The 144,179-nt window shown below is 41.9% G+C and overlaps 2 protein-coding genes and 1 pseudogene across 2 annotated transcripts; 1 reads left to right on the plus strand and 2 right to left on the minus strand.

Moving 5' to 3' along the window:
* Positions 1 to 37,555: 37,555 nt before the first annotated feature.
* LOC125349320 (signal transducer CD24-like) lies at positions 37,556 to 38,288 on the minus strand. The gene has a single exon (XM_048343376.1). The coding sequence runs from the start codon at positions 38,271 to 38,273 to the stop codon at positions 38,043 to 38,045; it is 231 nt and encodes a 76-aa protein (XP_048199333.1). The 5' UTR covers positions 38,274 to 38,288; the 3' UTR covers positions 37,556 to 38,042.
* Positions 38,289 to 49,852: 11,564 nt separating this feature from the next.
* LOC125349317 (small nuclear ribonucleoprotein F-like) lies at positions 49,853 to 50,104 on the minus strand. Its single transcript, XM_048343373.1, has one exon. It carries the CDS (start codon positions 50,102 to 50,104, stop codon positions 49,853 to 49,855), a length of 252 nt encoding a protein of 83 aa, XP_048199330.1.
* Positions 50,105 to 51,963: 1,859 nt separating this feature from the next.
* LOC125347756 lies at positions 51,964 to 113,417 on the plus strand (annotated as a pseudogene).
* The last annotated feature ends 30,762 nt before the right edge of the window (positions 113,418 to 144,179 follow it).

The following is a 144,179-nucleotide window of genomic DNA, read 5'->3' on the forward strand; positions in this document are numbered from 1 at the left end:
GCCACCAGCACAACAATGTTCATCACAGCCCAATTTGTCATAGCTAGAATTTGGAACCAACCCAGGTGCCCCTCAGTAGACGAATGGATCAGGAAAATGTGGTACATATACACAATGGAATTTTATGCCTCTATCAGAAACAATGACATTGCCCCATTCGTAAGGAAATGGAAGGACTTGGAACAAATTTTACTAAGTGAAGTGAGCCAGACCCAAAGAAACGTGGACTCTATGGTTTTTCTCATAGGCAATAATTAGCACAGGTTTAGGCTAATCACAGCAGAAGATCACAAGAGCCCAATAGCTATGCCCTTATGAACACATAAGATGATGCTAAGTGAAATGAACTCCATGTTATGGAAATGAGTGTTATATCACTGTTGTAATTACTTTCAATATGCCATGTGAAACTATAGCTTCTTTTGTTGATGATCCTCCTGTATCCCCTTCCTGTGGTTGTCCCAGCACTATCACTGTACCTCATCTGAGTACCCTGGATACTGTATATACTGGTATTAGAATTAGAGAAGTGAAAAGGAATATCAAAATCGAGAGACAAAGGATAAAAAGACAAATTACTACAAAAGCAATACTTGCAAAATGATTTGGTGCAAACCAACTGAACAACTCATGGGGGGAGAGTGGAAGGGGGAGGGGGGAGGAGAGAGTGAGGGAGGAGGTAACAAATACTATGAGAAATATACCCATGGCTTTACATATGAAACTGTAACCCCTCTGTATATCACTTTGACAATAAATAATTATTATTAAAAATGAAAAAAAAGAAAAAAATATTTTGGATGGGGGATGAGAGAAATTAATATTGTGAGGACAAAATTATATAAAGTGGCTCCCTCTGAGATGAATGGGATAAGACAACACTTTTCCCATAGGGGCAGAATCTGGGCTAGACAAGGACCTGAAGATTCTCACTGCAACATAACCTGACCAAAGCCAGTAGCTCAGAGATACAGGAAAAATCTCCATGATTCCAGGAAAATGGGAGTCAAATTAATCATTTTGGACTTTCATTCTATTCTTCCTTGCTCAGATGATACCTATTTTCTCTGGGATTGTCATGTGTACTCAGCACCCTGGAGAAGTGAGGAAGCCATGTCACCTTGGCTTTGTCACCTTTCACACCTTACCCAAGGCTGAGGTCTCTCATTTCCTTCCATTTGTGGGCCTGTGCCCAGCTATCCCAGGTGCCCTTCTGTGGCCACACAGCAACGCTAGAGGGTTGTGTTAATGTGTTATTAGGACTAAGGTACAACTGCCCGCCCTGTCCCACTGGTTGTGTCTTGGAGAATTGAACAGTTCCAGCAAGAAGCCCTCTGTGCGGCAGGCCCAGGTCACTGCTACTCTCAGATCCATGCATTAGGCAGGAAGCACCAATGTGTATTCCTGCTCTAGCCAGGCACTACTATTTTGTGTCCTGTCATCAGCCCAGTGGCCTCATGTCTCATTCTATCAATAGGTATGTGGGAACTTTGGAAAATCCCTTTTACTGGCACGGTCCCAACCCTTTGTCTCACTGATGAAGGTGATTTCGATAAGTCTTGTTAGCTCTGATCTTGTGTTTGTCATGTCTAATAACTCAGATGTATGGCACTGGTGTGAGGAGTCCATTCAATAGTTTCCAGAATCACCTAAAGTAATCCAGGGTATAAACCATTCACAATTAGAGCTGGTTTTGGTCACCACGTTGCCAAGATGGCTCTAATTAGTGTCAGTATCCTTATTTTACTCACAGTGATGAGAACCTGGAAGGCCTGTACAGGTTTCTGTCTTCTCTTATATAAGACCTCCCCAGACTTCACCTCTGACAATCATCTGAACACACTGAAGCAGCCCTGGATAATAGCCCTTTCGAATACATCATGCCCAAGGAATCTGATGAAGAAATCAAAGTGTCTGCAGGATGAGTCTGCTTTGGGCCCAGAATTTCACTAAATGATTACTCTCTGCATTCCTCGTCCATTCTGGGTTTTCCCATGTGGATCAAAAAGGTGTCTCTGTAAAGCAAGGACCTGGAGCTACAGGCCTGCCATGTCTGTTACTGCTGCAGGGGTCCAGATTTGTGATAAACTCACAAGGACCCATGTTGGGTGACTCTACACTATATACTACAGTGTCTGGCTCTGATCTGGATTTCCCTGACAAGATGAACGTTATTGAACTGTGGCTAAGTACAATTTTGTGATTCAGAAGTGGAACTTCCCCCACCAGACAATGATGAAGCATGGACTCGGGTCTACCCTTTTTCACCTAAAGAACAAATGGTGAAAAACTTAAAGCATTCCATGTGGGGATGTTTTTCCTTGGTCTGACTGGCCAGAAAACAACCTATTACATACGGGAGTGGCCCAGGCCACAATGTACCTTCCAATTGGTTCAATTGTTGGGTACTGAGAATCATTGATGCACATACCTATCCTGATGCCAAAATGACACTGGCACTGGGATTCAGTGGCCTACCCTCCCGCAGTGTTACAGTTGTCCTCTTCTCAGGGTTGACCCAGAGAGGGTAATGCCTGCCACAACAAACCCCAGGGGTCCATAGATGATGCTGAAATGCTCTTCCTAAACCCCACTCTTCCCCCTGCAAGGGCAGTCAGTCAGATTGGGTCAATGTTGTCACAGTTAAAATGCCATTGAGAATGGAAACACCATCCTGGGATGCCACGGACCGCAGAGATTTGCATTGGTGGAAGCAAGGCTTCTTGGTCCGTTTACAGGTTATAGTGAATGAATATTGGTAGGAATAGAAAAATCAAACGTTTACACACTGGGGATGGGCAAGTTTAGCTACTGTAAAATTATGTGCTTCTGGACAAAAACAAAAATAGAGTTGGTTATGGTTATATCTCGTGGAGCCACACAGCCCCAGAACAATGGAAGAGATTCCTCACTTAGGAAGGACTCATTGTTGTGGAGAGAGACTATTCTTAATCTATCCTCCAATTATATTGTAGACTAAGATGAGAGGAGGAGTTTGACCAGAAGAAGGGAAACAGGCATTATTCAGGAGAAAAGAAACAGTAGAGTTAGTGGATGTAAAAGGGTCTAGGAGACGGTGATAGTCCCTTGGAGGAAGAGAATGTCACATATATTCTCTCCTGTTCATATTTGTGGAATTGGATGGCCAGGAAAGTGTTGGAAATTCAAATCTACCTTCCTCATTATAGTGGAGAAGCATTCTAGGCCTTGAGAAGGAAGTGTAGATGAAGAAGCAAGGGTGATAAGATGGGGTGACCCATTCCATGGAGGGAGAGGGGCTTGATTATTCCCTTCAACTCTTTCCTATGTTAACCACATCATTACCAGTGTTTAGGGTCACTGAGAAGATGTCCTCTCCAGTAGCAAAACAAAGCAGCTCCCACCTGCAAAAGCCACTGATCTCCCCTTCATGACATTAAACAAAAATCTCTCATTGCTATTTTTGAGCTTCCACTTGGAGCTTATCATTGCTTTTTTCCATCTTATAAGTCTCACCCTGAAGGTTCTGTTCTCACCCGGGCTGTTGGGAGCCAAGGAGCAGCTAATCTCATTCTGACCTCTGGCTGTGTTGTCATCACTAGGATATGCTAAATGCAAGGACATTTGGTTACTAGCATCTCAGCCACTACCGGGAATTGCTTTGCTATGTTCGCTTTGCTATGTCCACTGGAGTACATTCCTATGTTAATCAACCTCATCCTGCCTTTACTGCCATCAAATGTTGCGAACTTCAAAGCCTCTTTGTGTTCTTGAATTTTAGCAACCCTATGCTATTCCCTGGTTCCTAAACTGCATATAAACTGGAAGTTATGAATAAACATGGCTGCAGTCTTGAGTTACAATCTTCAGCTGCAGACCTTCCGAACCCCATCTTTTGACTCTTGTCTTCTTTTTTCTCTTATCTTTCTTTTTCTTTAATCCTCGCCCCCTCAATCAGGATTCCCTCTTCACTACAGGCTGGCTCCAGCACCAAGCAATGCAAATCTTCTGACCGCACCATTCAACTCACCTCCTTTTTAGTTGTGCCCGAGTTTCTGACTCCAGGTTGTACTATTGAATTATTCTGAGTAACCTTGAATGGTTACCGGAGCACAGGGCTAGGAGTTACCACAGCTGTGTCTGCCTTGCTGCAGGGAACTCTAGCTTCTGCTCTGAGAGCCTCACACAAAGTTCTCCTGTACCGTTTATTCTCATCCCTTCACAGGTCCAGGCCTCCTTTTCTTTTGGAGTCCATAGAAAGTACTAAGAATTCCCATGGTTTTGAAAGAGAGGAAGAAGAATGTGAGCATGCAGGGGATTTGACAGAGGGTAAGGCCAGGATGTTGATGTGGCAGGCAATGTGGTGGTGGCCTCTGCCACTTTGTATCATGCCGCCTTCGAAAAGTATGGGATGGAGCCGGGCTCCCTGTGGGGTAGGCAAAGCAGCCCACTTGCCCAGCTTGGCAACCTGGTGGGCACTGGACAGATTGTGATGTCCAGTAGAGGGCAGTACAGAATTTCAGACCAGTTTCGACCAGGTATGAACTGCTCAAACCTGTGTGGAGTCCTATGGGTGTCTGGAGTGATACTGTATAGACTTTTCATATGCATGTAAAAGTCAAGCACATATAAAAATCAGTGGAAATTCAAGCAAATTCTATTTTGAGGTACTGTTACTTGTGGACATATTGTGAATATGGTTAATATTAGGCATATAATGTTTTGTGTATAAATAAATAAATACTACTGAATTTATTACATTCTAAACAGTAATGTTCCCTGTATTCTTTTCAAACAAACATTAGGTACATTAAACCATGAAACAGAATGTTATTCTCATTGTAATAATATTATATAATTATTATCAATACCATCTCACAGTGGTCGTGTTTTGAGAGGCACAGCAAGGTTTGGTGGTGGTAGAGAATTATTTGTATGAAATAGAGTGCTCTAGGAAGCTGTAATATTTAACACAGGGGGGTTATCATGGATCACGTAGAGAGTCGGGATGGAGGGCACTTTGCGTTTTCCATCAGAGCTCCTACTTCTTAGAAGGCACAGGTTTGTTGCATGGGTTCCTTTTTATCCCAAAAAGACACAACCTCTCCATGTTCATCTTCTCTACCTCAGGAACAGTCAAGAGAGCAGCTCCTGAGTTTGCCTAGGTATGCCAGGACATTTGCTCTTGTAGGAGAGCAGCAAGTAGACACTGCAAACAGTAAACAACCTTTGCAGAGGGCAGCAGACAGGCCTGGGTTCCTTCCCTCTTCAGCCAAGCCCTTGAGGAGGTTAAGACTCTAGGTTGGCTTCCAATGCTGAGGACACTGGTTTTTGTCTGCCCCTCCTTTGCCTTACCTCCTTATCCACATCCACAAATGCTCCTGAATAATTCATGAGAAACACTATCAGGATGTTTCTGCCTCTAAAATTCCTGCAGATTTGCTGGAGTTACTTGATAAGGACAGCCAAGTGAGGAGAACCTATTGAATGCCCTGGTAGGTTCACTTGTCTCTCTCTAAAATACAAGTGTTACTATGTTGGTATTTCTTTTCCAATTGGGTTAAAATTCACCCCAGTGAGTGCTTCTCTTTCATCTCTGTAACTCCCAAGTAAACCCCCCATGAGAGTATATGTAGAAGCTTTTTATAGTGACCCCAGAGAGGATAGTGACCTGAGGTCCTGAGCCTCAAATTTTTCTAAAAATGAGAATCTCAAACCAACCTTCAATGTCAAAGGAAAGGGGCTAGCTTAGTGCTTATCTCCTACCTTTTATGCTACAATTTATTTTAAATTGTGCTCCCCATGTATATTCTATGATAGTCTTTTCTTAAATCAAGTTCAACTACTGCTTTTAAGAACTTGTATATAAACTAAAAAGCACATAGAAAAAAGTATGGACAAAGGCAGACTTTAGTGAACTTTTATTTTGGTAGGTATTTGATAAGAGATTTCTTTTGGCCTATTACCCTGGCCCAGCTTTGTTGTAGAGCAAAAGTCTTGTGGAGTCTCCCTCTTTTCTCCTCTACCTGGGAGGGCAGTACCATGCCCATTTGTGCTAATTATGTATGATCACTGGGATTCAAAAAATACACGGAACAAGTGATTTTACTCTCATCACCCATTTTTCAAACACTACTCCCTCCATTCACAGAAGGCAGCTTTGGAGATTGAGACAGTTCAGTCACTAACAACCAAACTTTACATTCCTTAGGGACATTAATCTAGTGTTCATCCAAATTCCACATTGTACATTGTGCAATGGATATATAAGTCTCAGGGGATAAGGCAGGAAGATACATTTTTACACAAAGAAAACTTCAAGCCCAGGGAGCTTCATCTGAATATTTTGAGTAGAAATGAGGCCTATATCCTACACACCCAGCTAGAGCACAGATCTGGGTGAAAACCTACCACCTCATTTCCCTTGAATAAGAACAAGGTTGATACCATGCCAGCCAGAGACACTGTAGACAAGCAAATTATAGACCCAATGTTCCAGAAAGTGTCTGTCCAAATTTGACACAAATCATCAAAAATGTAGACTTAGCAATGTCTGGGAGAGAAACTCGAATTTCATAGCGTTGATGAAAGCATGATCTCTGCCATTTGGGAGTGGCTGAGAGAGTGGGAGGGTGGATTGAGCCTAGTGTGATGACAGTGGTACACTTGGGAGAGCAGGGCCCGGTGTTCCTCTCCTCATTCTCAGCTATGCTTTCACTATGGGCTCAGTCAGTTGCTCAGATCAGTAGTCAACAAACACTGGGACACATTTTTCTCCACTAAACCAAGTCACTATGAATTGAACAGACCACCTTGCCCCCATTAATTAAGTCTTCACCCAGGGATGGTTAGTCAAATACTGAACTAATTCATTATGGTCGAACCATTTAAGTATGTTGTCTTGGAAAGGATAGAGTTCAAAGGAAAGTGGGAGTCAAGAAGAGCACTAGTTCTTAAGACTCCCCTGACCTCTGGGAGACTCACTTGTTGCAGTTGATATATAAACTACGGGGAGAGGAGGGGCCCGGGTTACACTTCTCTGGTCTCTCAAGGGTTTATTTTTTTTTCTCCCTTTACTAGAAAGTGACAGCTTTCAGTCAGGGTTGAAACACTGGAGCCATGACATTGGGTCAGCTCTGTGCCCTTCTCTTGGTTTGGGCCTGCTATATGGCAGTTACTGTACCCCCACAACATCCTTGGCGTAAGAAAAATTAGGAAGTAGATTGAGGAAGTCCTTTACTCTGGAGTGCAGAGCATGACCTACAGGGCTCCAGAGAACCAATTACATTTCTTGTCAGCATTTCCCCCCTCAGTGTGTGACTCTGGGCAAGTCACTTCACTGATTGCAAAATATCAGGACAAGTAGGACCCTGCAGAGCTGATGTAGGGTGTGTTGTGAATAAGGGTCCTCTTTGTAACCTGTATTCATACCCTTTTCCCATGATTTGCAGGAACCTAGTCTTTCTCCCCTACATTGGGCTCACTCCTGCAGACAGCAATACTTACGTACACTTAGCAAGCACTAGCCATTTCCCCTCATTTGCTATATTAAGCATTACATAGGTACTATGAGTATTCCCATAACACTGAAGCTGAAATTGAAGCGACAGGGTGAAGTTTCACTCTCAGGCTGATGCACTATTGGCCCATTTGCCACTTGTGACCTGTATAACTGGAGAGCTCAGAATGCTCGGATTTCAGATATGTCTTAATTAGCTCTATCTTATTAGATCTTATTAGTCTTCTAGACACCATCCTGCTCACCCATCAGCCCACATGGGACGACTGTCAGCAACTCCTTTGGTTCTCTTTACAGGCCTGCAAGTCACAAGTTGGTTCCGTGAGACAATGGGCAGCCAACGGTGAACCCTGACCCCCTTTGGGATTATGTTTGGTGTGCCTCCCCAATAATCCCCAATTTGCAATCACATTTGTTAACTGAATTTGATGACTAAATGAGCTTTTGACTTCCCTCAGGGCGCTGTAGGGGGCCCACCAGGATGTTTGGCAGCAAGGGAGAGAGAGCCCTATAAGACACAGCCCCCCTTCCCCCCCACACCTAAACCCCACTGCTTTTGCCCTGGAAACTGGGTCTACCCTAAAGCCTAAAGTGGCATCGTCAGGAAAACCTGGAGCCTCACTGGAAAGGACTGTTCTACCCCTTCAAGGGGATCTACCTCTTGGGCCACAGCTCCCCTTTCAGAATTTGGGGCCTAACTGGAGTTGAGTATTATGACTCTTCCTCTCCAGGCTGGCTTCAAACTGTAGTCTTCAGATCTCACTCAGCCTCCTGAGTTGCTAGGTTTGCAGACATGAGCAACTGGCACTCAGCTTGAGTCTATTCTGTTTGGGAAATGTGCACTATCACCTACAACTGGTGTTTTAAATCTGACTGGATCTTTCTGCCCTGTACAAACTGTGCTGTGTGGTGTACATTTTGTTTAATATGTTTGGAATCTAACTCTTGTATTGTTATTATAAAAGTGATGTACAGAGGGGTTACAGTTACAAAAGTCAAGTAATACATTTCCTTTTGGGCACTGTCACCCTCTCTCTTGCTCTCTTCCAGTTTTCCCCTTCAATCCTCATCCACAAATTGTATGGCTCATTTTCAACATAGTGTCTAGTGAGTACCACTGCTGCATTTGTTCATGATTTGTCCATCCTTTTACTTATTTGTTTATTGCTATCTATTTTGTACTGAAATTGTCTTGTTAATGTAATTGCTGGCTTGGTGAAGATCAAGGAACAAGAACCCGAGCAGAATATTATGCAAGCACACAGATTTTGTGTGAAAAGTTACCAGAGGAATACCCTTAAGTTTGTTTTTCAGTCAGGATCTAGCTGTTTGTCCAGGCCAGCCATAGACCACATTGCATTGATCTTCTCTAAACACGGAATACACCCAAAAGTAACCTGAGTAATGCTTAGTTAAGATAGAAAAGAAAGATAGAAAAAAACTCAGATATATGTAAAAAATGAGTAAAGACATGATCAAAGATCCAGGCACTGGTGTTTACACCTGCAATCCTAGCTACTCTGGAGGCTGAGATCTGAGGATTACTGTTCAAAGCCAACTTGGGCAGGAAAGTCTGTGAGACTCTTATCTCCAATTAATCACATAAAAAGCCTGAAGTGGTACTCTAGCTCAAGTGGTAGAGTGCTAGCCTTGAACAAAAGTAGTTTAGGGACAGTTCCCAGGCCCAGTACAGGGCTTAGGGCTAGGGGGAAAAAGAAGTAATCTACATTGAGAAAGCTACATTAGACAGGTGGTTTTGTTAATGTTGTTGCTATAAAAGAATGTCTGAAGGGAACAACTTTAAGGGAAGGAAGGGTTCATTTTGTCTCATAGTTTCAGTGGATTCAGTCCATCATAGCAGGAAGTGTGTGGCAGAATAGAGAAGTTCACATTATGGTAGTTAAAAGCAGAGAGAAGAGGAAGCTGAAGAAATGTCACAGTCACTTGTTATTGCGCTATAACCTCATATTCCATAAAAATCACTTTTTTTTGTTTTTTTGTTTTTTTTTTTGGCCAGTCCTGGGGCTTGAACTCAGGGCCTGAGCACTGTCCCTGGCTTCTTCTTGCTCAAGGCTAGCACTCTGCCACTTGAGCCACAGCACCACTTCTGGCCATTTTCTGTATATGTGGTGCTGGGGAATCGAACCTAGGGCCTCATGTATACAAGGCAAGCACTCTAGCCACTAGGCCATATCCCCAGCCCCATAAAAATCACTTTTAAAAGTCTACAGATCCATAGTTTGTAAAACATCTAAAGTTTTTACATTTCACCATTGCAATCTAGTTCCACTAAATATCATCTTGAGAAGAAACCCTGTGCCTAGTGCCAGTCTTTGTTCCTACCCTTATCTGGGTTCTGGAAATATCTCACTTTCTGTTTCTATGAATTTTTCCTATTATATGTATTTATGTGAACAGAATGATATGGAAAATTATCTTTTGTTCCTGGCTCATAATAAATAAGTAAATTGGTTTCAAGATTCATCTGTGTTGAGAATATATCATTATCTTCCCTTTCTATAGCTGAATAATATCCACTGTATAATTAGTACAGTACTTCCCCTTTATTTGTTGATATATAGCTGAGTGTTTCCATTTGTTGGCTGTTATTTTTGCTGTTTGGCTGCTGTGAACTGTTTCGTGCAAGCTTTTGTGTGTATATTAAAACATTTCTCATATACCTAGGATTAGGATTCCCAGACTCTTTTCGAAGAGTGTCCAAACTGTTTTCTCCAAATTGTATCAGGATCATTTGACTCTTTCAATTTCTCCATTTCATGGATGACAACTGTCTTTTTCTTTTTTATAAGAACCATCCCAGAAGGTCTTAAGTAGAATTACCCTGTAGCTTTGTTTTGCATTTCCTAAGAACTAGTGATACTAAAACTGGTTTTTGTGTTTTATTTGACAACTACCATATCTCCTTTGAAGCAATATGAAGTAATTTTCACTTAAAATTTGATTATTTGATATTCTAATATTGCAAGTGCTGTAATTTTACTGCTGTTAGCGTACCTTTATTTATTAGAGATTTTTGCCATCCTTGGTGAATATCAAATGACCAAAATATGGTTTTTTCCTGAACTTTGGACTCTATTCCCTTAGTACATATGTCTAGCCTCATATCAATATCATGTAATGCCATGCAGTACTGTTAATTATGGGTACAAGGTTGTACAGCTGATCTCTAGAACTTATTCATCTGACTTAACATCATGCCTACCAAAGAGCAAATTTCCCCATTTCATTTCCCCCTGCTTCTGAGAACCACAATTCCACTCTCTCATTCTATACTCAACTTGAAGACTGACTTGCTATTTCCAGCCTTGACATTTACTTTTTTTAGAAATAAAGCTTCTCCTTTTTCTGGAAAGGTACAACTTTTTCTAATTTTTTTCTTATGTAAGTTAACTGTACCTAAGAAAAAACTAATGAAAAATGTTCATTCTGCCTTTTTTGTGTGTGTTCCTAAAAGAAAATCACCATCTTATATAAATACCTCCTATTTCTGGAAGGAAAAAGTTGCCTTCAGAATACTTGACGTTGACAGACTTTTTTTTTTGCCAGTTCTGGGGCTTGAACTCAGGACCTGAGCACTGTCCCAGGCTTCTTTTTTTTTTTCTCAAAGCTAGCACTCTACCACTTGAACTACAGCACCACTACCAGCTTTTTCTATATATGTGGTACTGAGGAGTCAAACCCAGGGCTTCATGTATACGAGGTGAGCACTTTACCACTAGGCGATATTCCCAGCCCCTTGACAGACTTTTGTAAGAAGAAATTATAGTTTCCATGTCTGTCCCTATGCCAGAGGTAATCTGGGCCATCTTAAAAGAGGTCTGACAGCCCTCCTGTCTTTAAAAACCTGAGTATATCTGTACATACATTTTTTGTGGAGCCTTTCTTCGTGCACTTACTGGCTATTTTTTCCATCTTCAGAGAAGTCTTTGTTTGGCTCCTTTGCCCACTTATTCATTGGATTGTTTATTCTTTGTGAGTTTAATTTCTTGAGCTCTCTGTATATTCTGAATATTAGGCCCTAGTCAGATGGATAGCTAGCAAGGTTCTTCTATTTTGTAGGCTGACTTTTAGCTTTTCAGACTTTTTAAAAGCTTGATGCAATCCTACTTATCAATTCTGTCTCCAATTTGCTGAGCCCCTGAACTCTTTTCAGAAAATTCCTCCCTATGCCAATAAGTTCTAATGTTCCTCCTACTCCTACTGTAGTAGTTTCAAAATGTTAGTCTTGGGCTGGGGATATGGCCTAGTGGCGAGAGACCTTGCCTTCTATACATGAGGGCCTGGGTTCGATTCCCCAGCACCACATATACAGAAAATGGCCAGAGGTGGCGCTGTGGCTCAAGTGGCAGAGTGCTAGCCTTGAGCAAAAAGGAAGCCAGGGACAGTGCTCAGGCCCTGAGTCCAAGGCCCAGGACTGGCAAACAAAAAACAAAAAACAAACAAACAAACAAACAAACAAAAGGTTCAAAATGTTGGTCTTACATTGAGGTTTTTTTTATGACTTTTGAATTGATATTATCCCAAAATAACAGACAGGGGGATTCAGTTTTACTCTTCTGCACATGGATATCTGGTTTTCCTAGCACAGTTTTTAGAAAAGACTGTCTTTTGCCAATCTACATTTCTGGATCTTGTGTCAAATATTAGATGGTTTTAAGTATGTGGCATTGCATTTACGTCTTCTAACCTATTCTATTGGTCCTCAGACCTATTTTTATACCATTACCAAAGTGTTTTTGTTACTATAGAGTTGTAGGGAAATTGGAAATCTGGAATTGAGAGGCTTCCAGTACTGCCCACTCCCTCCAGATTGTTTTGTGATTTGGAGCCTTTTGTAAAAGGTTTCATATGAAATCTTGAATTATTTTTGTCAGGGAAGAATGATGTATATAGAGCAGTGGAGGCAGTGCTGTATATAGGGAGATTCAGCTTATCCCATCACTGTGTTTCTGCTTGGATGCATGGAACACAACAGACCTTGGATGTACTGAGAGGGAAATGAGCTATCTGGTTCTGTTTGGTATGCAGCTCTATGCAGCTCAATGAAACCACTAAGCTGGGAATCTCACTGTCTGCCTCTAAGAAACAGATGGTGACAACAAACTTTAAAAGGTTGTATTTCTATTTTTAAAGTACTTGTGTAAAGGAGTTACTATTTAAATCAGTTTATAAGTTCAACTCATCTTGTATGCCACTCTTTCATCATTTTCCCCCATCTCCCCAGCCAAATCCCCGTCCTAGTGACCACAAATTTTTATAAACTTTTAATTCTAAGCAAGCACTAAAAAGGAATTTTTGGTTCCGAATTTTGCCCAGAGGTCATATACAACTGTGTAAAAATAAAGTCACCTGTGAGTGACCCTGGTGTTAATCTTGTCAAATCCTAAGCATTCTCTCATGTGGATTAAAAAAAAATTTAAACTGTACTTCAAAGTTCAAAAGGGGACTGAGAAGTCAGGGTAAGATGTGTTACAAGGAAGCAGAATAAATATGGGCACTTAGGGTTGTGATGACTAGAGGAAAGATAAGCCACCCAGAGAGTGGACAAAGACAAGATAGGAGAGTGCTCCAGGTAGTACCAGCAGGCCTTGGGGTGTCCCTGAGGTCTAGGGAAAATCTCCTGATGATAGCATTTATTCAGGGCCCACTGTGCTCAGCATCCTAGCTTCTGTCCCTCCCAGAGACTCTGGGGTGCATCGTTAATGTCAGGAAGACACCAGTGTCCACCTACCATCCTCCTCTTCAGGATACTTTATGTTATCCTGCGGTGACACCTGCTTAGGAACTGGAGCTGCTTGCTTGAATCCTAGATCTCTGGAGAGCATGGTCAGGACTTTGGGTGGTATAAACTGCTCCTGGTAATGATGATCCTCCATATATCTCTGAACATAGACCCACTGAAGTTTTTGATTAACAACTATACTGTTGTCTATACTGTCACTAGAATAATCTAGTCTAGAATTAGAATCTTCAATACAAAGGTAGAAATCTTCTAAATGACTATAGGAGGAATGTGGGGGTAGGACCATTGACTTTCAGCAAAAAGTCATCCCTAGTGTTACTGATTTTGTGAAGAGTCTAGGGTTGGATGTGTATCAAAGTTGTTTTCTTATACCGCTCTACTCAGGACAGAGAAGCTTTCACAATGAGATGAAACTAAATAGCCTCTCATCAACCCCTGGAAGTGGCCTTTAAATAAAGTCTAAGCAGAAAAGTGAGAATAATGAGTGCTTATTGCTATGCCCTGGAAAGATAAGAATGAAAAAAGATTATTTCTGCTACAACTCTGAGTCCACACTAGAAGAACATTGTCTACATAATCAAATATATGTGTGAAAAAGAGTTGTGCCCAGGAGTTTCTATCACAGATTAATTTTCCAAACCGAACATAAAACCTCTTGTGCATAATCCCCATGGAATGTGCTCATAACCTGCAGCACAAATTCTGATGTTTGGCAATGGCAGAGGCAGAGTAGAGTAGGTGTTCTGAAAAAGATCATCTTTAAACAACAGATTACGATACAAAGCACACTCAAAACCCCCAGACACAGAAATTCCTATCATTTTACCATTAAAATATAAAAAGAACAACACAGAAGCCCCACACATCTTTCCTTTTCATTTCTGATTTCTTTTGTCCCAAGCAGAGGGTATTACCTCACCGCTCCTGAAACCCTCTCCTATTGGATCTTATCTAGAATAGAGTTACCTACCCTCCAGCACCAGAGACAACTTCTAATTCTAGTACCTCCACCAAGGAGCTCACATCTGGAGGAAATCAGCAGAGTAGTTCATTCCTCCCTGATTATACCTGGTGAAGGCACACTGCTCACAGAAGATTGATCCCATTTTCCCTCCTGCTCAGGATATTGCCTATAGCCTCCAAGGCAATAGTTATGTCCTAGCAAAATCATTGCTTTTCATCAAAGACCCACTCCTTCCTATCACAACCCAGAATGAGTTTTCTAGACTAAAGCCAGAGGTTACTTCATCATAAATTTGTGAATAAGTACCGCTTTCATAAGGCCCACCAGATAGATGCCTGTAATAGTAGGAAAGAAAACACTGTGAGGATTAGAATAGGCTTTGCAAAGTTTAGTTTTACTTTACTGGCCTAGAAACCCAGATACAGAACAGTGTTTGAATCACTGGTTATCACCAAAGCTGCTCCAGAGGACACCAGTAGAAAAGGCAAGAGAGAGCTTCTCTTGAAGCATGTACTTCTCAAGTACATTTTGACTGTCAAGTACATTATCCTGAATTCAAGGAGGAAAATCTATGCTGAGGGATATGCTTCTACTGTGCATTTCATCATGGGTGCAAGGACTTTGATTGTCCTACATAGTAGTCTCTCTCCTGCAACAGAACCCCACTACAGAAATTTCATCTTCCATAGAATAATGCCCATGGTCGACTGTTCTTTCTAAAGTTGAGTCAAAGTAGAGTATCATTGCTAAATAAGACACAGAAAGGTTCCCTTACAAAGTAAAATTCCTGATATTCCTGTAGGTCCTTTGTGGGATCCAGGAGGAAACAGTAAATGTTAGTATGTTGGCAATTGAGCTTTCTTGCTGTGGATTTGTGGCTGGAGTCTATGGCAGTGAGTGTATTACACACATGGGCTGAGCTGTTGCTGCTGAAGAGGAAATGCAAAGAAATGAAACATCGAGGCCTTGAAATTGCAAGTAGTGTCCCAAAATGTGGTTAGGGGCACAATAAGATCCAATGAAGAGGACACTATTCCTCTTTCATGATTGAAAACTAATCTAAAGTGCTAATGTTTTCACGGTGTTTCTTAAATTCATTTGTAAGCACTGAATTCTGTTGTTATAGGCAGGAGTGTGGAAGCATTTGTCAAGAGCCATTTAGCAACTGATAATATCTTTTCTTGGGCCATATAAAATTAATACATGTGGATGGCAAGAAGCATACATGTCGGCACACATACCAAATATTTACCAGGCTTTATATGGTCTAGGGGCTGGATATTCCCCACTATTTCTGGCAAATTTCTCATTTCATGAAAAAATCATAACCTATCAAGTAGGCTTCACCCCAGTAAATATATTCTAAACCATTTATCACTAATTTTTGTTATCAGGATAATCAGATACAGATTTGACAATGTTGAAATACAATGATTCAATAACAGTCAAATGTAGCCTCTGTGTTAATTTGTTAGTTGTGTGCCTTGAACTCAGGGTGTGAACATTGTCCCCAAACTCTTTGCTCAAGGCTAGTGCTCTACCACTTTAAGCCACAGTTCCACTCCCATTTTTTCTGGTGGTTAAATTGCAGATAAGAGACTCAAAGTATTTCCTGCTTGGGTTGTCTTTGAACTACAATTCCAACCCCTCAGCCTCCTCAGTAGCTAGGAGTACAGGCCTGAGCCCCAGTGTCCAGCTTATTTCCTATTTGTGTTCTTGTCTCAGCATTGTACACATGCTCTATTGTTTCTCTGGATTTTATTTGCGTGAATGGTTTCAGACGTACAAAGTAACTGTGTTTTGATGGCTACCTTGGTTTGAACTCAGGCCAGCATTCTACCAGTTGAGCTACATATACCAAACAGTTTCCATATAGTTTTTTTAATTAGGTATAGTCTTCAGCACCATGCCCAACATTCTTGTTGAAGTGAAGCCTTGCTAATATTTTGCCTAGGGTGGTCTAGAAAGTCTATCCCCACTTCCCAAGTAGAAGAGAATATACAGGAGCCACTGTTCCTGACACAAAAAATAATTTTAAGCCACCACAGATTTTTCTTTGGATCAAGTGAGATAATTCTAGGCGACTTACCCAATGTCAAAAAGGGATCTTTCGGGCTGGGGATATAGCCTAGTGGCAAGAGTGCCTGCCTCGGATACACGAGGCCCTAGGTTCGATTCCCCAGCACCACATATACAGAAAACGGCCAGAAGCGGCGCTGTGGCTCAAGTGGCAGAGTGCTAGCCTTGAGCGGGAAGAAGCCAGGGACAGTGCTCAGGCCCTGAGTCCAAGGCCCAGGACTGGCCAAAAAAAAAAAAAGGCATCTTTCTTTTGCCGTTACTGCAAAAGGTAGCATATATTAAATAACCAAAATACTCATTAATGATACTCATTAATGATAACTGAAAAAGGAAGAGAAGTCACGTTATCTATAGGATAACAAAGTATATTAAAATCCTCAGTTTAATATACATGATTTTTTTCTGCTTGGATTCCATGAGTTTGCATCAATACATACCACATCATATGATATGTTCAAGTCATGCAGGTCTGGTCCAGTGAGACACTCTGTGTTCTGCTCGTCTTAAGCCTACCAAGTTGCATAACCTTCTAAAGCATGACCAGTGAGTTCTACCTAAATTGTGACTCCATTCAGCAGTTAATAATGAGGTTTTAATGTAGTAAAAACTTAGTTCCAGGAAACACATCCTGCTGGGAGCCAAATGGCTGTCATGTTGTAACATATAGAAACTATAAAACTTAACTGATAAGGACATCTGGTGCTGGCTGTCATGTTGTAACATATAGAAACTATAAAACTTAACTGAAAAGAACATCTGGTGCTTTTACAACCTTGCCTGTTAAGCCTAACACCCTGTCTGGCTTTGATGAACAGGATACATGGCTGAACGGAATAACCTTGTGAACTTTCTACCCAGTCCCTATCCAGGGAAAGAGCATCCCACAGTTTTGTAACCTAGCAACCTAACAACCCTGACTACATTAGTTATCCTTTGCTGATAATTATGTAAACTGCCATGCAAAAATAAAATTCGAGACCTTGATCAGAATCCTGTCTTGGTCTCCTTCCTTGTGTCTGGTTTGTCTCTCTTTCAGGTCAATTCCCCCTCGGGCTCCTGTTGACAAACCCCGCAGGCCGGGGCAACATCCTATTATAACACCTCATTAATTTTAGGTAAAAATATAATACTATCTTAAATGTTTAAAATGCAGATTTCTTGAAACTAAAAATGACCATACATCAAATGGTATGTTTCCTTCAATCTTTCCATTTCTATGTCACTTAGGAATCCAATGACTTGGTGTATGTACCAAAACACAATGACATAACTCATCATGGAGGAGAGACAGGGATTAGGGCCTAATGTACTTTTTCCAGGTGGTTGAGACTTGCAAAAGCAATATGAATAGCATTCTAACAACCAAAGAAGTGGTCAAAATAACATTCTTTAAAAAAAAAACCAAAAAACCCTGTGAAATCTACAAAAAGGCAAGCATGTCCTACCTACAGCATGATTTAGGATGTCCTTCCTCCTGAACTGACACAATACATTTTTCTTCCTTAAGTTAATAGTCTAGATGTCAGTCGTAAGAGCAATTCAAAATAAATACTGTACCAACTAGGCTTAACTAGTATTTGTGCAGTATTTCACGCAACAATCATAAGACAATTAGAATATTGTTTTGTCTTCAGATGATAAGACTACTCATCAAGACAGACACATTGAGCTCTATAGAACATACCTTGGCATATTTTAAAGATAAAAGTCATACAGATGCTATGCAAAAATGAGAAATACAAAATCTTGAAGAAACTGAAGGCACCAGAATAGAATTACTCCCATGAACATTGCCACCCTACCAAAAGAAAAGGTACACATTCAAAGGAATGTCCATCAAAGTGGTATTCTTCACAGAAATAAAAGAGAAATTCTAAAATTGATATGGCAACAGAAACGATATCTAAGATCAAAATTAATCCTAAGCAAAAAAAAAACACAAACAAAACAACAATGCTAGAGGTGTCAAAATATTTATGACTAGAAGCATGGCTAAAGTGGTAGAGCATCTCTGCCTAGGAAGAATGACAATAAATTCAATCTCAGGTACCACACAAATACTGGATTTTAAATCACTCTATAGAGCTACTGTTAGGAAGGTAGCATTTTACCAGGATGAACAAAGACACAAAGAACTATGGAACAGAATAATAATGCCAGGAATTAAGCCACGTCTCGTCTCTTCTATTACCAAATGTTAGCTACACTGACTTGTTGGCAGGTCTCTTGCCTCCACATTTCTAGCTGCCCTGTGTATAAGGATCCTGTTGTTAAAAGCCACTAAACTTCTCAACCAAAAGCAGTTTGTCCATTTAAGAATGATGAAAAGTAACTACTCTGATATTGAATTTGGAAATTTTTGATTTTTGGTGGGACGAGGATTTGAACTCAGAACCTCTGATTTGCTACACAGGTATGCTTCCACATTGGCCATACCATTAGCCACTTTTGATCAATTTTATTTGTCAGTCACAGGGATTCAACTCAGGGCCTGGGTGCTATCTTTGAACTTTTGTGCTCAAGGCTAGTGCTCTACCCCTTTGAGCCATAGTAGCAACATGGACTTTCCTGCCCAGGCTGGCATGGAACCATGATCCTCAGATCTCAGCCTCCTGATTACAGGCTAGGATTACAGGCATGAGCCACCAGAGCCTGGCTTGTATTGGTTAATTTTGAGATAGGGTCTCTCTTACACGAGTTGGCCTAGGGGCTGATCTTCTACATGTGCTTTTTTTGGCTACTGTCACAAGCATGCACATCTGGACCCAAACAATGATTCAAGAAAGACTAACCCAGGGGCTGGGGATATAGCCTAGTGGCAAGGGTGCCTGCCTCGGATACACGAGGCCCTAGGTTCGATTCCCCAGCACCACATATACAGAAAATGGCCAGAAGTGGCGCTGTGGCTCAAGTGGCAGAGTGCTAGCCTTGAGCGGGAAGAAGCCAGGGACAGTGTTCAGGCCCTGAGTCCAAGGCCCAGGACTGGCCAAAAAAAAAAAAAAAAAGGAAAGACTAACCTCACCCCAGTAAGAATGTCCATTAAACTAACAATAACAAATGTTGGAGGAGATGTGGCCAAAAGGGAACCCTACTTCATTGTTGGTGGGAATGTAAACTGGTTCAGCCACTCTGGCAAGCGGTATGAGATTCCTCAGAAGGCTAAACATAGAGCTCCCCTATGACCCAGCAGCCCCACTTTTGGGCATCTATCCAAAACACCACAAACAAGAACACACTAAAGCCACCAGCACAACAATGTTCATCGCAGCACAATTTGTCATAGGTAAAATATGGAACCAACCCAGCTGCCCCTCAGTAGACATCTAGATTTAGAAAATGTGGTACATATACACAATCGAATTTTATGCCTCTATCAGAAACAATGACATTGCCCCATTCATAAGGAAATGGAAGGACTTGGAACAAATTATACTAAGTGAAGTGAGCCAGACCCAAAGAAACATGGACTCTATGGTTTTCCTCATAGGGAATAATTAGCACAGGTTTAGGCTAGTCACAGCAGAGGATCACAAGAGCCCAATAGCTATGTCCTATGAACACATAATGTCGGGGGTTTTTAGCCCCCAGGCTCTCCTCTCCTGCAGGAGGGACCGGAAATTATGCCCCAGGAGGAGGGGACCAAGGAGAAGATGAGAGCTGACAGGCCACCACCTAGCCCCCTTCTCCACAGAGGACAAACAGGCAGCCTAGAAGCAGGTTGGAGCCAAACTCATTTAATTCAGGAAAGATCTGTTACACAGGTTGGGGGCACGGAAGGGGAGGGATACGTGCACCTACATAGGGGCTGGGATTTGATGCCTGTCTATCAGGGGTGACGTCACAGGACTTCCCCCAGGGGCAGTCACCATGGCCCACAGGATCGCATTGTGGTTCCTCCCCGGTGCCATCTTGGCACCACACGGGCTGAGGCGGGAGGCGGGGCTGGTTATGGCCCCCTTTCCGGTTCCAGGCCAGAGAGGGCGGGCATGGCTACCAGCCATGCGGCCAAAGGGCTGGGAAAAGAGGTGGGGCCGGCTAGGACCACCTCTTAATGCTGTAAACCAGTGCTCCACAACATAAGATGATGCTAAGTGAAATGAACTCCATGTTATGGAAACAAGTGTTATATCACTGTTATAATTACTTTCAAGATGCCATGTGAAACTATAGCTTCTTTTGTTGATGATCCTCTTGTATCCCCTTCCTGTGGTTGTCCTGGCGCTACCACTGTACCTCATCTAAGTACCCTAGATATTGTATATACTGGTATTAGAATTAGAGAAGTGAAAAGGAATATCAAAATCGAGAGACAAAGGGTAAAAAGACGAATGACTACAAAAGCAATACTTGCAAAACCATTTGGTGTAAACCAACTGAACAACTCATGGGGGGAGAGAGGAAAGGGAGGGGGAGGGGGAATGAGGGAGGAGGTAACAAATACAAGAAATACACCCATGGCCTAAGGTATGAAACTTTAACCCCTCTCTACATCATTTTGAAAATAAATAAAAACAAATAGATGAGTGCTTCAGATAACTCTGACTCAGAGTGGATGACGCCCCTTCATCTTTTTTTCTACTACGTTCCCCACAGATGATGTCCTATAATTAGGTAGAGAACTCTAGGAAGAGATCCATAATGCAAGCCTTCTGATAACATTATTTGTAAAGAAAATCTAGCTCTATATTATACAGAGTGACCCACACAGTTTTATTTCTGGCTTTAATGGAGACAGGAGAGGGCAGGATTGAAGATGCAGCAGCATGGCCTCTAATGAGGATAGTAGAGGAGAAAGAGCACTGTAACAGAGGAAGGGAAGGTCAAAATAATCAGCTGGATAGCTTGGGAAAGAGGAAAACGATGCATAAGTACTATTTACTACAGGAAATAGCAAATTTAATTTTTCTCTCAAGATTAAGCATTACTGGAAAGCCTCCATTTCATAATAAAAAACTATATTTTCTTCTTAATGCTTTGTTAAGTTCTATTATGCACCTTTTGTTTTGCTGTCAGGATCATGCATAAATAAGCTAGGATGTATGTTTGTTTCTTGATTCCTGAAGGAGGTATTCTTTGTCAGTTTTCCTAGTTTAACTTGTCCCATTGAAAATGTTTTGGAATAATTATTATTTACTGGCAACACATGGCCACAGGTGCCATGTCATTAGGAACATTCTCCCATGATTCATAAAACTCAGATCTTCGATGTTCGGACTGTGTAGTGCAAACACAAAACTGGGCTCCTGCCCGCATCGTAAAGTCTTGCAGTCTACACTGTCCCCTGCCCCTTCTTTCTTCGCACTATTCCAGCCCCCTCCGGCCTCTCTCCATTCCCTGCCATGGCACCCCCTTCCCCTCGGATACCTTGGCAGCCCCCCCCCTTTCCCACACATCACACTCCTGCTCCTGTTCCCGGCCCCTCGCCGTCCCGCTGGCGTGACCACAGACCCCCTCCGTTCCCCAACACAGCCTTCTCTCCTCGGCTGCTTCCAGGCTTCCACTTCCAATGCCCGCCGCACTGGATCTCCCGAGATTTCGGAAGAGCAGGCCCGGGAAGCGCGGGCTGGGGGTTTGCTGAGTCATGCTGGGGTTCTCCGCGCCAGGCCGCTGCGGCAGCCCGAGGAGAAGGGAAAGCTGACTTACCCCGACTGCGTGCGGCCTGCCTCGTTCCCCCGAGGGGACCCCGGCCTCCTTGCTGCCACCACGCGTCCCGGGGCCCCTTGCGCGTCAGAGTGGGTGATGGACAAGTAGGGTCGAAGCGCGCAGGCCTGGCGACCGCGTGCGGGGCGGGAGGCGGAGGCACGGGCTCCGGGAGGATGGCGGCGGGTGAGAGCGGGAAATCGTCCCCGAGGCCTCCTAGCATAGGATGTGCCCCCACCGGCAGGCTGTGAGTGCCTGGGAAGTGGGTGGCTGTCATGGCGACCCGGCCCCCTCCGCGTGCTGGTCCCTTCTAGAATCCAAGATGGAGGGGGCCTTAGGGCGGGAGATTGAAGCCACGTGGGACAGTGGTCGGTGCACCTCAGGGAAGGGCCACTGACCAGCCCCAGACTGTCACTCAAGTTTGTCCTCAGGCCCAGCTGAGGGAAGTTCGGGCTGGGATTGGGAGCGCAGAACTTGGTAGTAGACGCCTGTAATGCCGAGCAATGAAGAGGCTTTTTGAGGAGGATGACAACTCCAAGTGATAAGGGTCCATGATCCAAGGAACGAGACTGGCACACAGCCAAAGTATAGTAAGGTTTATTTTGCGCCAAGCATCGGGAAGCAAGCTGACCGGTCAGGGCCGCAGCACAGACTAGGGAGCTTTAACTGCTCCCCTTGATCAGTTTTTAGGCTAGGTTTATAAAGGGGAAAAAAAACATAATGCAGGTGGGTAAGCAGACTACACAATCTTAGTACAGTAAGCCGTGACTTACCCAAACAGTTTGGGGTAGTTTTGACTTTTTGCCTTGGAATCCTAGGGGCTTACGAAGAGTGGCTGTTTTCCAACATTTGAGTAACAAGTTGTTTTCAATTCTCAAGCGTTGGTGAGTTCTCAAGTGAACTTAATTTGGAGTCAGTCTTAATCCTCCTCTACATTAACACTTTACACTGCCTAAGCGAGCACCTGCTACTGGGCTTTTTATAACCCTTCTATCTTGTCATTTTCTCCCAATAGAATTGAGGAGATCATTTTTTTAAATTTTTATCTTGAAGTAGTTATACAAAGGAGTTGCCATTCAACAAAGTAATATATGAATACAGTGACTTGATCAATCACCCCATTCTTCATTCTCACCCATCCTCCTTCCCCTCAATTTTCTTAATTTTTAGGATGTGCATTGAATTTTGTGATGCATTTATCCTCCTCACCTCTCTTCACTCATCTGCTCCCATCCCGTCCTTGATCCTCCACTCCCAACTTTCCAGTACTGGATCTTCCTTAATGTCAATGTAAGACTGCCCTTCAGCATATTGGTTACATCCTAAACTCAAGAGAATTAAGATCAGGTGAACTAGGCTCACATTCCAGGGTTTCAGAACGACAGCAGCAAAAGCACAGACACATTTAAAGATTCAAACAAGCATTCAGGAGCTTCAATATTTGAAGCCTCAATATTCTCTAAACAGACAAAAATGAAAAATAGTGAACTTTAGACTTTGTCAAGATTGAGGTTTTGAATGGAAAGTTCTACTACCATTTTGTGATAGTAGATACTCAATAGTGGGATACTTTGTTTCTAATCTCAGTCTCCTGAGAAACTTTTGCCTAGGAGCAAAACAGTTTGCCTACCAGTTAGCCTCTAGGTCTGGAGGACATGGGGTTGTGCTAGGCTATTGTTATTAAGGGCCAATATTTGAAGAAAGCTGTCTCCAGAAAGAGGCAGGGAACTGCTTCAATAGTTGAGTTTGAGAGATACTCTTTGGTGTAAGAATGGGCTCTTCTTCCAAAGCAAGCAGAATTTGTGCTCCTGGACTTGCAGTCTGGCTCAACCATACATATCTACTTAGGCAAATTTCTCCAACACAGAAGAGTATTTTAAATCATACAAACAATCTAAATGCTCAGGGTAGCCAGAAGTTATTCCAGTTCTGTGTGTGTGTGTGTGTGTGTGTGTGTGTGTGTGTGTGTGTGTGACAGCTGGAGGTTGATCTGTCTGAGCTGATGTGTTCAGAGCCAGGTAAAGATCCAGACTACATGGAAGATGTGGTGGCTCTTCAGCTACTTCCAGTGCTGACAGTTAAGCTTGCTCAGCTGATGTAGGCAAAACCAGGTGGGGACTCACTTCAGAAGAAAATACACTGGCTCTCCAGACTGCTGCCACTACCTGAGGTTGCTGTGTCTCAGATAATATTGAGCCACTTGGAGATCCCAAGCAGCTGCAAAGTTGTGCTTGCAGACACAACCAGAGATTGGTCTGTTTCAAATAATGTGGGCAGATCCAGCTAGAGATTCACAGCATTGAATTTCTGGGGCTCTGGTCATGGTAGTTCCCTGGCTTATGTTGGCCTACCCTAGGTTGCAAAATGTGGGTCCCCCTAGGGAAATGGGCAGATGTATGTTTTGTTCAGGGTTGAGGGTTAGTTGGTATCTCCATGAATGGACAAGATTCCCTCCCCAAGAACTTCTGAGGCCTGAGCCAGTAGATTTTTGGATGACAAGAAAAAAAAAATCCTCCTTCACTGTCTGAACAAGTGATCTGGCTGGGGCAGGCTCTGGAGTGTGGTTACCTAGCTAAGTGGGTTTCCAAGTTGTGTTTTGTCAAGAAATACGAAAGAGGGGGCTGGGGATATGGCCTAGTGGCAAGAGAGCTTGCCTCGTATACATGAGGCACTGGGTTCGATTCCCCAGCACCACATATACAGAAAATGGCCAGAAGTCGCGCTGTGGCTCAAGTGGCAGAGTGCTAGCCTTGAGCAAAAAGAAGCCAGGGACAGTGCTCAGGCCCAGAGTCCAAGCCCCAGGACAGACCAAAAAAAAAAAGAATGATAACTGATTGTGCCAGAGACAAAAGATGGGGTTTGGGAGGTCTGCACCTCGAGAATGTAACTCAAGACTGCAGCCCCGTTTATTCTTAGCATCCAGCATTTATGCAGTTTGGGAACCAGGGAATGGCATAGGGTCACTAAAGTTTAAGAAAATACGAAAGCCTTTAGGTCAGTAAATAACAGGAGGCAATAAAACAAGAAAAGGCTGAATGGTAAACATAAACCAGGCGCCTAAGGACACAGTAAAACATCTTGGTAAATGCTGGCTGTCAATTAAGCCAAAATCTTATCACATTCCTTGTGATAACAGCACAGCCAGAGATCAGGGTGAGCTTAGCTGCTAGCTAGGCTACCAACATTTAGATGCTGGCACTGCCACTCCTTCCTGAAGATAGAGGATTTAGACATAGTTCCAACTTTTTGAAAAGTCTTTTTTGACTCTTAAGGTCTTCTTAGCACCTGTTTTTCCTGGAAACTATTCTAGTAACTATGACCTCAGATGTATTAAACATACATGTCCAGAAACACTTGTACTGCCTGTGAACTCCAAGGAATTTGTCACCTGGTACTGATTTTCTAGTGCTCAACTTGACACTTGATTTTCTAGTGTTCCATTGAAGACTTTTGTACTTATTCACAAAGATGTTTTCAGTGATTTTCTTCTTTTTGATGGCTTGGTGCCAAGGTAATACTGGCCTCATAAGAGGAAATACTCCCTTTCTCTTCTGTTGTTTGGGAGAGTTTGTGAAGAATGGGCATAAATTCTTGTATACAATTTTGGTAGGAAGCCATCTGACATGGACTTTCCTTTGTGAGAAATACCTTCATTATTAGTGAATATATCATTAGCAGTCCATTTACTCTTCCTCTGGTACGTTTGTATCTGTTCCACCCAAGGTTCTTTTTTTTTTTTTTTTTTTTTTTGGCCAGTCCTGGGCCTTGGACTCAGGGCCTGAGCACTGTCCCTGGCTTCTTCCCGCTCAAGGCTAGCACTCTGCCACTTGAGCCACAGCGCCGCTTCTGGCCGTTTTCTGTATATGTGGTGCTGGGGAATCGAACCTAGGGCCTCGTGTATCCGAGGCAGGCACTCTTGCCACTAGGCTATATCCCCAGCCCCGACAAAAACATTCATGGATGGATAGATTGATAGGTAGATGGTAGATGAATGGATTGATGGGTGGTAGGTAGGTAGGGAGATACAGTAGATAGGCAGACCAATAGGGGATTGATTAAGGAAATAGGCTTAAATGGTGGTGAAGCAGAGTTCCAAATGCCAACTGTGAGCAGGAGACCCAAGGAAACTTTAGTGAGACTCAGTTCAAACACAAAGTGTTAGAACCAGGAGACCTGTTAAAGCTAGTCCAAAATTAAAAAGAGCGCCATCCTTGAGTGCAGAGAGGCTCACAGCCCAAGTCCAGGCCTTGAGTTCAAGCCCCATGACCAAAAAAATTAAAAACCACACACACACCAAAAAATCCTGAGTCTCCAGGCTATTAATGTACATCACAAAGTTGGAAGGCCAGAGCCATGAGCTCTGCTATCCATAAGCAGGAAAAGACAGTCATCTAGCTCCACATGAAATGGATATGAGATCATGGTGATAAAATTGTGATAGAAAGTGGGGGAAGAGAGGAAAAAAAGATTGCTCTTCTGCTGTCTCTTGAAGGAAATTCCCCCAATAATGATATGTTGTTTTTATTTTCTACCCTTTCTCTTTGGTAAATGAATGAACGTGTGATTCAATTAGTTGAATATATATAGTTAAAAAAAAACTCATAACAGGGGGCTGGGAATATGGCCTAGTGGCAAGAGTGCTTGCCTCATATACATGAATCCCTGGGTTTGATTCCTCGGCACCACATATATAGAAAACAGCCAGAAGTGGCACTGTGGCTCAAGTGATAGAGTGCTAGCCTTGAGCAAAAAGAAGCCAGGGACAGTGCTCAGGCCCCGAGTCCAAGCCCCAGGACTGGCAAAATAAATAAATGGTTAAAATACCGAAAACAATTAACAAAACCTCATAACAGAATTCACCAAATAACATAGCCTAATATACTTTGGTTTGGAGGTATGAATGCATAGGTTGCCCAGAAAGGCATATGAGAGCTTTAGATAAAACAAGAGAGAGACCCAGAGAAGCCTGGAAAATTGGTGCCAATGCTGTGGTGCTCCTTGAGGTCTGGGCAGATGGCTCTCTGCACTTGGCTGGGACTGATGAATCAGGAACTTCAGCCAAAGGGACAAGCAGGTTAACACTGCCAGATATTTCCTTTCCATGTAAATGAGCAGATTTGGCTATTGCCTACACCTATGTAGTTGTGCCTTAATTTCAGATGTTTTTATTTCTGCTTCAGTTGATATTTTATACAAGCCTAAAATAATTTTTTAAGAAAGGTATTTGATTTGTAAGGATTTTACTTGGTAACATTTTGAATACCCAGTGTGTGACAAGTTGTTACATTTTGTAGCATTTATGTGATCTTATGATTTAAAGTCATTTTATGATTTAAAGTTATTTTGTAAGTAAAGTCTTTATTTCCCTTTTTTCTTTTGTTTTACTTTCTTAATTTTATGGAGTAAACACCTGTGAAGGTGTTTTTCATGTTTTTTCTTTTTTTGTTTGTTGTTTTTATTTTGAAACTTTCTTCCTTGTTTCTTTTTATTTTTTTTCCTGTTTTTTTGTTGTTGTTGTTATTTTGTTTTCTTTTTGAGTGTTATGGAGTGAATACCTGTAGAAAAGTACTCAGGAACAACATGGTGATTGTAATTACTTATAATACCTGAAAATTGGTAAAAGAGTAGATTTTAAGTGTTCTTACCACAAACTAATAAGTGTGTGTGATAATGCATATATTAACTTGAGTTAAGTGTTTATACAATTCAGAATATCATGTGTGATATACATGTGTGCTAAAAAATAGTTTGAAGAAAAATGAAATTTGAGGCTTTGTTTTGCTAGGAATTATTTGTTCCCATCTAGTTCATGTCAAACTGATCATTTAATGGCATAGATGTGATGCATATTAAAATTTACTTTTCAAATATTTAAGTCTTTCTTCCAACTGGTATACTGCCTCTGTGTTTTCTCACTGAAAGCTTTTGCATAGGCCCCATGATGTATCTTTTCCTTCCCAGCTGACTCATTTAGTGGAGATAAAGAGGCTATGTTGGGCCTTGTGACATTCCCAACCCCACTATCCTGGCCAATACAGAGTGAGAATCCCTAATCTTAATCTTTGAAACTTTCCAAACACCTACATGATGCAATTGATGGAAAATTCTGTATTGTGAAGTTTTTCTTCATGCACAAAAATATTAAAAATATTACATAAAATTACCTTTAGCCTATATGTCTAAGGTACATAGAAAACATGAGCTAGACATGCCTAGGGTCAAGGGCATAGATTGAAGGGGCTTTAGGGACTGGGGATTTAGCTCAGCGGAAGAGCGCCTGCCTGGCGAGCGCAAGGCCCCAAGTTCATTCCTCAGCCCTGGGGAAAAAAAAATCTATAAAAGATTGAAGAGCCTTTGGTGGTGCTGATAAGGAAGTCCTTCCTTGGGTAATTTTGGAACTGAGCCACTGAACTGTGCATGGGTGTCTGAGGGAACATGTGCCCCCTCTGTCTTAGTGGCACTTAAAGGTATAAACAGTAGAGGCTTTCAGCATATCTCCATAATAGGGCACATGATAGCCTAGCACTTGTGAGGCCTTGGATACAGACCTCAGTGCTGCAAAACAAAATTAAGAGGAAGAGGAGAGAAGCCGCAACAGGAGGGATCTTGGGTGAGAAGGGATTCTTTCAATAGAATCAGAGCAAAAAGCCAAGTTCATTGCAGTAGGGTTTGTTGTAAAGTTATTTGTTTTCCTGCATTCTGGTCTTACTTTGAGTTTTAATTACCTATTTTTCCATATGAGTTGGAGACTGAAAGTTTTAGATTTGTACAAGAATGCCCATGAGAACTTCTTCCCTATATGGTTCAAAAACAAGGCTCATCAGGGCTCATTGCCTGAAGCTAATTAGCCCGTAAACTCCCCCCCCCAACAAAAAGTGAATGGTTGTGCTAAAAAAAAAAAAGTGAATGGTTCTGGGATGGATACAAAACTTTCTTTAGCTCCCCAGAAGTGTTCATAGACTTGTGCCTTGAAGAAGGCTGTCATGATGAATTTCTCACTTTTATTTTGTACTCTTTTTTAAAATTATTTATTGTCAAAGTGATGAACAGAGGGGTTACAGTTTCATACATAAGGCAGTGGGTACATTTCTTGTATAACTTGTTACCTCCTCCCTCTCACTTTCATCACTGAAAAAATTAAGAAAAGTACAGTACAACTCCATTGTAGGAACTTAAACATTTTAGAAATTCCCAGGCAAAACGCTATGATGGTCCTAAAAATGGTGCATCTAGACTCTGTGCAAGTACTGTAAATATGAGAGGTACTTGAGAACTGTCCATTCTGAGGAAGTTTGTTCCTTACCAGGGCTGGATGAAGAAGTTGTGCAAACTCATCCTCTGCAACCTCCACAGAACTCCTTTTTTTCCTTGGAGGAGTAGCAACAGTGGATCAAGCAGTTCAGTTCTCAGTTCCTCCATCTTTATCACTTTCAGGTGCTGAATATGATTTCTGTCTCCTTCTGCCAAAGCCGTTTATATCATTAGCTCAGGTGAGTGATGGTGAGATTGCTCTGTAGATAAGACCAAGCCCTTGTTGGTGCGAGGAATAATAGCAGGCAGCTTCTCTGTCAACCACAAACAATTCCAGGGTGAACAGCTCTCTAGAAGCATTCTCTTAATGTCATGTAACTCTGCAAAGTCAGAAGTTGTTTAGTTGCTTTTGTATTGTTAGGTTATAGAACAGCACAGACTGTGCTTTTTAAAGATAAGAGACTGATTTTGATTCATACTTCTGGTTCAAGTTCAAAGAGCATCCCAGAATAGCTTTCTTCTGGTAGTCTTAAATCATCTCAGGGTAGCATGGCTGTTAGCATTTCTATAATTTGAGAAGAGTTGATGCAGCGAGGTATCATGAAGGACGATGTAGAATTAGCATGTACAGGGAACCCAGTAGGCAATGAAGTCATTTGTATATTATTTACTTGACTGTTATCAGGAATCCAAATTCTTTTTTTTTTTTTTGCCAGTCCTGGGCCTTGAACTCAGGGCCTGAGCACTGTCCCTGGCTTCTTTTTGCTCAAGGCTAGCACTCTGCCACTTGAGCCACAGCGCCACTTCTGGACGTTTTCTGTATATGTGGTTCTGGGGAATCGAACCTAGGGCCTCATGTATACAAGGCAAGCACTCTTGCCACTAGGCTATATCCCCAGCCCCAGGAATCCAAATTCTATGATTTATGGATTGCATTACAGTACAGCCTGGAATATAACTGTTGGAGTCAGTTGTGAAAAATAAAGGGGTTCCAATGCTAGAAGCTGCAAAATCTCCTATTTTAACGTGTTGGACAAAAGGATCTGGAGCTGTACCATATACTGATCTGTTGACATGGATGAACACCTCAGCTCCTTCCCAAGTCGCAGGGTGCACAATCAGTGGATCTGGCACGTGAGCCCAGTGGGTCAGCGCTTATACCATTCTGATGAGTTTCCACAATCTGAACGCAACGCTCAGGTAGCCAGCAGGCATCATTTTCATCCTGTGAAAAAACACAGACATGTCCTCGACCCCATGTCAATACTGGATCGGGCCCGTGCGAAGCACTTGTTAAAGGATCTTTCCACTTAACCTGGGCAAGTTTTTTGCTCTCTCTTTTCCCAGAACTGCTGTGCTGCGGAGTGGCCATTGCAGTCCAAATTTAAAAAATTTAGTACGAATAAAGCATGAGAAAGAATATTAACAGGAGAGAGGGGGTATAATTCTCCCCCTTTTAATTTAGAAATTTGGTGTTTTAACAAACCGTTGGCCCATTCAATAATTCCTTGACCTTGAGGATTATAGGGAATTCCTGTAGAGTGAACAATTTGGTAAGATTTGCAAAAAGTTTGAAAAGCTCATCCGACATAACCTGGACCATTATCAGTTTTAATTTATTTAGGAAGTCCCATAGTAGCAAAGCAGCATAAGGCATGGGAGATACAATGTTTGCTAGCTTCCCCGATAAGAGGAGTAGCCATAATAAAATTAGAGTAAGTGTTTATGGTAACATGGACAAAGCGGAGCCGTCCAAAAGAGGGTATGTGGGTAACATCCATTTGCCAAACATGGTTGGCCACTAAGCCTCGAGGGTTAATGCCATTGGAGGGCACAGGTAGGAAGGTAGCACAGTTCGGACAAGTTTTTACAATTTGACGAGCCGCCTTACATGTGATATGAAATTGCCAATTAGTATCTCCCAGAAATTTTTGAAAATCATGCAAAGTACGCAAATGAGAAGTTTTAATCTGTAATTTCTGACTAGTAAAATAATAAGGACCCAAAATATGACCAAGATAAGTATATGGACGATGCTCTTGCACCTTTTCACTAGCTATTATTAACCCCAAAGAGGTGAGATCTTGTTTTAATTGTCCAAAAGCTTGGCGTACTACTGCAGAGTTTAGATGAGCTAATAAAATATCATCCATATAATGAATAATATAAACAGAAGGAAAATTTTTGCGAGTAGAAGAGAGAGCCCGTGCTACAAAGCTTTGGCACAAGGTGGGGCTATTTGCCATGCCTTGGGGCAACACTAGCCAATGGTATTGTTTCATGAGTTCTTTAAAATTAGTAGAAGGGACACTAAAAGCAAAGCATTTGCAATCATGAGGAGCAAGGGGTATGGTATAAAACAATCTTTTAAGTCAATTATAATTTTGTATGTATTTTGAGGAATTGCCATAGGAGAGGGCAAACCTGGTTATAATGCCCCCATAAGTTCCATACTGGCATTTACTCATCGGAGATCCTGTAGGAGTCTCCATTTACCAGATTTCTTTTTAATAACAAAAATAGATGAATTCCATGGGGAAGTAGAAGGAGCCATGTGGCCCAAGTCCAGCTATTCCTGCACCAGCTGTTGGGCAACAATTATCTTTTCCATTGATAGGGGCCACTGATCCACCCACACTGGAGTTTCTGATAACCATGTGATAGGATCGGCATGAGGGACAGGATGAGCAGCAGCCCCCATTAAAAATATCCCAGTCCTTGTCTAGGAGGTCGGGGCTGGGGTTGAATGGGTTCTCTAATTCCTTGTTGATGACTTCCCAATCCTCCTGAAGGCAGTAGCCCTTGACTTAGGAGTTGATGAGTAACTGCATCACTAGGGCTAAACAAATAAGCTCCCATCTTTTCCATAATATCCCTACCCCACAAATTTATGGGCAAGCGATCTAATACATAAGGCAGGAAAGTCCCAGAATGCTCCTCACCAGTTAAGGATGGCACTGCTTTTTTGGGGATCTGTGGCATGACCAATCCCCTGTAAGGATGTGAGAGACACAGTAAAAGGCCAGTGGGAAGGCCAATGTCTCTTGGCAATCACAGACACATCTGCCCCTGTATCTAATAGACCTCGAAAGGCCTTTTCTTGTATATAAATTGTAAGCTCCTGTTTTATGTTTTGAACCCATAATATGTCTGAAGACCCCAAACTCCTTTCTCTCCTAGGGTTTGTGGTGGGTGAGGCATCGACTGAAATTAAAGGAACAAGGATGAGCTGAGCAATTCTTTGTCCTGCAGGGATAAAGATAACACTAGCAGGCTCTGAAGCCATGATTTTTATTTCTCCAGTATAGTCCTGATCTATCACTCCTGGAATAATATGTAGTAGGCCTCTCAGTGCACAGCTGCTGTGGCCTAACAGTAAGCCAACAGATTCCCTCAGAAGGGGGCCAATGACTCCTGTAGGGAGGGCCTGGACTCCCATTTCCAGAGTCAGTACTGTGCTGGTGGAGGAACAGAGGTCGAGTCCTGCACTCCCTGGCATTGCTCAGAGGAGACTGGAAACTGATTGTAGCTGCGGGTTGTTGGGGGATAGGCTTGAGGTTAGGGAAAGGAAGGAGCCACCCCAAAATTTTTTGTGGGGCCAGGGGCTGGCCCCTCTGCCAGTTTCCCGAAATCCGGCAGCCAGAGTCATTTAAAGTAGATCTGCAATTCTTAGCCAAATGCTTCCCCTTTTTACAACAGGGACAAATTCCAGGCAGAGCTCTCGTTTTCTGATTAGGGTAGTGAGCCATTAAGTGGCCCAATTGTCCGCAGGAAAAACAGCTGCCGGGGGACCCAGCAGTGCGTAGATGTCCCCTTCCCTTTCCCCCTCTGCGGGGTTGCCTAAGAACTCAGTTACAGCCTGCCCTTGGAGCGCTGCTGCTAGCGTGATGCCCTGCATATAGGATGGACCAATGTCTGCACAAAGCCGAATATAGTCAGTTATTCATCCTTTTTTCTTAAAAGGCCTGGTGGCTGCTTGGCAAGCTGCATTAGCATTTTTGTATGCCAATTGTTGTACAAGAACCTTGCCAGCATCCTCATCTTGGAGCAAACGGCCTGTTGCTTCTAATAACCGAGAGACAAAATTTTGATAAGGTTCATCTGGTCCCTGTCTAATTTTGGAAAGGACTTCAGTCTTACTAGAGTTAGGGAGTCTATTCCAGGCACGTTTAGCAGCAGCACTGATCTGACCATAAACGTCCTGAGTGTAATCTAACTGGGTCTGGGTGTCAGTGTAATAAGCACCTTCCCCAGCAAGCTCTGCAAATGAAGCAGGCACATTATTTGTCCTGTTGGCCTCTGCTGTGGCCTGACACTGTTCCACAAATTCAGACTTCCACAATAAGTAATCTCCTCCACTAAGACAAGCCCTAGCCGACTGTTTCCAATCGTTTGGGCATAAAGCTTCAGTATCCAAGCCTTCAAGAATGACTTGAGTAAACGGCGCTGTAGGGCCGTATTGAGCTCAAGCATTCTTTAAATCTCTTGTTTCAATGGCAAAGGTTGGTGAACTCTTTCGTTATCTTCATTCCTCCTTACAGGGAATAAATGAAAACCAGAAATGTCCTCCCCTCTTTGAGCAGCCTGCGCCAAGGAGAGTTACAGGGTGCTACACTTAGGGGTGAGATTAGAACTTGTCCCAAAAGGGAGTTCACCATTAGGAGGGCCAGGCGCCTTTAACAGCACAGGCTGAGATGGTACTGGCTGTGAGACAATTGCAGGCAGAGGGCTTGGTGGGAAATGATCAAAGTCCGCCAGGATTGTGGGCGGGGGCCCACAAGTCTCTACCTTTACAGGAGTTTGTAGTTCTGGATGAAGCTGTGACAACAGGGTTATAACTGATTCCAACATTTTCTCAACATGGATCAATCTATCATTAGTAGGCTCATTACATAATTTTTCCTCAGAGTCTGAGCCATCTGAGTCTTCCTTAATATCTATCCCAGTGGGTTCAGATCTTAGTAATTTTCTCAGCTCTTCTCAGGCAGTTGCATGAGCTCCAGGGGCTGGGTGATGCTCATCAGGCACCTGTTCAGTTTCTCTGATCGACCGATCAAATCTAATCTGTTCATGTCTAGGATCTAAACAATCTTGGCCCAGATTCCAGAGAGTAACTGGGTTTTCTCAGGGCCATTTGCATCATAATGTTCCTGAATCTTTTTTTTCCAATTTTCTGCCTAGTTTCTAAGTTAATGGTTCCTTCCTCCGGGAACCAGGGGCATGCTTCCTCAATAAAGTGAAAGAAACGTTCTAATTGACTTTGGCCAACTTTCACTCCCTGGGTATAAAGCATGCCTTTGAGGGCCTGCATGTATAGTGTGCAGCTGTTACCTTGTCCCATAATTTCTTACTCCCGACAATACTCTCTCTCTCCCGCTCTCCTTCCCAAGTGATCGGACGTCCTTACCTGAGCAGGGTCCTCTGCCGTCGTCTCAGGAGTTCAGGCCCCTGTTCAGGTGCCACGCTGCCAGCCGGCAGTGAAAAGGGAATCCTGACTGAGGGGGCAAGAATTAAAGAAAAAGGAAAAATACAAGACAAGAAAAAAGAGACAAGAGGTGAAGATGGGCTACGGGAGGTCTGCAGCCTCAGATTGTAACTCAAGATTGCAGCCAGGTTTATTCTTAACTTCCAGGATAAATGCAGTTTGAAAACCAGGAAACAGCATAGGCTTAAAATTCCAGAACACAAAAAGGCTTGAAGTTAGCGATACCCAACATAGCTAAGACAGGGTGAGGTTGGTTAACATAAGAATGGACTCATGGCAGACATAGTAAAGCATTTCTGATTTTCCATTAAGCCATGTCCTTGCATGTCCTTGGAAACACAGCCAGAGGTCAGGAAGAATTTAGCTGCAAGTTTGGCTCCCAACATTACACATGTTTACATGATCATATTGTAATATGTTTGACAATGGAAAGCAAAGAAATACTTGAATTTCACACAAAGACAGGCACACTGAATTCAGCTTTCAGTCCTCCTCATTTGTCTTGGCTTGAGAAACAAAATCCTGCATGGTCTCATAGTCAACCAGAAGATGCAGACTGATGGTCAGTAAAATGACAGTGTTGCTTGGGATTATTTAGGATCATTCGTTGCTGTGGACATGGGACAAAAATATAAGGAAAGGAGAGAAATAGAAAAGAAATAAGAAGCATTAGAAGCCTTTATCTTTCCAGCCAAAGGAAAGTTATTTGGTGCGATGGTGTTTAAAAAGGTGTGTGAGCACTAAGGTCCGTGCTGTGCTTTATTGAGCAGATCTGACACCTCTTATTTATTTTCAGAAGCTGAACTAGAATTTGATTATCTTGTTGATCCCTTCCCATATCTTTTCTTCTCCCAAGAAGAATATGCTCTCATGCATATTCTCTCTTGCTGGGATTAAAAATAACCATTGTTCTTACATTGGATATAATTTTAGGCTAGTTATTCTCTAGTAATTTCACTATCCATTTTAAAGATAATTCGTAACTACAGATGAGGTGACAACACTGCAATTTTAACCATTTGCAACCACTCAACATGTGATTTGCTGACTAGATTTTGTAGACACAATGAATGAGTGTTGATAGAGTCAGTGGCCTAAGCTCAGAATATACTCCATGTGTGGACACTTCTTCCTGGAGTTTTGCACGAGGAAGAAATAGGTGCTCTCTAACTCAGCTGTCCTGGAGATTGAGCCCAACAGGAAAATGTCCCAGGATTGTAATCAAGTGGTAGCTTGTGTTACTCGTGACTGTATCTAGTACCCATGTGCTATTTCCAAGGCCCAGGACTGGCCAATAAATAAATAAATAAATAAATAAATAAATAAATAAATGAAATAAAGTGCAGTATATCTTGATAATGGCTCATTTTTCAAAATTTATATTGGTTCTAAAATATTTTGCAGGGAAAGAGAGAGACTTTCACAGATATGGAGACATAGAAACACAGACACTTTCTCACCCCCCCCACCCCCACCCCCCGGTCACATGGCCACATGACACCAAATTGACATAGCTGATTCCAGGGACAAAATGAGATGGTCAGACTTCTCCCTTGTACCACTGTTCCTGTTCAGCACACTTTCATCCCTTCCATCCCTCTTTTCCTCCAGGAAACCAGAATCAAGACCAGCTTCTGAACAAAACCAGGCAAGAAAGGCCAAACTTTCTTGGCACTTAAATAGTTCCTAAGCCTGGGAGTGAGTTGAGAACACATACAGATTTCTCGAGCAATGGCATCCACCTGCAGATAGAGAAGAAAAGACATATGAAACATGTCATGTCCAGTCCTGTCTACACAGGTCTGTTCTTCACTGTGGTGATAGTAGTATAACAAATGGGTTTGGCATTCCAATGTACACCTGAAATAAAAGCTTTTAAGGAAACAATTAAGGGGATATAAGGCTTACTATGGCTTGGGCAAATGCACCATAGAGTTTGAGGAAGCCTAGATGGTGGTCAGAAGAAAACTTTCAATTCTTAAATGGAACAGAAAAGTATGGATGTCATTTCCACTCAAAGATACTATAGGGGAAACTATGAACCAGTACATAATAACACTGCCAAAACAAGAAAATTATCAGTTTGGAGAGAGTAGAAGAAAACTACAAAGAAGCAGTTGATAAATGAGGAATAGAATATAAAAAGGACACAAGTACGAAATGCGTTACATTCCCACTGGCGTTCTCTATCTCCACATCTTCAGTATCACTGGGTGAAACTTCTGCATGCACCTCAGCAATGACAGTGATTGTGTGATCTGGAAAAAGGAGGATAGAATAAATGCCCCAGAGAATACCCGGACTCCTGTTTCTCCCAGGGTCACAGAGAAGAAACTCAGAATGCATCCATGGGCTCCTGTCTTCAGGCTTTCAGTTGGGTTATTCTGGAGGGATGAAAATGTCCATATCTTCAGATTATTTTTTACCCCAGATTCTTTGAGAGTATGAGGAACAGGTGCTGTGGCCATGCTGCACAAAAAGGCAATTAATGAATTTGTCTTCATTAGACTGACCTCTTCTTGAAAACATGGACACCTATAGTCATACCTTCGTCTTTCCCTCATATAATTTTTGACAATTTTCTTTCTCCTTATAGTCCTTACCATCTTAGGTTTCTATTTTATTTATTTTTTTTACTTTGGAAGGATAAGATTTATTCAGGATGCTTAGACTGGGGTGAATCCCAAGCCCTCATTGGCCTGGCACATACATATAAGATGGGATGTAAGGTCCAATCCAGAGTCACAAAAGGGAAGGAAAACAAAAACAAAACAACAAGAGTTCAGTTTAGAGCAGTAATAGTTTAACAATGTGAAAATTTTCCTCGAGTATATGGGCATTAAATTAGTACTACTGAAGCAATACATTGAGGACTTTTCATAACACCTGGTAGTTCCTGCTAGTGTACATATGAATAGTATCATGGAAGCCTTCCATATTATCTAATTGTTGTATGGTCTAGGTAATTGATTTAATGAGCCAAAAAATTAAAATGGTATCTCCATATTCCATTCTTATCTCTAGACAAAACCCTAGGGTTGTTTTCAAGACAGACTTAAGGGTTCCTGTTTCTTAAGCCACACTTGAGGAAATCATCTCAACTTTGGATGTTATCTCTCATCATCTGATACATGAAACTCCAGCAGATTCAATATTGGCATTCATCCTCTGTCAAAGCCTTCACATGTTCTTCAAATGAGTCAGGTTTGGAACCCTCAACCCTTTCTGTGTCCAGAAAATAAGCCGTGGAATCAGTTGATTTGATGCAGACCTTTTTCTTCCTTGCCACATTGGACTTGTAGTTGCCATTTGGGTTGGGTGGAGAAGATGGGGAAGTAGAGATGTTGCTTGGCCTGAGTCTCTAACAGTAGAGATGTGGAAGAGAGAGCGAAACCACGAGACCAGCTGTGGACTGCAGGGCACTGCCGCCTCCCCTGGTGGTAGTGATGGTTGAAGTGGGGACAGCAGTGGTACTCTGGGAGGAGTTAGTTGAAAATGGCACAACTGTTTGGTTTGAATAAATCTGCGTGGGTAGGAGCAGTGCCAAAAGCAACAGCCCCAGCCCCAGCCTGGCCACCATTGCTGTGCCCATGTCTGCTCCGTTGGGGCTCGGTGCTTTCTGCTGGCTGCTGAGGTGTGTGGAGAATGCGTGGAGAATGCGTGGGGACAAGGTGGCTTGGGCGATCGCAAACGAGGTGGCCATCTTAGGTTTTTTATACAGAAAACTTTGGATGAAAGATGAAGAATACATTATCACTTTTCATTTTACTCAGTTTCCATAAAGCCCTAGATTCATGGCATTGGATTGGGTTCCTATTGTGACATGTGGAGGCAATTATAGTGAATCAGTATGTAGCACTATTTGCTTAGGTGTGGAATGGGGAGAATAAGTAAGGAGACATTAGATCTTCACAGCCCCATAGCTGAGTTCAGGTGTTACACCTAGTCCTCTGACAGTGGGACCTGGTTGCAGGGTGGAGAGAACAATGGAGCACACACTGCTTACCTGTCCAGTCGAGATGAACCCACAGTGTACAGGAAGCCCACAGGCAGATTCTGAATCTCATTCCACCCAATCAGTGCCCTTTCAAAAAGGAGGTCACAAGAAGACTAGGACAATGTTGTTACGAGGCCTAAGATTGCAGAAGATGAGCCAGCTCCTGACAAAGGTGAGGAGAACTCTCTTCATGTTGTCCCAGTATTTGAGAGCCAGGCCTGAATGTCCATCAAAGTGATATTCTTCACAGAAATAAAAGAGAAATTCTAAAATTGATATGGAAACAGAAATGATGTCTAAGATCAAAAGTAATCCTAAGCAAAAAGAACAATGCTGGACGTATTAAAATATTTATGATTGGAAGCTTGGCTAAAGTGGTAGAGCCCCTGTCTAGGAAGAATGACACCCTAAGTTCAATCTCAGGTACGGGACACAAATACTGGATTTTAAATTACACTACAGAGCTAGTGTAAAGCAGATAGCATTTTACCAGGATGAACACAGACACAGAGAACTATGGACCAGAATAATAATGCCAAGAATTAAGCCACATGGATACAACCATTTCTTTCTTTTGGGAAAAGGAGGAAAACACAAGCATGTTCACTAGATGGTATAGGGAAACTGTCTGTATAGAAAAGACTGAAATGAGAATCCTTATCTCTCACCTTATACATTAGTGAACTCCAAATGGATCAAAGGTCTGAATTTACTACCTTAAACACTGAAACCTCTACAGTAAAGCATAGAGAAAATTCTAGAACATGTAATCCCAGGAAAGTATTTCTTGTAAAAGTTCTCAATTGGGTTCTAGAAAATAAAGACAAATATTGACAAGCAGCATCAACTTAAAAAGTTACTGCAAGATGAGAAGCAACTGCCATCCTGAATATTTCTTTTTTTTTTTTTTTTTTGGCCAGTCCTGGGCCTTGGACTCAGGGCCTGAGCACTGTCCCTGGCTTCTTCCCGCTCAAGGCTAGCACTCTGCCACTTGAGCCACAGCGCCGCTTCTGGCCGTTTTCTGTATATGTGGTGCTGGGGAATCGAACCTAAGGCCTCGTGTATCCGAGGCAGGCACTCTTGCCACTAGGCTATATCCCCAGCCCCTGAATATTTCTTAATGTACAACACTTTGTGTGCATCTTCACTTAGGTGATTATTTAACTATTGATTGTATGAATTTAAATTTTCACACACTAAATCTAGAAGACCATAGTCTAACACAGTTATAGATTTCTCTGCAATATAGGACACAATGGACACAATGACTGAATTTCCCCAGTAACTTTGCTTGGCTCTTGTTCAGAGTCCCCATTTTGGGTGGCCAGAGATGAATCCTTCTTCCATAATACTCTGGATTACTTGAGGATGATCTTAACCGCACAGGCAGGGATTCCTCATGGCAGCAACAATCACCTGCCTAATGTATTACAATAGATTCAGGATTTGACATCTTGCTGGCAGAGGCTCAGAGGGTGATAATTATTTTACATTAAAACATTGTTTCTACCCTTAATTGCAGATATGCTGGGGTACCATGTGATATTTGATTACGTGCGGTTATTTTACACCAATAGCATTTCCAACACCTTAACCATTTGTCTTCACTCATGTGGAGAACAATGGGGATGATTCTGAATATCTGGGATGGGGATTTTTCTGGAAACAACAACAACAACAACAGTGAAATTAGCCAGGTGCAAAAGCAATACTATAGGACCTCTTTCATAGTTGGGAGCTCAAAAGAGGGGTATCATAGCAGCTGAGTCCAGAACTATAGTTACCTAGGCAGAAGACAAAAGAATAAATTGTGGAGTGTTACTGCCCTGTTGGTGACAAGAGTTAAAAAAATATGCATAGATGTCTCAAGAGAGGGCAGAAGATTATGAAAGTGGCTATAGTTCAAATGTTTCTGGAGTCTTCACCACTGGACAAGCTAAGCATAAACATTAGGGATATTTTCCAGTGAGAAGTGCAGTGAAACCCACTATAGATGTATGGGCAACACTTTTTCTGAATGAATCATTTACAAAGTCAGAAAATGGAATTAAGCAAATCTCACTATGTTACTTTCACGTTATTGGGTAAAAAGGATTCAACAAAGGCAAAGTCTTTAGGAGGAGGTCTAAGTAGTGCCATAAAGATTCTGATCATGAAGGATCTACAGAAATCTGTTAGATCCATGATAGTGTTTGAGAAGAGCTGGGTCCAGGGAAGTAGTTGATATCATGGTGCTTATGACCAAAAAAAACTCTATCATCTCACCACAGCCCACAGCATAAAGAACCGGCACTGTATCATTCTCTGAAGGAGAGTTTAGGGATTTGAAATGACTATGTCAGAGTCAGGACACTGGTGAGTTTGTGAGTATGATGGACGATGAGTAATGTGTGAATGAGTAATGAATCCAGGACAGGAATGTAGTTGAATTCCTGGAACAGACATTGCTGAACACTCAAGGCCTATAGATGATGCCTTTGAAACCTAAACTCAGACTCCTTCCATTCTGTGTTTTCCTTTACCCTCCCCCAAACAGATCAACTTATATACAAGACCAAAAGTACAGAAATCAAAAACAGCAACAAAGGGGAAAAAAGTAAAATAACCAAAAACTTCTTGTTTTTATTACTTGGGGTTCATTTATAGCAAAGTTCTTAATCTCATCAATGTAGCCATAGTCTCAAAGGTACATAGAATCCATTTAATGCAGTTAATCTTCTGGAAGATGTCTGTGTAAGAGCTACTGGCTCACCCACAGTTCCTGAGAGGAAAATTTCTCTCCACTGCATAATTACTTTTAGATGTGGCCTTGAGATAAAATACAGCATACTGGGCTGGGTACCTTTCATGAGCCCCAAAGACCTGTTCATCAGAACTACCTATATTAAGGCCTGATTAAAGGGATCAACATGGGAAACAGTCTAAGGGACCAGGGTTCAGCTTGTTATGTGGTAACCAGGTATATTTTTCCTTCCCAAATTTTGGAGTGGCTGCTGTCTAGAATGTTGCCATCATCAAAGTCATCATCTATTAGGACACTTCAACAATGATATCTTCAGGTCCTTTTGTTGTGCAATAAAGCAACCACCCTAAAGTCTAGGAAACACAAGAATAGTTTTCCCCTCAATTCAACATTAAAAAGGTCCAGGTTGGTCATGGCCATGAAATTCCTGTACTTGAAAGGACTTGTTCAGAAACTACCAATAGCTAGAGGCCTCTTTTGGTTTGTTGTAATTCCTCCATTAGAGTTGGTATTGCAAGTCGTCAGGCTCTCCTTTGTTTCTGGCAGACCAGGAAAAGATCCCAAGCAAGAGGCTGATGGAAGTCATGCTTCACTCAAAGCTATTAATCTACAAGCTCATCAGTGGGTACAATATCAGCAGAATCCCATACCATAACAATACACTATCCAATGGTAATATCATCCATTGCTTAGCCTAGTTGTACACTTTTTGCCCAGTGAAGTGCATTCCCCAGTCTTTTTTTTTTTAATCATAGAGGCACTCTGACGTGCTTGCAGCTCCAGAATGTTTTATTATAACCTGTCACTGGGTCAGCAGGGGTGTGCTCCCTCATGCTCTGACCTCCCAGCGATCCCATTTCTCAAGAATGCTTATATGAGCACATAGTGGACTCTCCTAGGAGTACACAATACACTGCCAACATACAGGTTCACAATCTACCTGGAGTAACCAAACCTGTCTGCATCATGGCGTGGACCAACTAACGTAGAGCCCAAACATCTTCCCATATAGCTTGCCCCACAAGGTACAGTGCCCTACTACCCAGGTGCATGGTTTTATGAGGCTACGTAAAAGGTAAGGCCTTGGCATGTGGGCTGTCAAAGGGCCTCTCACATTATGACAACTCATCAAACAGCGTGTAACTCAGCTTATGGGCTTTTCCCTTCCAGTTTGGTATCACACTACATAATATCTGGACATCTATAGTGCAAGAGTTGTCCAGTGCTCTATACTGGCTAGACCCATCAGTATATCTCACATCCACACATACAGGAGATACACGTTCTTAAACAGGGAAGCTTCAGATTTGGTATCCAAGTCTACATGGAGGGGCAGCTTTATGTGCCATGTATAATATAGGTCCCCAAACCCGTTGCATCTCCTGTGACACTGGTGGAGAGAAAGCTCCTATGCTGGGCCCCACTTCTACCATTCTTAGCTGTTTGTGGTTTCATTCATCGCCAATCATACGTGCTGACAGGACCCCTACCTCATGGGGGAAACATCAGGCACTGCCCAGTCAGCTACTCCCGGGGACGCACAGCATCCACTTCTGCCTGTCCTCTCTTCCAGTGGCTCTGCTCTAGCCCCACAGTAGCCAGGTGACTCAGACCCAACAGCCTGGTCTGCTAGCTCTGAGAGTTCCTTGGGGTCATGTCTTCCTTTTGCCCAGGTTCTCTACCTCTGGTTTGTGCAATTGCACAGAGTCCCTTTTGTTTTAGCTCCCAAGTCAATGCTTAGGATAGGACCATACCTACTGCTGCTGCTGCTGCTGCTGCTGGGCGTAGTGGCACTGCTCTTCTTTTGAAGTGCCAAGAGGATGCTCTGAGGAGACAGTTCTGACCTCTGTAAAGGAAAAAACCCATTCCCCATTCATACCTTCTTCTTCCCCCTATAAATTTTACTTGCTCCATGAGCTGTATGGCAGATCACATTCTTTCAAGAGCTTTTTCATGAGCAGATCCTGAGAACATATGTAGATAACTATCCATTTTTGAACTAAAATAAGATTAAATATCTTTACTTGTTTTATTTATTTATTTTTCAATTTTGATTTTTGCCAGGGCCTTGGACTCAGGGCCTGAGCACTGTCCCTGGCTTCTTCTTGCTCAAGGCTAGCAATCTGCCACTTGAGCCACAGTCCTACTTTTGGCCATTTTCTGTATACGTGGTGCTGAAGAATCAAACCCAGGGCTGCATGTATATGAGGCTAGCTCTCTTGCCACTAGGCCAAATTCTCAGCTTTGAGCGAAGCATGACTTCCATCAGCCTCTTGCTTGGGATCTTTTCCTGGTCTGCCAGAAACAAAGGAGAGCCTGACGACTTGCAACACCAACTCCAGTGGAGGAAGAATTACAACAATTTCTTTTCAGAGTTCATACAGAAACAATAATAATTTGAGTATTGTTTTATTTAATCTGTATGTTTGAATATTAAATGAAGTAATTTGCCTTTAAACAGCTTCATTACTACTCTATATTAATTCATATTATAATTTGCACTATTCAAATTTTCCAAAATAAGTATTCCGAAAGCTGAAAATGAAAAGCATTGTAAAAGATGTGTGTGTCTGTGTGTGTGCATGCACGCACATGCTATACTAGGACTTAATCTCAGGAACTGAGTACTATCCTTCAGGGTTTGTGGCTGAAGGCTACGGTTCTACCACTTGAGCCACAGCTCCACTTCTGGCATTTTCATAGTTTATTGGATTTAAGAGTCACAAAGACTTTCCTCCCCCAACAGACTTCAAGCCGTGACCCTGAAAACCCAGCCTCCTGAATAGGTAGAAGTTACAGGTGTAAGTTACCGGCACACCACAACAGCCTTTTGTAACAGAGGCTTACAGAAAATTCATGCTCCATGAATTAAAATGTTTAATTGTGAGAAATTGGTGTGAAGCCAAAAGGCAGGGTCACTGTGAGACATTTCACACAAGTGAACATTGCCTGTTTGTGTCTTTTCAGATATTGCTGAGGAAGAACCCAGGCCCCAACCAGGACAGGTAAGGTAACCTTCCTTTGTTTGAGATACAAATGTTACTACCATTTTTCAATTTTTGAATTGACACTATATAATAATTGAGTGTTGTACATTTAGTATGTAAGAGGAGAAGAGAGGGTATCCCCTACCACAACTGAACAGAGCAGAGATCAGATAAGAGGCCTTGTCATCTGAAAGAAGAGTTCTCCTTATTTCAGATTGAGCTTATAATTTTCATTCAGATGTTGTCAGAATAACCATGAAGTGTGTTAGGATTTGTTAGAAGTACTTTGGGCTGGTGAGGTGTCACCCAGAAATATAGACACCAACTCAAAAGGGACTTGACAAGCCAGTTTCCTTCTGCTGAAGGGCGCGCCATTAGCCAAAAGTCTACCAGACAAGCACACAGAACAAGCAGTGTGCTCCCCGTTTATCCCTAACCCAACAGGCCCTGCTCCTCTGCTCAGATTGGCTTAGGTCAACTTCCCATCTGCAAGAGGATGTGGCTTCATTAACAGGATGTAACAAAAATTTCAAGAAGCTTTCCACAGGATTTCTTAATTGAAGTGTAGCTTGAAAGGATAGGGTGTAACTAAAGTGTAATTGACAGGAGTCAAGCTATCTTGCCAAAGCAGAAGATGAATAGAAGATGAACAGAAGAGAAGCAAACTACTTGTATAGAAGAGAATGTTGTCTCACATGTTTTAAGTAGATGTCTTCTACTATGGCTTCTGGGGCCTCAGTGATTTGGATATGGTCTTTGGGAACTTGTTTCCCAAAGGTTCATGGACTGGGAGTTTCCAAACACAGTATGGTAGGACTGTGGATATGTAACGTTAGTCCATTAAGACTGGAATATCTGATGAGGACTGGAGACCAATGTGTAGAGGAAGTCAGTTTCACATGCAGGGTGGTTGGTTGTAAATCCTGGCCACCACACATACTTAAGACCCTTATCCACATGGCTGTTTCCCCCTGCCTTTTCTCTGCTCTGTTGAGATGCATTTTTTTTTCTGCTCTATTGTGATGCAATTAGGGAAACCTCACAGGAGGCCTAATGGGTGGAGCTATCTGATTTGGACTTTGAATCCACAAAGTGGTGAAATATACAATCTTTGTAGGTGTCCATCCTTGGACATTTTGTAGCAACAAGTCAGGACAGACTATTTCAAGGCCTTTGACTTGACCACTCTTCCTCATTTTGGTTACTTCAAAGAGCTGTGCAAATGGGACTCACCCTGATCTAGACCTACATAGTTACTTTATTTCTCTTAATTGCAGGTAACCTCCAGAGCAGGGATCTTGGTATGTATTGGGGAATCACACTCTATCTGAAAGCATTCTAGATACACACTCTGCAATTAAATACTGCTACATTTTCTAGAGCACCACCTTGATCTGACCTTACTGGTGAGAGTGAGGATGGGGAGTCTTGTAAAAAGAAGTGATTTTCTAAGAAGCAAGCCCTGCCCACTTGTCCACAGTGCCTGCAACCATTTGGGGGTTTACTTTAGCTGGTGTGGCTTAAGAGTAGCAGAGTTAGTTAAGGAAGTACCTCTTCTAGACAAATCTAGTTGCGTATCACATTTCTGGATGAAAAAAAAATCTATCATTATCTTCAATGACTCTGGTTGCTCCTAAACTTCTCTGATGTCAGTTGCTCTGCAGAGACAGACTGGGTTATTACTTATATAGTTAGCTCCTGAGAATACTAAGTCCTTTAAGATTGAGGGTGGAGGGATAAGTCAATTGAAAGAGTATTTCCCCTTAATTCAAACTTTAGTATCGCAAAAAAGAAACCTCATTAACTTGTTATTAACTTGCCCACCTGTTTGTATTTGTGTGCATATTATGTACCCACATAGATGAACAAACAAAAACCCATGGAGATAATTTACCCATCAAGGACTCTTGGTGCCCACTCATGGAGTAAAGTTTGGTGCTCCAAGGCACAAGCAGCACTTACCACTTTGTCCCCAGATCACTAGTCACTATGTGCAGCCCAGTGAGGAAGAAAACAAAGGATGCCACAACTAGTCAGCCAAATTATAGGAGTCTTTATTGAAAAGGCAGCAACTGCATGGGGGCATAGGCTTCCCAAATCAGCAACCCTAAGACAGATCAGAGTTAGTTTTTTAAAAACAAATGCCACATCCCTTTGGGCCAGTTATGTGTCAAGTTTTCTTTTCTGTACACAGCATACACAGAAGTGAAAATTAGTATTGCTAGTAAATCTAGACTTATTTCCTAGAGTTCTGGGCAGATGTACCATTTCATGTTTTTTTGCAACACCCATGGAGCAAAACAACTTGTGGTTCCTTGTAGAATCCTCTAAACAGACTACAGCTCTAGAGTCAAGGGCCTTTTTTCTTGGGGGTAAATGGTGTTACATCCATCAGGTTTCAGGCTTGAGGACATACCTACTTCTCCAACATGTAACAGATTTCCTCCAGCCTCGCATTCACTTGAAATTATTCAAATCTTAATAAGACCCCAAATACTGCCCATCGTGCCATAATCTGTGGTATAAAATCCAAGAACCCAACTGTGCATCTCTCACAGGTGTTTACATGTCATGATTGTCTCAAGACAAACAAAAAATTCCTCTTGCATGCTTCACATGTGATCATAGACTGTGACACTGGAAGTCTCTAGCTATGACAACTTGGTGAATGTGTTTCTGGCTTGGGTCATTTTTAAACATCTCAAATCCTCACGAATGGTAGTGAAACACTTCCCCATATGGGATAATAGCTCCCTTGTGACTCTGTGTATAATTTAGGGATAGTGAGTACTGACACTCGTGCCAACACATGTTTGATGGGGTTTATCATTCTTATGGCAACATTTTTTAAAGATGAATTCAATGGTGCTCACAGTGATAACTCTCATTACCATACTGTTGTTATGTGGGCTCTTAGTGCAAGCACTGGGAGTCAACACACTCAGTGGCCCTATATACAGGTAGCAGTGAAAACCCTGAGTCTCTATTATTTAAATTTAGCACCATTGTTTTCCCTTCCATTTTCTGCTTCTAGGCTAACTTAACTCTTTTCTTCAAATATGTTTCCCAGGTTCTTCTGTCAAGTTTTCCAAAAGGAACCGAAATGATATTTCTGATCCTAATATTGCAATTGATAGTATACCCACACCAACACCACACGATTCAACTGAAGGTACTGTGGAAATTCGATTATTAGTTTGATGCGTGAACAATACTTATGTGATCCCCTGCTCCCAGTATGGAAGAGAAAACTGAGGAGTTTTCAATACGTGAAAATTTTCTAATCTATAATGCTAAAAGCACAGATTTAGAAAATTCAAACCTTGTCCTTATTTAAAGATAAAGAATTTTTTTTAATTAATGTCTATATGTTACCCAGTGTTCAACATTTGTAATTTATATACTGTTTCAACTATAGGATTAAGTAGGGCTGGGGATATAGCCTAGTGTCAAGAGTGCCTGCCTCAGATACACGAGGCCCTAGGTTCGATTCCCCAGCACCACATATACAGAAAACGGCCAGAAGCGGCACTGTGGCTCAAGTGGCAGAATGCTAGCCTTGAGCGGGAAGAAGCCAGGGACAGTGCTCAGGCCCTCAGTCCAAACAAACAAACAAAAAAAAAACTATAGGATTAAGTAAATATATACCTAATTATGTGTATATGCCCCATTTTCTTGATCCATTTGTCCAATTAGGAACATCTAGTTTGATCTCATATTTTAGCTGTGGTAAACAAAGCTGCAATGAGCATGGTTGTGCTGGTGGCTTTAGTGTGGCCTGGTTGTAGTCAGTTGGATAAATACCAGAGAGGAGGATTGCTGGGTCATAGGGAAGCCCTATGTTTAGTCTATTGAGGAATCTCAATACTGCTTTCCAGAGTGGTTAAACATGTTTACATATATACTCAATGGAGTTCTATGGGTGCATCAGGAAAAATGACATTGGCCCATTCATAAGGAAATGAAAAAAATTGGAAAAATTATATTAAGCAAAGTAAGCCAGACTCAAAGAAACATAGGTTGCATAATTAGAATGTACCTATAGATCTACAAGTAAGCCTAGTAAAAGACCAAAATCACTCTTAGATAAGAGAGTTAAAGCGGTTTTTAAACATACACAGTAAGACCAAAGGAGGTTATGATTGGGGGAGGATCACAAGGGCTCAATAGCTATGTGCAGAAGGTCATACAAAATGATGCTAATGCAAATGAACTCAAACAAATGGGAGCAAAGTTTATTATTGTGCCTTTTGTAGTTCTTATCTAAAATTAATTTTGCTGTCAAGGGTGATGCACAGAGGGGTTACAGTTACATACATAAGGGAGTACATTTCTTGTCAAACTTGTTGCTTCCCCCCGTCATTTGTCTCCCATTTTCCCTCCTTCCCAATCCCTTCCCAACACCAAGTTGTAAGTATTGTAACTATCATTGTTGCACTTGTTTGTTGTTTGTCCTTTGTCTCACCATTTTGATATTCCCCTTCCTTTCCCTAATTCAGCTAAATGTATATATAATACCCAGGGGACTGAAATCAAATACGGTGACAACAGGGACCAAACCATAGGGAAGAAAGATGCCAGAAAAAAAGGAATAATTTCACATTGTAAATATAATGTTTTATCCTTTTTGTGGCTGATTTTGATTTCGGTACCTTTTGTCTATATGTAAGTTTATCTGATTTGGGGAGGGGATGGGGAAGCACAGAAATGGTGGGACAGTCGGAACAAGGCAGTGACACCCTGTTGGAAATGTACTACAACTTGGGGAGAAGATTGGTAGGGAGGGAAAACCTGGGAGAAGAGGGAGGGAGTGACACTGTTCAATAAGGGATATACTCATTACATGACTTATATAACTGTAACGCCCTCTATAGGTAAGCTTTGCAATAACATGTTTTTAAAACTACACCAACTTCCCATATCTATCCCACTTGATATTTTGTCCATAGTTTGGAATCATAGGTTCTCTCACAATTTAACAGCAACCTGTTTTACAAATCAGTGACCACTTGAAATTCCATCCTTTTCATGTCCTTTGAATCACATCAGAGCTCCTGCCTTTTAAATCCCACCCACAAGGATAAATGAAAACTGTCCATTTCCCTGGCAAGGAACATTTGTGTCCAGTTTGGTATCTTGTTACATTCCTATGGAGCTGTTTGTGTAAATTTAACTTCCTACGTCAACTTTTTATGTAGGATCCCAGATGCTGGAGGATTACATTATTTTTTTTTCAGGTTGACAAATATTTATTGTCTAGAAATATATATATATATAATCCCCCACAAAAAGGCTCCATTCTCTCATGTCCCATCTTTTTCTTCAACACACCTTTGTCACAAGTTAGATTGGAAAAAAATATTGTCTAGAAATATATATATATATATATATATATATATATATATATATATATATATGACACCCCCCCCCAAGTGGCTATTCTCTCATCTCCCATCTTCTTCTTCTTCTTCAACACCTCTGATATAAAGGACATTGTTACATCTTACTAAAACTTCAACCAGATGTCCCGACAATGCCCCATCTATGTATTCTTCTGTGTTTGCAAGCTGCATGTTCATATAGCCATCTACAGATACCAGGTAGCCTTTGTATTCCATGCCCCATTTAAGCTTCACCATCACTGGCTTTCCTGTTAGTCCATTGAGGAAAGGCTTGGGATTGAGAGGTAAATTCATTCTCTACAGTTACAAATGTCTACTACTATCCGACCCGTGTCTCCCTTCCATACACGAGGAAGTCCACTGAGAAGAGCACAGGACCTCGCAAGCTAAATTCCTAGCACCCAAGAACAGTATCCAGCAAGGAGATAGTGGGCGCTCCACGTAGAAAACGAATACTTGCCAGCCCGGGCCTTGGAGGTGGGAAGCAAAATGCACGCCTCAGGGTGATACCTGCCCAGTGGGCCCCAAAATAAGGGTTTCAGGAGGAGGAAGCAGGGCTCTCATGGGGGGTGGGGGAGGAACGGAAGGGTGGATTACATTATTAACAAATGTTTTGGTTCTTAAGGGTTTGATAGATTATGGTTTGTAATATATTTTTGAGTTTCAATATCACTGCGGTCAATAGAGCTATCCCCATTACATTCATTATTTTTTATTCCACCTTCTGTGACCTATTGCCTCCTACTAGATCCACCTCATAGCTTTCATCTTTCATATTTTTCCTATTACCATTATACTTTGAATCTACCAATGGCAATCCTCCAGTAGCTTAAAGCACTCCTGATCCTATTTTTCTCTAGAAACACTCTGAGAAGCAAACTTCTATGTGTGTTTCATTAACATCATTGGTATTTTTCAACCCAGTGAAGTAGACAGGCTAGACTAGCCATCATAAGTAGTTAGGGTAGCAGATGATCCATTTGATTGATCATGTCAAGGTAGAATGAGGAAGGATAGGTGCTGTCTGCACGTTTTGGTGCTGTGGGTCCTAGAACAATATTATGCAAGCACTTGACAAATATAGAAAGTGTATATAGCTTAGGCTTTGTCTGGAATAAATAGAGCCTTCTCACCACCTCGTTCATCTTCATTCCCTTGTTCCTCAGAGGACCACAGCAACTGAGGAAGTTTGAAATGTTTCAAAGACAGACAAATATAGATGAGTCAGACAGACCAAGAAAAAAGCTTCTCCTGGCAACAGCCTTTGAGTTTGCTTCATTGCAGCCCTGCCTCTGGTCACCTGGTGTCAAATTTTCATTTGCACCATGAATGTGATTGCTATTTTTACTTCTGACAACAGCACCCACAGATGGCATGGAATAAATGACCTCAGAATAAAATGCCACCAAGCTTGCTACTTTCATTGAGTTCAGATCATTGCTTTCTTAAATAATAGCTTCATAAAGCAAATAAACATAAAGTCAGTGAATTTCCAGAATTCTGAATTCTACCATAAAATGTACTGAGGTGAAGAAAGTGCTGTCAGTCTGTAGTCACTGATGCCACGCCATGAACTATGTTCATTTGAATGTTTTTGGGTCCCTGTTGATGATAGATTGTCCTCAACAGTGTGTATTAATTACCATGCAGCAATAATGATAGCTTAGATTGTTTCACAATATTAGAATATCTTTTATCTAAGCTCCAGAGCAATCAATGTGAGCAATGAGACGATTTTACTTTCATAGACAGACAATTTCTTTTTTGTGATTCTTCTGTTCACAATATTTAAAAAATATTAATTTAATTGTCAAGGTGAGGTACAGAGGGGTTAGTTACATATATGTAAGGTACTGAGTACGTTTCTTGTCAGAATTGTTGCCCTCTCCCTCATTTTTCTCCCACTTTCCCTTCTCCCAGTCCCCACACCCCAAGTTGTACAAGGACAGGTAATTCCTAGTTAGCTTTCATTGCCACTAGCGAAATGCCTAGGGATAAGTTTCTCTTTCTTTATACCTCTCATTTAGTTTTGTCTTCCATTGATGCTCTAACAATAGGTCTATTTATACTTTTTAGAGCAAGCAATCACACACCACCATCTTGTGGACTAAAGTAATTGGAGTTCTTTGAATCAGTTGTGAATAACATTAGCAATGACTAACAGAAAACTATCTGCATTCCCAGATATCCTGAAAGACTCAGATCAAAGGATATTTGAAATAGACGAAGATAGTGAAGAGAATGACTTCTTAGACTCTGAAATGGTAAGGGAAGAAAACAGCTAGGAGATGAGACATCGAACCGGGGTCCTTCCTGTCTGTGGGTTTCCTAGGACACCATGCTTGCTTCCTAACTAGCCAAGCATAGTAGCGGGCACCTACAATCCCAGCTTCTTGGGAAGCAGAGATAGAAGGGTTGTGGTTTGAGGCCAGCCTGAGCCAAAGCACAGACCTTTTCTGAAAAACAAGCAGCAAGAAGGGCTGAGGGGGTAGCTCAGGGGACAGAGCATGTGCTTCGGAAGCACGAGGCCCTAGGTTCGAATCTCAGTATTACTACTACTGCTGGCAAAGTAGCTCAAGTGGTAAGAGTGCCCGTGTTATAATAATAAAGACACTGCTGGGAGAAAGATGGCACCCACAGAATAGGGAGGCACCCCAACTCGCTCCAACTGAATAGCGAGCTGGGAACTCCAACACCCAACACCCCATCAAGAACCCAGCAAAACCAGCAGCCAGAAGCAGTGGAGAAACGCAGGAAAACAAAAGGAGCAAAAAAGAAGAACCGAAAACCTACACGGAGCCAGAGAATCTCCGGGGCACCCTCCCCCCACCAGCCGACCCTGGCCCAAACAGGGCCAGGCTGGGAAAGGGGAACCCGGAAATCGGCAGACAGGCTGCCAGGAGCACAGAATTCAGAGAGCGGGAGACCCCATGGACACAAGGCAGTGTGCGGACCAAGACACACACCGGCAGCGACGAGAAGTTCGAGTCCACACCGGGTTCGGACAAGGGAACCCAGCGCGGCAGAAAGAGGGAACCCGGGAAGCCACCACGACACTTCGCCAACCCCTTAAGGGCCAACGGCTGCGCGGGACACACACACAAAGCAGCAAATGTGAGTCCCCCATTACCCCCTCCCCCAACGGGAGACCAGCTATCAGAGACCCAAGCCCTACAAAGAAGCTAGATCTCCCTCCCCCTCCCCACCCCGAGGAAAAAAAGAACCCCCAAATCAGGCGGGGAGCTCCCATCAGGCGCTGGGAAGTCAGTTTAGCAGGGGAAGGGCGGAGCAGCTCCAAGGCCCCACAGGTTCCTGAACTGGCAGAATCGGCCCTGCCCCTTTCCCAACAGGGGCCGGGGGACGGCTGGCAGTGCAAGCCCCACCGGAGGCACCTGGACCTCGCAGATTCTTACAACTAAAATCACAGGCACTGGAGGGCAATACCAGCCCAGCAGGGTCACCTGGGCCTGATCACGTCCCTCCCTCGCAGCGGAGGCGAGGTCTGAGGGTGCCAACCCACACCCAGACAGTCGATCCCACTGGGCCCCACACATACTGCCCCCCCCAACGGACTCGAGGGAGGGCGCAAGCACAACCTAACAACCCGGGGCTCGCTCTGGGATGCATATCCCGCTAAAGTGCCTGTTGTAGTAGATGCACAGTGCACAGGAGGGCGGGGCCCCCGGCGACAGCGCCCGCTCTGGTAGGCATACCCTGCACTGGTGGGCGGGGCCACAGCAGCAGCACCTGCTGCCGTAGACTCGCCTACACAAAAGGGAGGGAAGATCTACACAGATCTCCAGATGCACAAATCACAAAGAAACATAACTCAGTTCATCAAAGGGAAAGCCAACTCGCCAGCTGCAAAAAGCAGCACGACTGAAGAGGAGATGGAGACTAAAAACGCAAATGAGGCCATGTTAACAGGAATGATCGAAAGCGTCAGAAATGAAATCAGAAAACAATTCCAGGAGTTTAGAGCGGAAATCTGGAAGGATATCCAGGAAGCCAAGAAAGAAATGGAAGCAAAAATGGATACAATGCAAGCCTCAATTAAAGAGATGGAAGCAAAAATGGATACAATGCAAGCCGCCTTTAAAGAAAATCTCCACATCCTGAGAATTGAAATGCATGAAAAAATAGATTTAAAATACAACTCTTTAAAGGAAGAAATTTCCACGATCAGAGCTGATATGACAACCATAAATAGCTCTCTGACATCCATAAACTCCGCAACTGAAACCATAACACAAAGAGTGGACCATATAGAATCCAGAATCTGTCGCCTGGATGATGAAGCAGCTGACAACAACCAGAAAATGACCACACTCCAAGAAAAGGTGAAGCTTCAGGGAAGACTAATCCAGGAACTAATGGACAAAGACAAGAGATATAATCTGTGCATAATTGGCATAGAAGAAGGAGCCGAATACCAGAACAGAGGGCTTAATCATGTTCGCAATAAAGTTACTGCAGAAAACTTTCCCAATCTCACAGGGGACCCCATCCCGGTAACCGAAGCCTATAGGACACCTGGAAGGTCAGACCCCAGGAAAGCCACCCCAAGGCACATAATATTCAAGACTACAGACCTCAAGATTAAAGAGCAAATTCTGAATTGAGCAAAGCGAAGAAGGACACTTCCTTCAATGGGAAGAGGATTCGAATAACATCCGACTTATCCACACAAACTTACCAAGCTCGAAGTGAGTGGAAGAACAACATCCAAGTACTTCAGAATAACAATTTACAACCTTGGATCAAATATCCAGCGAAATTGGAGTTCACATTCGAAGGGAAAACCACCAAAGAGGAGCTAAAGGAGTATGTGAATAAAAAACCAGCCATACAGTGAATTTTTAGAGGGGAACCCCACCCAACAGAGATCGTAAAAGACACACAGACAGAATCAGAAAGAAACTTCAATAGCCGAAGTCCAGCAGAAAGACCAGCTCACTAAAGACAAGAAAAAAAAGAGGAAAAAACAGCCCAACAAGAAAATGGAAGGAGATAAAACACCCTTATCCTTGATCTCTTTAAATATAAATGGTTTAAACTCCCCGATAAAGAGGAGCAGACTGGCAGAATGGATTCGCAAACAAAAAGTTGACATCTGCTGTCTACAAGAGACCTACCTTACAGCAAGGGACAAAAACAGGCTTCGAATGAAAGGATGGAGCACGATCTACCAAGCAAATGCACCCAGAAAACGGCAGGTGTAGCCATTCTGATCTCAGACAAGCTGGACTTCTCATTAAAGTCAACTCAAAAAGACAAAGGAGGACACTACATATTAATACAAGGAAAATTCCAGAATCAAGAAATCATGGTGATAAATGTATACTCACCAAACAAAAGAGGCCCTACATACGTCAAGGAAATTCTCACAGAATTACAGAGTAAGATAGACGCAAACACAATCATAGTGTCTGACTTTAATACTCCTCTCTCTCCAAGAGACAGATCCAACACCCAGAGCATTAGTAAGGGAGCTGAGGACCTAAATAACACCATTTCCCAAATGGATCTAACAGACCTATATAGAACCATCCACCCTACGGAGACCCAATACACCTTCTTTTCAGCAGCCCATGGATCATATTCCAAAATAGACCACGTCATAGCCCTCACAAAGAACCTCAGCAAATACAAAAGTATTGACGTCATCCCATGTATTATATCTGATCACAGTGGATTAAAGGTAACCCTCAACAACAAAGGATACCACAGAGGCTATACACACTCTTGGAGACTAAACCCCACGCTGCTATCCAACACTTGGGCCACAGACCAAATTAAAGATGAAATCAACGAATTCATAAGCCACAATGACAAAGAAAACACATCACAAAGAAACCTATGGGACACAGCTAAGGCAGTACTGAGGGGCAAGATCATTGCACTCAGCACCCACATTAAAAGAATGGAAGCAGAGCACGTGAATACCCTCACGATGAAACTAAAACAACTGGAGAAAGAAGAAATGACAGAATCTAAAACGACTAGGAGGGGAGAGATCACAAAGATTAAAGAAGAGATAAATCTGATTGAAAATAGAAAGACCATTCAATAAATAAATAAGACTAAAAGCTGGTTCTTTGAGACAATAAACAAAATTGACAGACTCCTTGCAAGACTTACAAAAAAAAGAAGAGAAGAGACTCATATACGTAAAATCAGGGACTCCACCGGAAAAATTACAACAAGTACACACGATATTCAAACAATCATAAGGAGCTATTTCCAAAACCTCTACTCAGCAAAAAACAATAATTTTACAGAAATGGATCAATTCAAAGTACAAACTGCCCAAACTGAACCAAGAAGAAATAAATCAACTAAATAAACCAATAACTTACGGTGAGATACAGGAGGTAATCAAGAACCTCCCTACTAAGAAAAGCCCAGGCCCAGATGGATTCACCAACGAATTCTACAAAACCTTTAGTGAGGAGGTAATACCAATACTCCTCAAACTCTTCCGCGAAATAGAAACAGAGGGAGAAATCCCAAACTCATTCTACGAAGCTAATATCATACTCATTCCCAAACCAGGCAAAGACCCAACCAAAAAAGAGAACTACAGACCAATATCACTAATGAACACAGACGCAAAACTCCTCAATAAAATATTAGCTAACAGGATCCAGAAACTGATCAAGAAAATCATACCAAGTAGGCTTCATCCCTCAGTCACAAGGATGGTTCAACAACCGTAAATCAATCAACGTAATTCACCACATAAACAGATCTAAAATTAAGAATTACATTGTTATCTCAGTCGATGCCCAAAAAGCCTTTGACAAAATACAACATCCACACCTATTAAAAGCTTTGGAGAGAACAGGAATAGATGGAACATTCCTCAAAACAATAAAAAGGATATACAATAGACCAACTGCTAATATCATATTAAATGGAGAGAAACTTAAATCATTCCCCCTAAACTCAGGAACAAGACAAGGATGCCAACTCTCCCCACTTCTGTTCAACATAGTGCTGGAATCCCTAGCCATAGCAATAAGGCAAGAGGAGGACATCAAACGGATCCACATCGGCAAGGAAGAAATCAAATTATCCCTATTCGCAGATGACATGATCTTATATCTGAAGGTCCCAAAAATCTCAGTACCCAAACTCCTACACCTAATAAGCCAATTTGGCAAAGTAGCAGGATACAAAATCAATCCACAAAAGTCAGCAGCTTTTCTGTACACCAGCAATAGACAAACAGAAAAGGAAATTATGGAAACAATTCCATTTACAGTAGCCAAAAAAAGAATAAAGTACCTAGGGATCAACTTAACCAAGGACGTGATGGACCTATTGAATGAAAACTACAAAAATCTAATAAGGGAAATCAAAGAAGACACAAGGAGATGGAAAGACCTCCCATGCTCATGGGTAGGCAGAATCAATATAGTGAAAATGGCCATATTGCCCAAATTGTTATACAAATTCAATGCAATACCTATCAAAATCCCAGCCACATTCTTCACTGAAATAGAGAAACCAATCCATAAATTCATATGGGGCAGCAAAAAACCTAGAATAGCCAAAGTAATTCTAGGCAAAAAAAGCAGTGTAGGAGGTATCACAATACCAGATTTCAAGCTCTACTACAAGGCCATCATAACAAAAACAGCATGGTATTGGTATAAAAACAGATCGGAAGACCAATGGATTAGAATTGAAGACCCAGAAATAAAACCACACTTACAGCCAACTGATATTCGACAAAGGAGCTAAAGACATAAAATGGAATAAACATAGCCTCTTCAACTACTGGTGCTGGGAGAACTGGGCAGCCACATGCAGAAAACTCAAAGTAGACCCAAGCCTATCACCATGCACCAAGATCAACTCAAAATGGATCAAGGACCTCAATATCAGACCTGAATCCTTGGAACTACTGAAAGACAGAATAGGAAAGACGCTAGAACTTATAGGCACAGGAAGGAACTTCCTGAATAGAGTCCCAGGGGCACAACAAATAGGGGAAAGACTCGACAAATGGGACTACTACAAATTAAAAAGTTTCTGCACAGCTAAGGTCATAGCCACCAAAATAGAAAGACAGACAGCCAACGATATGGGAAAGGATATTTACCAGCACAGCAACAGACAAAGGCCTGATATCGGTCATCTACAGAGAACTCAAAAAACTAAGCCCCTCCCAGCCCAATAAACCTATTAGGAAATGGGCAACAGAGCTAAAGAGACACTTCACAAGAGAAGATATAAAAATGGCAAAGAAACACATGAGGAAATGCTCAACATCCCTGCTAGTAAAGGAAATGCAAATAAAAACAACCCTGAGATACCACCTCACCCCAGTTAGAATGGCCTATACTCTGAACGCAGGCAACAACAAATGCTGGAGGGGCTGTGGGGAAAGAGGAACCCTTCTCCATTGTTGGTGGGAGTGCAAATTAGTACAACCACTTTGGAGAACAGTATGGAGGTTTCTCAAAAAGCTCAATATAGACCTAGTCTATGACCCAGCCATACCACTCCTAGGCATCTATCCTAAACAGCAAGTCCCAATACATCAAAAAGACATTTGTACTTCCATGTTTATCGCGGCACAATTCACAATAGCCAAACTATGGAAACAACCCAGATGCCCCTCCACAGATGAATGGATCCAAAAAATATGGTAATTATACATAATGGAATACTACATAGCGATTAGGAATGGTGAGATATTGTTATTCACAGGGAAATGGTCAGAACTCGAACAAATAATGTTGAGACAAGCCTAGAACACAGAAAACAAAGGGGCATGATCTCCCTGATATATGACTGTTAACAAAGGGAGGCGGAGAGACAGCAGAGACCAAGTCTGTGAATACTGTATATGTTCTTGATACATTGTATATTGTATATATGTCTACCTGACCTAGACAAGGGATAGAAAAACAGGACGTAAGATATCACAAGAAATGTACACACTGCCCTACTATGTAACTACCCTTTTTGCACAACACCTTGTAAAAAATTTATGTTCAATTAATAAACAAACAAACAAAAAGAAATGGTAAGGCAACATTTCTTTGCCTGAAATAGAAGTGTTGCACTCTTCATTTTTCTCCACTAAGTTAAGATCAGCAATATAAACATAAAACAGAAAAACCAGGTCTTCTCAGCAGCCTGGGGATGTGAATAGGTAGACTGTGGTCCATAGCTCAGGCAAAATGCAAGACCATATGGAAAAATAAGGAAGTAAACAGGGCTTCTGGTGTGGCACAGTGGTACAGGCCTGCCTCATGATGTATGAGCCTCTGAATTCATACGCAAGGACCCCCAATATGAACAAACAATAAACATTCAACAATAAATAATACAGCAACAGGCATTCAGGGCATTAAATTGTCTTTTCTGAAATGGTTGAAGACTAGACCTTTGCCTGCTGATTGCAAAGTACATTTGCAAATGCCACTGTGCTACTATAAGCCATATGCTTGCTGTCCTCTTTGAAAGCAGTGAGTCTTGTGTGTGGATCAAGTAGTTAAGGACTCATGATCGAGCTGGCACTGGAGTCTCATATCTGCATTCCTGATGATTCAGGAGGATGAGTGCTGAGGATTACAGTTGAAAGCTCCACAGGGCAGGAAAGACTGTGAGACTCTCCAATTAACCCCCCAAAGTGCCACCCCAAACTGGAGCTGTGATTCAAGTGGTAGAGTGCTAGCATGCAGCACAAGAGCTAAGTACAGCACTCAGCCAGAGTTTAATAAGCACCTGGAAAATAAAATTTGCTGATCAAACTTGAGTTGAATCATTGGTACTCCAGGAAAGCTCATGAGTTTTCAATAGATATTCCATTTCCTTTACTATGGGAGCACTATTATGCCAGTGTTTCTCATATCTTCTCATTACTTGTGAAGACAACTAAAACCATGCACAAACAAGTCACAACACAACAATACCCTCCTAATGTCTTTGTTTGTATACTTCCAGGCTTATCTAGAAGAAAAAAGAGAAGGTAAGTGTTCTGGATTTTTTACACAACTTTGCCCACTGAATACACATCACAGCATCCAGACCAACCCAGCGCTGCACCTGTGGGACCCAAGCTCCCACATTTGTATGTTGAAAGACAAATCAAGAGCCCTTCAGAGTGACTCTACTATTGCTCTCAGGGAATGTAGTGAATACAGGACCCACTAATGGCTCATTAACCCTAGTGTAGGGGGTTATCAATCCTGTGTTACCCCTATCCATTTTTGTTGCTGTTTATTGTCTTTGTTACTGTCCCTCAGTTTTGGTTGCTATATAGTCTCACAGAGGCAAAGGTCATGAAATATTTTCACACTAATTTTGTCATCTTTATTCATGTGAAATGCACGTCAATATATGTATCTTGATATTTCTGACCAGTTCATAGATCCTTGGAGAAGAACAAGTGAATATGTAGCACAATGTGCCCCACATCCGTAAGTTCTGGAATGATGTCTTCAAAGACAGGTCAAAGCGCGTAAAATGTGACTAAGTATTTTCTAAGTGAGTAATAGGCTCAAATGTGTACCATTTAAGACCCCAAGTGAGTGACAAATAAGGACTTCAATGTGGTTGTTAGAATGATATCCATATGACTCTTGTAAGTCTCATATGCCAAAGTTAAAGAACCTTAGTCCCTAACACAGGCCTGTCGTCCCTGAGGAGCCGTTGGCTTGGTTTTGGATTGCACCATGAATGTGACTGCTTTTAATTCTGCCCACAGAACCACAAAGCACATGGTGCTACCTCAAGATAAAATGTCACCACGCTTGCTGCTTTTAATGAACTCAGTTATGTTTTGTTTTTTTCTTGAGTGACAGCTTCCTAAATTGAATGAACACATGGCTCCAAACTACCTTAGCATGTATTGAGTAGGAGAAAATTACTTGTCTCTATTCTACTGTGTTCACACTGATGTTACCCCACGGATCATGTTCACTTGAATGCTTTTGTGTCACAGTTAGGGACACATTATCCTCAACAGTTTCTATTAGTTACTCTTCAGTGTAAAGTCTAACACAGATTGTTTCAAAGATTTTAGAATATTTTATGTCTCAGCTGGTAAGAAATCAACAGAAATCTTGCATTACTATTAGCAAAATACTGAGCCCATCAGTTTCCCATTTAGTTCCTGCCTCTTATTTAGCTTCTCCTTTCACTGAGGAAGATACTCTACGAACAGTTGTATTATCACTTTTTAGAACAAAAACTTACACAGCACTCTCTGATCTAAATTAAATTATTCTAATTATGTTTAGCCAGAGTAATAATTAACAGCTAAATTCTCTGTGTTCCTTGCTGTTATGGAAAATGTAATCACAACAACTCGTAAAGTACTGGAAGAAGAATTACAAACACTCTTCTGTGAAGAACTGGTAAGGCAATCATCATCCTTTTAAATTAAAACAAACCATAAAGCAGTTAAAGGGTGTAAATTGAGATGAGAAGGAGAATATTTCTAGGGCATCCCATGCAAAACCTTCATGCAATGTCACCTTAGCCAGTAAAAAGTGGCTGTGGTGCTATGTGTCAGTCTTGTAAGGTATTTGGGAAGTAAAATGGTAAAAAATAATCAAGTAGGGCTGGGAATGTGACTTCATGGTTAGAGTGCATGCCTAGCATTCATGAAGCCCTGGGTTTGATTCCGCATCACCACATAAACAGAGAAGGCTGGAAGTGGTGCTGTGGCTCAAGACATAGAGTGCTAGCCTTGAGAGAAAAAAAGAACCCCAAAGCATCCAAGGACAGTCCTCAGGTCCTGAATTCAAGAGCCCAGACTGGCAAAAGAAAAAAAAATTATGTTGTCAGGCCCAGGCAAAAAAGCAAGACACTACTGGAAAAATGAAGTGAAACAAAAAGAGCTCAAAGTGTGAGCCCCTGAGTTCATATCCTGAGGTTTGAGGACCACCAATGTGAACTATAGAAACAGTACAGACATGCACATACTCCAGGTAATCATTTTGGTGTGATTTCTGGGATTAAACAGAAAAACAGACCTCTACCACCAAATGATTGCAAATAACATTGGCAAATGGCAGTGTGCTACTATAAACCATATGCTTGCTGTCCTCTTTGAAAGCAGTGAGTCTTGTGTGCATCAAGTAGTTAGGGACTCGTGATCGAGCGGAGCACTGGAGTCTCATATCTGCATTCCTGATGACTCAGGAGGATGAGTGCTGAGGATTACAGTTGAAAGCTCCACAGGGCAGGAAAGACTGTGAGATTCTTATCTAATTAACCCCCCAAAGTGCCACCCCAAACTGGAGCTGTGATTCAAGTGGTAGAGTGCTAGCATGCAGCACAAGCTCAAGGACAGCACTCAGACAGAGTTTAAGGTCCTGGAAAATAAAAATTGATGATCAAACCTAAGTTGAATCATTGGTACTCCAGGAAAGCTCATGAGTTTTCAATAGATATTCCATTTCCTTTACTATGGGAGCACTATTATGCCAGTGTTTCTCATATCTTCTCATTACTTGTGAAGACAACTAAAACCATGCACAAACAAGTCACAACACAACAATACCCTCCTAATGTCTTTGTTTGTATACTTCCAGGCTTATCAAGAACAAAGGCAAAAGGGTAAGTGTTCTGGATGTTTACTTTCTGATTAAACAACACAAATGGCAAGTTGCATGTGATAACCTTAGTAGTTTCTCTCTTAAAATGCCACCCAAATTCTAGGTTTCCAACAGTGGAATTGGTGCTGTGGCTCAAGAGATACAGTGCTAGCCTTGAGGGAAAAAATAATCCAAGAACAGTGCTCAGGCCCTGAGGCCAAGAGCCCGGATTGGCAAAAAAAAAAAAAAATCATTCAGTCAAGCCCAGGCAAAAAGCAAGACCGTATTGGAAAAATAGTGAAACACAAAGAGTTCAGAATGTGAGCCCCTGATTTCAAATCCTGAGGTTTGAGGACAACCAATATGAACTATAGAAACATTACAGATATACAAATGTTCCAGGCAATCATTTCAGTGTGATTTCTGGGATAAACAGAAAAACAGACCTCTACCACCAACTGATAGCAAAGAACACTTGCAAATGGCAGCGTGAACATTAATTTTCTCTACAAGTTTGGGAATAATTTGCACTTAATATTCTACTCTAACCCCATTTCTACTGTGTTTTAAACCCAAAGCTCTTTGTGTAGCATGGCCGGACTTCCTTTCAGCATCCTCTTAGCACAGAGCTTGAGGTTTGGCAGGTGGAGAGCTGAGCTCTGAAGCCAGCTTGCCAAGCTGCAGGAATTTCCCTTGCCCCCCCCCCAGTGTGGCAGGTGAGCTTTAAGGCAGCTCTGCCCTCTTTGGGGAGTCACAGATGCCATCCACAGTGATATGGTCTTCACTCCCAGTGACCTGCAAAAGGGGCAATGCTTGGTCTTCAGCCCCAGTGAAGCATAATCCTACAGTAGGTGCTCATTTCACTTAACATCCTAACCTTGGTTTGTATTTGTTATTCAGAAATGCTTCAAGTAAAAATGAAAGGTAAGGGAAAGGGGTAGGGAGACACTTCCACTTTGCTTCAGGTCTTCTCTCTGCCCACAGACAGCTCACCTCAAAAGGCCATGTGAGGGCTGGGGATATAGCCTAGTGGCAAGAATGCCTGCCTCGGATACACGAGGCCCTAGGTTCGATTCCCCAGCACCAGTGCCAGAAGCGGCGCTGTGGCTCAAGTGGCAGAGTGCTAGCCTTGAGCGGGAAGAAGCCAGGGACAGTGCTCAGGCCCTGAGTCCAAGGCCCAGGACTGGCCAAAAAAAAAAAGGCCATGTGAGCCTCTCACACAGGTTGCTTTTTCTCTCTTCCCGGCAACTACTTGTAGTGAGAAGAATCAGAATTGTCTTACAAATAAAATGTATAGAAAAGGCTAGTAGACACAGGCACTATTCATTTTCTTTATATTTAAGTATGATCTATAATAAAAGAATATTATGTTGCTCAAAAAAAAAAAAGAATTATCTTACTAGATCCAAAGAAAAATCTGTGATGACTTAAAATTATTTGTGTCAGGTATAGTAGCTCAAGTCTATCCTCCCTTACTTAGGAGAAAGGGATAGACTCCTCATTCTAGACTCATCATCCCCAAACCAGGCAAAATATTAGCAAGGCTTCATTTCAACAAGAACGATGGGCACAGTGGTGCAGACACTACCCACAAAATAACTACAGCAAAAGGGGTTGAGGATATAATAGAATGATTGCCTGAGTTCAAATTAAAGTAGCCAACAAAACATAATTATGTTATATGTCTGAATGCATACAATACAAATAAAAACCACAGAGAAACAACAGAGTACGTGTACAATGCTGAAACAAGGACACACTCAAAGAGAAAATAAGCCAGGGACTGGGGGCTCATGCCTATAATCCTAGGTATTTAGGAGGCTAAGAACTAAGGCTTGAGGTTAGAAGCCAACCTAGAAAAGAAAATTTGTGAGACTCTTAGCTCCAATTTAACCACCAGAAAAGTGGAAGTGGAACTGTGTCTCAAAAAGGTAGAGCACTAGCCTTGAGCATTTGTTAAGGGACAGTGACCAGGCCTTAAGTTCAAGCCCATGACCAACAAATAAACAATAAACAATAGTGGACTATTATTAAATTGTTGTATTTCAACATGGTCAATCTGTATCTGATTATCTTGATAACAAATGAATTCGTCCCTATTATTTAAATTTAGCACCATTGTTTTCCCTTCCATTTTCTGCTTCTAGGCTAACTTAACTCTTTTCTTCAAATATGTTTCCCATGTTTTTCTGTCAAGTTTCCAAAAAGGAACCGTGTTGGGAGCCAGCCTTTGGACTTGACGGGGGACTTGAAGCCCTTCCCCCAGTCCTAGGGGAATGCGGAAGCAGGCTACGGTTCTCTGGGTCTGGAACCAGAAGAAATGGCTTTGCACCCAGCCCCCAACTCTCTTGCCAGCCCAGGCGCCTCCCAGTCTCTCCCTGGCGTGGCGCTTTCGAGTGACGTTAGCTCAAGGGGGTCATGTGATAGCTCTCAGCCTATCGGCGTCCTGGCCGATCGCCTTCTCTCGCTATCATTTCCCTTTACACCCGCCTTAATAAATCAGATAGCTCTTGAGGCTTCTCCGAGACTCGCGTATGCTTTGCTTTCTTTACCGGTAAGGAGGTGGGTAAGCGTTCTCGTTAGGCTGCATGCACGTGAGGTCAGTACTGACCCCTCTGCCCCATCCTGGCTATCTACCAGCTGGGTGACCAGGAGAGAGGGTGAGAAAAGGGGGTGGCGAGAAACCTAGCTGAGCCTTGATCCCCACACCGGGAGAGGCGACACGAGCCCGACAGAACTGAAATGATATTTCTGATATGCCAGGAGCCAAAACAGCTGTCGGGATGTAACTTAAAGAAATTGCAAAACTTAACTGATAAGGACATCTGGGTCTGGCTGTCATGTTGTAACATAAAGAAACTCTAAAACTTAACTGATAAGAACACTTGATGCTTTTACAACTTTGCCTGTTAAGCCTAACATCTGGTCTAGCTTTAATTAACAACCTTGTGAACATACCCAGTCCCTGTCCTGAGAAAGAGCATCCCACAGTTCTGTAACCTAGCAACCTAATGACCCTGTCTACATGAGTTACCCTTTGCTGATTACTATATAAGCTGCCGTGCAAAAATAAAGTTTGAGACCTTGATCAGAATCCTGTCTTGGTCTCCCTCCTTGTGTCAGGTTTGTCTCTCAATCAGGTCAATTCCCCCTCGGGCTCCTGTTGACGAAACCCTGCGGGCCGGGGCACTGATCCTACTATTGCAATTGATAGTATACATACACCAACACCAAACGATTCAACTGAAGGTACTGTGGAAATTCGATTATTAGCTTGATGCGTGAACAATAATTATGTGATCCCCTGCTCCCAGTATAGAAGAGAAAACTGAGGAGTTTTCAATATGTGAAAATTTTCTAATCTATAATGCTAAAAGCAGATTTAGAAAATTCAAACCTTGTCCTTATTTAAAGAGAAAGAATTCGTGGCAAAAGGTTTAGAATATATTTATTAGCATGAAGTCTACTTCATTGGTAATGGTTTATAATCAAAAGAGAAATTTGCCAATAGTGGCAGATATCCAGCCCTTACTCCATATAAAGCCTGAGAAATCATTTGGTATGTGTGCAGACATGTACGCTTCTTGCCATCTACATGTATTAATAATTTTGTAAGGCATAAGAATGACGTTATCAGTTGCCAAATGGCTCTTGACAAATGCTTCCACACTCCTGTCTAAAACAACAGAACTCGGTGCTTACAAATGAATTTAAGAATCACCGTGAAAATAATAGCACTTTAGATGAGTTTTCACTCATGAGAGAGGAATAGTGTCCTCTTCATTGGATCATATTGTGCCCCTAACCACATTTTGTGGCACTACTTGCGATTTCAAGGCCTCGATGTTTCAATTCTTTGCATTTCCTCTTCAGCAGCAACAGCTCAGCCCATGTCTGTAATACACTCACTGCCATAGACTCCAGCCACAAATCCACAGCAAGAAAGCTCAATTGCCAACATACTAAACTGTTTCCTCCTGGATCCCACAAATGACCTACAGGAATATCAGGAATTTTACTTTGTAAGGAAACCTTTCTGTGTCTTATTTAGCAATGAAGCTCTTCTTCGACTCAACTTTAGAAAGAACAATCCACCATGGGCATTATTCTATGGAAGATGAAATTTCTGTAGTGGGGTTCTGTTGCGGGAGAGAGGACAATCAATCCTTGCACCCATGATAAAATGCATAGTAGAAGCATATCCCTCAGCATAGATTTTCCTCCTTGAATTCAGGATAATGTACTTGACAGTCAAAATGTACTTGAGAAGTACATGCTTCAAGAGAAGCTCTCTCTTGCCTTTTCTACTGGTGTCCTCTGGAGCAGCTTTGGTTGTGACCACTGATTCAAACACTGTTCTCTATCTGGGTTTCTAAGCCAGTGAGACAAAACACACCGGTGTAAAGTGTGAAGCCTATTCTAATCCTCACAGTGTTTTCTTTTCTATTATTACAGGAGTTGGGTACGACTAATGGAAGTGGTTTGTAGTCACAAATTTCTGAGGAAGTGTCCCCCAGCTTTAGTCTAGAGAAGTCTGATTCTGGGTTGTGCTAGGAAGGAGGAGTGGGTCTTTGACGTAAAGAAATGATTTTGCTAGTACAGAACTATTGCCACACAGGTTCTAGGCAGCATCCTGGGTGAGAGGAAAAATAAGGTCTGTCTTCTGTGAGCCTTCACCTGGTGTAGTCAGGGAGGAGTGAACCACTCTGCCTACTGATTTCCTCCACATGTAGGTTGTTGATTTCCTCCACATGTGGGCTCCTTGGTGGAGGTACTAGAATTAGCAGTTATCTCCAGTGCTGATGAAATTGAGGGTAGGTAACTGTGTTCTAGGTAAGATATAATAAGACAGGTCTTCAGGAACAGTGAGGTTGTACTCTCTGCTTGGGAGGCTGAGGGAGGACAAAAGAAATCAGAAACAAAAAGGAAATATGAGTGGGGTTTCTGTGTTCTCTTTACATTTTAGTGGCAAAATGGTAGGAATTATTACTGTTGGTTCTGAGTGTGCTTTGCGTCTTGATCTATTGTTTAAAGATGATCTTTCCCAGAACACCTAAACCTCTCTGCCTCTGCCACTGTCACACCTCAAAATCATGCTGGAGATCATGAGTACCCCACAGAGATTATTCACAGGAAGTTTCATGTTCATTTTGGAGAATTAGTCTGTGATAGAATCTGCTGGGCACAAATCACACACATATCTGAACCTGGAGACAAGGTTCTTCTAGTGTGGGCCCAGAGATATAGAAGAAATACCCTTTTTTCAGAGGGTAGCAGCACTTTCTTTATTTCACCCCTATCTGATTACACCTCATTTAAAGGCTACTTCCAGGGGTATAGGATGACAGGATATTTAGTTGTAGCTCATTGTAAAAGCTCCTCTGTCCTGAGAAGAGAGAAAGTGAAACATGACTTGATACTCATCCAGCCCTAGACTCTTCACACAAGCATGAACACTGGGATGAGTTAGGCAATTTTGCAGAAAGTTAAAAGGTCATATCCACAAATTCCTCATGTAGTCATTTTGAAAGGTAGGCTTCAGAAGATTTCTACCTTTGTATTGAAGATTTCAATTCTAGACTAGATTATTCTAGTGACAAGAGAAAGTATGTTATAGAAAATATTGGGATATTTGAGGGACCATCTTCAAAAGGGACAGTTAATACCATCCTCGGCCTGACCTTGCTGTGCAGAGATCTGAGGATTTGTCCAAGAAACTCTATTTAAGAAATCCAGAGACAGCCAGGCCCTGGGGGCTCAAGCCTTTAATCTGAGCAACTCAGGAGGGCTGCCATCTGAGGATCTCAATTCAAATCCAACCTAGGCAGGAAAGTCCATGAGACTCTTAGCTCCAGTGAAACACCAGAAAACCGGAAGTGGTGCTGTGGTTCATGTGATAGAGCACTAACCTTCAGCTGAAAAGCTCAGGGACAGGGCCCAGGTCCAGAGTTCAAGCCCCACAATAGACTAAAAAGAAAAAGAAATCCAGAGACGAAAAAGGAAAGGAAGAAATCCTGAGACAAAATCCTAGTGAGCAGGATGGTAAGTGATCCCTGGTGTCTTCCTGACATTAACCTGAAATGAGGCTCCCTGAGGTTCTGGGAGGGACAGACGCTAGGATGCTGAGCACCATGGGCTCTGACCAAGGCTATCATGGTGGGACTTTATCTCTAGACCATCAGGGACAACCCCAGGCCTCCTTGCACCACCTTGCGCACTCCCATATCTTGTCTATGTCCACTCTCTAGGTGGTTTTTCCTCCCAGTAACTATCACAGCTGTCGTGGGTGTGTGTGCGCGCGCGTGCGCGCGTGTGTTCTGCTTCCCTGTAACGTATTCTATCCTAACTTACCTGTCCCCTTCATGCATTTTGAAGGTTTGGTGTTTTATTTTTTCGGGGTAGGGGTGGTTTGGGGTTTTTTGTTGTTGTTGTTGTTGTTTTTTTTTTCAGAAATCCATGTGGTAGAAAGCTCTGATGCGATCACCATGTGGGTTACCTACAGCTGACTCTTTTTCCTCACTTCTGTATGAACTCTAGGCAAAACTCTGAACCCAACTATTCCCTTTTAGTGCTCAGTCTAAAGTAAAAGTTTGCTATCAGGTCAGGTACCAGTGGCTCATGCCTATAGTTCTAGCTACTCAAGAGGCTGAGATTTGAAGATCATGATTCAAAGCCAGCCCAGGCAGGAAAGTCCCTGTGACATTGTTATCTCCAATTAACTACTCAAAACAAACAGACAAAAAAAATACCATGGGAGTGGAGCTGTGGCTCAAAGTAATATAGAGCACTAACCCTGAGCAAAAAAGCTCAGAGACAGTGCCTAGACATTTTGCTCAGAGCCCACGACCGACCAAAAGAAAAGTTTGTTATCAAAAACTTGTGGTCATTAGGAGAGGGACTTGTTTAGAGAGGGGGGAAATACCAGAATGACCTTAAGATGCCATTGTAGTTATAAAGTGATTTGGACAGTAACCTCTTTCCACAAGTACTTTAAAAAAAACAGAAATACAATTTTTTCAAGTTGGTTGTCACAATCAGTTTCTGCGAGGCAGATAGTGAGATTCCCAGTTTAGAGGATTTATTGGGCTTGAGTAGAGCATACCAAACAGGACCAGGTAGCCCATTTCCCTTTCAGTACATCCAAGGTCTGACGTGTTCTGTGTATCTAAGCAGAAACACACTGTGATGTAATATGGTGAAAAGACTCCCTTACATACGGCACTGCCTCCATTGCTCTGTATTCATCGTTCTTCACTGAAAAAACTAATCTAATATTTCATATGAAACCTTTTACAAAAGCCTCTGAATCACAAAATAATCTGGAGGGGGATGGGCAGTGCTGGAGGCCTCACAGTTCCTTACTTCCAATTTTACTACACCTCAATAGTAATGAAAACAGCTTGGTATTGGTACAAAAATATGCCCGAGGACCAGTGGAATAGACTAGAAGATGCAAAATTAAACCCATATACTTACAGCCATCTAATACTTGACAAGGTTGAAAAAAAATGACAGTCTTTTCAACAAACCATGCTGGGAAAACTGGGCATTCATGTGCAGAAAAGTAAAACTGAATCCCCCTGTCACTTTGTACTAATATCAATTCAAAGTCATCAAAAACCTCAATGTAAGAACTGAAATCTTGAATCTACTACAGTAGGAATAGAAGGAATATTAGAACTTACTGGCATAGGAGTAACTTTCTGGATAGAATTCAGGGGCTTTAGCAAATTAGACAGTTGACAGGATTACATCAAGCTTTTAAAAAGTTTGCTAAGCTAAATGTCAGCCTACAGAATAGAACAAGATCTTTGCTATCTGACTAGGGCCTACAGAGAGCAAGAAATTAAACCCTCAAAGAATAAACAATCTAGCGAATGAGTGGGCAAAGGAGCTAAATATTCTCTGAAGACATAAAAATAGCCAATAAACCCATGAAGAAAGGCTCTGCAATAAATCCAGATGCCCTTAACTATGCACAGAAATACTCGGGTTTTTAAAGACAGGAGGGCTGTCCAACTCATATATCTATTAAGGTGGCCCAGATTACCTCTAGCATAGGGACAGAAATAGGAAATATAATTTCTTCTTATAAAAGCCTGTCACTGGGGAATGTGGCTTAGTGGTAGAGTGCTTGCCTAGCATGCATGAAGCCCTAGTTCAATTCCTCAGCACAGAAAGGGCCAGAAGTGGCACTGTGGCTCAAGAAGTAGACTCCTGGACTTGAGCAAAAAGAAGCCAAGGACAGTGCTCAGGCCCTGAGCCCCAGCCCCAGGACTGGCAAAAAAGAAAAATCTGTCACTTCAAGCACTCTGAAGGCAAATTTTACCTTCTAGATATAGGAAGAGGTCATTTGCTTCTAAGAAACAAAAAAAGTCAGAATAAAATGTTTTCATCTTCTTTCAGGTACTTACATAATCATTATGTCCTACTGGTGTGCTTTTAACTTCTTTACAGTGAAAGTAAGAAGGTTTCCATCTGCTCAGACAGAGAGAATAAGGCTGCAGCCCACAAATTAATTTGGGGAGTAGCAGACATGAGAAGGGTAAACTTTCCATGCACAGTTTTTAAAATTAGTGTCAGGACCCTGAGGGGTACAAATGAAGTCCTGAGTTACCAAATGAGGAAATGTGGGTTCAAGTCCCTGATTATCTTGCTTCCATAGTTCCTTTCATGTGCCTAAGCCTGCAGTACTGTCCCTGTCTTGCTCAGTGGAAGCTCTACCTACATTTTCCTTGCTTAACACCTCGACTTGTAAGGTAATATTCACACTAGAATCATTCCCAGAGCCCCGCCCTCTCCTTATTGGAAGGCCACTAGACTAGGGCTAAGTTGCAAGAAATTCTGGTCAGGAAAGTTCTAAGCCTACTGTAGGAGACAGAAGCAACAAATCTAGCTGACATGGGGTGGGCACAAAAGGTTTGCATGGGACTGTGTGAAGGAAGTGCAAAGCCAAAGGCAGAAGCTGAGAAGGAATGGGAAACTTATCTGCTGGAGGCACCTCCAGGGATACTGGACTTAGCGTCCTGGCAAAGACATCAAGGAACCATGCAAACCTGTTGCTAGAAAGACAGGAAGAGAAGCTGATGTGGCCATGCCTCAGTTGTGATAGTGGATAGTGTTAGGACTATTAAGAGTCTCTTCTAGGGCTGGGGATATATAGCCTAGTGGCAAGAGTGCCTGCCTCAGATACACGAGGCCCTAGGTTCGATTCCCCAGCACCACATATACAGAAAACGGCCAGAAGTGGCGCGGGGGCTCAAGTGGCAGAGTGCTAGCCTTGAGCGGGAAGAAGCCAGGGACAGTGCTCAGGCCCTGAGTCCAAGGCCCAGGACTGCCCCCCCCCCCCAAAAAAAAGAGTCTCTTCTACTGCTTAGCACCCGCACAAATGAGATGATCCTCAGGAGGGCCTAGGGCACTGTATTCAACTGAGCAATAGGAGCATGTGGGCCAGGACAGCAGCAGCACAAGGGAGAAGCTCAGTGATCCTCCTATAGGCCAGAACCACAGATGAAGGATGCAGGTAAGGAAGCCGATAGTGACAGGGAAGGCAGGACACTACAGCACTTGGATATGATTTAACCACAGAAAGCAGATGAGTGATGTGGCAAATAGGAGCCAGGGCACCTGCCTTTTGTAGGGAGACACCATCAGCCAACATAGCACAGCAGCAACAAGATAAATTATATCACCTACTAAGAAAGGGAGAGCTGAATCTCTGTGTGGATGGGGGTTGGCTTGCCTAAGCTGAGTGTACAAGGGCGACCCATGGCAGACCTCAAAGTAACACCAGGTCTCTGGTTCCTAGCAATCCTTCACACCAGAGAGATCTTATACCCAGACTGAAGAGAGGAAAGAGGGAAGGAGGACAAGAGTCCCTTGGATGGAGTCTTGTCTCCTCACCATCTGCTGCCTAGGCCAAGTATCAAGTCTCTTCCTCTCTCCTCCTTTCTCAACTCTCTTCCCTTGCCCTTTAGGGAATGAAAAAACAATCCCATGGTCCTCACTTCAGTGCTATGGCTAGGGGAGGGTCTAGATATTCAGAGCCCAGCTTCCCTAAGTGACTGTGGGATGTGCTGGGTAGGAATTTCTGAAGAAATGCCAGTGACCTAAAGGTCCAGACCAGATTTGGGCCCAGCTCTGTCCTCCAAGGCCCATTTGTGATTCTGAGCTCGCCAACCGTGAGGGCCCTGGGCTCTGTTGGCCATTGGTGGACAGAGCTGCCAGTTACAGGGTGAAATATGTATCACAGCCCCAGGCATGGGTGCGATTGCTTCAGGGGCATAGGATGAACAAGTACCAGAAAGGAATACAGGCAGGGTAACAGCAAAGACTGCCTGAATGCTGTGCTGGCTGCCCAGGGTAGTTTGTGGGTGGAAATCCCCAGCATTTCAATATGTAATTCTTCTCAACTGGTTGCAAAGACTGCTGCCCTGGCCGCTCAGGGTAGAGTTTGTGGGTAGAACCCCCCAGCAGTTCAATATGTAATTCTTCTCAACTGGTTGGCTCAGAGGAAAAGTTGGGGCCAGCGACATAAATGAAGTTACCAGATCTCCAAATTTGACAAAGCTGTCAAAGTTGGTATCTGGGTGCTGTTGCCCATAATGCACCCCCAAATGTGGGCGTGTGGGAGGCTCCAGAGTAGATAGGAAGTTCCTAAGTGTGGTGCAATGAGAAAACTTCTGGCTCAGTTGTCCATGGTATAAGCCATGCTGACAGTAGTTGTGTTTGGTGGGCCTGGGTTTAGGTGAAAAAGCCCATTCTGAAGCTAGCAGCTGGCCCAGAAGAAAGACTTGGAGGGGTTTGATGTACAGAGAACTTACTCCTGGCCACAGTGGATGGGAGGCCATAAGAACAGAAGCACGGATACCTCCTAGTACCTGTGTTGGTGGCAAGTGAGGTGTAAACAGAGAAAAGCTTGCGACAGGATCCTGTGGTTTCAGGTATAGACATTAAACTACAAGAAATAAAACTGCATCTTCCCACACAACCCAAGTGAGGATGTATTACGTGTTTTACCTGCTTTATTTCCTAGTTGTAGAATTATGGTGGGACTCCAATATTTCTCTACTGAGTTTCCCATTGTTTTTAAGTTGCGAATAACTAAATGCTGCTTTTACAAGACATTAAATGAAACATACATTAAACACATTAATACATTAAACAAGGGAGTTTTAAATAGCATGTTAGATAATAGATAATAAAGATATAATTAACCTGATTTTTTAGGATAAGGATTTTCCATCACTTCTCTCCCTAGGCCTTTGCTAACTCTAAAGAATCCCAGGTCATCCTGAGGCAGAAAGAGTCTTCTCTGTATGCAGTGTGTATTGCCTGTGCCACAAAATTAAGTCCATAGAAGTGGCTCCTGTCACTTTCCAGTCAAACCCATTCGTTTTTATTACATGCTTCTATTTGTTGCTTGATGTGAAAACATATGTAGACCTCAGGATTTCTCTGGTCTACCAGGTATTAAGGCTAAAGTTTGTAAGATCACCAAGGGCCACCATCATGACTCCAGGAAAATAATGGAGATTATTCTGTTGTATGTGGGGTTTTCACACTAGTGCCCTGCCCTGGCATGTCCATGGATCCCTGGTTCATGTTGTCCTTAACATAGAGAGACCTGAAGTGCAACTCTCATAGAAGACAGGCTGTTGCTGGGCTGAGATTCTCTTAAGTGACAGGGTCAACCTGAAGGACTCTGGGAGATTGAATAGGAGCCCCTTCTGTGGCCTCCACCCCCTGGTCTGCTCACCAGAGCAGACTAGATGGCAATTTCAGAAAGGCTGGCAATATCACCTCCTTCCTCAAGGCTAGCTGTATGCTCTGAGAGTCTCATGGGTGCAAAGACAATTCTCAATGTAGTAGGGAGGTATTAGGAGGCTTCAGAAGGGACACACTCACAAGGTGTTGGGTGTCATGAATGGATGCAATGACGGTGAGAGTGGAATCCTTATTGCTAATTCAGTGGTCTCTTGTTCTCTACTTGGCCACACCAACATACAAATTCTGGAATTGTGAGATTGGGTTTCCAGTGTGAAAACTAAGAAACTAATTACCTGTATGAATTACTCAGTCTTTGGTATTCTGTTACAGAAGCACAAAATAGACTGAGATGCCAAGAGTGAAACAAAGACTCAAGGCCCTATTTGCAAATAGCCTGGTACTCTCCAGTCATCTCAGGAGGTAGAGAAAGAAGACTGGGGTCTTCAGGCCAGCCTGGAGAAAGTGGGATAAACCAGCTGAAAAAATACTAAAGCACTTTGCCTAGTAAGCCCAGGGCTCTGGAGTCCAATGCCTAGAACTGTAAAAAGAAAAAACAAAGTGGGGAAAGTATCCACTTACAACTCCTCAATCATGAACTGTTTTGACAAAGTAGTTTATTATTTTTAAATTATAAATATACATGATTGATATAAATTTACATTTAAAATTATGTTTCCTGTCATCCTTTGTATTATTCAATATGAACGTACCACTTCCTCAGCATAATGAAAAAATTATTGTATTTTTGGTTTATATATGTAAATTTGTTATTCATGATACAAAAATGAATAGGTTTATTATATACTTTATTATACAACCTACTCTTATAATTACTGAATATAGTATATTCTGGATCTACAGCACCAGTCACTTTTGGCAAATTTCACAAGTAATTATAATTTATGGTTTTGAAAATGATTTTCTTGTTTCAACTACACCTACAACATGGGGTACATTTCTATGGTGTGTTTTTTTCTTATTTATGGTCAAAGTGATGTACAGAGAGGTTACAGTTTCATACTTTAGGCATTTCTTGTACTGTTCATTACCTCCTCCCTCATTCCTCCCTCCCCCTCCTTTTCCCTCTCCCCCCATGCAGTTGGTTTACACCAAATAGTTTTGCAAGTATTGCTTTTGTAGTCATTTGTTTTTTATCCTTTCTCTCTCGATTTTGGTATTCCCTTTCACTTTCCTAGTTTTAATACCAGTATATACAGTTTCCAATGTACTCAGATAAGAGACAGTGATAGTGCAGGTACAACCACAGGAAGGGGATACAAGAGGATCATCAACAATATAAGCTACGGTTTCACATGGCATGTTGAAAGTAATTACAACAGTGATATATTACTCGTTTCCATAACATGGAGTTCATTTCACTTAGCATTATCTTATGCATTCATAGGGACATAGCTATTTGGCTTTTGTGATCCTCTGAGACTAGCCTAAACCTGTGCTAATTATTCCCTATGAGGGAGACCATAGAGTCCATATTTCTTTGGGTCTGGCTCACTTCACTTAGTATAATTTGTTCCAAGTCTTTCCATTTCCTTATGAATGGGGCAATGTCATTCTTTCTAATAGAGGCATAAAATTCCATTGTGTATATGTACCACATTTTCCTGATCCATTCGTCTACTGAAGAGCATCTGGGTTATTTACCTATGACAAATTGTACTGCGATGAACATTGTTGTGCGGGTGGCTTTAGTGTGTTCTTGTTTGTGGTGTTTTGGGTAGATGCCCAAAAGTGGGGCTGCTGGGTCATAGGGGAGTTGTATATTTAGCCTTCTGAGGAATCTCCATACTGCTTGCCAGAGTGGCTGAACCAGTTTACATTCCCACCAACAATGAAGTAGGGTTCCCTTTTGGCCACATTCCCTCCAACGTTTGTTATTGTTGGTTTTCTTTTTTTTTTTTTTTTTTTTTTTTGGCCAGTCCTGGGCCTTGGACTCAGGGCCTGAGCACTGTCCCTGGCTTCTTCCCGCTCAAGGCTAGCACTCTGCCACTTGAGCCACAGCGCCACTTCTGGCCGTTTTCTGTATATGTGGTGCTGGGGAATCGAACCTAGGGCCTCGTATATCCGAGGCAGGCACTCTTGCCACTAGGCTATATCCCCAGCCCATGGTTTTCTTGATATAGGACATTCTTACTGGGGTGAGATGGAATCTCAATGTTGTTTTGATTTGCATCTCTTTTATGGCCAGTGATGTAGAGCACTTTTTCGTATGTCTCTTGGCCATTCTCATTTCCTCATCAGAGAAGTCTCTTTTTAAGTCTTTAGCCCACTTGTTAAGGGAGCTGTTGGTTCTTTGCAGTTTTGTTTTGGATGAATTTAATTTTTTTAGTTCTGCATATATTTTAGATATGAGGCCTTTGTCCATTGTATGGCTGGTAAAGATCTTTTCCCAATCTGTGGGATTTCTGTTTATCTTGCAAGCTATGTCCTTTCCCCTGCAGAAGCTCTGCAGTTTGATGCAGTCCCATTTGTCCATCCTTTCTTTGATTTGTAGCATTTCTGGGTCTTTGTTAAGGAAGTTCCGTCCTGTGCCAAGGAGCCCAAGTGTTTCTCCTACTCCTTCCTTTAGTGTTTTCAGGGTGTCTGATTTGATTTCGAGGTCTTTGATCCATTTGGAATTGATTTTGGTGCAGGGTGATATATAAGGATCTAGTTTTAGTTTGTTGCATGTGTTGAACCAGTTTTGCCAGCACCATTTGTTAAAGAGGCTATCTTTCTTCCATCCATTTTTTTAGCTCCTTTATCAAAGATTAAGTAGGCATAGTTCTGTGGGTTCATTTCTGGGTCTTCAATTCTGTTCTATTGTTCTTCAGGCCTGTTCCAGTGCCAATACCAAGCTGTTTTTATTACTAGCTTTATAATACAGCTTGAAGTTTGGTATTGTAATTCCTTCAGCATTGTTCTTTCTGCTTAGGATTGTTTTTGCTATTCTGGGTCTTTTATTGTTCCATATGAATTTATGGATTGCTTCCTCTATTTCATTAAAAAATGGTGTTGGGATATTAATGGGTATTGCATTGAATTTGTAGATAGCCTTTGGCAGTATTGTCATTTTGACTATGTTAATCCTCCCAATCCAGGAGCATGGAAGTCTTTTCCATTTCCTTAGTTCTGCCTTAATTTCATTTTTCATGTTTTTGTAGAGTTTTATTATGACAACAGCTGAAAATTCTTATGTAAAACAACTTACTGCAATACTTTAATGTTTTAGTCAAAAATTCTGTGGAAGTCAAGATTTAACTATTATTTCCATCTCTTTCCAAGTAAAATTGGCACTCAAAAAGCACTGTCATATTTTCACACGCATACTAATTTGTTATTTATTACATCCAGCCAGTTAACAGAACAACCAATACACATACTCATCTTCTGTGTGCAGTGTATGCCCTAAATAAAGGCTTACTTTCCCTCAATTCCAAGGCTAATATACCACAGTTGTGGAACCTTGTGTATGAGGTTAGTATAGAAGAGAGTAAGACTGACTCCATCTTAAATTCACTGAGAACTTGCCCACCCTTGAGTTTGAAAACAACTGACTAACTTGTTACTCAAATGTTATCTCCAGTGACCGCATCCCTGTTGGAAAACAGCCAGTCTTTGTAAGTACCTTGGATTCCAAGAAAAGTTAAAACTACCCCAAACTGTTTGAGTAAGTCACCACTTACTGTACTAAGATTATGTAGTCTGCTTGCCCACCTGCATTGTGGTTTTTTTCCTTTATAAGCCCAGCCTAAAAACTGATCAGGGGAGCAGTTACAGCTCCCGAGTCTGTGCTGCGGCCCTGACCGATCAGCTTGCTTCCCGATACTTGGCGCAAAATAAACCTTATTATACTTTGGCTCTATGCCAGTGTCGTTCCTTTGATCATGGACCCTTATCACCTTGCAGTTCATTACATCTCCAGAATCACTTCTCCTGCATCACTGAAACCTAACGTCTTGGTCCAGTTCCTTATATCCCATGTCCCTGGTGACAACCTCTCCTCTGTCTTGTTCACATGGCTTAGTTTCTGCAGCTTAAGTAAGTGTCCGCATCTAAGGAAAATCACCTCATTCTAAGTCCACTTATTTTCCTTAGCACTATGCCCTCTTGGTCCATAAATACTGAGGCCAAACAGGACTCTTTTTTTAAAAAATGAATAACATTTCAACATAATAAGGCTGACATTTTGGCATAGGATTATGATTTTTCAAGATCGGGAAAATGTCTTAAATTGTCTTTAAATTTTTATTTATAATAAAGTGCTTTTCAAGTGTAAGTTAGGTACACATTGAGAGAAAATCCTTGGGAAAACACAGAGACAAGTAAGGCATCAAGGTGTGTTGCTATGTGTGAACAGAGCAAAAGATATCTGCCGACAGAGCTGTATCGTAGGCCAAGTTGATCTTATACTTTTCTTTCTGAAATACCAAAGATTTCAAACCAAATAACAGTTCCCCAGTGCTACTAATTATCTTATGTAAAGTAAAAAACAATACATCGAGATACAAAGTGAAATGTAAAGTCAAATGACTTAAAAGTTATTTTGAGGAAAATTATTTGTATAACTAAAACAATAAATTACAGTGGTAAAAACAAACAAACAAACAATAAATTAATAGTAGTTATAAGAATACAAAACTGATCGATAAAAATGGACCAAATATACAAGCAAGTGTAAAATTCATAAGTATTTTATTATCTACCAAGTAGAAAGTAACTAATCAACATTATAGGAAATGTATCACCTGTTACAGAGAAAGACTACAGATTTTATCTGATCATGGAATTTGTCCTCTAAAAGACAGACCAGACAGAGGAACAATAAACAGGGACACGAGGACAAGATATCTGGATAAGGATAAAAACTAATTTTAATGATAGAGAAGTCTCACTACAGAATGTAAGAAATCCAGACCAGGAACTAAAAAAGAAGAAGATGTGATATGTGTGATTATTGCACAGAAACAACAGAAAGATACTGTGTTCTTTTGGAAAATCTCTGGAGAATTATGATATGCATGAGATAAATTTCATGTCTAAAAGGGAATAGGAAAATTTTGATATAATTTCCACACAAAATATTAAATGAGAAACTGAATCAGCAGAGTATTGCCACTAAAATAGAGCCCTGATGATGGTACATATATTCTCGGCAATGTCATTTTTCTAAAAATTCCTATATAAATGAGGCAAAGCATGAAAGGATTTCATCAACAGAATAGGAGAAACTCAAAATTAAATGGAAGGAAGATAGGATCAAATAAAGGCAGGATAAAACTAAGAATAAAATTAGGAAGAGTTGTGATTTTCCTGAAAAAGGAGACTATTTCCAAATAAACTAAATGACAGAGCCCAGAAATAGCAAATCATGATCTTCTAAGTTACATAGAAAATTAGAGTGGAATGGTGGTTCTCAAGAGCTGGGGGAGAAGGAAATGGGGAAATTTGCTCTTGGGTAGTTATGTTTTAGTGCAGTCACATTAATAAGTTCTAAGGATCAGCTGTGCAACCTTGTACCCATAATTAACAGTACCACACTATTTAGGTTGTATTTGGGTGTGGAGAGTTGAACTCAAGGCATCGTGTTTACCAGGAAAACATTCTAGCACATGAGTCACATCCACAGCCCTATTTAGTTTGTTTTTCAGACAGAATCAGGCTATTTGCATGTACCAACCGCAGACCACATTCCAAAGATTTCTTCTTCCCAAATAGCTGGGATTACCTGTGCCTGCCCTTATATCTGATCTTAAAAATGTTTTTAAAAGCAGATCTTGCCAGGAGCTGGTAGTTCACACCTAGGTACTAGGAAACTGATATCTGCGTATCCCAATTCAAAGTCAGCCCAAGCAGGAAAGTCTGTGAGACTCTTAGCTCCATAAAACTACCAAAAAAGTTAGAAGTGGAGCTGTGGCTCAAAAAGTCACATATATGTGTGGTAGAAAAATGCAGGTGGATTCAGAACTAAATAGTGACCAACCAGGCTACACCTGCAGTTAAGTCTCTCTAGCTCTGCATACTTTTTCCCCCTGCCTCTACTTCTCCCTCTATTTAAAGTTGACACAATGTCTGTACCACCAAAGACGAATCCCCACGTTGTCTTTCTCGGCCCGTCATCATGTCTCTATTTGGCATATCGTGGCTGGACCTGGTATATTCCTTTCCTAGGATACGTCCCTAATAATTAAAAAATAAAAATAAAAAAGCACTAGCATTGAGCACAAAAACTCAGGGACAGTACCTAGGACCTGAATTCAAACCCCATGACCAGTATGCATATGTGTCTGTGCGCACACATACACACACACTCACACACACACCTGAGAAAAAAAAATTCTTCTTCAATGTTCCTCTAACTTCTAGTTTAGACCTTTTTTTGTAAAATATATACTTTATTGCTAAGTAATGTTTGTTATTTAGAGGATATGGTTTCACTGTTTTTCTATCTCTAAATAAAGGTGCACAGAATAAACTATAGGTGAGACTCTTGAACCATCTTTATTCCCAGAGGCTTCAGTGGAACAGATTATGTGGGTGAGTGCTGAGACAGGCAGCATCTTTTCTTCATGGAGGATCAACCCCATGTGCAACTTTTGTTTGATTCCGTTATTATCTTCCTTGTATCAGTACAGCAAAGTCCTGGGAAATGCATTTGCAAGGAAAGCTGTGGTACCTTACTGGCAAAAGCATTAATTGATTTTCATTGCATCTCTTATTGCTAGCTGCCCAGGGGAGCCACACAAATCTCAACAGGTTTTCAGAAGATCCATCTTTTGAATCCATTCGGGATTCAAAAATATCCCATAGACCAGTACTAGAAACCAGCGAACACAGTGTGAATGATTGATGTCCTGAGATCAGAGCCAAGAAGAGCTAGGAACATCAATCACTTTCTCATATGTTTCTCAATTTCCTGTTCTTTGCTGTTAAAAGGTTAATAACACCTGAATATTAATATTGCTATGATGTTAAATAAATAGTGGAAAAAGAAAAGAAAACTGAAGAGAAATTACTGGTGCCTCATGATTGCCATCTATAAAAGTTTTTGAAGCTGGGAATATGGCCTAGTGGTAGAGTGCTTGCCTCATATACATGAAGCCCTGGGTTTGATTCCTCAGCACCACATATATAGAAAATGCCAGAAGTGGTGCTGTGGCTCAAGTGGCAGAGTGCTAGCCTTGAGCAAAAAGAAGACAGGGGCAGTGCTCAGGTCCTGAGTCCAAGCCCCAGGACTTGCAAATAACAAACAAACAAAAAGTTGTCAATTCGTAGGTGTCTGGAAGAACCAGCAGGAACTATTAGGAGGGATTGCCCTGAGAAGAAGGTATATGGAAGGTGACAAATGGAGGACATAATCATAATTTTTCTCATCGGCATGGGTGTCATTTGTTACAGTTCATAGGAAAAATCTGAGAATTCACATGTAAGGTAGGCAGACTAGAAGCTCTGATTCTTATACTCTGGGAAGTGAAAAATGATTTGCTCAAAACCATCTCACTAGACAATCAAATGCTAAGCAAAAAAAAAAAAACAACCACAGCTGGGCCGGACACTGGTGGCTCACGCCTCTAAACCTAGCTACTCAAGATCTTGGCTGAGATGTAAGGATCACCCTGTGAGACTCCTATCACCAATTAACCTCCAGAAAACAGATTGTGGCTCAAAGTGGTAGAGAACTAGCCTTGAGCAAAAAAGCTCAGTGACAGCTCCTAGTGCCTGTGTTCAAGGCTCACAACTATTTTTTTTTTTTTAAAAGAAACATAGCTGGTTCCTTGGAGTCAAGAGATCTCTAAACAACTGGGACCACTTGATCCTGGCCTGGACACTAAATCCATAGATTCTCTTCATTTCTCCTCAAATCTCCCTGGCCTAAAGCAGAAATAGATCTTTGATGTATTTCTTGGAAGAGGACCTTATCCTAAAGAACAGGCCGGATGCTGATTAAACTCGCAATTTGGCTCTAAATTTTAATATCTGATCCAAATGAAAACAGCTTTGTACCAGATAAAGCCCTACTGATCAGCCTAGGGCTCACATTTCCCCTTCTCCAAGCACTTAATCCCTGTGGTCTGTTTAACTGTCAACTGCCTCAGAACTCAGGACATTGCAACACAAATGCCCTAACTGTCAAATCTAGAGGACCAGTCAAGATCAGCTGGGGAGCTGGGCTGGGGCTTACACAAAGTCCAATCAAAGTCTGTTGGATCCACAGTCTCATTGATGAACTTGTCTTATGCACTGCTAGCGCAGCCTGGGAGAACCAGACAACTATTGACATGCTGATAGTAGAAGGCCAGGTCCCACTGAGAGGTCACTTCAGCCTGAGAGTCAGACTTCACCCTGTCGCTACAATTTTAGCTTCAGTATTATGGGAATACTCACAGTATCTATGTCTTTTTTTTTTTTTTTTGGCCAGTCCTGGGGCTTGGACTCGGCCTGAGCACTGTCCCTGGCTTCTTTTTGCTCAAGGCTACCACTCTGCCACTTGAGCCACAGCGCCACTTCTGGCCATTTTCTGTATATGTGGTGCTGGGGAATCGAACCCAGGGCCTCATGTATATGAGGCAGGCACTCTTGCCACTAGGCCATATCCCCAGCCCTGTAATTCTTAATATACATAAATATTGCTGTCTGCAGGAGTGAGCTCAATGTAGGAGAGGAAATCTGGATGGCTACAAGTCATAGAAGAAGGGTGTGAAGGTTACAAAGAGGGTACACACCCCTATCAACCCCAGTGGTCCTACACAGTGCTGTATTTTACAGTCCATGAAGTGACTTGCCCAGTCAGACACTGAGGGAAGATGCTGACAGGAAATATAAGCGCTTCTCTGGGAGAGATGGATTTCAGTAATCCATGAGTCCCTTAGCTCATGCTCTGCACTCCAGAGCCAAGGACTTTCCCTCACACTATTTCCCAATGCTGAGGGTTTGGGGGGCTGGGACGGGACAGTTACTACCAGAAAGGAGGCCCAAGCCAAGAGAAGGGCATATAGCTGACCCAACTACCTGTGTTTTACCCTGACTGAAAGCTGTCACTTTCCTAAAAAAAAAGCAAAAACAAAAAACTGCAATAAGTGAGCCTCTCAGGGGTCAGGGGACACTTAAGAACTAGTGCTCTTCTTGGCTCCCACTTTCCTTTGAACCCTATCCTTTTCCAGGCAACCTACTTAAATGTTACTACCATAACAAATTAGTTCAAGCTTCCACTCACCATCCAAGGGTGAAGACTTGGTTAATGGGAACAAGGTGGTCTGTTCGATTCATAGTGACTTGGGTTAGTGGAGAAAGATGTGTACCAGTGTTTGTTGACTACTGATCTGAGCAACTGACTGAGCCCATAGGGAAGGTATTACTGAGAATGAACAGTGACTGGTCCTGTTCTGCGCAATCAAATCCCTGCTTATGTCCTTCCTCAATAAAAGTCATTACTACCATTTCTTTCTGCATAGACATGCAGGGCTCTGGTTCAGAGTCTACTCTTAGAGACATTATCTCCTTAGCCACTGCTTGCGACTTCACCTTCTCTGGAGACATCCAGGCCCTGCTATACCAAGTGTACCACTCCCACCAAAAATCAATCTTCTGACTCGAGGCACAGTCCATCTTCCCAGTCTCTCAGCCACTCCCAAATGGCAGATATCCTGTCTTCATCAATCCTACGGCATCCATCCTGAAATCCTAGTTGCTTTCCTAAACATTGCTAAATCTATGTTTCTTCTGATTTGTGTCAAAGTTGGACAGAGACTTTAAGGAACATTGTGTCTATAATTTGCTTGTCTATAGTGTGTGTGGGGGGGGAGTGGCATCAACATTGTGCTGATTTGAGGGAAATGGTGTAGTATTTCACCCAGATTGGTGCTCTAGAAGGCTATGTAGGAGATGGGCCTCATTTCTACTTGAAATATTCAGGTAAAATATTCAAATGAAGCTCCCTGGGCTTGAAGTTTGCTTTGCAGAAAAATTTATCTTCCTGCCTTATCCCCTGAGATTTATATATCTATCACACAAAGTACAATGTGGAATTTGGATGAACACTAGATTAATGCCCATAAGCAATGTAAAGTTTGGTTGTTAGTGACTGAACTGTCTCAATCTCCAAAGCTGCCTTCTGTGAATGGAGGGAATAGTGTTTGCAAAATGGGTGATAAGAGTGAAATCACTTGTTCCATGTATTTTCTGAATCCCAGTGATCACACATAATTAGCACAAATGGGCATGGTACTGCCCTCTCAGGTAGAGGACCCAAGAGGGAGACTCCACAGGACTTTATGCTTCACAACAAAGCTGAAGACAAATGTTCTACAAAAATAAAAGTTCACTGAGGTCTACCTTTGTCTATGCTTTATATACAAGTTCTTAAAAATAGAAGATGCACTTGATGTAAGAAAAGACTTCTAACAATATAGAATATACATAAAAAGGTAAACAAGTACACAATTAAAAAAAATGTTTCTAGCTATAAAATGGGGATCGAGCACTAAGTTGGCCCCTGTCCTTTGACCTTGAAGGGTGATTTGAAATTCTCATTTTTAGAAAAATTTCCCTCATCTGAGGCTCAGGACTTCAGGTCACTATCCTCTCTGGGGTTAATATAGAAAGCTGCTACATATACTCTCATGGGGGTGTTTACTGGGGTTAGAGATGAATGAGAAGGGCTCATTGGGATGAATTTTAACCCACTTGGAAAAGAAATACCAACATAGTAACACTTGTATTTTAGAGAGAGACAAGTGAAACTACCAGGGTGTTCAATGGGTTCTCCTCACATTGCTGTCCTTATCAAGTAACTCCAGCAAATCTGCAGGCATTTTAAAGGCAGAAACATCCTGATAGTGTTCCTCATGAATTATTCAGGAGCATTTGTGGATGTGGATAAGGAGGTAAGGCAAAGGAGGGGCAGACAAAAACCAGTGTCCTCAGCATTGGAAGCCAACCTAGAGTCTTGACCTCCTCAAGGGCTTGGCTGAAGAGGGAAGGAACCCAGGCCTGTCTGCTGCCCTCTGCAAAGGTTGTTTACTGTTTGCAGTGTCTACTTGCTGCTCTCCTACAAGAGCAAATGTCCTGGCATACCTAGGCAAACTCAGGAGCTGCTCTCTTGACTGTTCCTGAGGTAGAGAAGATGAACATGGAGAGGTTGTGTCTTTCTGGGATAAAAAGGAACCCATGCAACCAACCTGTGCCTTCTAAGCAATGGGAGCTCTGATGGAAAACGCAAAGCTATAAAGTGCCCTCTATCCCGACTATGTGATCCATGATAACCCCCCTGTGTTAAATATTACAGCTTCCTAGAGCACTCTATTTCATGCAAATAATTCTCTACCACCACCAAACCTTGCTGTGCCTCTCAAAACACAACCACTGTGAGATGGTATTGATAATAATTATATAATATTATTATGATGAAAATAACATTCTATTTTATGGTTTAATGTACCTAATGTTTGTATGAAAAGAATACAGGGAACATTACTGGTAAGATTATAATAAATCCAGTGGTATTTACTTATTAATATGCAAAACATTATATGCCTAAGGAAACATTAACCATATTCACAATATGTCCACAAGTAACAGTACTTCAAATTAGAATTTGCTTGAATTTCCACTGATTTTTATATGTGCTTGACTTTTACATGCAAATGAGAAATATATACAAGATCACCCCAGACACCCATAGGACTCCACACAGGCTTGAGCAGTTCATACCTGGTCGAAACTGGTCTGAAATTCTGTACTGCCCTCTACTGGACATCACAATCTGTCCAGTGCCCACCAGGTTGCCAAGCTGGGCAAGTGGGCTGCTCTGCCTGCCCCACAGGGAGCCCGGCTCCATCCCATGCTTTTCGAAAGCAGCCTGAGAGAAAGTGGCCAAGGCCACCAACACATTGCCTGCCACATCAATGTCCTGGCCTTACCCTCTCAAACCCCCTGCATGCTCACATTCTTCTTCCTCTCTTTCAAAACCATGGGAATTCTTAGTGCTTTCTATGGACTCCAAAAGAAAAGTAGGCCTGGTCCTGTGAAGGGATGAGAATAAACGGTACAGGAGAACTTTGTGTGAGGCTCTCAGAGCAGAAGCTAGAATCCCCTGCAGCAAGGCAGACACAGCTATGGTGACTCCTAGCCCTGTGCTCCAGGTAACCATTCAAGGTTACTCAGAATAATTCAGTAGTACAACCTGGGGTCAGATACTCGGACATAACTAAAAAGGAGGTGAGTTGAGTGGTGAGGTCAGAAGATTTGCATTGCCCAGGTGAGAACAGAACCTTCAGGGTGAGACTCATAAGATAGAGAAAAGCATTGACAAGCTCCAAGGGGAAGCTCAAAAATAGCAATGAGAGATTTTTGTTTAATGTCACAAAGGGGAGATCAGTGGCTTTTGCAGGTGGGGACTGCTTTGTTTTGCTACTGGAGAGATAAACACTGGTAATGATGTGGTTCACATAGGAAAGGGTTGAGGGGAATAATCAAGCCCCTCTCCCTCCATGGAATGGGTCACCCCATTTATCACCCTCGTTTATTCATCTACACTCCCTTCTCAAGGCCTAGAATGCTTCTCCACTATAATTAGAGGGAAGTAGACTCTAATCTCCAACATACTTTCCTAGGCCTCCAAATGAGCCAATATGACCAGGAGAGAATATTTGGGACATTCTCTTCCTTCAAGAGGCAGTGTCCTCATGACTTTTTCCCGTCCCCCTCCCTCTGCTACCTGCTTCCTTTCTCCTAGTCCTAGTTCTCCTGTCATTGTAGACTGCAATATAATTGGGGGAAAGATTAAGGATAGTCTCTCTCCACAACAATGATGTCTTCCTAAATCAGAAATATTTCCCACTGTTCTGAGGCTGTGTGGACGTTTCACCCCTATCTCCCTGTAAAACTCCCCCCATATAACCACAATCAACTCTGTGAAAGTGAATGGTTTATGACTTGGATGGTGTGGGCTAATTTTGGAAAATACTGAATGGACTCCTCACACCAATGCCATACATCTGAGTTATTAGAGACGACAAACACAAGATCAGAGCTAACAAGACTAATCCAAATCCCCTTCATCAGTGAGACAAAGGGTTGGGACTGTGCCAGTAAAAGGGATTTTCCAGGGTTCCCACATACCTATTGATAGAATGAGACATGAGGCCACTGGGCTGATGTAAAGACAGGACACAAAACTAGTAGTGGACCGGCTAGAGCAGGAATACATGTTGGTGCTTCCTGCCTAATGCATGGATCTCAGAGTAGCAGTGACCTGGGCCTGCTGCACAGAGGGCTCTTGCTGGAGCTGTTCAATTCTCCAAGACGAAATCAGTGGGACAGGGTGGGCATTGTACCGTAGGCCTAACAGCACGTTCCCACAATCCTCTAGCATTGCTGTGTGGCCACAGAAGGGCACTTGGGATAGCTAGGCACAGGCCCCACAAATAGAAGGAAATGTGAGACCTCAGCCTTGGGTAAGGTGTGAAAGGTGACAAAACCCAAGGTGACATGACTTCCTCACTTCTCCAGGGTGCTGAGTACACATGACAATCCCAGAGAAAACAGGATAAACCCACCTGCTCTGGCAGTGCCCTGTAATCCGGCACTGGAGGGGAGGATAGAAAAGGAGGTGCTGCTACAAGTACCGAATACAGAGGGAGAAGGATGACTTCTCACCATCCCCTGGTCTACTCCAGGGCAGCTTTGTCTGGAGGGCTGAGGTTGTGAGTAAGCACATCCTGTCCCATTTGATCTCAAAACCCATGCCAGAATCTCTTGTGTATCATTTCCAGAGAGTGCTGTCAAGCAAGACTCATAGGGGAAAAAAAAACCCCATCTTCCAGTACCACAGAAAGAAAAGACAATTACAAAGCCAGAACACCCAAAAACTCTTACTATTCAGTCATTGAAATATGAAAAGAGACTGCCTTTCATATGAATCTTTAACCCCTCTGTACCACACATTGACAATAAAAAAAAGAAAAAAATATGGAAAGAGAAAATCAAACTTCTGCACATCTTGGCTTTTCCTTTCTGATTACATACTACAATTCCTCAGACTCCAAAGAGGCAGGTGTGCCCTGACATCACTTGTTGAGTCCTTCCTGGGTTATGATCATATTTCTGACTATCCTCTTCCTTTGATACTGTTGGACTCATAGATATTCTGTATAAAGTCCTCCTTAGAAGCATAAGCATGAGCAGTAAGTTATTTGAAAGTGATGCTCTTGTCTGTCCCCATGACACTTGAGGTCCTGGTGGCTCTCAGACTGTCTTGCTTATTCCTCTGGGTTCTCACATCCATACTAGATCTGTGGAGTCACAGCCTTCCACAGAACATTGCAGGTGGTTGCATATGTCACACAAGGGGGAGCCTTTGAACTCGCCCAGTATCTATACAATAATTTCAGCCCTTACCCCCAATTTCATCCTACATTAATGGAGATTCCAAATATGATGGGTGCGCTTCACCCCAGATGAGTTCAATGAAGAGATCGGAGGTGGGATTTAGGTTGGAGGTGCATGAAGGTGTTGTCTGGGGATGATAATGCTCACTTTCACTTGTGGAAGTATGGTATGAAGTACAATGTAACTAGAGGGAATTTGAAATGTGGCCAGTGGGACCACAGGATTGGAAGCAATTCATGGGTCCATTAAATAACCAATTAATTTGGGTAATTGCTACTACATTGGGTAGGATGTATCTAGAATCCAAAGCTGAGGAAATGTCTCTGCCCTAAGCTTTCTTTGCAGAGAAGTTGGATGATTGAACTGGATCATTCATTATAGGTATTCCAAATATGCAGCCATCCAGCCACTCTGGTCACCAAGGTAACAGGGCAGGGGATAGGGTGCAGGCATAGGGGGTGCCAGGGGTTATGGGGAGGGGAGGAGGGGGTAGCAACCTATGCTTCCTCTTAGAAGATGCCTAGAGGGGCTGGGGATATAGCCTAGTGGCAAGAGTGCCTGCCTCGGATACACGAGGCCCTAGGTTCGATTCCCCAGCACCACATATACAGAAAACGGCCAGAAGCGGCGCTGTGGCTCAAGTGGCAGAGTGCTAGCCTTGAGCGGGAAGAAGCCAGGGACAGTGCTCAGGCCCTGAGTCCAAGGCCCAGGACTGGCCAAAAAAAAAAAAAGAAGATGCCTAGAGCTAGCCACCTCAGTGAGTCCTTGAAGGTTCCATCATATAGCAACTCTGCTGTGCATCAGGAGCTCCTTTTCTTGCATGTTATGGGTTTTCTGCCCTGCCCTAGAGGGGCTTGAAGTGCAGCTGGACATAGGCTTCTCAAACTGAAGCAAATGCAGGCTTTAATCCTGGTCTACAGATATTCACTTGGATAAGTAGTGGTAAATAGAAGTGACTTCTCATTAACTGGACTATTTGAGCCCTTATCCCCAATTGTATCCAATTTCATTTGCAATTCCAAATATGATGAATGCACTTCACAAGATGAGTTCAATGAACAGGTAGGTCCTAGGTCAGGTTCCGGTCAGAGGCACACAAAGGTGTTCACTGGGAATGAGTGCTCGCTCTACCTTGCTGAATACAGTGGTGACCAATGGCATATAACTACAGGGGATTTGAAATGTGGCTTAGTGTGACCAAAGGATTGGAAGCAATTGATTGCTTAATGAAATAATTAATCTAGATACTTTCTATTATCCTCAAGTCCAAAGATCAGGGGAGGTCTTCTCCATCTCTTTGGGGCCTCCAGAAGGACCCAGAACAGTTAAGGAAATCCAGAGGGATAGTCCCTTCCCTCATTTCACCCCGGCAGTATCCTTTCAACCAGGAATGAACAGAGAGGACAGAAGAGAGAATGTGAGAGGTCTGACAGCGCAAGGGAGTGGGGCTTGGGTGCACACCACCCTCTAGCCCACGTGAGAATTCTGCTCTCCAGGTGTATGCAGCACCTGTGCATAAAGTGTTTCTCATGGTCCTTCCTTCCACATGGGTCAACACCACAGATCCAAATGTACATTTCTTATGAGCCATTCCCAGCAGATGCCAACCAATCAAAGACACATGCTATAATGTCTGGCAAAACCAGGAAAGGGCGGATCTTATGGGGTAGATAGTGTTTAGAAAACAAAGTGAGAAAAGAGGTGACACACAAGTCTGTTCAACACCCATAGACATACGCTGCTAGTTTTCATGTTATTGATAAAGCACCTATTTCTTGTTTCTTGCTATTTCACCACTGCCTCACAGTAACGAGAATACACAATTCTTTTCAAGAGACTTTTCCCATTGGTCCCCACCGCAGGGGTCAATCCCATCTTCTAACTACCACCCCATCTTTAGACAAACATCAGTAAGAAAATTATTTCTGGCAACTCCTTTGTACAACTACTTAGAGATAATAAAGATATTTTTAAGACGAAATGTGAAGAAAAAGACAGGCAAAGAGTAACTGGAGAAATACAAGTACGGGGGGAAAAATGATTTCTTACTAATTTTCTTAGTCCTTCTTACCAGTTGAGAATCAGGGTGGGTGTGGTTGGTTGGAATGTGGTCTGAACCCTCAAGGGAGTTTGGTCCTCAGTGTTAGATATATTGGGTACAAATGATTAGTCTTTATGAGAGGGAACACTCCAACTACAGTTAGTTCTCTTAAGGGTTCTGTATTATAAAGGAGAAAACTAGGTCCCTGAATCCCTCTAACGTCAGGTATCACGTGTTTTCTCTGTCACACACATTGGCCTACCATGATGTTGCTTGTCATGCTTTGGTGTACACAAGAAGGCCTCTACCAATGCCAAACAGATGCTAGCACCATGCTCTGCAACCTCCAAAACTGTAAGCTACACAAACACACATACACCACCACTACCGCCACCACCACATACCCAGCTTCATAAACCAGACTAAAACAACAGATTACACAAAGCTATCCTGGTCTGGCCTCTAGAGTTCCCAGACCCTCCCTGGACCATGTAAATGCAGACATTCAAGGTTACTGTAAACAGCTGCAGGAGAGCGCTGTGAGCTGGAGCAGCTGACCTCTCAAGGTCTCACTTCCACTGGCCCCTTGTCTCTCACCTGTAAACATAACTTGTGATGCACATATTTTGAGTATTTAAACTCACTGAACAGATCCTGGGCTAATTTCAGAGCAGCCTCCTATCAGGGTACACAGGATAAGAATGTTTTCTCTGTGTCATCAAACATTGGGCTACTGGTCACTTGAAACACAGCTGGTATGATGATGGTCTAAGCATTTTGTTTCTTTAATTTAAATATACACAGACATATTTGTGTAGTGGCTACTCTACTGGATAGCAAAATCCAAAGGTAAAAAAGATAGGGCTTCCCTCCCTGGTGCAAGCTCCCTTGCACAGTTTGATTACCAGATCTGAGTACCATTTACATGCACTTTCTGAACACATAGGACATCGCATGCCCATGCAGGCTGTGAAGCCCTGAGGAAACTAATTCCACGAGGCAACACCCAGGCCATTTTCTATTTCTCTGCTTTCCACTGTAATTACAGGCAAGGAATCAGAATGAGGATCTAACTGGCATGCTCTAGGCACAGATCTTCCATTTTCCTTATGGCAAGCAAACAAACAAACAAAACATAGTAAAGGGTAGTTAACTCAGAACACAAAGACCAGAAAACAACCTACATATGCCAGAAGATAGCTCTTCATGGGGGATGTATGATTCATACAATTACTAAATACATTTCCAAAGAAGAAAAGAAACATTGAGTTACAACTCCTTTGTATAACCATTTAAAAAATAATTTTAAAGCCAGGCACTGGTGGTTCACGCCTGTAATCCTAGGTACTCGAGAGGCTGAGATCTATAAGGATTGCAATTCAAAGCCTGCAGGAAAGGCTGTGAGACTCTTATCTCCAAATTAGCCACCAGAAAACCAGGAGTAGGGCTGTGGTTCATAGTGGTAGAGTGCTAGCCTTAATCAGAAAAGCTCAGGAACAGCACCCAGGCACTGAGTCCATGCCCCGAGTCCATGCCCCACAAATGACAGAAAAATAAAAGGCTTTGTAATTTAAAGAGAAAAAAATATTGCTGGTGAAATGCTTTCTTACACACAGTCAGAAATAACGTTTCTGTGTGTGTGTGTATGTGTGCGCACATGCACGTGTGTGTACATATGTATATGTGTACAAATGTATAATGTATATAGATACATATACATCTGACTGCTGCATGGACATTAAGTAGATAGTAGATTGTTTGAAACAACTCTTTGCCCACATTTGATAGCATGGAGGAATCAAATCAATTCCTTCCAAGGAAGAAACTAACAAAGCTTTTGCAAGGAGAGAAATATAGTCTGAGGGCCACTTACATCTATGAAAGAAATCAAGTCCACAAACACTTCAAAAAAAGAATGCGCCAGGCCAAGATGGTTTTCCTGATGGTTTCTACCAAGTTATTAGAAAGGAAATCATAATATTACCACACAAGCAGGAATCTTAAGCAATCTCCCAGTTAAAGTTTTAAAAACCATGTTGAAATGTAAACTTGCATAGAAATGTTTGTGGCAGCTTTCCTCATATTTGCTCAGACTGGAAGCAACCCAGGTGTCCTTCAGCATGAGAATCTGCCAACAAATAATAGTATGTCCATCCGTGGAAATTTTAGTGACAAAAATCACTGTAATATCAAGCTACAGAAACATATAAAAGGCATCTTAATTTCATATTGCTAAGTGAAGTCAGATAGTTTGAAAGGCTACGTGTTACAAGATGTTAGCTGTGTGAAATGAAGGGATAGAAAACAATGGAGATGACTGAATGTCAGTGGTTGCTGGAGGCGCTGGGCTAAGGTGAGTGGGATTAATAGATAAAGCAGAGGAATAGCTAGAACAGAAAGACTATTTTGTAATGGTGATAAATGGTATTAGATATGATGACGAAGTAGGGGGGTCAGTAAGGTCAAAGGGAATGGGGTGGGTGAATGAAGAGAGGAAGGGTGAGAGAAAGCAATCATCATATTCAATGTACACATGTGAAAATGGAACTAGGAAACTTGAGAGGATGATTGGGGTTGAGAGAGATGGGGGAGAAAATGATGAAAGTGTAACATTGATCAAGATGCATTTTACCCCTAAACTGACATGTTCAATTCAAAATCATTGTACAAGGAAATAAAAAACAATTTTAAATATTAGGCTTTTATCAAGTTTGAAACCCTATAGAACTGTACAACAGACAAATTATGGATCATCATTTTCCGTAGTCTTGGCAACAAAAATAGTAAACATAAAATGCTATTTTCAAAATGAAGATTGGTGCCAGACACGAAGTGGTTCACACCTATCATCTTAGCTACTCAGGACAGTGAGATCTACGGGTGGCAATTCCCATCCAGGCTAAACAGGAGAGTCCATGAGAATCTTATCTCCAGTTAAGCAACAAAAAAGCTGGAGATGGAGCTGTGGCTCAAATGGTAGAACACTAGCCTTGAGCAAAACAAAAAAGCTCCCAGAGAGCCCTGATTAAGTTCAGGCCCCAGGACCCCACCAAATGAATTATTGTTACATGTGGGAGACAAGGTCCTGGGGAATGTATTAGGATAGCTGATATCTTTGCTGCAAGTTGTCCTAGAATACCATAGGTGGTAGCTCTGTTGCTTTCCAGAGGAATAGAGAGACTTCAGTGGGAAAATCCTTAGAGACATAGACAGAAGAACAGATGATAAGTGCTAACTTGGCAGATACTGTATTCAATTGATAGAAAATGGTGGAGATGGGGGAAGAATTAAGGTGCAGGCAGGCAGTCATCAGGGAGACTGCTTTATTAACATTAGTTCCACCTTTGTTTAGGGAATTTTCCTATGATGAGTTTCATTTTACAGAGAAAGAGTTTGAAGCAACTGGTAGCAAGTGACTATTAATACAATCAAATCTAACACATAACTTATTCTTATACAATTAAACTAATCCTTAACCTACATAATGAAGCATCAGTAAACTGAAGCTTCACAGGGCATAAGTGCAACAATAGTAAATGATATATTGATATACACACATATATATATATATATCATGTATATACACATATGGTATATATAGGGTATATCTTTCTACAATTAAACTAGTCCGTAACACAAATAAGTTATCATGAGTGATCACCAAGTTAATGAAGTTAGAGGATGTACAGAGGTAGTTGCTGACCTTAGAGGACAAGTCTGACATGAGCTTCTGATTCCTCCAGAATCTCCAGCTACTCTTGAGTCCCAGGAATTGTTGCTGTTTCAATTGGAGACAGTGCAGGAGTCTGCAATGCAGACATATGATTAGGACTCCCAGGGGAGATGGAGAGGCAAGGAACTAAGGCTCAACAAAGCAGGTCAACAGAATCCAAAAGTCTCCTCTGGAAGGTGACTTTGGGCCTTCTCAGCACTTAGTTCCAAAGCTCCAGGCCCTTGAGTCTTCTTCGCTGTACTGAGGAAGCGTTCTGTGGACTGGGAGAGACTGTCAAATGTCTTCCTGGAACAAATGGCCTCAGGCATTCTCCTGGGCAGCCTTCAAGGACTGCTCTGCTAATGGTGGACCAAAAGATAGGAAAGAAGGGCTTCTCCAATTTAGAATGGAATGGCCCAGCTCACACACCTGAGCAGCCTGGGGAACAGGAAATCTGACAAGCATGGTAGAGCCATAACCTGCCCTCTCCCCATTATCTCTAGCCTCTTCCCACACACAAATAATAGCTCTATTTGGATAGAGAAATGGTGGCCAGGAAAGACTGCAGGTCCCCGAGGGGCTCCCAAGAGAGTTGGCAAATCCCAGGTGGTCTTGGATCCCATGGTATGCCATGGTATCCACTGGAGGCAATTCTAGCTGAGCATCCCCAGGAAGGCAAAGGCTGTAGAAAGAGCCCACTACTCCCCCCCTCTCTCTAACTTCTCACTTCAACAATGGCAAACAGGATTATTTCCCAACCCCTCCCTTACCCACTGATTTACAAACCACAATGGCCATTCATTATAGGAGGTGGGGGTAGACAGACAAGGCTTTTCCTGCTGAGCCATCCGGCAGTGAACGGGAATCCTGACTGCGGGCAGCGAGGATTAAGGAAAAGGAAAAATAACCAAGAGAAAAAAGACAAGAGACAAAGATGGGGTACGGGAGGTCTGTAGCCATAAGGTTGAAACTCAAGACTGCAGCCATATTTTTTCTTAAATTCCAGCTTATATACAGTTTGACAACCAGGAAATAACATAGGATTAACTAAGGTTTAAGAAAACAGGAGGGCCCTGAAATTGGTAAATAACAAGACAGTAAAACAAGATATAGTTGAATTGTTTACCCTGCCGGGCCAGCCGGCAGGGGGACAAGAATCCTGACTGAGGGGCGGCAGGGATACGGAAAAGGAAAAATAAGGCAAGAGAAAAAAGACAAGAGACAAAGATGGGGTACGGGAGGTCTACAGCCGTAAGGTTGAACCTCAAGACTGCAGCAACAGTTTATTCCAACTCCCAGCTTATATGCAGTTTTTGGAACCAGGGAATAGCATAGGATTGTTAAAATTCCAGAACACAAAGAGGCTTTGAAGTTTACAACATTTGATTACAGAAAACACAAGGTAACAAAGCAATTCCGGACAGTGGCTGAGGACTTTGCCTTTAGCATATCCTGGCGGTAACAGCACAGCCAGAGGTGAAAATGAACCTAGGTGCAAGTTTGGCTCGAGACATCTTGGCGACATCGGCACAGCCAGAGGTCAGGATGAGCTTAGCTGCTAGCTCGGCTCCCGACAGTTCCCCCGTCTTTTTATTAAAAGAAGCGAACCCGCCTGTCTTAGGTGGGGTGAGTACCTCAGCCTGCCTTACCCGTCTTAGGGAACAACTTCAGAGGAGTGCTGAAGGCCCTGTCTTAGGTCGGTCTAGGCTGGCACTGCCTCATACCCGTCTCTGGCTGCGGCTCCTCTCGGGGGAAATTCGTTTACTTGGAGCTTGACCTTATGGAGCTGGCTGGCTAAACTCATGAAAGAGTTTTGCAATATGCGTACAATGCAAGGAAGACATAGGCAAGCCATCAGCAAAAGTATCCCTGGGCCGAGCAATGTCATTAGTGGCCCCTTAACGTTAGTTAAGGAAGGGACATACTGTTGAAGTTGTTTAAACAGTTCTTTTGCTGTTTCTGCCACTTTAAAGTCCAAAGGCGGAGCCTGTTCTAGTCCGGCTATTTGTCTATTGAGTTGAAAGAGATCTAAGGACAAGTTATTATGGTGCCAAATACCATTTAGATGTGCTACAACTTGTTCCCAAGGATAGCTTGACCCATTATACTTATGGGGGGTCACACAAATAAAGTCAAACCCAGCATGACAGCGCACCCGTTGCAAAGTTTGTAAGGCACGAATTTGTTCTCCCAGAGACAACACAGATTCATACAAGGCTTCTAATTTTTGTTCTACCTTATCATCAATCCTGCCTTGAAAGTGCAGGGCTTGCGTGGTATTATGAGCAAGCTGATTAACATGGTGAGCTGTCTGCACATTTTGTGTTAAAGCCACAGTAGCCGCTGCAGCAGAGGCAGCTAAGGAAATAAAGGCTAAAATTCCTGCTATTAGTAGCCCTACAAATCGTCTAGGGCGCATAAGTTCTTTTAAATGTTTTAACACTTGAATACCTGTTTCTTCATACCAAGCTTCAGATAAGTTTACAGGAAGCATAACAAATGGTGGTTGCTTAATAATAATTACAGAATCAGTAAGACCACTATACAAGCAATTTGTAAAAGAACAGTGCAGGTAACATTGAAATACATGGCTCCTATAGAAATATTAAAAGGTCCATACATAATGGCATAAGGGGGTGTTACACAACTCATAATATTTTTTTAAAAAAGTAGAAGTGGGCCAGGAGATATTATTCAGAGCAGCCACTAACATCCAGACATGGCGTTGAGGGCGTCCATTCATCCATCACAGACCTGGGTTGAACTTATTGGTGATATTAGCTCCAGACCAGTCCATCAGCTGAGAATTAGTTCCTGAAATATTGGTTATAAAAGGGTGATCATGCCTACACTTTACGGGGTGCAGTTCTCCCGTGGATTCTACAATTTGAGAGGAGTTGATGCAGCGAGGTATCACGAAGGATGGGGTAGAATTGGCATGTACAGGAAACCCAGTAGGCAATGAAGTCATTTGTATATTATATACTTGACTATTATCAGGAATCCAAATTCTATAGTTTATGGATTGCATTACAGTACAGCCTGGAATATAACTGTTGGAGTCAGTTGTAAAGCATAAAGGGGTTCCAATGCCAGAAGCTGCAAAATCTCCCATCTTAACGTGCTGGACAAAAGGGTCTGGAGCTGTACCGTACGCTGATCTGTTGACATGGACAAACACCTCAGCTCCCTCCCAGGTCGCGGGGTGCACAATCGGTGGATCTGGCACGTAAGCCCAGTGGGTCAGCGCTTGTACCATTCTGATGAGTTTCCACGATGCGAACACAACTCTCAGGTAGCCAGCGGGCATCATTTTCATCCTGTGAAAAAACACAGACATGTCCTCGACCCCATGTCAATACCGGATCGGGCCCGTGCCAAGCACTTGTTAGAGGATCTTTCCAGTTAACTTGAGCAAAAGCTCTTTGCTCTCTCTTTTCCCAGAACCGCTGTGCTGCGGAGTGGCCATTGCAATCCAAATTTAAAAAATTTAGTATGAATAAAGTATGAGAAAGTATATTAACAGGAGAGAAGGGGTATAGTTTCCCCCCCTTTTAATTTAGAAATTTGGTGTTTTAACAAACCGTTGGCCCATTTGACAATTCCTTGACCATGAGGGTTAATGCCATTGGAGGGCACAGGCAGGAAGGTAGCACAGTTGGGAAACGTTTTTACAATTTGACGAGCTGTCTCATAAGTAATATGAAATTGCTGACGTAAGGCACGACTGTTTTGATGGTGGGCAGCATGTGATTGCTTTGCCAAGTCAATTTGAGAAAGAAAAATTTGGGTAGCCTCATCCGTAATAGCATTGTCCTCACTTAATGGTAAGAAGAGGCAAAGTGAAGTAATTTGTTGGAGGGACAATGATGTGAAATTGTGCCCACAAAATTGGCCCAAGCAATGGCCCAGGAATCACAATGAATATAAAGCCATTCTTGCTGCTGCAAAGTATAGGGGATATAAATAACCTGTGGATCTCGTCCAAGATACTTACAAGATTCCACACGGCACATATGGACTAAGGTGGCTACCAATTCATAATAAGGAATTAATACTTTTGAAGGAGTAGCAGGCAAGGAAAACCACAAAAGGGGGTCCCTTCTGCCAAAGGACCGCTGTTGGAGAATGAGATATAGTTAAAATATAAGCTTCCCAAGAGGCTCAGTAATCTACATAATTTACATGTTGGGAAGAAATGGCAGAATTTACTATGCTCAAGGCTTTTGCTGCTTCAGTTGTCATTTCTCTGGGAGATGTAGGGTCAGGGTCCCCCTTCAACAGACCAAACAGAAGGAAAATTTTGGCAAGTAGAAGAGAGAGAGCCCATGTTACAAAGCTTTGACGCAAGTTGGGGCTATTCGCCATGCCTTGAGGCAACACTAGCCAATGGTACCGTTTCATGGGTTCTTTAAAATTAGTAGAGGGGACAATAAATGCAAAGCGTTTGCAATCTTGAGGAGCAAGAGGTATGGTATAAAAACAATCTTTTAAGTCAATTATAATTTTGTATGTATTTTGAGGAATTGCCATAGGAGAGGGCAAGTCCAGTTGTAATGCCCCCATAAGTTCCATGGTGGCATTTACTCGCCGGAGATCCTGTAGGAGTCTCCATTTGCCAGATTTCTTCTTAACAACAAAAATAGGTGAATTCCATGGGGAAGTAGTAGGAGCAATGTGGCCCAAGTCCAGCTGTTCCTGCACCAGCTGTTGGGCAACAACAATCTTTTCAATTGATAGGGGCCACTGATCCACCCACACCGGAGTGTCTGATAACCATGTGATAGGATCGGCATGAGGGACAGGACAAGCAGCAACCCCCGTTAAAAATATCCCAGCCCCTGTCTAGGAGGTCGGGGCTGAGGTTGAATGGGTTCTCTAATTCCTTGTTGATGGCTTCCCAATCCTCTTGAAGGCAGTAGACCTTGACTTAGGAGTTGACGAGTGACTGCGTCACTAGGGCTAAACAAATAAACTCCCTTCTTTTCCATAATATCTCTGCCCCACAAATTTATGGGCAAATGATCTGGAAAGTCCCAAAATGCCCCTCACCATCTCTCCAGTTAAGGATGGCACTGCTTTGTTGGGTGTCTGTGGCATGGCCAATCCCCTACAAGGATGTAAGAGACACAGTAAGAGGCCAGTTGGAAGGCCAATGTCTCTTGGCTATCACAGACACATCTGCTCCTGTATCTAGCAGACCTCGGAAGGGCTTTTCTTGTATATAAATTGTAAGCTCGGGCCTTTCCCAGTTTATGTTTTGAACCCAAAATATGTCTGAGGACCCAAAACTCCTTTCTCACCTTTTAATAGATCAAATAAGGGTTTTAATTTAGCTGTGGACAATTTAAGATAAGGGTGAAGCCAATTAATATCTCCCAGAAATTTTTGAAAATCATGCAAAATACGCAAATGAGAAGTCTTAACCTGTAATTTCTGACTAGTAAAATAATAAGGACCCAAAATATGACCAAGAGGGATTTTTATTTTTCTTTGCCTGGGCTGGCTTTGAACTATCCAAAGAGTCTTAGCCATAAAAGCCTTTTTTATTTCCAATTAAACCAATAGGAGAACAAAAGGAGTAGAGTTTACCTGTAAGTTGCTAAGAATTGACCACCAAGTAGTTGCCAGAGTTTTGTTGTAACACTTAAAGAACAGCAGACTGAATGGGATCCATGTGCCATTAAATCAAATCATATTATTTAACCTTACCTTACTGGCACGTGAAAGAGAAAACAAATGAATAACAATAAAAGTCTCAGCTTCAGTGGATCTGAAGTGGCTGTGTCTTCCATCCCAAATTAGCAGGCCAGCAGGAGAGATGGTTTGCATCTGGATAATTCTTTAGTAGAGTTCCCTGGATAGGCTGTCACATTTCCTGCTGTTGCCTGTAAATTTCTACACAGACTGGTTAAGGGCATTCTTAAACAGATTTTAGAAGGCTTGGGCCTTTAACCATCTTTCTAGTCACAAAATCCACACAGATTGAAGGCCAACCAAGTCTGCTCTCTGTAGCAGTTTCTGAATCACAAACAACTCCCAGTTTGGGAGCCGACTGTGGAGGCAGCTTTTTGTAGCCATAGACTGCCACGGTCCACTCAGCTAGCACACATGTCAACCTGTATCCTATAAAGCAAAATGTTAATTTGGGGTCCGGAAAATTTAGGTTAATAGTCACACCTGTGCAGTTATTTCAAAATGACTCTGGTCCCTTGATCTTAAAGAGTTTATGAGAGCACAGCGAAAAAAGAGAAAAAAAATATGGAGAAGCAAAATCTTAATCTATACCAAAGAATTGTCAGGATTAGATGTACACTTGACTCTTAGCATAGATATAAAGAATACACACTGGTTGTACATTATTATACTTATATTACGTGCTGAATATTAGAACCTTTTGGAGTTTTTCTTAGACACATTTGTTTGCTCCTAAACATATCAGTTTGGGTTTAAAACCTGTTTTTTATTTTTATTTTAAGTTTTACCAACAGACAGACATAGACATACATACATACAGACAGACAATGTGCACACGTTTTGGGGCGCGCTTAGAATTGTTCTTTAATTGGCCATGTAAGTTTTTCTGGAATTCCAGTGGCAAATGATATTATTTTGCCTATATTCTAGAACCACGTGGTTAGATAGTAAACAAAAAAAAAATCTTTTCAGCAAACCAAAATTTTCAGATCATCTGAGAAGCCAAATTTTGAGAAACCAGTTTAGCTCGCAAAGGGAGCATATGGGAGACAGGGTATAAACACAGACAGTGAGCTCACAGTAAGACACCTTCATCTTCCAGCATTTGAATTGTAAGGCACCTTTGAAATGCAAGGTTACAGGACTCCAAGTCTCTGCCCAGCCTCCAGGAATTTGGCATGCTTGTCACCTGGGGGATGGGCAGGCTTTCACTCCAACCAGTCCTATTGTCTACCATGTGCTCAATGCTAGAGAAAGTTTATGATTTAGCCAAACAAGCAGAATTTAACTGAATCTCCAAAACTTAACCATCAATAACAAGAATAGAAAACCTTTCTTTGAGTCTTTTAAAGCAGATGTTAAACAAATATCAATACCCATCCTATGTCACAGGCAGGCAGGCAGAGTTTAGAGAGAGACAGAAAAAGAGACAGAGAGAACTTCATCTGCCTGAGCACTCATAGAAGTTAGGTAAGTCCTGCAAAATATTCCAAATATATATGATTGGGCTCAAACTTGAGCAGTTTTCCTGAAACAATTTAGACTTGATGAGCAACCAGCTGAGCTGAACTAGAGATCAGTTGTCTCCAAACACCCACAATTGCTGATCTCCTTGACCTAGCCCAGTGGATTTATGGAAAATGTAAGCTCCAGGCTAATGGTCACTCACCCTGGTTGGGGTTTCAAATCTGTCCTGGTGGATGGAAATAGAGCGCTCGGTCAGGAGAAGTTACCTCAGTGGTGTTAGCATTTCTCTAGCCTCAGGTTCCTCCCCCCTGCTAGCAGCCTGCACCTAGGAGAGCTGTAAGTCTGCCAGGACTCCCTTTAAAGGAGTTTGTTGTTCTGGATGAAGCTGTGACAATAGAGCTATAACTGATTTTAACATAGTCTCAACATAGGTCAATCTATCTTTAATAGGCTTATTGAATAATTTCTCCTCAGAGTCTGAGCCATCTGAGTCTTCCTTAATGTCTAGCTCAGTGGGTTCAGGTCTTGTTAATTTTCTCAGCTCTTCCCAGGCAGCAGCATACGCTCCCAGAGCTGGGCAACACTCATCAGGTCCCTGTTCAGTTTCTCCAATCGACTGATCGAATTTAATCTATTCATGTCTAGGATCTAAGCAATCTCGGACCAGAAACCAAAGAATAATAGCATCCACTGAGGTTTTCTCAGGGCCAGTTGCATCATAATGTTCCCTTTTTTTTTTTTTTTTCTAACAAGTTTTTAAGTTATTGGTTCCTTCCTCCAGGAACTGGGGGCATGCTTTCTCAATAAAATAAAAGAAACGTTCTAAGTTACTTTGGCCAACTTTCACTGCCCGGGCATTAAGCATGCCTTTGGGGGCCTGCATGTATAGCATGCGGCTATTACCTTGTCCCATAATTTATTACTCCCGACAATACACTCTCCTCCCGCTCTCCTTCCCAAGCATTCGGACGTCCTTACCTGAGCGGGGGTCACCTGCCGTCGATCCCAGGTCTTCAAGTCCCTGTTCCAGGCGCCAAACCTGCCGGGCCAGCCGGCAGGGGGACAAGAATCCTGACTGAGGGGCGGCAGGGATACGGAAAAGGAAAAATAAGGCAAGAGAAAAAAGACAAGAGACAAAGATGGGGTACGGGAGGTCTACAGCCGTAAGGTTGAACCTCAAGACTGCAGCAACAGTTTATTCCAACTCCCAGCTTATATGCAGTTTTTGGAACCAGGGAATAGCATAGGATTGTTAAAATTCCAGAACACAAAGAGGCTTTGAAGTTTACAACATTTGATTACAGAAAACACAAGGTAACAAAGCAATTCCGGACAGTGGCTGAGGACTTTGCCTTTAGCATATCCTGGCGGTAACAGCACAGCCAGAGGTGAAAATGAACCTAGGTGCAAGTTTGGCTCGAGACATCTTGGCGACATCGGCACAGCCAGAGGTCAGGATGAGCTTAGCTGCTAGCTCGGCTCCGGACAGTTTACATAACAGACACTTGTTGGAATAATAAAACATCTCAGGATGGGATTAGTACTGTCCTTCAAGTAAACCATGTCCTTGTATGTACTTGAGATAACAACATAAGATGAACTTTGTTGTTGGCTCCCTAAGCCATAACCTTGCACACCGAGTAAGCCAGAAGTCAGGGTGAATTTCGCTGTTGGCCCCCGACACTTTTCCTGTAGACTGAGAGTGAAAAGCACTTGGTGGCACCTCCACAAAGGATACAATGCACAAACTTCTGGAAGTCACATGGGTGACACAGGTGTCAGTCCTTCCACCCTCCTACAGAGTCTCCTTGTAATTATAGCAGCAGGGGAAGGCTCAGCCTGGCAGGAGTAGCAGAGGCTGTGGGATGCCTTTGGGCTTCTGGGGAAACTTTCCCTAAGTGCTGGCTTTCCTCTTATCTCCACTTTTATTCACACACATGAAAGGATATTTCCCAGACATCACAGGGAACCATGTGGAGACAGGAGAGAAAGGTTCATAAGGGGGTTTATTAGTGGGGCCATAGTTCCCACGGGAGAGGGAGCTACATGGCACATGGCGTCTGCACCTTATCCAGGTGGCAGCTTCTCTCTGCTGGTAAAGGGGAAGTAGGTAGGTAGTGAGTAGGAGTGGCTCATTAGGTATGGGTGGATCTGGGGGCTAGTGGGAGGAGCTGAGGACCTGAGGCTGGGGAAATGCTAACATTCCCACATTTGTTGTTTATTAATAACAGAGGAGGGGTACCAAGCTGGGAGTATGGGCAGAGGTTGCTTCTTCTGGAGCCACTTCCTGTTGTAAAGGGGCGAAGTCAGGGGTCCCTGATTCGTCATTTGGCCTGGTACTGTCCAAGAAGTATTTGTTTGACAGTTTGGTTGGTAAAAGTCTTCATCATTTCCAAGAGCCACTGGAACATGAATATTTCTGTGTTGAGTGCTCAGAGCAGAACCCGACTGTTTGGATCTGCTGGTCCCTCAGCAGGATGGGCCTTAGCTCGTCTAAACCTAGCCCTAGCTGCCTGCCTGCTCAGTTCCATTCACTGGTGGGGTCTGGGCTCAGACAGGGAGTGTCATGTTAGAGAGGAGAGCAGGAGACATGTTTATAGACATTATATATGGGATAACATTCAAAGGCCGCACAATGATATTTGGGCCATTCAGGAGCCTTAAAGACAGTGACCCCCTCATAAGACAGTGTGGCCTTGGGGGGGTTTCTCACAAACCTGATGTTTGCACTTGAGGAAATCACCTGAGGATCCATCTTTCAGGACCTAGCCTACCTTTTATGGACACAACACTGTCTGCCAACTACCCTGGGTTAGACCAGATCCTTCAGCCTACAAATCATAGAAAATGGGGAATATAAAAGAGAAACACAGGAGTCATGAACAAGAATGAGAGAGAGGATGAGAAAATGGAAGGTCAGGTATCTCCCAACAGGAAGCCCAACTTTGGGGCAACAGAGATAAGGAGGATCACAGTTTGAGGACAGCTAGGCAAAAGTTAGCAAGATCCTATCTCAATATCAACTTAGGTGTGATAGTAAATACCTATGGTCCTAGCTACCTGCGAGGCAGATACAGGAGGATTATAGTCTGGGTAGGCCTAGGCCAAAGTAGAAGACCTTATCTATAAAACAAACTAAAAGCAAAAGGACTAGGATCTTACCTCAAGTGGTAAAGTGCTTGCCTAGTAGGAGTGAGGCCCTCAATGTACATTTCATAAAAACTGAACTACATAACTGGAGGGGAAGGGTGGGAGAAGAGAAAAAAGGAGGAACAAAGCAAGGGGTGACATTGGCCAAGATGTATTGTGCTTGGAACCTGACTTATGGAATTGTAACCTCTTTGTGGAACTATTTCATAATAATTTTTTCAAACACTGGGGCCCTGGATTCAATCCCCTAGCACTGCCAAAAGAAAACAGGAAAGAAAGAGACATTGAGAGAGAGACTAGGAAAGTAACTATATACTGTTTTGTGGGAGCCTTGCAGCCCTGTGGGAGACTTGGACTGGCTGCAGGTAACTTGACTGTGTGCTTGAAGTATGAATGCCACCAGTGGAAAACCACTGGCTGAAAGACACAGGATCATGAGTGTTTCACCTTTTGCATTATTCCTGTCAAAAGACTGGAGTACCTAGATGCACTTACCTCCATGTGGCAATTCTTAGATCCCTCTACCAAAACTGCTGAAGTGCTTCCTAACTTTTGGTCCTCTACTCCTTGGAAGCACCCTTTTGCCTCTTTTCCTGCAGCCCTCCCTTCAAGCTTGCTGTGGGCTAACGAAAAGGGCTCAGAGGAGAATTCAGAGCCCTACTGCTCCTGAGACTCTGTTGGCCCATGTCAGCATGCTCTCTCCTCATGCCTGTACTTCTCTCTCAAGGCCTGGAGTGCCTTCCTCCAGGGAAGTGGTCACTGCACATATTTTTCCTGCCCTCCAATTTCACCACTGTGGACCAGGGAGTGACATTTTTGACATTCCCTTCCTCCAAGAGGCAATCATTAGCTCCATGACTTTCTGTTCATAACACTTGCTCCACTCTCCCTCTCTTCCCTGTTTGCTTTTTTCCTTCTAAATAATGCTCGTTTGCTTTTGCCTTGTCTATTTCTAAATACCATATTCTATTGCAATAAAAAATCCTAGAAAATACTAAAGGAGTCTTTCCACTAGGTCAGGAGCATTTGTCATGGGCCGGAGCCAAGTGATCTTCCACCAAGGACAATGACAACCAGCTCCGTAGGTAGAGTGACTATCTTAGGCATTGAATTATCTTAGGTAATTCAGATATATCTAATTGTTCAATCAACTCTATAGGTTTTCTGGACCATTAGAGATGAGAAACACAAATTTAGATTCACCCAAGGCCCTTTGTTTTGCAAGTAAGACAAGGTATGGAGCAACATACATACATAGAGTATGCAATAAAGCCATGGATGGATTAGGAGGGAAGGTAACTGGGCAGACCTGAGATCACTGAACATTTAGAAACTTGGCTGAAGCCAGAAACATACTGGCACACATACTGGCACACATACTGGCATACTGGTACATTGATCTGAGAGTAGCAACGATCTCTTGGTCCTGATGCTCAGAGACCTCCATCTTGGGTCTGCTCAATTCCAAGAAATCAAGCAGTGGGACAGTGATGTCTGGCTGGTGTACAGCAAGCCCTTCCTACAACCCTTAGCATTGGTGCTTGGCCAAGAAGCTGAACACAGTCCTCACAAATGAAAGGAAATTGAATACCTCCACTTGGACGGGGTCCGGGGGTTGACAAAGGCCACATTCTGCTTCTCCCTGGCTTTTCTAGGGTCTGAGAACACACAGAGTAATATCAGAGAAAATGTGCTTGAACTCACCAGCCCTAGCAAACGCCCTGTATTCCAGGAGTGGTAGGGACAGTAAAGGGGCCATTGCTCACCCTCTCTCCAGGGCCCATGCCAGAGCAGCTTTGTCTCCAGGGTAGAAGTTGTGAGTGGAAGAATCCTGTCTCGTCGACTATCACAATGCATTCGGCCATAGGAAAACTGAGAAGGAAGGCCTTCACCAAGCCCTTTGAACTTAACAACTCAGTCCCAGAGGACTGAGAAATAAATTGTGCTCCTTCTAGACCTCTCAGCTTCAGATAATTTATGAGAGGAAAAAGTAAGTGTTCTAAGGCAGTAGTTGGTGCCAAAGTGAGGGGTGGGGAAAAGCCATTGGGGCTTCTGTCTCAAAAACATTGCACAATTAAGTCCCAAGTTTCTGATCCTGGCTGTGGCAGTAGCACAGGAAAACTCACCTTTGCAAAAAAATGTCGAGGAAAAAAACAGAAGTTACTCGACTTATTCAGCATATTCAATTCTCATGACCACAAATCCTCTTTCGACTGTCACTAAGTTAGGTAGAAGCCTTCCATCTCTTCCTTTGTTTTTGCTTCCTTTTCCTTTTCTATATCCTGTTTCACTTCCTCCCCTAGCACTCAAAGCAGCAGGGGAGACATAACTGCTCCTCACACTGGCTCCCCTGGGGATCAAGCTGGGGTGTGGCTCTCCACCAGGACAGTCTTCCTCTTTGCTTGTGAACTCTAAAAATAAAAAAAAAAAAAGGCTGTGAAGCCTTAGGAAATAGATGCAGTAAGTGATTACAGATCCAGAGCGCCACTCTCTTCCTTGCTATACTAGTGGGGAGTTCACATTGGCATATTCAATAGGTCCCTGCTCTTTCCCCTGGATTCTCAGTTCTTCCTTAGGCTCTGAGGGCTTCAAGGCCTTCAACACAATGGACTCTTTAGAAACCCCAACCAAATGAGAGACCAAAGCTAAAGGTCATCTCTCAGCTTCTCACATCTACTAGTCTATTAACAATCACTTTTGTTTCCAACTCTGTCAACCTGAAATTCAACCTTGGATACACACACATTGGAGATCAGTGATAGACTTCCCCTAAGCCAGGCTTAAAGCAGCCACTCACAAGAGGATGGGAATATTTCCTCTGTGTTCTAAGCACATGTCTACTGGATAGAGAAATGTAGCTAGAAGAACAAAATTCTGAAGGTTTAAGTTATTTAAGTTAACTTATATAGAAAGAGGCCAGCCCTGTAGTGGCTGGCCCATGGGATGGCAAAGACATAAGGATAGGAAGCCCTCCAATCCAGGGTGCTCCTTTCAGAGTGTTTTCAGGAATGATCCAGTCCCTTTCTTAGGTACTCCCTGAGTGTACACACAAGGTCCAAGTACTGTGGGAGGCCCTAGAGACATTAAATTGTGAGGTGGACAGGTAGGCCTAGATGAGCATGCTGGGCTCAGCACACTGTCCAGAAATGATGAAAATAACAAGGAAGGAAATGAGCCAGGTGCTGGTGGCTCACACCTGTAATCCTACTCAGGAGGATGAGATCTGAGGATCAGGCTTCAATGCCAGCCCAGGCCAGTGAAAGTCCATGAGACTCTCCTCTACAATTAATCACCAGAAAACCCGAAATGGAGCTGTGGTTCAAGTGATAAGAGGGCTAGCCTTGAGCAGAACACCTCAGGGACAGCTCCATGCCCTGAGTTCAAGTACTACAACAGGAGGAGGAAGAGGAGGAAGAAGGGGGGGGGAGGAGGAACAACAACAACAACAACACTGTTGTCAGAACCCACTCATATCCTCCTGATCTTAGATCTGATTCTGGGCAGAACCAGGCTTAGTATTGGGTACAAGAGACCTGATTATTTGAGTACAGAACCTCTCCATCAAGGAGTGCAGTACTGGCCTAGGAACTTATTCATTACTCCTGCATGGCAACCCACACAGGCACTGCAGGGCTGAGGCTCAGCAGTGAGAAGCCATGAAGATGACACATGGTCATGACTTGCAGGGATGAGCCAGGGCCAGGACACTACCCCCTACAGATAGGTTGACAGGGAGCCTTTAGGAATACACATGGAGAGTTAGGTAAAAAAAAAAAAAAAAAAAAAAAAATTACGTGAGACTACTGTCATCCAGGCCACACCAGAGAACAGGAACGATGACATCCGACTCTAGATAAATCCTTATGACCGCACTACATTCACTTTGAAGTGAAAAACAACATCCCACATCGGGGTCTGAAACTAGAACATGGCAGCCCTGGGCAGCCAGAACTCAGAATCCCTGTAGTGTTTTTGTTTTTGTTGTTGTTGTTTGTCTGTTTTGCCAGTCCTGGGGCTTGGGACTCATGGTCTGAGCACTGTCCCTGAGCTTCTTTTTGCTCAAGTCGAGGGCTCTACCTCTTGAGCCACAGTGCTGTTTATGTGGGTGCTGAGGAATCGAACCCAGGACTAGGCGAGCGCTCTGCCACTAGGCCACATTCCCAGCCCATCCCTGTAGTTTAAAGCTGTCTGAACCAGCAATGTGCGCAGATGGACCCACTGTCAGGAATTTCCCATAAGCAGGTGAAAAGTGGAAGCTGGTTCCTGCCCCAGCCCCACATATCTTCTATCATACAATCACACCATTGTCTCGATCTATATTCATACATCCTGATTAGACTAGGAAAAGCATGTTACACAATTGAAGAGAAGAGAGCTAATAAAAATTCTACATGCAGACACCCCAAAAACCTATTTTATTCCACAAGACCTTGGCCCCTGACTCTGAAACAATGAGCAAAGGAAACAGATGGCTTCCAGGCCCCGAAAATATATGCCAGACTCCGCAGACAGCCAATCAGTGAAAAATAATGCACAATCAATTCCCTGATTGGATCAGGGCTGTTATTACTGGGAGAGCTGATGTCCTGAGCGTGGCAGGCAATAATGATGAAGATCACTTAGCTTCTTTACAGACACGTATCTTATACTCCTGGACAACAACTCCACAGTGGCTACCTAACTCTAGAGACTAGAGTGCTACAGGAGCTTTGCTTCTCTTTCCTTAAATAAATCCTATTGCTTTGTTCTGGACCTATGCTTTTAGTGTATCTCACTGTCTCTTTAATAAACATGTTAAAAATCAATTTCATTGTGTTCATGATGTGGTTGAAATCTTCTAATGCCAGACCTGATGGCTGAGGTTAATTGGTTGCACTGGATTTCTGGTAACACTACCATTGTGGGCAGGTGAGGGAAACCTGACTATTCTATCCTATTCTTTGCAAGTCATCAGAAAGGAACTCTTTAACAAGTACTTGGAGGATGCTACAAGGACACAGAGTGACAATAAGCTCATGATGTTGTTCATAAGTTCTTCTGGAGCATTTGTTGATGTGGACATGAGTTAAGAATAAGACAAAGGAGAACAAAGAACAGAACTGGCAATGCCTTTGGCTTGTCAGCTAAAGTCAATCCAACTGCCATGAAATGCTCCACTAAAGAAGGGGACAAACTCCAAAACACATGTCATGTGTCAGTGACAGGATCCAAAGCCCCTCTCTACCTATTCACAAGCCAAGCTAAATTGTCACTGTCTCCTTCACAACTTCTTTCAAGATCATATGTTCCACCGGGATTTGCATGTGCTGCTACTAAACACATTGTATCGTCTATTCTCAAATAAAAGAAACCATGTTTGGAAGACTAGATTCAATTCTAGGCACATTTTTATACAGTATTGGCTTGCTCTTTTTTAAATAAAGATTTGGAACTAATAGAATTCTAACACTTAAAAACAAGCCCTTCCAGCCAGGTGCTGGGTGGCTCATACCTGTAATCCTACGTACTAAGGAGGCTGAGACCTGAAGATCACAGTTCAAAGCCAACGAGGGCAGGAAAGTTCACATGACTTTTATCTCCAGTTAACCACTGAAAAGTCAGAAGTGGAGCTGTGGCTCAAGTGGTAGAGCACCAGCCTTGAGCAGAGAGAAGCTCAGGGACAGCACCCAGGCTCTGAATTCAAACTCCAGTGTGAGCACACACACACACACACACACACACACACACACACACACACACACACACTACTAATTAAGAGTTTTCCTTCCTGCTTCCATTTTCCAGGTGATAGTCATGGCTTCCTCAATTCGCATTCAATCTCCAAACAGTGACACTGCTTGTGCTGGAGGTTAGCTGGGGTCAGATGCTCACACTTTCAATCCTGACTGTACTGGGGATTGACATTAAAACAATGAATAACAAAGCTAGCAACCAAGATGTATTTTGCGTCCTTACAGGTTAATGTATTTCCAGGAACTCTGGACATTGGGACTGGTTGTCCCACATAAGACTGTAACCCAGTTTACACACTGGAATCCAAACCTGCTTTCACACTGCCCTCTTCCATTTGCAGGGCCCAAATCCTGGATCATTCATTTTAGGCTATCTCCAAGGAAATAAAGATGAAACTACTGAAATGAACTTTCAGATGTGAATACGGTAAGGACTAAATAAAGAGTATAGCTGTGTAAGTACTGTTGGGGAGGGGGATGGAAATTGGCACCTATTGTGTAGAAAGATGTTTTCTGGAAGAATACCAATATCATAACATGTTCACCACAAACATATTCACCATTACTACACATGGACTCACACTTTGGTGCTCCCAATTCTCTTAAAACACAAATTCATACCACTAAAATTGTTAAAGATGCTTCCTGAGACTGCCATTGATACTGCTAGTCCTTCAGAAGGACTTGGAATGAGGCTGGCTTTCTAGACAAAAATAGGCAGTCAGGCATTGGTGGCTCACGCCTGTAATCCTAGCCAATCAGGAAGCTGAGATCTGAGGATCACGATCCAAAGCCCGCAGTAAAGTCCGTGACACTCTTAAATCCCAATTAGCCACCAGAAAACCAGAAGTGGAGCTGTGGCTCAAAGTGGTAGGACACTACACTTGAGCACAAAAGCTCAGGGAGAACATCCAGGCCTTGAGTTCAAGCCCCACTATGGACAAAAACAAAACGGACAACAAATTTTATTCTTTCATCCAACTTAGACTGTTTCCCTGGCAAGTGGCAAGTGAGTGAGCTGGAATGCACACACTTTTCATTTGCTCTCAAGTGCATGCACAACTAGACAAGATGGACACTCTGAGGATCACATCAAACCATTGCTTGTTTCCATAAGGTGTCCCATAGTTGCCATCCAAGATTTTTTCCAGTTCTGGCTGTGGCCCAGAGTAGACATGGCAGCATCTGTGTCTGCAGCTGCCAGAGGAAGAGGAGTGGTAAGTTTGGGGGTCAGGGACTTTGCATAGCCAGGCATAGATCTAGTGGCAGCCGTGGATGGTCTGTATGGTGGGCATGTAGAGTGAGGGATGAGGGATGGTAGAGACCCTCACACCTCTTACTCTGCGAGAATCTAGACCTGAGGGTGGAGGAGTGCTGAGCTGAGTGGAGAAGGCTAGCTCTGCTTTGGCCTAGCCACTTTGGTTCCATGGTTTAGGGGGGTTGATCTCTCTCCTTCTCTGTCCACTCCCCCTCCACTGTAGTGAATTTTCTCTGAGGTTTAAGGGATGCCTGCCCATGACACCTCATACCTCTCCAAACTGATGATCTCCAGCTGGCTTCCCCTTTGGCCCTAGGATCATCCCATATCCACCTAGGTTCTCCTCAGTCTCCTCTCTCTCTGAAAATATTGATGAGGGCAACTGTCAGAATAGAGCCTTTACCTCCACAGAGAGCTCTTAGTCCTTCTCCCAAACATTCTTAAGAGATCAGAGTTGAGTCTGGCTGGGTGCTGGTGGCTCATGCCTGTATTCCTAGCTACTCAGAAGGCTGAGATCTGAGGACCATGGTTCAAAGCCAGCCCAAGCAGAAAAGTTTCCATGAGACTTTTATCTCCAGTTAACGACCAGAAAACTAGAAGTGGTGCTGTGGCTCTAAGTGGTAGGTCACTAGCCTTGAGCAAAAAGAGCTCAAGGACAGCGCCTAGGTTCTGAGTTCAAGGCCCACAGATGACAAACATATATATTAAAAAGGGCTGGGGTAGGGAGAAGGCATTTGATTAACAAACAGACCATGTCACCACTGAAACACTGTACTTAGTGGATGGTGGAAGGAAAGGGAGTGAACAGGAAGGGAATGCAAATACAGCTTTGACTTTCTAGGTTTAGGCAACTTAACCAACATAATATTATGAGTACACAAATGGGTTCATAATGTACTGTACAATCCAACGACAGGGTCTCCTCACTCTATATCAAATCACAGGCAGCTCCTAACTTTATTTCTTTCCATGCTGAAAATTTCACTTGGTTTCCAGAGTCCTGCCACTATTGCATTTACCACCTATTTTACTTAATTTGGAAAACTTGATTGTGGGTAATGGCTTTGTCTTTGTTTTTCTCTTGCCCTTGTACAGACAGCACCCTGCTCCTGATGGCCTCCTGCCCACCATCTTCTCCAGACCCAACACCACGTCTTCAATTAAGTTACATCATTTCGATGGAGAAATATCTGAAGGTTATGTAGAAATTGCCAAAACAATCCGTGACCATCAAGACCATGTCAGAAGATTTGAGAATGGATGGCGAAGGAGACGTTGACCCAGTTCCTCTACCAAATGTGAATGCAGCAGTTTTCAAAAAGGTTACCACAGGATAATCCTCCTCCTCCCAAAGATGATGAGAACAAAGAAAGAATTCTTGAAAGTTGACCAAGGAGGGGGCTGGGAATATGGCCTAGTGGCAAGAGTGCTTGCCTCGCATACATGAAGCCCTGGGTTCAACTCCCCAGCACCACATATATAGAAAACGACCAGAAGTGGCACTGTGGCTCAAGTGGCAGAGTGCTAGCCTTGAGCAAAAAGAAGGCAGGGATAGTGCTTAGGCCCCGAGTCTAAGGCCCAGGACTGGCAAAAAAAAAAAAAAAAAAAAAAAAAAAAAAAAAAGTTGACCAAGGAACACTTTTAGAACTTAACTTGGTTGCAAACAACTTAAACATCAAGTTTTCTTGATGTCACACATAAGACTGTTGCCAATATGATTAAGGGGAAAGCCCCCAAGGAGATTGGCAAAGCCTTCAACATCAAGAATGACTTTCTACCGAAGAGGAAGAAGCCCAAATATGCAAAGAGAACCAGTGGTGAGAAGAGAAGTGAAATGTGGCTGACACTGTAAACACTATCAGGATTGTTCCCAATACTAGTAGCACTTCTCTGTTTATAACTGTTACTATGAGACAAACCATAGACTAATGCAACAGCACATGGATTGTATTAACATAATATTGTCCTCATTTGATTTGAATACAGATCCCAAACTTGTGGTTGAATTTCTTCTCGTCGGAGTGAAAGCTTCTCTTTTCTTTACAATGAATAAAATAATTCTCTGTGCAAAGTGGCATTTTAGGCTTTCTTTCTGGAAAGCAATTTTTGTCTAGTTTATTATCTAGTTAACTTTAGTTAAGCTTTCAAAAGTTGACATTGTAAAATAAAACAAGCTGCAACAGTGCTTCTGATGGAATTAACAAAATATGTCTTCATTCACAAAGTGGAAACTGGAAAAAGGCTACTTGAAGTTAATGTTCTGAATAGGGTTTTTATGGTATCTTGTAGCCTCTAGAGTCTAGCAGGACCACTGGTATGTATGAAACAGAGCTCTTAATTAGACCTGAGGACTCTCTTTCCCCTAATTTTTAATCTTCTCAGCTTTCAATACATTGACTAGAGATTCAGTTATTACCAAATTTATGTGGGGGTTTTCATTCTCAAATCAACGTATAGTAATATTTCTAGACAAGTGGTTAGCTTTTCAATTAAAAACACATAATTCATAAGAAAAAAAGCTTGGTTGTCCTGAAACATTCATAGCAGTAATCATTTTAATAATTTGTAGGTATACATTATTGTTGCCCAGAATTTCCACATCATCAGCAAGCTACAAAGGTATACACTTTTGCAATGTTTACCACTGCAATGAATAAAAACAGTTGAAATTCTGCTAGAACATTTCAATAAAGACTGTATTACAGGGTTGGGAATATGGCCTAGTGGCCAGAGAGCTTGCCTTGTATACATGAAGCCCTGGGTTCAATTCCCCAGCACCACATATATAGTAAACGGCCAGAAGCGGCGTGGCTCAAGTGGCAGAGTGCTAGCCTTGAGCAAAAGGAAGCCAGTGATAGTATATTGCTCAGGCCCTGAGTTCAAGGCCCAGGACTGGCCAAAAAAAGAGACTGTATTACAGTCTCTAACTCAGAAGGGAAGAAATCATATTATCTTCACTCAAAGAGAACCTAATATAATGTATGGAAACACACACACATCCAATCCACAAGAGCACATTCAGAAATAATGAACAAATTCCACTAAGCTACAAAAGCATTTTGTCCATGTACCTTAGTAAACATCAATGCAAAAGAAATTTTCCAAAGGCATTTCCATTTACACTAGTGATCATTACAGTTCATAATTTATGTATGTGTCACATAGAAGTTCACAGGATTCATCTTTTAAAATAGTTAATGTCTTTTGACAGAAGATGGGATTTTTATGAGATGGAGAATAAAATTAGGATACTGGGGGGCTGGGAATGTGGCTTAGTGGTAGAGTGCTTGCCTTGCACGAAGCCCTGGTTTTGATTCCTCAGTACCACATAAACAGAAAAAGCCAGAAGTGGTGCTGTGGCTCAAGATGTAAAGTACTAGCCTTGAGCAAAAAAGAAGCCAGGGACAGTGCTCAGGCCCTGAGTCTAAGCCCCAGAACTGGCAAAAAATAAAATAAAATAAAAAATAGGACACCGGGTAAGCCCTTGAAAGGGATAAAGAACCCTGGACCCTCTCTGAACTTGGCACTGATCAAGATGCATTATACCTACAAATAAAGATAACATGATTAATAATCACTAAACCAGCACTACAGAAGTTATTCAGAGGAATCCTACACAGAGAAAGGGGAAGATAAACTTAACTGTGATAAAATAGAGGAGAAAACAAATCTCACCAGACAGGAAGCAAATGAATAGCAGGAAAGAATCAAACACACCCAAAACAACAAAATGACAGGAATAACTACATAGATTTCAATAACACTGAATGTTTAGTGGTCTACATTCGCAAATCAAATGATATACAATGGTGAAGTGGATTAAAAAGCAAGACCTGAATATTCATTGACTATAAGAAATGCATCTTACTGACCAAAGCAAACCTTGGATTAGGGAGAAAGAGTGGGAAAAGATAAACCAAACAAATGGACTCCCAAATCAAGGAGAAATAGTTGTACCCACATTCGATGGTATAGACTTGAAGCCAAAGTATAAACCGCATGTTCTCTTCCTGGGGACTCCACTTGGCCCTGGTTCATTCTATCTTTCCCTTTTCAGAGCATCAGTTCCTGTAGATGACGTCCCAATGCCCAGCTCCCTAGGCTCAGGGCTCCCTCAGGAACTAGTAACATTTTCATTGAGGTACCCTCTCTCAAGCAAAGAGCCATACAGCTTGGAGCCCAGGATCTAGAGAAAGGTGAACCCCAGGGTCCTCTCAAGGCTCATTGCTGAGGGTACAGCAGGCACTCAAGGGATGTCAGTGAAGGCAGCTGTGAAACTGCCAGGGAACAAGTTAGCACAGCACATACCAGTCCTATAGAAACAAGACCCCTCCCATCCTGACCTCCCAGTGTGCTTCCATGCAGGCCCTTTCCTGAGTGGCTGTCAGCCAGTTGCACAGGCGACAGTAGGCAGCATGTGGGATCCTTTGCCAAGAGGCTCTCCTGTTCACCACCAACCCACAAAATCTGTGACCACCATTTTCCTGCACTCATTCACTCCAATAGGGATGTTTCCATCTATGTATCACATAGGACTCAAGATTTCTTTTTATTTATTTATTTTTCAAATTTTTATTATCAAACTGATGTACAGAGAGGTTACAGTTTCATACGTTAGGCACTGGATACATTTCTTGTACTGTTTGTTACCTTATCCCTCATACCCACCTCCCTTCATCCCCTTTCCCTCCCCCCCCTCCCCGGAGGTGTTCAGTTCACTTACACCAAACAGTTTTGCAAGTATTTCTTTTGTAATTGTCTGTCTTTTTTTTTTTTACCCTGTGTCTCTCAAATTTGGCATTCCCTTTCAATTTCCTACTTAAAAATCAATGGCCTTTCTCTATGCTAACGACCCAAAGACCGAGGCTGAAATCAGGAAAGCAACTTCTTTTGCAATAGCCTCAAAAAACATTAAATACCTAGGAATAAACGTAACCAAAGAAGTGAAAGACCTCTTTGATGAGAACTTTAAAAGCTTGAAAAACGATATTAAGTAAGAACTAAGGAAATGGAAAAACCTCCCATGCTCCTGGATTGGGAGGATTAATATACTCAAAATGGCACTATTGCCAAAGGCTATCTACAAATTCAATGCAATACCCATGAATATCCCAACACCATTTTTTAATGAAATAGAGGAAGCAATCCAGAAATTCATATGAACAATAAAAGACCTAGAATAGCAAAAACAATCCTAAGCAGAAAGAACAGTGCCGGAGGAATTACAATACCCAACTTCAAGCTGTATTATAAAGCTATAGTAATAAAAACAGCTTGGTATTGGCACCAGAACAGGCCTGAAGACCAATGGAACAGAATTGAAGGATTTCTTATCTTTCCCATTTTGTGCACAGTAAGACACTTGAACTTAGAGCTCCATGCCTTCTGAGGGAAAGTTTCTTCCATTCACAATCACTGATTCAGTGGGCTCTTCTAGAAAGAAATGAATGTGAGGTGCCAATCCTAACCAGGGCTTCCTGGCCATTTCAAGAAAGTGGAAATGTCCCCTAGGAAAGGGACTGAAAGCTCTAGGATGTGACTTCTGTCCAGGAGGTATGTTAGTGACTGTAGGGAACCCTGGAGCTGAGCTGTGAAGCCTGGAAAAGGTTTGAGAGGTTGGACCACCACCTTGACAATGTTCAGAACGTTGAGAGCTGGCCATGGGAGGGTTAAAACAGACAACTCTGGAGAGGGTGAAGAGACTGGCAGCCATACTGGGGACTTTGTGGGCTGGACAAAAAAAAAAAAATCTTGACAACTTAACCTTGGGCTAGATAAGTGAACATTATGTCTGGACTTTCTCTGGGCTGCAAAAAGAATAAAGAACCAGGGTCTCTCACAAACTCTGTTTTGATTCTGATTATAATATTGTAAGGTCCACCCCGGGAAGGCTGCCTGTGCCTGTCTAAAGTCTCCACCCAGTACCTGATTACCTAGGTAACTGGCATACCTAGAGGCAGCCACTTCCCCTCACCTGGCCATGCCTCCCTGCCCTTGCCCTAAACAAGGTGGGGGGGGGGCCTTCTGACCAGCAATGCATCATTTGGTCACAGGCCAGCAATTCAGGCATAAACTTTTCTCTCCTGCCTGACTACCACTTGACATTCTCCTTTACTGGCTTCCTACTTCAATAAACTTTACAAATCTTAATAATAGATGCTTCATTTTTTGCATGTATCCATGGTACTCCTCCTGTGTGAACTCAAATAAATATGCTTGCTGGTGGGAACTCAGACCCTGGGTGCAGGTGAGCCTTGGGACTCCTGCTCTTCCTCTTTTCAATCTGTCTACTTCTCTGTTTAATTTTCTTGGGCCTGGTATCCTGTCGCACTGCTTTAGGTTGTCGTTAGCAACAAGTGACCCCATGCTATCTATGAGACATTTCTAAGGTCACAAGACAAATGGCAATCTGGTCCAGACTAGAATAAGATATAGTGTGGCTGCACAAGGAGATTGGGAGAGTTGGAACAGGATAATTTGAAGACAAGACTCATGACTTTTGATTGTCTTCTGAAAGTTGTATGTTCCACATTATTTTAGACATTCATTTAAAGAGCAAGTCTATAAACTGAGAAAGTAAAATAAGGCTACTGGGTCTAACTAGTACCATCTTACCAAAGGGTCAATGATAGGAAATTGAGTCTAATTGACTCCATCTTGCCTTCTTGGTGGATGAGGAGAAAGTCGCATCCCCAGGTGATGGGCGTGCCTGAATTCCTAGAGGCAGGGTCAGTGACTTGGTTACTGAATGGGCCAGACCAATACCATGAACTCCCAAGACTCTTGAGCTCCTTGTGACCCTGCCCCCTGAGCATGACCCTCAGCTCAGCTGCCATTTTACACTATGCATGTCTCTGGACTCTCCTCAGGTCGCCATGGTGTCCCTTTTCAGCTCTGCAATTGTAAGGTCCATCCCTGGGAAGGCTCCATGCAGATGCCCCCTACCTGTTTAAGTCTCTGCCTAGTACCTGCATTACCTAGGTAACTGGCACACCTGGAGGCAGTTACCTCCCCCCTTCTCTGAAGTCACATCCAATCCACCAGGCCATAGCTCCCGCCCTGCCCTAGATAAGGCATGGCCCCTCGGTGGTTCAGCCCTTCTCTCTGGCCATGCATCATCTCAGCCACAGGCCAGCAGTTCAAGAATAAACTTTTCTCTCCTTCCTGCCTGAATACCACATGGTGTTCTCCTTTATCAGTTACCTACTTTAATAAACCTTACACTAAACACACCTTAAAACTTTTGTACATGTGTATATGTGTGTGCAGAAGTGTGTGTTTGTGTATCTAGTTGTAATACATGAAGAAGGGAGAGAAAGAGGTATCAGGCTGCTGGAGGGCTCACAGATACCAAGAATAAACCACTGGATGCCAGGCTGCTGGAGGGCTCACAGGTGCTGGGAATAAAGTACCTTCCTATCAGGAAACACCATCTGTATCAGCCGTTCCTAGAAGCACGAGCCTGAGACCAACTGGAACCACCTAGACTTGTAGAATAAGCCACGTGCTAACTACTACTGCTGAATGAATCGCCTTTTGCCCCGACCATATAAACCCTGCCTGAGCCAGGCCCAGGTGCGACCTCTCTAATCCTAACCAAAGGAGCCACCCGGGAGTGTACCTACCCCAATAATCTCTCTTTCAATCATCTCTACTTCTCTCTGTGTGCTCTCTCCTCACCTAGGACCTTTCAAGAGGTAAAAGAGAAAGGTTCTAATAGATATATGGATGATTGATTACAAAAAAGATTGATGGCAGATGATGGATGGATGGAAAGAAGGATGGGTAGATGGATGGCTAGAAGAATGGATTAGGTAGTTTGGTGGTTTAAGTGGTTAGGTAGTTTGAGTAGTTGGGTGGTACATTGATGGGGTTAAAAATGGGTGACAGAGGGGCTGGGGATATAGCCTAGTGGCAAGAGTGCCTGCCTCAGATACATGAGGCCCTAGGTTCGATTCCCCAGCACCACATATACAGAAAACGGCCAGAAGCAGCGCTGTGGCTCAAGTGGCAGAGTGCTGCCTTGAGCGGGAAGAAGCCAGGGACAGTGCTCAGGCCCTGAGTCCAAGGCCCAGGACTGGCCAAAAAAAAAAAAAATGGGTGACAGGAAATTTTAGGTAGATGGACAATAGATAAGACCATGAAAGCAAGGAGAGCCTGGAATAAGGTATACCCAACACTAAATAAAAATAACTACCAACCAAGAATAGTGTACCCAGCTAAACTCTCTTTCAAAGCCGAAGGTCAAATAAAAGTCTTCCATAGTAAGGAAAAATTGAAACAATATATCTCCACCAATCCAGCTTTGCAAAAAAAAATCCTTAAAGATGTACTATATAGGGAAAATAATCAAGATCCCAATACAGACAGAGAAATGAACCCTAAATAGTAAACATCAGATCAAGAAATGGGAAGATACAGCTTTTAACAATATAGTGACAATGAAAGGAACAAATGATCATCTCTCAATCCTAACTCTCAACATTAATGGACTTAATTCTCCAATCAAATGACATAGGCTCATAAGTTGGATCAAAAATCAAGATCCATCTTTCTGCTGCCTCCAAGAGACATATCTATCCAGCAAAAGTAAACATCTTCTAAAAGTGAAAGGCTTGAATCAAGTCTATCGGGAAAATGGTCCCCATAAGCAGGCTGGAGTTGCAGTCCTAGTATCAGACAAAGTTGGCTTCAAATTAAAAAAGGTAAGAAGAGACGAAGAAGGTTACTACATACAAGTAAAGGGACCTCTCCTACAGGAAGACATAACCATTCTAAATATCTACACACCAAATGTAGGAGCACCCAACTTCATCAAACAAACACTACTGACTCTAAAAACACTCATAGACCCAAACACATTGATAGTTGGGGACTTTAATACTCCACTATAACCTCTTGACAGATCAACATGCCAAAAACTGAACAAAGAAATCACAGAACTAAATAGTTGCACAGACCAACTAGAATTAACTGGCATCTACAGAATATTCCACCCAGCAACAACAGAATACACATTCTTCTCCGCAGCACATGGAACATCCAAAACAGATCACATCTTAGGGCACAAAGAAAATCTGTACAAATTCAGAAGTATCAAAACCATTCCCTGCATTCTCTCAGACCACCATGGAATAAAATTAGAGCTCAACTCAAACAGCCACCACAGAAAATCCTACAGTTGAAATTGAAAGACAACATTCACTACCAGACACATTCTATGAAGCCAGCATAACCCTCAACCCAAAACCAGGCAGGGACTCATCACGGAAAGAAGACTATAGACCGATTTCCCTGATGAACATAGACACAAAAATTCTCAACAAAATTCTGGCCAATCGACTTCAACAGGTCATCAAAAAAATCATACACCATGATCAAACTGGATTCATCCCAGGGATGCAAAGTTGGTTTAATATACACAAGTCAATTAACGTAATCCACCACATCAACCTGAGCAAGGTAAAGAACCACATGGTTTTATCTCTGGATGCGGAAAAAGCGTTCGACAAAATCCAGCACCCATTTATGCTAAAAGCCGTGGAAAAACTGGGATTCCAGGGAATATTCCTGAATATAATCAAGGCAGTTTATGACAAACCAACAGCAAGTATAACTCTAAATGGTGAAAAACTAAAGCCATTCCTATTAAAATCAGGAACAAGGCAGGGATGTCCACTCTCTCCCCTGCTCTTCAACACAGTACTAGAATTCCTAGCCAGAGCAATTAGGCAAGAAGAAAATATAAAGGGGATCCAAATAGGAAAAGATGAAGTTAAACTTTCTCTCTTCGCAGATGACAATATCCTATACCTAAAGAACCCCATAGACTCTACCCCCAAGCTACAAGACCTGATCCAAAACTTTGGCAAAGTTACAGGATATAAAATAAACCCTCAAAAATCAACAGCCTTTCTCTATGCTAATGCCCCGAAGACCCAGGCTGAAATCAAAAAAGCAACTCCTTTTGCAATAGCCTCAAAAAACATTAAATACCTAGGAATAACCTTAACCAAAGAAGTAAAAGACCTCTTTGATGAGAACTTTAAAAGCTTGAAAGATGAAATTAAGTCAGAACTAAGGAAATGGAAAAACCTCCCCTGCTCCTGGATTGGGAGGATTAATATAATCAAAATGGCAATATTGCCAAAGGCTATCTACAAATTCAATGCAATACCCATTAATATCCCAACACCATTTTTTAATGAAATAGAGGAAGCAATCCAGAAATTCATATGGAACAATAAAAGACCCAGAATAGCAAAAACCATCCTAAGCAGAAAGAACAGTGCCGGAGGAATTACAATACCCAACTTCAAGCTGTATTATAAAGCTATAGTAATAAAAATAGCTTGGTATTGGCACCGGAACAGGCCTGAAGAACAATGGAACAGAATTGAAGGACCCAGAAATGAACCCACAGAACTATGCCTACTTAATCTTTGATAAAGGAGCTAAAACAATAGTTTGGAAGAAAGATAGCCTCTTTAACAAATGGTGCTAGCAAAACTGGTTCAACACATGCAACAAACTAAAACTAGATCCTTATATAGCACCCTGCACCAAAATCAAGTCCAAATGGATTAAAGACCTCGAAATCAAAACAGACACCCTGAAAACACTAAAGGAAGGAGTAGGAGAAACACTTGGGCTCCTTGGCGCAGGACGGAAATTCCTTAACAAAGACCCAGAAAGGCTACAAATCAAAGAAAGGTTGGACAAATGGGACTGCATCAAACTGCAGATCTTCTGCAGGGCAAAGGACATAGCTCGCAATATAAACAGAAAGCCCACAGACTGGGAGAAGATCTTTACCGGCCATTCAACGGACAAAGGCCTCATATCTAAAATATAGGCAGAACTAAAAAATTACCTTCCTCCAAAACAAAACCGCAAAGAACCAATAGCCCCCTTAACAAGTGGGCTAAAGACTTAAAAAGAGACTTCTCTGATGAGGAAATGAGAATGGCCAAGAGACGTATGAAAAAGTGCTCTACATCACTGGTCATAAAAGAAATGCAAAGCAAAACAACATTGAGATTCCATCTCACCCCAGGAAGAATGTCATATATCAAGAAAACCTACAATAACAATTGTTGGAGGGGATGTGGCCAAAAGGGAACCCTACTTCATTGTTGGTGGGAATGTAAACTGGTTCAGCCACTCTGGCAAGCTGTATGGAGATTCCTCAGAAGACTAAATATAGAACTCCCCTATGACCCAGCAGCCCCACTCTTGGGTATGTATCCAAAAGAACACAAACAAAATCACAGTAAAGCCACCAGCACAACAATTTTCATCTCAGTGCAATTTGTCATAGCTAGAATCTGGAAGCAACCCAGATGCCCCTCAGTAGACAAATGGATCAGGAAAATGTGGTACATATACACAATGGAATTTCATGCCTCTGTCAGGAAGAATGACATTGCCCCATTTGTAAGGAAATGGAAGGACTTGGAACAAATTATACTAAGTGAAGTGAGCTAGACCCAAAGAAACATGAACTCTATGGTCTCCCTTACTGGGAATAATTAGTATAGGTTTAGGCAAGTCACAGCAGAGGACCACAAGAGCCCAATAGCAATACCCTTATGAACACATAAGATGATGCTAAGTGAAATGAACTCCATGTTATGGAAACGATTGTTATATCACAGTTGTAACTACTTTCAACGTCCCATGTGTATCTGTAGCTTCTATTGATGATGTTCTTGTATCACCTTCCTGTGGTTGTACCTACACTATCTCTGTAATCTTATCTGATTATATAGGAAACCATGTATACTGGTATTAGAACTAGAAAATTGAAAGGGAATACCAAAATCAAGAGACACAGCGTAGAAAAAGAAAAACAGCTACAAAAGCAATTTGTGCAAAACTGTTTGGTGTAAGTGAACTGAACACCTCATGGGGGGAAAGGGAAAGGGGGAGGAGGGAGGGGGTATGAGGGACAAGGTAACAAACAGTACAAGTAATGTATCCAATGCCTAACGTATGAAACTTTAACCTCTCTGTATATCAGTTTGATAATAAAAATTTGAAGAAAAATAAATAAATCTGTTACCCTCAAAAAAATAAAATAAAATAGGAGGGGGAACAATATAAAGAATTTCTGATGCTGGATATCAAGGCCTTATGCCTGTGATATTCTTTACTAAAGAGGCAGAGATCAGAGGATCCCACTCCAAAGCCAAACCTGAGCAAAATGTCTCCAAAAGTCTTATCTCCAAAAACCAAAGAAAGCCAGTAGTACAAACAAAAGAAGCCAGTAGTACAGCTACTGCTCCAGTGGTAGATCACTATCCTTGGGCAAAAATCATTATCCTTCTTCAGAGACAAGACGTGACACAATAAGTCAGTGTTGTAGAACACAAGCCTTAGTGAAAATGGTCAGGGAAGGCGCCCAGGCACTGTATACAAGCCTCACAATCAACCAAAAAGAAAAAAAAAAAACACGAAAAAGTTCAAGGACAATGCACCGACCATGAATCCAAGTCCAGGAACCATCACACACACAGAATCCAAAAATGTGCCACATAAAAATGTACATCACATGTATTAATACAAAAAACTAAAAAGAAATAGAAGATAAAAGGGAAAACAACAGAGGAAGTAAAATAGAAAAAATACAAAGAAGATAAGAATATGTCGTGTTATCTATTAAGTAAAATCATGCCACAACACACAAAATGTGAGATAATGTTTATGTTTAGCATTAAAAGTTAAAATGCCAAATGAATCTATGGCATGAGAATGTTTAGAACAAAATAATAAATCATGAAATTGAAAACCACACAAGATGCAAGGACAGAGGGAATAAGAACATAATGACAAACCAAGTGAGCAAAACAGATCAACAACAGAGAATACATACACAATCAAATAAACTAATTTTAAGTTTTTAGTATAATTCAAAATCTAGACCTTGGGCTGGGGATATAGCCTAGTGGCAAGAGTGCCTGCCTCGGATACACGAGGCCCTAGGTTCGATTCCCCAGCACCACATATACAGAAAATGGCCAGAAGCGGCGCTGTGGCTCAAGTGGCAGAGTGCTAGCCTTGAGCGGGAAGAAGCCAGGGACAATACTCAGGCCCTGAGTCCAAGGCCCAGGACTGGCCAAAAAAAAAAAAAAAAAAAAAATCTAGACCTTGATATTTGTGACCAAGTTTTCAACATATGCTCTATTGAAATTTGCAAAAACAATGACCATAAATGCAATCTTATGAAATGTACAATACATCTCTAAAAGCAAAAGTATTAGAAAATGTCCTTTGGTCAAAATAGTGACTCTAGAAATTGCTAACATGAGAAATGCATTCAGTTTTGTCCTGTACACAACAAAGGTATTTGCAGGCATTCTATAATTAGACAATAGTTTTTTGAAATAACAATAAGTTAGAAGCACCTACCATGGGCCTGATGTAGGATTTCAGAGATCATTATAGTTGATCCTCAATCACAAGAGCAATAAATCTGTCAGTAGGAAAAGAAACACACAGAGAATTTCAAGAATTAGGTTTTAAATTATACTTACCAATTACACACTGCAATATTGTGGCCTAAATATCTACATGATATTACTGCATGATGGTTACTATTATTTTCTGACCTATAGGAAATCTTTTAGAAGAAAGCAGTCATAGTATACAAAACTGACTCAAAAACAAAGAGCAAGTAATGAAGCAAATGTAGTTAATGAAAAGTAAAAATGAGAATCTGGGTAAAAGTAGCTTGGTTTTGTTTTTCCTTTTATGTTTTAGAACATTAAATAAACTTGAAATTGTTTTGGAAGAAAAAGAGGAAAATACATTATCTCCCTTTTAAATTGCTATCCCAGCTATAAAAGAAAGCAATTCGAAGATCATGTTTTTCAATTTACATTTACATAAATAATACAATTAAACATTCCTAGGATACATGTTTACGACAATGTTATATGCTGAGTACCTGCTGTGAACATTTGTATGTACTTGCAAATGGTTCTTTTATCACTTTCATATTTGGCATTTTGTTTGAAATTGAATTCTTTAACATTGTGCTTGGATGAATAGTTAGAAAATAGGGCTTACTACTATGTAGGTCCTTTTCCAGTTGAGCCATAGCACCAGAAGTTTTTGGCTTTCAATTACATTACAGAGAGGGTCTCTGTTTTTCCTGCATGGGCAACATCCGGACCTTCCTACCAATGGCCTATCCACCTATGTCTTCAATGTTGTGATTACATGTATAACGACTCCACAAACAAAGCATTAACATCTACTAAAGCCAATACTGCAAACTACAACCCGAGATTACAAAACTAAGTATTTTTAAGACAGGGTCTCACAATGCAAGCCAGGCTCAGCTTGAAAGCACAATCTTCCTGCTGCTGCTGGGATGAGAATTCTGGGCCTCTACACCTGTATTGCTCACTACTTTGGCAGAAGCCTTCCTAACATCTGGTCCAACCAGCAAATACAACTGTGACCCTCCGCAATGTCCCTCTCCCAAGCAACTTGTATTAAACACCTGAAGCCACCTTGCACAGATGCTAAAGGTCTTAAGCTAATATTCCAAACACAATATAAAATAGAAACAAATAAATAGATATTTATATGTAGCTATGGATGATATGAATAGGTATTTGTGGGGAACCTGGTCTCACTATTAAACACAGGCTAGCCTTGAATGATATCATCCGTACTCGCTATGGCTTCCTGTTGCAGCTAGCATTTCCTACAGACACTGCCACGCTCAGACAAGGGGCCAAGTTCGCAATTTGGAAATTGGGTTGTTTTACTCCCTAAGCTCAGTCTCATAAAAACCTTGATTCTGACATTAAAAAAAAAAAAAGCCGCGTGTTCTAGAAGTCGATGTCAAAATGGCTTCTTGGGGCAACTGGGCAAGGCCTCAGGGCATCTCAGGCCTCCATTTTGAAGAGAAAACAGGGACTTCTATAACCAAAGGAAAGGAACAGTGGGAGCAGAATTTAACTCTAAAGTACATAGCTGGGCTCTGGAGACACAGGCATCTATCCTTGCCTTTAGATAAAGATCAGTAAATAATCCTGACCCAGATGAACTAGGCCCCATTGGGGCCATGGCCGCTCCAGCCCCACAGTCCCAAATGCTCGGTCTGGCCAAAGACCAACAGTCCCAAGAAAAACAGCAGTGCCCTCAGGGGTCATTAATGGGGTCCTCGGACACCCCTGGTTTCCAGAAACCACCCAAGGCTCCTTTGTAAGACCAAAAGCTTCTATAGGGCTGACCTTTCCCACAGGACCCCAAGCGACCACCATCTCAAGTCATCATGGCTTCCTCACGAGTGCAGAAGAACAGCTGCATGAGCCCGCCCTCCCTATCGTTTTACTAGGAAATTGACAGGCGTCTTGGCCAATGAAATGTGGAGGTGGGAGAGCCACTCCCGGGAAATGGAATGCCGTCACCCTACCGGAACCGCCATTTTAATTCATCATGGCTTCCTTCTGAGTTCTGAAGAGCTACAGAAGCCCGCCCTCCCCCTATTGTTTACCATGAAATTGACAGGCGTCTGGTCAATGAAATGTGAAGGTGGAAGAGCCACTCCCGGGAAATGGAATGTCGTCCGTCTACCGGGACCGCCATTTTAATTCATCATGGCATCCTTTTGAGGTCTGAAAACTACAGAAGCCCTCCCTCCCGTTGGACTAGGAAATTGACAGGCGTCTCGGCCAATGAAGTGTGGCTGTGTAAGAGAAACTTCCTCAAAAGGCAAGGTCAATCCTCCTCCACCTCTCATAGGTTTGATTTCTTTGTATCAAAATTAGGAAATACTTTCTACCTATTCCTAGATGTTTCTGAACTTCCATACAAACATCGTTTTCCTGCATTGGTGGCTCGTTTTTCATTCCCATCCCTTACGTGAAAATTATGTGAATACTCCAATTTAGATACTTAGTGAGCCATCAAGGGGACAGAATAGACATTTAAAACCTATTTCATTGAAATTTGCACTATGCAATTAACCCATATTATTTACATATTCTTCTTTATTTGTTGAAATTCTGAAGAGTGTAGCATATGGTTGGAAAACAGTCAACCACTGATGTACACTTTGATGTTTGCAATAATTTTTTAATCACCACTAATTTCCATTTAGGATGGTTATTAACTCTAGTAAATTAAAAATCACTGCTCAACTGTATACTCTCTTCTCTTCCCTTTATCTACTCCCTTAAAAATGCATTATACATGTTAAAAATTTATAGAACTCCCATGGATTTTGAATATTGAATTCATTTTTGTTCACTTTTTTTTCTCTTTTCTTTCTGGTATTTTCTAATCTAGCATAACATTCGTTAATTTCTGTTATCCTAAGTGTTGCAGTATTTCATTTATCTTAACAGTTTTTTCCATATGATAAGAAATATATAAACAAACCAGACTCTGGTGACCCTGTAATACTAGCTGCTCAGGAGGGTGAGATTTGAGGATTGAGGTTCAAAACCGGCCTAGGCCAAAAAAAAAAAAAAAGTCTGCGAGACTCTTATCACCAGTTAACCAACAAAACAAAAAGCTGGAAGTGGAGGAATGGTTCAATTGGCCGAGCATAAGACTTTAGCGGAAAAGCTCAGGGACAATTCCAAGGTGCTGAATTCAAGCCTCAGAGTGGCACAAAAAAAAAAGAGAGAGAGAAGAAATATGTAATCAAATTGATATAAATCAGTACAAATTGATTAAACTTTATTTATAAAATTCAATAACTTCTTCATAGTGATAGTTCTCCAATCCATAGAACTGACTCAAGTCATTTGATTCTGACTCAGTGGGAACTATTACAAGGGACACTATAAAACACACTTCCTAACAAGTGCATTTGAATTTCTTTTTCTGCTGTGAAAGAAGTCAGTGTCTCAACTTGTCACATTCATTTCACTAGACTTGATTTAATCTTGATCTGCCTCTTCTTGAGACTAACCTCTGAAGTAGTTTGATAACTGCTAATCTCCTTATTGAATTACATATAGTTTTAAAAATACTTGAAAACAGATTCAATGCATATCTGTATGAAAAATCATGGTTGTTTTCTCTTACTAAAACTTACCCTTTATAATGGAGTAGAAAACTTTAGCACAGTCCCTCAACTAAATCCTACTTTCTTGAGGATGCAGGGACACCTGACATCTGGGCCTCGCAGAGACATTGAGAGGTCCCCTGGGCAGATGCTCTCCATTGCATATGTTCTACCAGTATTTTCTTCCATTTATACAACATGAAAGTCGCTTCAAATCAATCATGTCAGTGTATGTCATAACAGGGAACATTTAGGCAATTTACTTGTCTGTTATGACTCAAAATTGATAGGAAAATAGGAAGCTGCCATTGTGATAAAGCTGTCCTCTCTACTGATCTGACGGGGATATTCTCTAGTTTATGCTTAGCTGGTGCCCTCCAGAAAGAATATTTTTAAGGTATTTATGTACCTACCTAGTTAAAAGCATATTTGGAGTTGGAACTTGGTTACTAAATTTGGTGAAATTAATAGTAGCATTGATTCAATTTGAATAATTATCACTTCAGTTAAAAGCCAAGATGTTGTGTGCATGTGCGTGTTTGCTGTGACTGGTACAGCTAGGAAAGCGCTCTATCACTGAGCTGAATCCTCAGCCATAAAATCTAAATTTAGTAGCTACTTTCCCAAATGTTGTTCTTTTCATACCTTCGATGCCTTTTGTACTTCTATTGTAACATTATCCTTTTTGCCTTAGGATGTAGGTATTTGTGTATGTATATATGTATTCCTTTTCCTGAATGAAACATGCAGCACCAAGTAGGAATTTTTCCCATCTACTCTGCCTTGAAGACCATAGCATCTTAAAACATTTAAACTGAATTTTTCTAGTAACATGGTTAGGTGTATGGCAGAAAAATTCCCTTAATATGTGGGTGGTAGCCATACTTCAATAGCCATTTTGCTTAACTTTCATTACTTAAGAAACTGCATTAAAAACATTAAATAGCAAACTATGAAAACATAATACAATTCTGTAAGGAAGGTCTGTGGTCATAGTTTTAAGTTTTAAGTGGAGTGCCTACCTAGTAAGAACAAAAGACTAGCTCAAACCCTAGTATTGCCAAAGAAACAAAAACAGCTGGGTGTTGGTAGTTCACACCTTTAAACCTAGGTACTCAGAAAACTAAGATCTGAGGATCACAGTTCAAAGCCGGCTTATACAGAAAAGTCCATGAGACTTTCTAATTAACCAGCAGCAAAATGCTAGACTGAATGTATAGTTCAAGTAATAGAATACCAGCTATGCCCAAAAAAGCCAAGTGAGAGCTTGAGGCCCTGAGTATAAAGACTGGAACTGGAACAAAAATTTTTTTTAAATAGCAAAAAATGCTCTGTAAGGAAAATTTAAACTATCTCCCTCAGATAGTCTGCAACAAGAAATTTCGTTTTTGTTAATTATTTAAAAACTATGAATTGTTTTGTCTGTTGGGTTTCTGTTCTAATTTTGTCTTTAATGGTTAAGAACATGATGACCCAGGTGCTGGTGGCTCAGGCCTGTAATCCTCAGTACTCAAAAGACTGAGCAGTTTGAAGCCAGCCTGGAAGGAAGTCTGGGAGAGTCTTTATTTCCACTGAATTATAGGGGGAAAAAAATACCAGACGTGAAGCTGTGGCTCAAATGGTAGAGTGCTAGCTTTGAGCACAAAAGCTCAGGGACAGTGCCTAGGACAAGAGTTCACTTTCCAGGAATGGCAAAAAAAAAAAAAAAAAAAAAAAAAAAGCAATAAAATAATTGAGGATTTGGAATCCTTGGGACATTTCATTCATCTAGTATCTTTTCTAGTTGATGGGTTTTCTAGTTAAGAACCTTTATAGGTCTGGCATTAATTGCACATTTCATCACTGCTTGCAGTGAAGTCAACTTCCTTATCGTTTCTGCATGCTAAAATAGATGTGAGATCAAGCAGGCCCCTGACCTGTCTCACACATGGTTTTCTGTTTTAAATAATTCATATGCCACCGTTTTTCAAACAACTGTTCTTTGGGAGTAAAGAGAGCATTGGAAACTTTCTAACTTTATATTGTCAATTATCACCCAAGAAAATGAGTTAAAATCAATTTTCATAATGCTCTCCTATTAAAAATGAATAACATGCTTAAGGGAAAGCTCTGTCAAAATTTACACTAGTCAAAGATTTGAGTTATAAAATTACAGGCCTATAAAAGTTTTGATACTTGAGAATGTGTCATTTTCTTTCATTAACAGTATGATTCGTCCAGCATCCAGCTCTGTTATTCAAAGCAAAAACCATTTTGGCAGCAGAAAACCAACTGAAAAGTATCAACCAGCAGTTAGAGATGCTCCTGGACCAGAATGGGACAGCCAGTGACTAAAATGTGCCTATGGAGCAAGGGCTTCCTGCTGCCTACTGAAACTCAGCTGCTTTATAAATAATGTATAGTCTAATCACGAAAATTCATGCTTTATTCTCATGCAAGCTAAGTAACAGCAGTTCAAATATATAAACATTGTAGAAGCTATAGTTATTTTTTCTGATTAGTGTCTGAATAAACTTTAATATTGTTAATATCTAATCTTTATATTTTTTTCTTATTTGGTACCATCGTGGGACTTGAACTCAAGGTTTGGGCACTTTTCCTGAGTTTCTTTCACTCAAGGCTAATGCTCTACCTCTTGAGCCACAGCTCTACTTCCAGTGTGTGTGTGTGTATGTGTGTGTGTGTGTGTGTGTTTATGGGGGGGCTTCCTAAGTAGCTAAGATTACAGGTGCCATGGATGCCCAGCTGACACTTAATCTTAACTATCCCCACATGAGTTTTAACTTACAAATGTGTAAAATAAATCTATGTAAATGTAGACAAATTTTAGTTAAATTGGAAATTTCTGCAGAATTTAAGTTCACTGAAGCTAATTTTAAAGTAAAATGGTTTAAGTAAGAAACACTGCAAAACAAAGTAGTAAAGCTTTATTGATATAATCAGATTTACTAATGAGCTACTGTAATTTTTTTTCAGTTCTAGGGATTGAACTCAGGGCCTTGTAAATGTACAGCAAGTTCTGTACCACTGAGCTCAAACCCCAGCCCTAATTGATCGTGTTATAACAAACTACATATTTCAGGCAAATGGCAGTCTGATTATGGAAGCAGTATGTGTAGTGTGCTACTCTTGTAAGACTTCCACAATGAGTTCATCAGGAATTTCGTCCCCTACACAGTTGTAACTGAGAAGACCATTCTCCGCAGTGTCAGCTAGTTCAGCATCCTCAGCTACTTGTAACAAGCAAGCATCGTCACTGCCACTGCCCCAATCAGCACCCAAAGATGCACGTGGTGATGGCTTGCAGGGTGGTGCTTCATGAGGACTCACACCATCTGCTGTTACTTCTTCTTCCTTTATTTCAGCGAGGAAGGAGGAAGGAGCCAGCAGGATAGGAAGATAAAGGGTAGTCAGTGAGTTTACCGTACACACCAAAACAGTTTACACTGAAATGACTATTCTAGATGAATAGTCTGCCAAGCAGGCAGCATGAAATTCCACATTTGAAATTGTTATTTAGCAAGAAAATATCTCTCTTTGGGGGGGGGGTGAAATCAAATCTCTTTTTCATTTCACTCATTCATTCACTTTTATAGTGCTAGAAATCAAACCCCAGAGGCCTGTGGATGCTAGGTACATGAACTGCCTGGGGAACCTCTCTCCAGCCTAGACCCCACTTACTGATGTGCAGTGTGGGTATCACACAGTGAAGAGGCCCCAGAAAGGCAGGAAAGAGGTGTGGTCCCAGGAAGGCATCAGTACATGGGCTAAAGCAAACATAGACTGAGGTTTTGAAAAGGAGAAAGTCCAGCTAAGACATTTGCTAGAATGACAATAGGCATAATTCTCTCCATTACAAAGTAGCTACAATAACAGGTGCACCACCCTATCAAGCTCTCCACTGAGATAGTCTTGCAAACTTTTCTGCCCAGGCTGGCTTCAAACCACAATCTTCCCAATCTTGACTTCCGAAGTAGGATTACAGGTATGATTGACAAGTGCTGAGCAGTTCTGTTACTTCTAAGCATTTTTCAACCTAGAAGTTTAGTGAGAATCTGGCTACCAGTTACAGGAGACATTTAAAAAATCAGACTGAATAGATACCAGATTGAGTTTTCTAGAATATAACATTAAATTTGGTCATCTTGTAGCTGGTAGCTTATTCTAAGTATAACATGTTAAAAAAAAAGCTAAAAAAAATGATGGGAGGGTATAAAATGAAGTCTGAAAATAGGATAACATAGAACATTACTAAAACCTTACAAAATGTTAGTGAAATCATACCAAAATAGACAGAGATAGGTCATAATAGAAATACAGGTGGTAAACCCACAAAGAGTTCATAAATAAAGAAATGAGAAGTAAAACAAGTTAAATGTCACTTGTCTGTTTGCTTAGTATAGATGAAAAGGTCATTTCCTGTCATTTCTATGGAAAGCAATTCAGTTAATAGGTACTGCTAAAGTATTTGTCATACTTTAGGGGAAAATATGAAGCAAATAGCATATGAATTATGACTTTAACAGTATACAAACACATATAAATTATGGAGGATATATGCTGAAATTTTGATATTTTGGCCAAATTATGAGCGAGTAAGATTTTTTCAATTTTCTCATGTATTTTCTGTTGCTTTTCTTTTTCCTGCAAGAATATTTGTAAGTTGAGTAAATAAAACACTTTAAGGGCTGAGACTATGGCCTAGTGGTAAAGTACTCTCCTCATATACATAAAGCCCTGGGTTCCATTCCTCAGCACCACATATATAGAAAAAGCCGGAACTGGCGCTGTGGCTCAAGTGAAGCCAGAGATAGTACTTAGGCCCAGAGTCCAAGCCCCAGGCCTTGCAAATATATATATATATATTTTTTTTTCCAATATGACATGCATAAAACTCTTTAAGAGAAAAGTTAATTGTTGAGTAATACCTGCCAGAACTTAAGTTACATGTTCCCTTTGACACAGTTCAACTTTTAAACATGCGTACTTTAGAAATAGTTGTTCAGAAAGACAAAGATGGGTGTTTTACTTCAGTTTGTAAAGCAAAAAGGGAGAAACGTCCTAAATTTTGGGACCAGTTCCAGTGATGATACAATTTCTCATGCAGCAGTGAAAAGAACAAGCTGCACATTGTCAGACATGAGCTGAGACAGGAGCTTCACTCCTGTAAGTAAAAACAGTCACTGTCTGTTTAGATGTTTCCCGGTCAAATGTGGTAGAGCAAGCCTGAAGTCTCTGCATTGGGGAGGCTGAGACAAATGCATCATTAATTAGATGTCAGCTTGAACTTCATAGCCAGATGTTATTTAAACTAGACACAGCTGGATCTTGCTCATAGCTCATGCATGCTACTTTGCCAGAAATGAATTTGGCACAGAAAGACAAAAAGTGGCACTTACTTCTTTGAGAAGGAACCGGAGACTGACATCAGCAGGCAATGGAAAATCTAAATCAGAGAGAAACAAACTATTTTATGTAGACATCTAATTATCTCATTGTTTACTTTGTGGTGAATGTAAAAATTAACTCACCCTCAGATTTGAAGTTTACTTCTTTACATACAGGATCATGACATTTTTGATACCAAACTTCATTTTTCAGATCAACTAGAATCCTGTTTGTAAAAAGAAAAGTGTTAGTAATGTCCATGCCTGATAGAAACAAAATCCAGTTCTCTGTTGTCTATAAGGAATGTGCCCAGGACTTAAAGATGGAGGAAAACCCAAGAGAAAAAGACCGCAATAGATACACAGCAACAAAAATAAACTGGTTGCTATAAAATGTCACATCGAGGATAAAGGGCTAGGAATATGGCCTAGTGCTCGCTTCATATACGTGAAGCCCTTGCTTGGTTCGATTGCTCAGCACCACATATATAGAAAGAGCCGGAAGTGGCGCTGTGGCTCAAGTGGAAGAGTGCTGTTCTTGGGCAAAAAGAAGCTAAGGACAGTGCTCAGGCACTGAGTTCAAGCCCCAGGACTGGCAAAAAAAAACAAAACAAATAAAACAACGTCGATAAAATGACGAGGATCCCCACAGGAGATACAGCAGTTCTCACCACATCCCCCAAACACAACCTGAAAAGAGGGGAGGACAAACTTGGCAGCATTGTAAGGACAGCAAATCCACCCACAAACACAGTCTTCCATCTGAACCAAGGCTTTTAAAAAATATGTTTGATAATTTATAGATGAAAGGTCCACCAGAAAAGTTCAGTAATGATGCAGAAAACAGGAATAATACTAAAACAACTAGCAGATTGGGTCGAATTGCATACATGAAGCAGCGTTCTGTGATCAGAAGCCACTAAAATTGACTCCATGCAGGCTATGTGAATCTTACCAAATTTAAAAGTATCTGCATCTAGGCAAAGACATTCTCTGACCACAGGACAGATTTTGAAAATAAATATAAAGAAACACATCATTTAGAAATCAATACCATTTCTAAATAACCAATGCCTCATGGAAAAATAATGGATATTTGGACCGGAATAGAAATGAAAATAAGTACATACTAAGTTCTGTGAAATACAGCCGAAATGACCTTTGGGGTTTTCTTTGGTTTTGACAGTACTGGCATTTTGAATTTAGAGCTTTGTGCTAGCTGGGTAAACCCTCTACCACTTCAGCCATCCCTCCAGCCCTTTCATTTTTTTTTTCTGATAGGATCTTGTATTTCCCTGGCCCAGGCTTATAGCGACAATCCTCTTTACTGGGTCTTCCGAACTGCTGGGCTTGAGTACAGGTGTGAGGAGCTTTATGAGACTGGCCTGGAACCCCATTCTTCCTGTCTCTACCACCCAAGTACTTGCTATTATGGGTGTCAGCCACCATGTTAAACCCTTAGATGAGTTCTTGAGAGGAAAGTTTGTAGTTTTGAAAGCGTATATTGCAGACCTGCTACAGTGGTTCATGCCTGTAATCCTAGGTACTCCAGAGGCTCAGATTTCTATTTTATCCTTATTCTACCATATCCTTCTACTATTTAAAATTCTTTTTCTGTTTTTTATTTGTACTTTTAAGGGGAATTTCTAAAACAAGGCCTGGCATATAAAGCAAACATCCAACAGACAATGGTTCACATCGACACTATGCAAACATCACCATGCCCTCCTACATGATGTTAACTGAGGAGTTTCCTTCTTGCCCAAATCTGTTCAATTTTAATTTTCTACAGAGAAAGGAGGGGCAGACCTTTCCTGCCTATTGCTGTCTTTATGAAGGGCAAACAGCTTCTATGTACTAGGAGCAATGTAAGAACAATATCAAATCACATATGATAAAACAGCCAAGGACAATACACATAAATTCAATTCAACTTATTAGAAAAACAAAGGAAATTTTATATTCTCAACTTTATTTAAAAGTTTTAAATATTGCATCAGTTTCTGACCTGTAATCCTAGCTACTTAGGAGGCTGAGATCTGAGGATCATAGTTCAAAGCCAGTGCAGACAGGAAAGTCAGTGAGACTCTTTATCTCCAATTAACCAGCAAAAATCCAGAAATGAAGCTGTGGTAAAAGTGGTAGAGTGTTAGCCTTGAGCAAAAGAAATTCAAGGACAGCACCCAGGCCCTGAGTTCAAGCCCCAGTACCAACACACACACAAAGTTACAAACATTTAAAATATAGCATTAGCTAAATAGATACAACTCATCCATAAACATGATATTACTGCATTTTACCTACATGATATTATTACTCCGGTGGGCTCTCCCAATGTTTTCACACCAGCGATATTTGCAAATATCATAAACCAGTAATTCTTCAGGGAAAAAGTAGTTCCAACACCGAATTCCTAAACCACAAAGAATATTTCTAAAGGGACTATTACTCTACTGGTAACAGTGAATAAAGAATAGATTAGCTTTACCTCCTTTTGTTTAAACTCAGGGCTTAAACTGGGCTTTAAACTCACAGCTTTGTGTTTGGCAGATGGGAACTCTGAGCTGTGCCTCCAGTCTTTTTGCTCAGTTTATTTGAGATTATGGTGGGGATGGGCGGATTGGGTTTTTTTGTTTTGTTTTGTTTTGTTTTTTTGCATATATTGGTTTGGATTACCATCCCATTTTTTTGTTTACTGCTCTAGGTTGATGGCCGGTGATTACCATACCACACTCATCTTTATCTGTTGAGTTGGTGAGTCTTACAAGCCCAGGCTGGCTTGAAGTTAGCTGGCTCTGATCTCAGCTTTCCAGATAGCAGAGATGACAAGTGTATGTCACTGCAGGCGACTATTGGTTGAGATAGGGTCTTTATTCCTAGGTTGGCCTCAAACTGAGATCTTTCTGGTTTGTCTTCTGAAGAGATTACAATATGAATCATGGCTCCTAGTTCCATTATTCTTTACCATGTGTTGCCAGTATTTGGGGAAGTTGAAATTTCCTAAGTGAGAGTATATCTGTGCTTAGAATGAAATCCAAAGAGGTGTTTGACTGAAGACAGTGCTCTGAATAAGACTCCCTAGACAAAAGGACTAGGTGATGAGTGACATGGCTGGGCCCTGTGGGCCCTCCCTCTACCCTGTCCTACTCTCTCCTACCTCTACCCTTTCCTGTCCTAGTTCCAGCCCTAGCCTATCGCTAGTCCTAGCCTACCTCCAGCCCTATCTTAGGATTTGAACCCTGAACCTCAGGAATTCTATGCAAGTGCTCTACCCCTGAGCTAATCCCTTGCTCTGACTTTCAGCTTGTCTTTGATTCTACTTCCCCTCCTCCCCTCCTTTTCTCTATGTCATCACCACTTTCATTCCCCTCCCATTCTTCCTGTCCTACAGCTGCTCCCTCTCTTCAGTGTTGAAGGATCCAGGCCTTTGGGATTAACAGGCACTAATTCTGCCATTAATTTATACTCCCAACCCAGATAGCTCTCTGAAATGTGATTTTATTTCAATTCAACTCCAAGTATCCTTGTGAAAAGTGATGTAAATTTGGGGAGTTGCCTTCTGACCTTCAAAATATGACAAGCCAAATGAAAATACAATATTTTAAAATGATATAACACCAGCAGATAGAGAAGCCTCATTAGCCCAACTCAAGTGGGTAATGATGGTTTTATTCATGTCAATGGACCAGGAAGACCCTTCGATAATGGGGCCATTGTAAGGGTACATGCAGCTTAGTGCCTGATTCCAACCGTTGGCAAATCTCAGTCTCGGAATAAATTGAAATTGTAAAGTACTCCTGGCTTAAATTGTCAAAAATCAGTCAGAGCTCCTGGTCGGCTAAGAGATGAGATAGCTACCTTCTTTCCCCAGCTGAAGGTATTCAAAAGGTAAAGTGAGAATTTAAAATGCTCTTGTCTAAATCGACCTACATACTTAAGTATGGGTGGGTTCAATTTAGCTCCAAGGGACTCCTACCCAGTCTTCTTCAACCAAAAACTATTTGGTGTCCTAAAATGCCTTGCTTCAGAAGCCAGACCTGGTAAATGAGGGATTAGAATGCCAAAGTCATTTGTGTAAAAGGTTTTTGTCTTAAATCTTGGTGATTTGCAAGACTGGCAAAAAAAAAAAAAATGCCACTGGAAAACGTACGGCCCATATTTACTTTTCTTGCTTTAGGATCTTTTGCGCAAATGTGTGTGTGTGTGTGTGTGTGTGAGTGTGAACAACTTTAAGATTAAAACTGTCAGTCTGATGTAAAAATGTTTGAATTTCCATTCAAACTCCCAAAAGGTCATCAGGTGTGGGTGCAACCAAATGTTTTAAAGGATTTTTGCATTGCCTTAAAGAGGAATTGTAGTTTAATCAAAAATGTCTTTAATTTGCTATCTTAATGTGTTAGGCTGTTTGCACTGTAATCAAGTTATCTGGCTTAGCACAAGGCATCGGGAATTTGAAATTTATTTCCCTCCCTGTTTACTAATTTGAGGCTAAATGTCAGAAATTTGGATATTAATGTTTTTCACTGTTAAAGAACTGCTTCGGGTTTCTCAGTGAGACATCAAAAGGAAAGGACAGGAAAACTTAGGATGGACCTGTGTGCCTATCTTCAGGGTTGAGGGGTGAACTGGCAAAGGTGCAACTTAGCTACTCCTTGCATGCTGAGGCAGGCCCCAGGGGCAAGTGCACAAGTGGTGGAAAAAGAGTAAGCTGTCACAAGGCAGTTCATGGAGCCCAAAGGAGTCAGATGTGTATATGCCCATTTTGTAGGACAGGCCAGTGGAGGCCTATCTTTGTCTGTTCCTTGCTGATGGACATTGGAAATCTGACGGTAAAATGGGCAACGTGATGATTTGTTTGGTATTTCTAAAACTGCCTGCCGGGATGTATTAAAAACTGGAAAAGCCTTAAAAAGAGGGTTAAAAAGTTTATCTGTATGATATCACTTAATTTCCATGCTATTTTGAAATTTGTATGTATTGTTTTAAGGAAATATAATAAGTCTGGATCCTTGGTTTTTAATTCTGGTGCTTATAATTCTTGCATAAGGATTCTTGCTAATTCTTGATAGTGATTCTTAGAAGGGAAATATTATTATAATACATTTGAAATGCACTTTTAGTTTGGCTTGAATTTGAAAGTATTTCCTACTAGGTGATTATTCTTTTTTTTCTTTTCTTACTGGATGTCTTTAATTAAGTTCTCACCTTCTTCTTAAACACAAAGATAATAATATCCACTCAGTAGTGTTACTGTGAGGATTAAACAAGATAAATTATGTAATTGTTTACCATAGTGTCTGATACTTGAGAAATATTAGCTCCTTTCCCTTGTTCCCCCTTTATTTATTTATTTATTTTTTTTTTTGCCAGTCCTGGGCCTTGGACTCAGGGCCTGAGCACTGTCCCTGGCTTCTTCCCGCTCAAGGCTAGCACTCTGCTACTTGAGCCACAGCACCGCTTCTGGCCGTTTTCTATATATGTGGTGCTGGGGAATCGAACCTAGGGCCTCGTGTATCCGAGGCAGGCACTCTTGCCACTAGGCTATATCCCCAGCCCCTGTTCCCCCTTTTTTGAATGGTCTGCTTTATGTGGTCATTCTTTTAGGTACTGAAGTCTACAGAGTAATCCCATGCACTTTATTTTCAGATGACTTGATATAATTTCAATATATAACCCTCAAGGATCATAGATCCTTTCAGATAGGACACATCTCACTGTAGATGCTATTGCTGGGTAGCGGTCTAAGAACTCCTGAACTGATTAAAACAAAGAAACTACCAACACTCATGTTGCTTCCCAGCTTACATGGGTTTTCTGTGGATACTTATATGGCAGTGTGTTCTAAGCCAGAATCATCACAAAATACTAGATAAAGAAAGCCCTCCTCTCTTCCAACTTCAATCTCAAATGAAGATGAAACTTGTGTAGAGAATAGATTTAACATACAATCCCTTAGTTTGAATAAACGTGGTTCTTCCTACATGCACCGTCTCTTCCCCAACTATTTTTCTACAAAATGTTCTTACATTATTTATTAATTTAGTTATTTCTTTAGCTTATTAAATTTTGTTGACAAGGTGATGTGCAAACGGGGTACAGTTACATAATAAGGCAGTAAGTACATTTCTTGTAATATCTTACACCCTCATTTTTCTTTCCCTTCCCTAGATCAGGTAGGCATATATACAATACCCAGTGTACTAAAATCATATACAATAACCACGTGGCATAAGCCAAAGGAAATTCACCTAGAACATTAAATGTAATGACAATAGAATCCTCCTGTGTCCTTCTCTTGGAGTCATTTTTGCTTATCCTCGTCTTAAATGATCATATGTACACAGCTGTTGAGCTATTGTGATCCACTGATAGGTCTATTCTAGGCCTTTTTATGTTTAGTAGATGTTTGGTTTTAGATACATAATGTAAGGTCGCTGACCCAAACCTGTGGAAATACCATTTGAAAATAAGTTTTTTATTTTGTAGAACTGGTCTCTACTGTTCCCCCCGCCACACACACACACACACACACACACACACACACACGTCATAGTTACATATCAAGGAGACCATTCCCCTTTGTCCTCTGTGTTCTAGGCTTGTCTTGCTCAACATTATTTATTCAAGTTCTGACAATTTCCCTGCTAATACCAATATTTTATAATTTCTAATCACTGTGTACTATTCCATTATGTATAGGTACCACATTTTTTTGATTCATTCATCTGTAGAGGGACATCTAGGTTGTTTCCATATTTTGGCTATTGTGAATTGTGCAGCAAAAAACATGGATGTGCAGATGTCTTTATGATATCCCAAGACCTGTTGTTCAGGATAGATGCCTAGGAGTGGTATGGCTGGGTCATAGGGTATGTCTATGCTGAGCTTTTTGAGGAATCTCCATACTGTTCTCCAAAGTGGTTGTACTAATTTGCACTCCCACCAACAGTGGAGAAGGGTTCCTCTTTCCCCGCATCCCCTCCAGCATTTGTTGTTGCCTGAGTTCAGAGTATAGGCCATTCTAACTGGAGTGAGGTGGTACCTGAGGGTTGTTTTGATTTGCATTTTCTGTACTGCCAGGGATGTTGAACATTTCCTCATATGTTTCTTTGCCATTTTTATCTCTTCTTCCATGAAGTCTCTCTTTAGCTCCTTTGCCCATTTAATAATTGGTTTACTGGGCTTGGACGGGGTTAGTTTTTTGAGTTCTCTGTAGATGACGGATATTAGGTCTTTGTTGCTGTGTTGGTGAACATCCTTTCCCATATGTTTGGTTGTCTTTCTAGTTTGGTGGCTATGTCTTTATCTGTGCAGAAAGCTTTTATTTTGTAGTAGTCCCATTTGTCGAGACTCTCCCCTATCTGTTGTGGGACTCTATTCAGGAAGTTCCTACCTGTGCCTATAAGTTCTAGCATCTCTCCTACACTGTCCTTCAGTAGTTTCAAGGATTCAGGTCTGATGTTGAGGTCCTTAATCCATTTTGAGTTGATCTTGGCACATGGTGATAGGCTAGGGTCTACTTTGAGTTTTCTCCATTTGGCTGCCCAGTGTTCCCAGCACCAGTAGTTGAAGAGGCTCTGTTTTTTCCATTGTATGTCTTTAGCTCCTTTGTTGAATATCACCTGACTGTAATAATGCAGCTTTATTTCTGGGTCTTTAATTCTATTCCATTGGTCTTCAAGTCTGTTTTTATACCAGTACCAGGCTGTTTTGTTATGATGGCTCTATAATAGAGCTTAAAGTCTGGTATTGTGATTCCTCCTGTGCTGCTTCTATTGCCTAGAATTGCTTTGGCTATTCTAGGTCCTTTGCTGTTCCATATGAATTTATGGGTTGTCTTCTCTATTTCAGTGAAGAATGTAGCCGGGATCTTGATGGGGATTGTATAAGATTTGGGACAATATGGCCATTTTCACTATATTTATTTTGCCTATCCATTAGCATGGGACGTCTTTCCATCTCCTTGTGTCCTCTTTGATTTCCCTTTTTAGATTTTTATAGTTCTCATTAAATAGGTCATTCACGTCTTTAGTTAGGTTAATGCCTAGGTAATTTGTTCTTTTTTTAAGCTATTGTAAATGGTATTATTTCCATAGTTACCTTTTCTGCTCGTACATTGCTACTGTACAGAAAAGCTGCTGATTTTTGTGGGTTGATTTTGTATCCTGCTACTTTGCCAAAATGGTTTATTAGGTCTAGGACTTTGGGGACTGAGTTTTTTGGGTCCTTCAGACATAAAATCATGTCATCTGCGAATAGGGATAGTTTGATTTCTTCTTTGCCAATGTGGATCCTTTTGATGTCCTCCTCTTGCCTTATTGCTATGGCTAGGGATTCCAGCACTATTCCAGCACAGAAACAGGGAGAGTGGGCATCCTTGTCTTCTTCCTGACTTTAGGGAAAATAGTATTAGTTTCTCCCCATTAATATGATATCAGCATTTGGTCTGTTGTATATGGCTTTTATTGTTTAAAGAATGTTCCCTCTATTCCTGTTTTCTCCAGGGCTTTTAACATGTATGGGTGTGATATTTTGCCAAAGGCTTTTTGGGCATCGGCTGAGATGATGATGTGGTTCTTAGCTCTGTTGATGTGGTGAATTACGTTTATTGATTTTGCAGATGTTGAACCATCCTTCTGTCTGTAGGATGAAGCCTACTTAATCATGGTGTATACTTTTCTTGATCAGTTTCTGGATCCTGTTAGCTAATACTTTGTTGAGGAGCTTTGATCTGTGTTTAATTGTGATATCACTCTGTAATTCTCTTTTTTTGTTGGGTCTCTTTGCCTTGTTTGGGGATGAGTATGATATTAGCTTCATAGAATGAGTTTGGGATTTCTCCCTGTTTCTATTTCACGAGAGTTTGATGAGTATTGGTATTAGCTCCTTACTGAAAGTTTTATAGGGCTGGGGATATAGCCTAGTGGCAAGAGTGCCTGCCTCGGACACACGAGGCCCTAGGTTCGATTCCCTAGCACCATATATACAGAAAACGGCCAGAAGCGGCGCTGTGGCTCAAGTGGCAGAGTGCTAGCCTTGAGCGGGAAGAAGCCAGGGACAGTGCTCAGGCCCTGAGTCCAAGGCCCAGGACTGGCCAAAAAAAAAAAAAAAAAATTCATAGGTGAATCTATCCGGGCCTGGGCTTTTCTTTGTTTGGAGGCTCTTGATTACCTCCTGTATCTCGCTGTAAGTTACTGTTTTATCTAGTTGATTTATTTCTTTTTGATTCAGTTTGGGCAGTTTATACTTCTCTAAGAATTGACCCATTTATGTAAACTTTTAATTCTTTAGTGAGTAAAGGTTCTGGAAATAGTACCTTATGACTGTTTGAATATCCTGTGTATTTGTTGTAAATTTTCCGGTGGAGTCCCTGACCTTAACGATATGAGTCTCTTCTCTCTTTTTTTTTTTTTTTTGTAAGTCTTGCAAGGGGTCTGTCAATTTTATTTATTTTCTCCAAGAACCAGCTTTACTTTTATTTGTTGGTCTTTCTATTCTCAATCAGATTTATCTCTTCTTTAATCTTTGTGATTTCTCTCCTCCTAGTCGTTGTAGATTCAATTTTTTCTTGCTTCTCCAGTTGTTTTAGCTGCATCAGGAGGTTATTTACCTGTCCTGATTCCATTCTTTTAATGTGTGCACTGAGGGCAATGATCTTGCCCCTCAGCACTGCCTTTGCTGTATCCCATAGGTTTCTTTGTGATGTATTTTCATTGTTGTTGTGGCTTATGAATTCCTTATTTTCAACCTTAATTTGCTCTGTGACCCAAGTGTTAGATAACAGTGAGCAGTTTAGCCTCCAAGTACTTGTGTAGTTTCTGTGGTATCCTTTCTTATTGAAGGTTACCTTACTTCCACTGTGATCAGATAGAATACATGGGATGTCAATGCTCTTGTATGTGCTGAGATCCTTTGTGTGGACTATGATATGACCTATTTTGGAGTAGGTTCCATGGGCTGCTGAGAAGAATGTGTATTGGGTCTCTGTAGGGTGAAAAGCTCCGTACAGCTCTGTCAGATCCATGTGGGATATGGTATTCCTTAGGTCTTCGGCTCCCTTGGTAATTCTCTGTGTGTTGGATCAGTCTCTTGGAGAGATTGGAGTATTAAAATCTCCCACTATGATTGTATTTGGGTCTATCTTGTTCTGTAGTGCTGAAAGAATCTGTTTGACAT

The sequence above is a fragment of the Perognathus longimembris genome, chromosome 3, assembly GCF_023159225.1.
Source record: "Perognathus longimembris pacificus isolate PPM17 chromosome 3, ASM2315922v1, whole genome shotgun sequence".
Lineage (NCBI taxonomy): Eukaryota > Metazoa > Chordata > Mammalia > Rodentia > Heteromyidae > Perognathus > Perognathus longimembris.

Bases quoted from the DNA above. Each gene is read 5' to 3' on its own strand.
- LOC125349320 (XM_048343376.1), bottom strand. From the start codon at position 38,273: ATGGGCACAGCAATGGTGGCCAGGCTGGGGCTGGGGCTGTTGCTTTTG.
- LOC125349317 (XM_048343373.1), bottom strand. From the start codon at position 50,104: ATGAATTTACCTCTCAATCCCAAGCCTTTCCTCAATGGACTAACAGGA.